Genomic DNA, 124,793 nt, shown 5'->3' with positions numbered 1-124,793 from the left:
TCTATAGGCACTAGGCAGGGTTGTTCAGGGGCGTCAAAACTCATTTGGGAGTGAGGGCCGCACGGGGCGAAAGGTGACTGGATGAGGGCCACGACCAGTTGCAGACATACATACTCGCTCACGTGTGTTAACTTACACAGCTGTCACGTGGCTTTGTTTTACAGCCTGTTACCTCAGTCACTGCTATTACAGTAGCCTATGTCACTCTACAAATGTTGTTCATTGTTAAGAATAGAGCTGCTTAAATTATTGGTTTTAATTATTGGTATGACGGTTGTATGGTAAGACAAATTTGGTAAGAGACGAGGGGGGGAACAAAACATGCTATTTTTATTTTAAGGAGCCCCAATAAACCATTTGAAAATGAGAATAGTTTATAGTCGATGTCGTACTAATGATCGTGATGAACGATTTCATTGTGGTGTTGGGCATTGAACAAATGGAAGATAGGCCTACAAAATGGAAATTACATTTCTGCTTGCCTCTTACTTTGGCTTTGTAAAACCAAAAGTTGTACACTTAAACATTAGCACATAAATGACAGACAATGACCTGTGCCATTAATCAAAACAAATAATGTACTATGGCCAAAACAGGCCATCCGTTTCTAAAGTACAAAAGTAAAAGTACGAAATGTTTGAAAATAGCAGATCTACAAGCTCCCTGTCAGCTTATAGATCGTCTATTTTCAAATAGCCTAGGTATAAATTAGGGCTAAAGTCGTTAGTGTATGTTTTATAATAATATAATAATTTATATCTGCAACTGTAACTAGTAACTAAAGTTTTCAAATAAATGTAGCGAGTAAAAGTACAATATTTGGATCCCAGATGTAGTGGAGTAGAAGTAAAAGTATTGGAAACTCGAAATACTCAAGTAAAGTCGAATGACCTCAAAATTGTACTTAATCATTTTATAGGCCTACATTCAAAACGTTTAGATGTTTAAAATAGTCGACCTACAAGCTCACAAGCTGGTACATCAGCTATCTTTTTCAACAGATTAATTCATACAGAATAATTGGAAAACAATTCAGACGATTATGCCAAAATAATATCGCATAATTGCATAAAACGTGCGATCAGGCAGATTATGTAATAATAGCCATTGCTTACCTGTGGAGCGCCTAGAGGTAGAGGTCTCCAGGGTGCTGTATCTGGCGTCCAGGTCCAGGGTGCTGGCATGGTGAGACATCTTGTCCTGCAGTGGAAGGTGTTAACAGATGGATCCCCGGGTTGAAGTTGGTGGTAGATCAGTTGTGAAAATGCCAAAAAGAACAAGAAGAATGCACTTATTCCACAGCTGAAGACAACACAAAAAGATCAACCAAAGAGAACCAGTGAGGAACCTAAAATAGAGAGGGACAGGGTGGGTTCTCTCTCTCTCTCTCTCTCTAGAGATGTTGACAGTTTCAGTGAAACTGGGAGACTGAAGCATGTGTGATAGAATGTCAGCTATGAGGTTTTACTATGTTGGTCAAACCAGTATATCTGGGTGAGGCTCAACACCTGACAGCACCTGCAACGCCTTCCACGAGAGCATTAAGACAAAAGGAATGCTACAATCAGTTGTGGAATTTGAGTGACTAGGTGTATTTACTCAAGTAACTGTACTTAAGTTCAGTTTCTGCTACCTTATAACTATGGGAATATTTATACTTTCTACTTCACTACATTTTATTTGACCGCTTTAGTTAGTAGTTTTCAGATTAAGATTTGACAAAATGGTTAATATTTAAAATATCATACTGCTAAATAATATGAATCAAATCAAATGAAACTTGATTTATAAAGCACATTTATAGCCTAACAATCAAGATTGACAACACAAAAACATCAACAATAATGTATGGGAGTGCAAGGACTCAAAGTTACACATCACATACAACAAACAGATCCAAAAACTAAACGTATGTGGCTTCCAGTCGTTTTGGCTTGCAGCATAGTCTGGTTCACATTTTAGATTGACTGTTATCAATAACAACTCCAACACATGATAAGTCCTTTTAAATATTGTATGTTCAATTCAAATGATCTATCTGTCTCTGTCTCTCTCTCTCTCTTTATTAGAGTTTATTAGCAGTTTGCAATAGAAAAAAGTACAGTTTCATTACAGCACAAATCACTGGTACACGGTCAACTAAAAGGAGTTCCTAGACAGCCTTAATACAGCATTTACACAGGAACCACTTTATGTATCTCATATAACTATAGCTATAAAGCTTCTCAAAGTGGGGCCTTAAATTGACATTGTATGGATTGGACAGTTTGTAACTGAGAGTCTGTCAAGCGTGGTGCCAAGGTGTTGTCATGGGGGAAGGAGGGGGGGGGGGTATGGTTAACTTGGTACACCTATGGAAATGATACCAGGCAGAGAATCCTTGAGTTGCGACTGAGTCAAGCATAGATCAACAAATTGTCACCACTAAATCTACTGTCACCAGTATGGCAGTATAGGCCTACTGCATTATGAGCATTATGAAACACTGAATAAAAACGGTGCTTCTCATGATCTGCAAAGTAGCCTACTTAAGTCAATAAAACAATTAAATTAGCATGTAGCTGCAAAACAAACTATGTAACAAATAATGTAACTTTCCATTTAAGCGTCACAGCTTGCTTACGTGTTATATCCCAAGTTCACGCACATGACAGGGTGATGGGTTTGAGAAAGGGAGGACAAAACTATGCTCGTTAACTCCTTCCTGCAGGGAAGATAAGAGCAGAGATCACAGAGAGAGCACCATTCATGACGTCATCGTATTAACGCCTTGTATCTGGGAGGCTTTCATTTCATACACCACCTTTTTTTTACATTAATGCCTCTGGTATGCAAATGATAAATCCGTATGGGAATGGGAACTCAATATTATAGCTAGATTATTCAATAAATGTTGACTGATTGAAGTCATTATTAGCATAGGCCTACAGGAAAAGTTCAAGTTTCATGACAGTAGGCAGTTCACTGGATACAACAAGGTCAAGAAAGCTTTTGGGCTTGTTTCATTGGGGTCAATTGGGGGCCTTTTTTCCAGTAGGATTTTATCATTATCATTATTATTAATCAATAACCGGGCTGGCCCAATCAAATGCTACCCCTGCCACCTGTGCATCTATCTGTCTATCTTTATATTTGAGGACCCCAGGAGGACTGGCGACCACTTTGTGGAACCTAATGGGGATCCTGCAATAAAAAACAGTAAAGCACATCCCCATCTTCACTCACTATAGCAGCCACTGTGCATTGGAACGGAAACGCAGTATTAAAGCGTCATTTCTAGTTTATACAACAAACATAGAACTGATTTTGAGGACAGTGTGGCTTATTTACAACACAGCGGCATATTTCTGACAACAATGTACAATAGTATGGCGTATTGTTGGCGACAGGAACCTATATTCTGATTTTCTATGGATTCTCTGCTAGAGACGGTGACGTTTGATTTTATAATTCTTATGGACAACAGCGACACCAAGTGGTCATGTTGAGAAATACGGATGCCCTCAGAAGTTTACAACACCAGTAGTCAAATACTTGTTCAGCAATTTTCATTAAACTGTATTCTTTTCCATTTATGGTCATTCTCACAAATTGTTTTGATGCAAAGGCTTCAATGTGTCTCTTTAGTTCACCAAGGAATAATTCATACATCCATAAAATCAAATGCAGTCCAAAAACACCAAGGGAGAGTCAATTCTTTTTTTTATTTATCCATATAATGTGCCACTCAGCAGTTGGGAAGAGATGTTACAAGGTTTGCCCTTAAAGGAGAAGCCTATATGGATGAATTATACAATATTCTCTACAATGAGTCCATTGAACAAATATTGGGGGAAGAAAAGAAAAGAAATCAAAGACAATAATGGTTGTAACAGTGAAAACACATGGTAGTATACATAAAAGCAATAAAGTAATAGTTCTCAGTGACTTCAAATTAAAATGTGGGGTAAGTTAGTACGGGTAAGAACAAAAGGAATTGGTGAAAATCTTAACCTTTTTTCTCGTTTGCCCCCCAATTAGCTCAGCATACATGTCTACATAGCATGCAATAAGGCACCTATCTAACACAAGGAAGAAACCTATATGCTACAGTCTGAAGTACAATTGTTATCCAAAGAAAATGAACATATTGCTCACCATAATTTCACTCCCATAGCGGTTATCTCTCATTCCCTTTCATATGACCCAAACCATATCTAAAAAAATACATCCGTTTGTAAAAGATATTTTACACACAACAGTAAATTGAGCGCAATCCCCCTTTGAAAAAAAAATCTGTAAGTCCAGTAAAAGCAAGCTTTTTTCCTGTAGTTTATCTTTTTTAAATTGTATTATTAGTATGCACAACTGATCCGTTTGTCCCGAGTAATGATATTTTGTAGGACACGAATACTGGTCAACTATATTTTATACATGGTTAAGTTGAATTAGTCTCCTAAGCAATAAAAGTAGCGTCATTGCATTTAATGTACATCTGGTGCTGCAAAACAAGAGGGAAATGGTCAGTAAATAATAAGGACACAGGTCACTGTTTGAATATGCTACCCAGGATCTTTATTTTACGACTTAATATCACATCCCGTGACATAACCATGATCTGGGCCAGTATTTTCTCTCTATATACAGCCTATTCAGCAGTGCCAACCCATCATAGACATACCAAAAACAACCTGATAAATATAGAAGCTGGTAGCGCCCAAATCCTAGATCTGTCTGTTAAGAGAGAGCCACTGCAACATGTCCTGAAAAGGTCTTGAAACAAAAAAAAACTCAAAATGCTTAACAGAAAACAAAAAGGTATAAGGGTGGAGACAGATCTTACCATCAAAAATGTAATTTTCTGGAACAGAACAGCACACTAGTCAACTATACACAAAACAATGAAAAGAAAATTCAGTATTTACATAAGATTCTTTCTTTTTTTTTAATCTGCTTTACATGGATTTTGGGCCGAGAAGAAATGGCTGATTTAATGAAATCAGCCTAATATACCTCTTGATCACCTTCTGCATAACCAGCCCAACATTAACTGGATTCAAATTCATAAAGAACACCCTGGAGGGGAAAGTTTTTTCTTTCTTAATCTTCTTTTTTTTCTCCTTGTATTTGGGCAACATTGTATCATCTAGTTTTATCAAATAACTTTTAAAAGCGTCCAAAAGAGGTCCTAGAGCAAAGTTAGGTACAATCCACAAACAAGTGTACAGGTTTATACACATCTATTGTCACAACCTCTTCAAACTGAAGCACAATGTCCTGGGTTTCTGTGTCAACCAACAAACATATCCGGCTATGAGCAGCGCCAAACAGTTCCGCGGGTCAGGCCTCCTCCTCTTAAAGAAAGAGACATTGTCCATTTGTTGTAAAGTCGTCTATTTAGAACGTTGCAATGTGTTGGCCTATAACCACTACTAAACTAAGGGTAGTCCTGATGTTTGCCGTGACTATGATCAAAGCTGGAAATTGGTGAAACAGAAATGGTGTACTGTGCGCGCAGGATGGTGGGGGATAGGAGGAATAATGGCTAACGGTCTCACTGATCTATGTGAATCCTATGATGCCGGGAAAGAGAGGATGAATGGTTAAAGCCTTTGCCACACTGGGAGCACCTGTATGGCTTGTCCGAGGACATGACTGAATCCCGGCGCTTGACGGGCGTGGGAAGGAACACCTTCTGTACGGGCATGGGGCTGAACTGCTGCTGCTGCTGCTGCTGCTGTTGCTGCTTGTTCTCCTCCATGTGAACCCTCTGGTGTCTGGCGAGGGACGAGGAGTGCGTGAATCGCTTCCCGCAGCGGCCGCACGTGTAGGCCTTGGCGTCGGAGTGGACTCTTTGGTGGCGAGACAGCGAGGAGGAATGATTGAAGCCCTTTTCGCAGTGGTTGCACATGTAGGGCTTCTCGCCCTGGTGCACCCCCCGCTTGTAGAAGCCCTTGGTGGGCGTGTTGGGCGTCGGGTACATGTTCTGCAGGTGGGTCTTGTGGTGTCGCGAGAGAGAGGACGAGTGGTTGAAGCCTTTGTCGCACTGGGAGCACCGGTAGGGCTTGCCTCCGGAGTGGACCAGCTGGTGCTTTTTGAGGTGGCGCTTGCGGACAAAGCTCTTCCTGCACTGGTTGCATTTGTAAGGCTTCTCCCCGGAGTGGATCCGCTGGTGCTCCCTCAAGGTGGCGGCGGCCGCGAAGCACTTCCCACACTGCGGGCACTGGTGCGGCTTTTCGCTCGTGGCGCCGGCGTGAGTCTTCTGGTGCTGTTTCAGGTTGGAGGCCGTGGCGAAGCCCTTTCCACACTGGCCGCAGGTGAAGGGCTTCTCGCGTGCGTGGAGCTCCTGGTGCTTTTTCAGATGCCTCCTGCGAACGAAGCTCTTCCTACACTGCGTGCACTTGTAGGGCTTGTCCTCCGAATGCAGCTTCATGTGCTCTCTTAGGGTGATGGCGGCCGCAAAGCTCTTGCCGCACTCCGAGCACCTGTGGGGCTTCTCCGGCAAGTGGATCATCTGGTGAGACTTGAGACCAAAGGCGTCCATGACGGAGGAACATTTGCCGACCATCTCGACGCCCGTGGGCTGGTAGGGCTTCTCTTTCATGTGGATCTTCATGTGCTGCTTGAGGCTGGCCTCCACCGCAAAGCTCTCGCCGCAGTGGACACATATGTACGGGTTGAGGTCTTTGTGGATCTCAAAGTGCTGGTGGAGATCGGCGATGCTGCCAAAGATCTCCCCGCACTCGTTGCACTGGAGGCCGTGGGCTTCGTGTATGATCACGCCGTTCTCAGACTCCACGGTCAGCTCCCCTCCGTGGTCGGACTCGACTTTGACCATGTGCTCACCCTCCGCCCTCAGCAACACCTCGCCCAGTAGCGCCTCGTGCGGCGAGGTCTTTATCTCATGGGTCGTGTAGCAGTGCGCCTCCGTATAGTCCACCTTGGTGTAATCGTGGTCGGACTCTGCCACGATGGCCTCGACACAGTGTACAGGCCCCAGCCCCTGGATCTTAGCCAGATCAGAGCTGTGTATCTCCAGCTCCAACCGGCCTTTTTCTTCTGTCATAATCTCCGTTTCTGCTCCATAGTGAAGGTCGACCTGACTGTGGGCAATGACACACTCCGACCCAAGTGTGTCAAGGCCCGGAGTGTCACATTCAGTCTCCGACTCGGCCATGAGCACACATTCCAACCCTACGACCTCCGTTTTTAGGCCGGATGCTAACTTTTTTAAGAAGAATCGGGTTCTTGAGCTCTCTGCTCGGCTGCACTCTCGGGAGCACCTGTGCCTTTGTCAGCAAGCGACCTGCAAGAGGGGAGAAGAGGAAGGGAAAAAATACAAAAATTAGTGTACCTTACATGACAGAATGCAAAAGGGGAGCAGCGTCTGATGAAGAGCCGTTAGGCTCGAAACGTTACCACAAGTAAACTTAATGTTTGGGAGCATAAATCGGAGTATGCAAAAGGGGAACAATAAGGTGCATACACTAAAATAACCATCACATGCATGCTATGTTACAGTACCTTGCTTATTGTAAGTCACTCATTGTCTATGAATGTGTTTAAATGTACAATATGTGAACTAGGTATGCAATACAGTTTCTGAATCTGTGCAAAATACAGGTTTAATCTGTGTTTAATTAATGTGTGAAGATAATAGTGGCACAATGTAATGTTTTGTCAATACTGCTAAATATAAATGTTCGTACTGTAGAAAACACAATTAACCACATATAATCTGTGACAAAGATAATAGTGGTGCAATGTAATGTTTTGTCAATGCTGCTAAATACAAATGTACTGTAGAAAACACAATTAACCAAATATAAAGTAAGTCCCACTGCTAAGGAATGGGGTGAACATTTGCAATTTATATCTGAGCTCTCAAACTCCACCAGAAAGCCATGACACACCCAATTAAAGCATACACCAGTTAATATCTCAATTAACATTGAAAGATACATCACTAACCCTTCCCCTAAGTGGCCGTTTACTGCAGCCAATAGCCATGCACGCACTGAGAGAACCTGCCCATATGGTGTTATCTTTGAAAGACGCGCAAAATGTAAAAAAGACATACAAAATAAGAGACTCAATGAGACATAAGGGCAGAACAAATGTCTCATGTGCACGCAGGTGGACACCTCACAACCACACGATTAATGCGGATGACAGAACATATAATATAAATTATGGATATCCCTGTGTGGTTCATTGCCAGACTGATAGCATAAAACATACCACCTAGCAAAGCTACGTGATCACATCGCATGGCTAGCCAACTTAGCGCACAAGAGGAGCACCAGTGGACCAGCTAAGGACTGATGTGGGCTACCTGAATCTGCCTTCTTAATGCACAAACACGTGGCAGGGCACCGGGGGCGAACGCAACGCAACTGGATGCATGTTGAGAACAATGGGTGTTGGTTAATGGTTGGTCGTTTTGTTAGATCATCTCCAAAACTACCATCATAACACAAACAACAGTGTAAACACCAGCACTAATCAGTTTGATGACGGCTAGTAGCAACCCTAACAGCTACAAATAGCCTCTCATAGCCGCTAGTTAGCAGACTGTGGTGGGGGGGAACTGGTTAACGACACAACAGCATTGTGTTAGCCGCTAATGCGTTGGCTCATTTAGCGCGCTAACTAGCTTCATTTAGCATGCAACTAGCAGCTTAACCAAAACAACAACAAGCGAGCTCAAAAACGATCTGAAAGATGATAAGTGATCCGTTCAGATCGGCATCTCTTTACTCACGTTTGTCACAATAAAGCAACGCGGAAGGAAGGGAGGATCGGAACGTGTGCGCAGCGGCGTTAACACTCACATAGCCATCTTGTTCCTTCAGCTAGCAGAGCCAACATGACATGATGTCAACCTAAGATGGCTGCCGAGCGAAGCTCAGCATGCTAACGTTAGCAACAGTTAGCTTCCGCCCTTTAATCTTAGTGAGCCAACCCAATACCCCAGAAAAAGGCTCCGGGGAACGGTTGTTTAAACTGCAAACACGACCCCACGGCTTTGTCTGAACGGCAAACAACAAAACAAGTCATTCAGACCACAGTTTGCAGAAAATAAACGGTTTAACGCTGGGAGGAGAAGCTAAGCTAAGAGAAGGGCTAGTCGTAGTGCAGCGCAGACATTCGTCGTCGTCTCGAGACGCTCTTTTTTCTTTTTTGACTCGAATACATAAAAAACACATTAACATTCGGTATTATTTAAAACTGCAATTGTATTCCTGGCCGTCATGTTAACACTAATAAGGTTAATAATAAGACACTGACCTGGGCTTGAAGTGCTTCTTCTCGGTCAGACTGATGATATCCAGCAACAACAGCGTCCACTCCCAGCAGCATTAAGCTCCTCTAAGCCTCTTGTTGCTGCAGCTCGTTGTAGGCTTTAAACTCTATAAAAGGACAGATAACAAGCAACAGGACAACTTAAAGAACTTTAAAATAAAATAATATGAATTGATAACACGTATAAAACGATAAGAATACAATAACTTTAGGATAAACCAGAGCCTGCGCTGGTAGTAGCAGGAAACAAAGATGGCTAACGCGAAGACGACGCTCGTTCGTTGCGTTCACCCCCAAAAGCCCGGGAACGGGAACAGCAGCAAACCGAGCCCGGCTTGCGTAACGCGAAAAACGCACAAAAAAACACCACAGAACGGTAAAACATGGTACATTAGCAAGCCCAATCCGACCTTAACAACCAACTTACGGGTTTTAAACGTCGTTCGAGCGGCGGATAGCCTTGGAGAGGGCGAAGCTTCGATGCGACACTGCGTCCTCCTCGATAGACGATAGAAGCAACACAACACACCGTGTAGGCCCGCTGCTGGGCTAATGTGGCTAATGCTAACTAGCCACCAGCACAGGCTAACTAGCCAACAAGGCAACACAGCAGCAGGCTAAGCTCTGATGCTACTACAGCACAGCCGGGGCTAATCACTAAAGCTAACCCCCCCAACCTACCGTATGGACTCACTGCGTACTGCGTCGCGATCGCAGAAAATGACGCGATTGTCGACCACGAAAGTGTCGACGTGACGTTTTTGCCATCACTATGACGTTGTAAACGAACCGATGGGTCATCACACTGATCACAGACGCGAAGCTTTGTGTTAAAACACAACACATTGAGCGGAAAGGTTCTGAAAACACTGTGGGGAAACAGGACCTTTCCTTCGGCCACTTCCCAAGATCGGACGCGATGATGGTGATCGATGTGCTTCCTGATCAATGTGAACGAGCCTGATCACTATAAAACAACAGCGATCGAAACGGTACAAGTCGTATAATCGTTTAGTTTTGGACATCAGTGAGTACATCCTCCACCACACATCCCTGCCCTCCAGGGCCGCGGGCCGGCCGGGCAGGCTGGGTTCGTTCTCCTCCCGATCCTTGCCTTTTTTTACTTCTTTATATAAAGTTATCTTAATGCCATAACGTTGAAAGGATGGACAAACTCCCCCCCAGCAACGTTTCGTAATGAACATGCGTTGACATCCAATTGATCGAGTTATTTCTGCAGCATCAACAACAAAAACAAGTAAAAAAACAAAAAAATAAACATACGAAGTTGGCTTTATAGTCACTGCTATGCCTCTCAACGTCGCTACGTAAACGCTTCTCGTTAACTAATAATCCGTTCCTCAGAAAGTGTTAAAACAAAGACGATCTAGTGTTATTAAATCAACACACTTAAGTGTATTTATGCGTCTTACAACAACACCCACCTTGTACGTTTCCCCCCCAAGAAGAAGTGAGTACTTCTTTGATTGTTGTTGTTGGTGGTAAACAAGGAATCGCTTTGGGTGCTTTGCTTTGTGACTCCGAGGAGGAGCTGAGTGAGTTTTTAGTGGGACTCGGTTTAGTCTGGATGGAAGCTGAACTGCTGCTTGGATGTCTGTCTGTGAGCACCACGGTGTCTCTCTCTCTTCCTCTCCGTCTGGGTCTCTCTTCCTCTGGGTGTCACACTCTCTCTCTTCCTCTGTGGATGTGTCTCTCTCCCTCTCTGGCGCCACAGCTCATCTGGCGCCAACGATCGAGCCAGCGCGGTACTTAAGTGAACCATTGCCATTCGCACATTACTCGCTATCGCCGCCTATAGCATAGGGGCGGGCACCCAAGTATCTTCAATTATGGTACTAGGGGTTCTCAAACTTTGCCATGCACCCAGTTTGGTGTTACAGACCTGTCTATCGATTCCATTTGTACACTCTAAGAATTACAGACGAATACACAAACGCTCGCTCCAAATCACACTCTCCCCGGGTTAAATCCAGGCATACTGCGACCTCAGAACAATTGACAATTTAGGCACGCATTTAGCAGATGTTTTTAATCCAAAGTGACTTACAATAAACAGGTATTTTACATCAAAATAATAAGCAAGATAATATGTCAGTACATCAACATATAACAATGCATAGAAATATCAATCTAGAAAAACAATAATATACGTAGACCATGCACCTAATCAGTAAAAAACTTTTCTAAAACCTAAAAATGCTGGCTTCATGTATGGTCATTGAGGGAAGGGGAGTGTTATACAGTAGTGCTATGGGTTTAGGTGGAGTCTGAAGAGGTGAGTCTTCAGTCCACGGCGGAAGCTAGGGAGTGAGTCTGTAGTTCTAAGCGCGACAGGGAGTTTATTCCATAACGGTCCACAGCGGTCACCACCAGTTATTTACCTGGATGTAGTGAAGTTGGTATAGGCATAGATTTACTCAGTAAATCAATGTTTAAACCTACCTATCCTCAGTAGCCAAAATCTATGCCTAAACCTATCTCTGGTCCATAGAGTTAGAACTCCACTAATGCTAGGCCAGAGCTAGCCTAAACCTAACCTTATTCCTAAACGTAACCTCAGTAAAACTATGCCTAACCTAACCTTATTACTAATCTTAACGTCAGTAAAGCTATGCCTAAACCTAAAATATTCTCAGTAAAACAAATACAAGAATGCAAAAGAATGGGTGCGTGTTTGTTTTGGGGGCGAGCAGTTGCCAGAGCTTAATGGGTCCATTTGGTTCCTAACTATCATTTAGCAGGGGACACCTAGAACCCGCAGGACCCCCACTTTGAGAGCCACATGTTCATGGAAAGATGAAGTAAAGGGATGAGAGAGAGTGACAACAACACCGAGGCCCTACAACAGGGGTGTCCAAAGTGCGGCCCGGGGGCCAAAACGTATACGGCCCAAAGCTTCATTCTTACATTGTAGGCCGGTTATAAACAGCCCACCAGCACCGTCAAACAATTTCCCCAGAGTATCATTTGTCAGGGTTGTTTCCTGTTGTCTCATCATGAAGGGGTCAAAGAAAGGCTATTTTATTGTATTTTTTACCTTGCATGTCTGGTTGCATTTGGTAATGTGAAAAAAGGCTGGGTTATTTTATTCAGAGCACACACCTGACAAAAGACCATTGATATTAAATGTTGATGATGGTAGTTAAATAAAATCGTTTAAATGCATGCATATTATTTATGTGACTTTGTTATTATGGTTAGACCGAAAGTACATTATGTCAGGAGATAGAGTTGGCCCTTGGGAGTTTTAATATTTTCTAATGTGGCCCCCCTTTGAAAAAGGTTTGGATGGGTGCGAGTCTACAGCAAGGAAGGGAAGTTGTTCTCCTTGAGGAGAATACAGGTCTTCAATGTGTGCAACACAGGCTGCTACAGATTTTCTTCTACCCGATGTCTGTAACAGATGACATGTCTTTACTGTCATGGCACTTTGTAATGGGAGACACTAAGAAACTGAACAAGCTGGTGAGGATGGCTAGCTATCTCAATTTACAATTTAAAATTTAGGCATTTAGCAGAGCCACCCGCAACAAGCAGGTAATATAATACATCAATACAATAAGCAGGTAAGGGTTCAGGGTGGAGTCTGAAGAGGTGAGTATTCAGTCCATAGTGAAGTTACACTGAACAGCCTGTGGTGGTGGTAGTGGAGGGGAGGACGAGGATGCGGCTGGACGCCATCCTGATGAACTCATCCCATCATCCCCACCATGAAGAGCTAGCAGCCAGACTCATCCTCCTCTGGGGTAACCAGAGCGCTGGGCACTAGGTATTTCTGGACACATTTATTTATTTATTTTGTATTTTAATTTTTTAGAAATCAGGGGTCAAATACATATCATATTTTATAATTAAATGTAAGGCCCAATACTTCTACAATTAGCTAGTTGCTGCAAAACCCGTATTTCCAGAAATTGATGGATAAATTAATTATCATTGTGGTCCGCCCTTACTGCAACAGTGCATAGCATGAACACATTATGTCATCAACAAATAAAATAGCTATAAGGAGAAAAGGGAAAAAGGTGGCAGTGTATTTTGCTGGGGTCCAGAAACGACTGCACTACAGATTAGAACAGTTACCTGTTAAGGACAACTGGTATAAATGTTTAACTAATGATTGTATAAGTACTCATTATATCCATATTGATAGACTACTATATGCCCATGCCCAATACTGTAAGCCAGCTGCAATATAATAGTTTCATATCTAAACACTGTTGATAGTCTGTACATACATGTCATTCATAGGCAGTAGATGTATGTTCATATTTACGGGTGATAGAAGATTGTTATATTTATAGCCTATTTTAATTGAAAATATATAATGTCCACCCTGTCTGATCAAGTGCAGATGGCTAGATCTAAGTGGATTTATTTGTTACAGGGATGAAAAAAATATATATCTCTATATCTCTGTCTGTCTGTCTGTCTGTCTGTCTGACTTTTCATATTTCTTCCAGCTCAGTTTCAACAGTCATGAACTGATTGATTAATTATTAATATATGTGTTCTTACAGGGCCTTTTATTTTGCAGTATTTGTTTAATTTAATTGACCTTATTCCTACCACACTGCTGCATTAGGCTACAGTAGCACATTCTAAACATAACCCGTCCCCTACAGACAGACAGACTGACAGAATTTGTCAATGCGAATTTTCTAGTTGGGCGAAATTATCAACAAGCAAGCTTTATGAGAGTTGGGACTTGGGTCCCAAATCAAATCATGTGGACGTTTTGAGGAATAAATCATGAGTGGGTTGAGAAGTTTGCCACCATACTGTAACCTTCACTCGTGATGTATTCCTCAAAACGTCCACATGGTGTCACCGTTGGCCATAAGATATGTTAAAGGAGTAGTTCACCCCAAAATGACTTTTTCTATTGATTACTCATGCCATGGAGAGTAGAGTTCAATAATATTTTTTTAGTTTTTTGTCACATTCCTATAAGACAAAAATTTGATTCGAGTAAATTTACCCCATTGATTCCGGATGGGGGTAAATTTATTGTTATCACATTTTTGTCTAAGGAATGCGACAAAAAAACAAAAAATATTATTGAACTCTACTCTCCATGGCATGAGTAATCAATAGAAAAAAAAGTCAATTTGGGGGTGAACTACTCCTTTAAAGTAGATTCAGAAATAAGCCAAAGAATATGACATGAAGCAAATCATCTATGATATCCATATATATATATATATATATATATATATATATATATATATATATATATATAGAGAGAGAGAGAGAGAGAGAGAGAGAGAGAGAGAGAGAGAGAGAGAGAGAGAGAAAGAAATAATCAATGCCTTCGTCAAAATTACGCTTACTATGTTGTTAAAAATAGTAGCCTATTTGATTGATTGAATTGATTGAAGACTTTATTAGAAGTTTGCATAGGAAAAGGTACAGTTTCATGACGGTACAGTTCACTGGTAGGTCTACAAGGTCTACTAAAAGGAGATCCATGAAAAGACTAAGCTTATTTCCACTGGAAACCATTGAAGTATCTCATATAACATTGAATGACAAACAAAACAACCTACATGGCCATGGCCTATTAGTGTCGCATCTCGCCAGAAATAGGTAATATTCTAAGTAGGCCTACAGTCCATACAGTGTTAAACTAAAATAGGCCAAACTATCATGTTGGCAAAATGTGCTGATGGCCGTAACCGCACTGAGGACACAGCTTTCTGAACCTCGGTATTTGGTACGGTAAAGATAATGTACAACGCCAAGATACGGACTTAATCATTTTGTGCGTGTGGGTGGATGGTGAAGTGGGTGATCTTGCCTTTACTGCAAACACCTTTGCTCAACACGTGATTATGTCAACAAACAACTGTCTATGATCGAGGCCACTAGATGGCGCTTTCTGCCTAGAATACAAATTAACTGGACACTGGTAATTCACACTGATGATTCAAATTCAGTTGTGGTTTTCTATCATACAACATATGGTGGTTAATAGCAATGTACACACAATATAATAATTAGTTTGACAGTTAAAAGATATATCCCAAACAGAGTGGTGAGGTACACTGGCTTGCCATTATTATGAGACAGGTGAAGGTCTTGAACTTTGTTTTCATATAATAGGCTATATCTGCCTATTGATTGATTGATTTATTAAAAGTTTGCATAGGAAAAGGTACAGTTTCATGACAGTACAGTTCACTGGTACAAGGACAACTAAAAGGATAAGCTAATGAAAGCCGGCTTGTTTACACTGAGATCCCTTTTTTAAACTCATATAACATTGAATGACAGACAGATAGAACACAATATGCAGAAGATATCATCAGAAAAAACGAATAAAATTGTAATAGGGTTAGTGTCGGAATGGAGACATGTCGGAAAGGAGACATGTCGGAATGGAGACATGTCGGAAAGGAGACATGTCGGAATGGAGAGATGCACTGCAAGTGGTTTTTCAGACCGGTTTTAAAGGAAGTTTGGGATTTACACTCCTTTAAGGCCTTCAGTAGGATGTTCCACATTTTAGTGGTAGGCCTAATAGCAGGAGAACGAATTTGACCCTTTGTTTGAGCCGAATCTGGGTTGAACTAATTGTAACTGTGGACATCCTTGACGTTTTGGAAGTATTTTGTCAGGTACATGGGTATCTTAGTGTATCTTGTACACCAGGCCCATCATCCCACACCATCAGCGACAACCTGTTCAAGTGAGAAGTGTAATATAATTATGACAATACCACACTGTTCTAACCATGATGACGAGTCTTGACGACGATGGTATGACTCTGTTCACCAAACACACCTCCTTCTGTTTGTGTTCTCCTGTACTGGATAAAGGCGGCACTGGCCTGACAAGGGTCTCTTTTTGTTAATACATATATTGTTTCATTTCACTCTACCCTTGTGAGAATTTCATTCTATACTGAAGTAAGGTTTATAATTTCCATCATAGAGGTCGTTCTCTGCACGGAGGGGGCTGAAGACCTTGCTACGATCCAGCATGGACAAGAGGACTTGCAATGATGCACCTGCATAGAAACAGAGCCCTGACTGGCACATGCACACATAGATTTCAAAGGGGGCTTGAGCCCCTGCCCTTTATCCATCTGTAAAAAGTGCCCTCTCCAGACCATGAATGCAGTTTTTACCATGGTAAAAGAAATGCAAATGCCCCCTTTTCCATGCCATACCTGAAGGCAGCATTCAAGAGAATTGCCTTGTCCAAACTCTCCTGAACTTGAATGCAGCATCTTATGTTGAAAGAATTGCCCTCTCTGTGTAGAAATCCATGCCGTACGCCACATTCTTCAGAATTGACTTCATTACGCTCCACACGCGCTTCGGTGTGTGTGGTATCACGCACCGAAAATAGACAACCTCCAAACCTCTGAACGGCCCTGCTACCAACTGTATCCTGAAAAGGTTCTCAGGCACTGTCTGTCAGAAGGATTGAATTGGTGTTTGATAAAAAAAAAAAAAAGGTATTATCTGTGAAACATGTTTGGAATGGTGTGATGGTGTTTTGGTGTATTACAATCAACATTTCAGTTGATGATGAGCATGGATGCACCCTGACAAAACACTGCTCTTTCCTCAGATGATCTTAATATCCTATAGAGACTTTTTTTTATCACTGTTTACTTTGGTAAACAAACAGAAAGGCTACAGTGAGATCGTGTTCACGCTCACGTCCCACTTGGCAGGGACGTACAGAGAATGTTAAGAGGCAGGGGCTGCAACCTCTTTTCTCCTTTTGGTGGAAACATCGAGATGAGCAGACCTACAAGTTCACAACGCGTCGCACTGCGAACAGTGCGAAGTCGGCTATTTTCGGTACTTGATACCACACTGAACTAAGCATAATCAAGTGAATACCGGAGATGTGACATACAGCATGGATTTCTACACAGAGGGCAATTCTTTCAAAATAAGATGCTGCATTCAAGTTCAGGAGAGTTTGGACAAGGCAATTCTCTTGAAGGCATGGCATGGGAAGGCGCCACGGCAAGGAAGTTGTGTTCCCATGGCCTTCTCTTCAGGATGACAAACAGAGGCATACAGCACAGGGCTGAAGATGCTCATGGTCGTGTGTTCAAGTCCTGTTATGCTTAAAGTAAAAGTATTTTGTCCAGACAACAAGAAGAGATGCAGTGAGTTAAAACCACTTGAACCCTATACACTTAGTAGACCGGGGTCCGGTAACATGTTCTTGGTTCGAACTCCCTTTGGTCCGACCACCTAAACCCAACCTTAACCCTAACCTCAGTAAAACTAACGCTGGTGAATGTTAACCTGGTGAGTAGCTAACCTGCCGACGCTGGTGAATGCTAACCTGGTGAGTAGCAAACCTGCCGACGCTGGTGAATGCTAATCTGATTCATTTTAACCTGTTCGGACCAACGGGAGTTCGAACCATGGAGCAGTCCCCTCGGGGTCCCCCAAGGATTTGTTAGATCCATATTTTATTAATTACTTGCGCAAGCAGAGCGCTCAAGTACTGTAATCAGCTGGATATGTTTGTAGATGTCCCCCTTTACTGAAGACCATAGCCCTGAAACGGCTGGAATTCTGGGAATTTATGTGTGTATGTCGGTGTCTCATCATTTTTTTTTTAAAGATTTGTTTTTGGGCTTTTTATGCCTTTATTTGATAGGATAGTAGACTGACAGGAAATGGGGAGAGAGATGGGGAATGACATGTGGCAAAGGTCGTCCGGATCGGGAATCGAACCGAGCGACGCCATAAGGCATCATAGCCTAGTATGTGGTATGCGCCTTGACCACTAGGCCAGCGGGCACCCCCAGTGTCTCATCATTAACAGACAATGAGGGACCAGCATTCCTGGTGATGCCACTGCTGTGGTGATGTCAGCAGAGTTTGGTATATAAGAGTGTTCTTGGTAATGTCTTCTTTAACATCCTAGGCCAACAGGCCAGCAGCGCACACCTCGTGCCGCGCTCTGCGTGCGCACAAGTATAGGCCATGTGTGGCCTGCTTGTACGTGAGGCGCAATTTGGCACCTAGACAGAGTGCAGTTCTAGTTTGTTTCTGTTATTACTGGAGTTTACAAGTTTATTCTTCTTCCTATTCCTTTTTGAACATTGTTATTGTTTTTTCTGCATTGATTTCTTTCTTTTTTTTAAATTAATGTTCGAAATAAAACACATTCATTCATTCATATCCATGCCTTTTCCCCTCTCTACACTAAATACCTTTGCTGAACATAGCTGATCTACGAGCTCACAAGCTTATCGCTTGCCATTTTCTTTCTTTCTGAATGTGCACCCCAGAATGGGGACGGTGGGGGTTAAGCATATAGCTTAAAGGGCAACGTTGCCGATTCAAGTCCCAAGGCAACCACAGACATTCTCTCACTCGCCACTCGACTGGTTCCTCACAGGGACACTCAACTCAATGGTGTTCATGAGCAGATGTTGGAAATGACCAGATGTGTGTAAAACAACATTGTCTGTGCCTTATACTAGGTGAAAAGTAACTAACATGAACAAGTACTGTACTTTTGAGTTATTTTTAGTTTTTACTTAACTTGAATAATATTAATAATATTATTTTTTACTTCTATTCCACTACATCTCAGAGGCACATTTTGTCCTTTTTACTCTACTACTATTATTTGAAAACATTAGTTACCAGTTACTTTGGCAGATTCAAATTATTATATTACAAAAAAACACATTAACCACTTATGCCCCATTATATACGTAGGCTTTAGAAAATAGCCGATCCACAAGCTCACGTCGTGTCATGATGCCACGTGTTGTGCTGCTTGTTGGTCTGCTATTTTTGAAAACGAGAATGGCAGGAATCGAACCCAGGACCTTCTAGCCTTCGACAGCGCTACTGACTGCGCCACTGTGCCCCCAAATTTTACTTTTATGTTGTGATATTACTACTTCTTTTACTTAAAGTGGGCATGTCACGAAAAAACATGACAATGTTGTCATGGCGCACCCGTACCTACAATGTACATTCTCTTCCCATCGCCCGCAGGGTCGCACTCGCAGCCCACAGGAAGCAACTTCCTTTGCTCGCACAGGGCTACTGGGCTAGCGCTAAAGCTAAAGCTAAAGACACAAAAATGTATATAAATCTGTGCATATAAAAATATATATTTCCACACAAATCTGGTTGTTACATTCCCATTGTTCATGAGAATACGTTTATTTTATTTATTGAAATGGCGATTCACTAAAACAGGGATTGCTGCCTCTTCTTGGGCAGCGGGTCTCTAAAAGCGGGGGGCTCCGGCTTACCACCTTTTTCCGCGCCGCTCCCCGTAGCGGGCGTGTCAGCGGCACTTTAAGTTAAAAAAAAAAGGAAAAAAAGAAAAAGGAAAACCACACATTCCTCAGGAACCAGCGCTGTGACCTGGCTTCCCGGCAGAGGTGGGTGCTCCCGGCTTAGATTTTCCTGCGGTCCTCACCCCGTCACCATAAACCCCTCACCACCACCACCACCGAAAACAAACAGGACTTATCAACCTCCCAGGTGCACGAGCCATGTCTGGGCTGCCTCACCAGTGTTTTTGTTCAGTGCATGCATGGTCACAATTTACAACTGAAGGCATTTAGCGGACGCTCTCATCCAGAGCCACTTACAATAAGTAAGGTAATCACGCACATAGAATGGTTGAGAGACAGTGCAGTGCCTCAGTAAACTAGGATCACATGTAAACCAAGAACCTAGCATCAGTCTAAACCAGTGGTTCTCAAACTTTGAAATTTGAAGGTCTCCCCTTAACTCTGACAGTGTACAACAGGTCCATTTGGTTCCATTTGTACACTGTCAAAGTTACAGACTTATAAGGGTCAATTTAGACCTCTAGAGTCCCTGAAATCCACTTTGAGAACTACTGGTCTAAACAGTAGCCTATACCATCAGAAATATAAATCTGTACATTAAAACTAAAGGATGAACAATGAACCTCATATGCCTAAATAAGATGCCATCTAAATTACATTTTGACATCATGGTCAAGTAAAAAAAAAGAACAGTGGCTACGGTAGACCTGCAGTCCTCATATCTAGGTTCAGTACTAAAGGCTGAAATTATCAAACCTTGTCATTTCAAGGACCCTCCATAAGCCATAACTCTTTGTAACAATTGATTGTAACAAATGGAACTACATAGACCATAGTCCATTTAGTTCTATTTGTTACACTCTCAAAGTTACAGACCTGTCAGGGTTCATTTAAGGCAGTGAACGTTTCTCAATTCTTTTGGGCTGCAGTACACCCTTTTCCTGATTTCTGAATCCAAGCACCCCCTTTAATGGACAACAACATTTTGATTGAAAAATACTGATGTCAAAATTCCAGTTTTTATGTCAATAAATTGTTTAAAATAAAAGCAAGTAGCCTGTTTTCTATTCAGTAACAGAATACTTTACGGAGCAGCACATTCCCATACATTTGTCAATGTTTTATCATTGAACATAACAGTAAAATAAATGTTTCCATTTTCTCTCAAGTACCCCTGTAGTATCTCTGCGTACCCCCATTTGAGAAACACTGATTTAAGGAACCCTGTGGGTCCCCTGACGCCACTTTGAGAGGGTTAGGGTAAAGGTTAGGGTTAGGTAACCATAACCATCTTTTAAGTTGAATGACCAGGGGTGACAGCTTGATCGGCATAAACATACGACAGCAAAGACACATTTGTTGATGTAGACAAGATTTATTTGGAGTATATCACTACCTGAAAAGATGGGACAAACGCTGGACAGAATCTTGTTACCGTGGCCGTCGAAGCCGTATTGGAATTTAGAGAGGAGGGGAGAGGAAGGGAAAAAACTAAACAGGGGGGAAAAAACATCACCGTCACAGTGGATGTACACAGTTAGGGAACGACTATGCGTTTGACACCGTGGGTCCATCAAAGAATACAACAGAGGATATTCCAGTTAAAAAAGTGTTATTTACAAAAAAAAAAGAAGGAAATTATACAACTATACACAGACTACCATTGCAATAGATCTGAAGATATAAGCACCCCGAGTTCAACTCTCGCCCCTCCAAATCACACGCACACGCACGGGCTCTGGACGCGTTCCACGAAGTCAGACGGAACACAGAGATTGAACGGAGCAGTGGTTCTCAAAAGGCGGATTCCAGGGGACTCTGTGGGTTCCTTTAGGAGGGGTCTAAATTGACCCGTACAAGTCTGTAACTCTGACAGAGTTAGAGTGTTCATTTGGTTCCATTTGTACACTGTCAGAGTTAAAGGACAATTTTGTTTTTTTTACAATAAGGGTTCATATTTTAGATAGTCATTAGAGAAAAGAAAAGATGAGTGTTAAAATGTTTGTATTTACTTCTATCATTTTAGTGATTTTAACTATTCGATTTGTACGCATGCCCCCAAGTTGGGGGCTAAATGTGTCTCTTTAGACATAATAAGCTCATTCCCAAGATGCAACGCAATCTTTCATGGGCAGATGTTACTTATGGGGGCTGGTGTAAATAGTAATAAAGAAATTGACGTCTTATTGTGTCTAAAAAGACATATTTAGCCACTTGTACGCATGCCCCCAACCACTGAAATCAAAATACTCAAATCACTAAAACAACAGAAAGCACTCTTCTTTTCTCCAATTACTATCTAAAATATGAACCCTTGTTGTAAAAAAACAAAGTTGTCCTTTAAATGTGAAAGTTTGAGAAACACTGGAATAGAGGTTCTGCCACTTGGTGTTTTTTCTGGCTCCTCGCTCACTGGAGAAGCCACAGAGTTTGGGCAGAGGGGGAGCTTCACTCCAGTGGGTCAGGGGGGGCTCCCTCCCCCGTCCGCTATACGTTCATGACAGGGGGGGCTCCCTCTCCCCCCCCTGCTATACGTTCATGACAGGGGTGAGCTGTAGCAGAGAGCTCTGTGGTCGGATGGCGGTGCCCTTGGAATGCAGCTTCTCCAGGTTCTGGAGGAAGCCCCGTCTCTTCAGGCCCTCCAGGATCACCGTGTTGTTGGACGAGGCCAGGCTGACGCGGGTTCTACAAGAGCAAGGAAACACACAAAGGCAACACAAAAAAAAAGGTTCAACTCGATTGCGTTTCATTGTTGTGAATTGTTGGAAAATTTGATGCACAGTAGAAATCCCTAGTGCGTGGGTCTTCCACAGAGGGTCCGGGACCCCTAGGGGGTCCTCGGAGTTATTACAGGGGGTCCTCCAAATCTTTGAGTGATAGAAACTCCTTTCTTCCTTTTTTTTATAATAACCACTTGAACCCTAGCGTCCATATTCGGAGAACTTTAGCCAAAAATAGCAGATCTACAAGCTCGAGCTTGTAGATCAGCTATTTTCAGCAAAGAGCTTTGATGTAGACTAGAGTGGAAAAGGAGCAGACTAAGTACAGAGTAAAAGGTCGAGTTCATTAGGTATTGACGGCTCAAGTGGTTAAATATCTGAAAACACAAATTGACATGAATCCAAAATAAACTGATGATTGTGCTGTCAAACGATGAAACTATCTATGAAAAGGTTGTGGGGGTCCCTGCTTCATCTCTCTCAAATAAGGGGTCCTTGGCCTGAAAACGTTGAAGACCCCTGCCCTAGTGACACTAGGGATGGAACGATAATCGAACGATTATCGCTTATCGTGATAAAAAAAAAACACTAATCGCATTGTGAAGATTTAAATGTTATCGTGAAATTATCCTCTGTAAAGGACTGGGATCAATCCACATTTTATTTGTCGAGCTGTACCATTTAAACCCTCCATAATTGGTACAACTGACCTGGAAATAAACTATATAGAAATACAAATACTTGATCTTTTTTTCACTCTCTACCAAATCTCCTTACCAAAAAAATCTACAAACTCACAACTCTTGTAGATCTGCTATTTTTTGGCAAATGTTCCGCCCCAGGATAATGTATGTCGGGGATATTTGGATAATCGCGATAATATCGTAAATCGCAAATTTCTTTGGTCACAATAATCGTGACATGAAATCGACCCATCCCTAAGTAGCCTCGGAAACCCAGACTTTTATTTTAATCCCTAAGTGACACACGTGTGTAACTAGTGAAGCTCACAACGCGTTGCATCGGTAGATATGGTTATTTTACGGCCCGGCGACGCCATCATGCGACGAAGTATAAATCAGACTTTACGGCAGGGGTCCTCCAAATCTTCCAATCCTTTCTTATATTAACAACTTGAGCCCTAGCGTCCATATTCTGAGAACTTTAGCCAAAAATAGCAGATCTACAAGCTCACAACGCCTCGCGCTGCGAGGCGTTGTGAGCTTGTAGATCGGCTATTTTCGGCAAAGAGCTTTGGTGTAGAGGGGGAAAAGAGCAGATTAAGTACAGAGGGAAAGGTCGAGTTTATTAAGTGTTGACGGTTCAAGTGGTTAAATATCTGAAAACACACATTGACATGAATCCAAAATACACTGACGATTGTGCTGTGAAACTATATGGAATCTATGAAAAGGTTGCGGGGGTCCCTGCTTCATCTCTCTCTCAGCTAAGGGGTCCTTGGCCTGAAAACGTTGAAGACCCCTTGCTTTACGGGTCAGTGTGGTTCCATTTGTACTCACTTCTGAATTAAATTAACTTTGGTGCACGTGCATGCATGCATGTGGATTGGTTGCATGTGGACCGCTGTTGCAGGCCCTTGTTAGATGGTACGTTTGGCTTTGGGATCTGTTTGAACTCATTTGTGCTCATTTCTTGGTTATGTTCGGTTTGGTTTTCTCTCAATTTTTTGTTATTTTCTGTCTTTCTTTGTTTGGGGGAGGCGGGTGCATGTTGTTTTAGAGTTTCTTTTTTTTGTTCAAGATGAATTTAATAATATTAATGCCATAAAAAGTGAGGAAATATAAATGAATACACGGCAACGCCAAAACCGTTCCTTTCCCTTCCATTATTAATATGAGAATATAAGTGGCTGCAGAGTAATTACACTAATTATCATAATCATTCCCTTCTGTCAAAACACGGCATGTTGTAATTGGCCTCGAGGTGTTTGTTCAGCTTTATTGCCATTTACATTAAGAGAGAAAAACAGTTTTTCTGGAGTGGGTTCAATCAGCCTCATGTAACCCAGAGGTTAACTAACCTCAGTCCAAAACTTCTCCAGAGGCCCTCTGTGTGTGTGTGTGTGTGTGTGTGTGTGTGTGTGTGTGTGTGTGTGTGTGTGTGTGTGTGTGTGTGTGTGTGTGTGTGTGTGTGTGCGTGCGTGCGTGTGTGTGTGACTGACTCTGGCTGATGAGTCCCACCTCGGGCTGCCAGGTTTTGTGAGAGAAACAAGCCCAAAAGAAGTGTCTAGGCCGAATAATCAAACACACACAGCAGGGGGGGGGGGGCCCAGAGAAATGACTTAATATATCAAATGGTAGGCTCTAAGTTCATAGTCAAAGTAACTAGGAAAGCAGTTCCTGCAGAAACGTGCACAAAGTATATTATGTACGGTAGAAAATTCCTTGGACAGCTCAAGCCCAAGCAGTTACGTACATAAATGGCAAGACAGAATTCATTTCCCAGAGGAATCCACTGTTTTTCTTTCTTCCAAAAAAACTCAAAAAGTATGAAAATGTGTAAAGAGAAAGGCACAAGCAATAATAACTGCGTAAAGCTCATGTTTGAAGTACATTTCTAGCTCAAAGAATATGGAAGTTGTAGACGACTATTTTCACAATTTCTGCCTCTAATATTTGACAATTTGACCAATGTTTAATTTGTCATTTTAGAGGTAATTAAAGATCCTTAAAGAGGTGGTGCCATAGTTTTGTACTTTTTCTGTTTTTCATGTGTCTAGGAGGTTGAAAGTACTTCATTAGACCCCCTTATGTGTTTTTTTTTTTAGAAATGATGTATTCTCTTAGTATTTGTTTGTTTTCTCTTGGAGGCTGCCACCTTGTGGTGAAAAGTGTCAGTTAAAAAACACAGATAAGATGACATCACAGAATCAACTCCTCCCCTATTTACCATTCACCCAACACTGTGGGGTGTGGCTATATCAGCTGGGTCACCACCCACCATGCCATCCATGCATACTTAATGAACTGGGGGTGTGTCCACATAAAAACCCAATTCTAACTCGTTCTGTATACTTTTTTGGAAAAAATCTTCCTCCTAGTATAATCATAACACCTGATAATCATGTTTTATAGGGGGGGGGAAATCATGGCACCACCTCTTTAAAAGGACACTTTAGAAATGTGCTTATACCGTCTATACACTTAAACTGTATGTTGAGAACCACTGCTATGGTGAAGCACAGATCAACTACTTCAGCAAATATGAACAACTAACAGCAAGCATAGTGAGAGAGAGACTCACCGAGGGGAGTCTATCCCACTGTCTCCTGTGATGCTCTGGCTCTCTCCCATCTCCCCCTCCCCTCTGGCTCCAGTGGGGAGGCCCAGCCCGGCTCCATGGCTCTGAGGGACTCCTCTCTCCCCGTGACTCTCGAACCCTCCGTCCTTGGCCTCCTGCGTGGCGCCGCACCTCCAGTGAGCAGCCTCCGGGCCGTCTCCCTCGTCGAAGGACTTCTGCAGGGTCTCGGCGTCCGACTCCACTTCGCTCGTCGGCGCGTAGTCGAAGATGCTGCTGTCCGCTGCCTCCTCGCCGGCCTCCAGGCTCTGGGCCGCCGCCGAGGAGGAGGCGGGGCTGGCGTCTCGCCTCTCGCCCCGGGTCGGCGCTCCGCGCCGGGGGCTGGGCTCGCGCTGCTGGCTCCCCGGGGAGGACCTGTTGTTGTTCCTCGGATGGTGATGGGCGATCTCGCCGAGCCTGCCGGAGCTGAGAGAAGCCTCCTTGTGGGCGACGACGCCGTCCGCGTGGGTCAGGAGGAGCGAGGAGGACGAGTGAGGAGGACCGTTGTGATAGACGCCGCGGTGGGGCTCTTGATGTTGCGCGTCAGAGCCACGGTCGCGGTAGGCCAAGAACTGCTGCTCGTGGTAGCGCTCCACGCGGGCCCGGTAGGTCGCCGTGGAGTCCACCACGTCCTCCTCGTTCAGGTACAAGGAGCTGCAGGCGTCCTCGTCCTCTTCGTCCTCGTCCTCCGCTTTCTGGTAGAGCCTGTGGTCGTCCTCTAAGAAGCCGTCGGTGTCGGTCATCGCCGCGACGACGTCGGTTGCGGGCTCCTCCAGGTCTCTGACGCCGATGCCCACTCCCGTTCCTTGGTGTTCCTGGCCGGCTGCGGCGCCGCAGGCCTGCTGGTGCGAGGAGAGCAGGTCGGGCCTGTGGACGTCGCCCCCCTGCGTGTCCGCGTGTCTGAGAGTGTGCTTCCGCTGCAGAGACAGCTTAGGCCAGGCCGAGGCCGGATCGTACGGGTAGCTCGTCACCGGGTCGTCGCCGGCACGCCTGTGGAGGCTTTCGTCGTACGGCCGCGTGTCGGGGAGGTCGTCCTCCGAGGCCTGACCCGCGTGAAGCCTTTGGTCCGTGGCGGCCCTGTAGTCGGGCTCCGGTAAGGGCCTGTGTTGGCACTCTGCCTCCCAGCTATTGGCCTCCCTCTGGTGCCGGACCTTGTCGTCGATCCTCAGGGTGCTGCTCTGGGGGTACGCCGAGCCGTAGTCCGACAGCCGCTCCCTGCTGAGCTCGGCCCGGTGGAGCTGAGCGGACGCCAAGTCCGCCCTCTCGCGAGGGCAGTCGTATCTGTCCTCCGACGTGCGCGATTTCACCGCGCGCTCCGCTTCGACGACCGCGGCTTTGGCCCGATGCGGGTCCCACGACTTGGAGCGATGCCCCGCTCGGTCCTTCTTCCCCGCAGCCCCCGACGCCTTGGCGTCCTTCCCTTCCCGTCTCCGCTGTTCTCGGTTGGCAGGGGGCGGTGGCGACGGGGACCTGCGCCGGCTCTTTGACCGGCAGCGTGTGGAAAGGGTTGTCGATGCGTTTCTTGTAGAGACACTTGCCGTCCGCGGTCCCGGAGTCGTCGAGGTGCTCCGGCTCGTCGAGGGGCGCCTCTGGTCTGAGGCGAGAGGGGATCAGGTCCTCGTCCTCTGGGTAGTCGTTCCCGCACGCGGGGCCCTTGCTCTTCCCTCGCTCCCGCTCCTTTTCCCTGTCTCGCTGCTTCTCCCGGGAGGAGTGGGCCTTCCTCTTGCTGCGGGAGGCCTTGTGGGCCGACTTCCTTCCCGCGCCTCCGCCGCCCGCCCTGGACGACTGGTGGTGCCTGGGCTTGGAGAGGATCTCGGTGGACATCCCCTTGTCCACTCCCCTGTCCCCGCGCTCCAGGCCCCCCCTCTCCAGCACGCGGTCCACCCGCTCTGCGGCCCTGTCCCCCCGCTCCTCCAGCTTCTTCATGAGGACCGTGTGGCGCGTCAGGTTGTCCACGGTGAGCTCGGGGTTGATGCGCTTGATGATGGCGTGCTCCAGGTCGCGGGGCAGGTTGTTCAGGTCGTCCTCGTCCCGCACCGGCCACTCCTCCGGCGGGAACTGGCCCGAGAACGAGGCGTACTCCTTCTTCGGCTTCTCCTTCTTCGCGCCGTTCCTCCAGAACAGGCTCAGGCCAAACTTCCTCCCCGGCGGCTTCTCCTTGGCGTCTTTGTCCTTGCGGCTGGCGGCCGTGGTCGTGGCCGTGGTCTTGCTCACCTCGCTGGCCTGGTAGTAGGGAGTGTTATGGTTAATTTTCAAGTTACTTAACAGTACAACCACCTACAAGGTAACACAAACTAAAAGAAAAAAGAGTAACAGACCAGTGGTCCTCAAAGTGGCGTCCAAGGACTAAATTGAACCTTTAGAAGTATGTAACTCTGACAGTATACAAATGACAGTATACAAATGAAACCAAATGACAGTATACAAATGAAACCAAACGGACCCTTGCGGGTCCATTTGGTTTCATTTGTATACTGTCAGAGTTAAGGGGAGATCTTGACATTTTAAAGTTTGAGAACTACCGATTTAGACCAAAATGTAGGTTTAAATACATTTTGCAATGAATCTCTGTACTAACAACTCAACAGGATTTTTTTATAAGGCTCCCTCATTGTATCACGATACATACGATATCTCTGAAAAGGAATATCGTGGAGACATTGTATCGTCTCAACGTTATTTATCACCATATCGCTAGGGCTGTCACAATTATTACATAATCGTCTAATCGCAAATATTTGACATAATCGCGTTTATTATTCATAATCTTCATAATCGAGTCCATGTTGAAAAATGTTCATATATATATTTTTTAAAGTAAAAGACGCGTTGTGAGCTTGTAGATCTGCTATTTCCACTATCAATGTTCTTTTTTAAGTTGTCATAATGTGTCAGTAATTTCTTTGTATATTTAGGTTATGTGTCATATCTACCATGTGCAACTTCAAAGCTTAAAGCCAAACAGAAATTTAATTGTCAACGACAAAAACACAATTAAATCGTTAATCGCAATTATTTGAGTGACAATTAATCGTAAAATGTCATAATCGTGACAGCCCTAACATATCGCCCAGCCCTACCTGGTAGTCTGCCGCCGTGGACGTGGACTGGTGCTGCACGGCGGGCTTGTGGTGGTCCGAGGGCCTGCTGGGCCACTTCAAGCTCTTGCCCGTGCACTCGCTCAGGGACACCGAGACGGAGTGCTGGTCCGGGACGGAGGACGGCGAGACGGCCGCCGCCGCGGCCACTGCGGCCACGTTGGCCGACGTCGAGAAGCAGCTGCAGGACTTGCAGTGGGCCACCGGGGGCGCCTGGGCGTGGCTGCTCTCCACGCAGGCCTCGTTGCTCAGCAGGTAGGTGATGGGGGGCGGCGAGGGGGGGCTCGTCTCCCGAGGCCGACGTCCACCAGGTCTTCTCGCGGACCACGCTGTTGGTGATGAAGTAGGTCTGCGGCGTGACGATGAAGTAGCCCTCGCCCGGTGTGGTAGATCTTCCTCTCCTTGATCAGAGCGCCCAGCGCGTTGTAGAGGATGTCCTGCGTGGGGATGGTCATCCCTGAGACGGGGGGGGGGGGGGGGGGGGGGGGGGGGGGGGGGGGAGGACACATGAGAGGATAGAAAACACGTACACATTTCAACTTCTTCCTGTAAAACAGTGGTTCTCAACTTGTGAGTTATTATTTTGGGGGGTCCCCAGATGATTGACTTCAACAGTAAACAAACTAACAAAGTTTAAGTGTATAGAGGGTATATTCTAAAGTGACAATTTAAGGACTTTGTAATACCTCTAAAATGACAAATTAAACATTGGTCAAACTGTCAAATATTAGAGGCAAAAATTGTGAACATAGCCAATCTACATGCTCAGAAAGCCTTGCGTTGCGAGGCATCGTTTCAGTGTTTACCTGGGTGGGCTTTGCTCATGTGGTTGATGAGGGCCTCCTGCGTGACGGTGACGTGGGAGGAGTTCATGTCTGAGATGACGGAGCAGAGGACCTCCGCCAGGGGGATGAACTGTGACTGGGGGACGGGGGACATCTGCACCGGGGACAGGTCACCTGGAACACAGAGACACATGGCAACGATTGAGTGATTGAACCTTTACCTATTCTCCAAAAGAGCATTGAGGTCTGTCCTCATACACACATGTGCATACACACGTGCGAGTTAAACACGCACGACACGCACACGCGCAGGCTTGCGCGTCTACCTTGGACATTACATAGACTTCCATTCATTTTCTGTGGCCTTACCCTAACCTCTATCCCTAAACCTAACCCCTAAACCTAACCCTTGTGGGGACCAACTTTTTGTCCCCACAATGTCTATTTCTCCAATTTGTAATAAAAACGAGCACGCACGCACGCACGCACACACGCACACACGCACACACGCACACACGCACACACACACACACACACACACACACACAGAGTACAAAATAAGATGAAACCCAAACAGAAAACTAGTAAGTTAAAAGCTCACAACGCCTCGCGCTGCAAGGCATTGTGAGCTTGTAGATCGGCTATTTTCGGCAAATAGGTTTGGTGTAGGGGGGAGAAGTATTGACAGTTCAAGTGGTTAAATATCCGAGAACCCAAATTGACATGAATCCAAAATACACAGACGATTGTGCTGTCAAACAATGAAACGATGTGGAATCTATGAAAAAGGTTGTGGGGGTCCCTGCTTCATCTCTCGCTCAGCTAAGGGGTCCTTGGCCTGAAAACGTTGAAGACCCCTGGCATAGAGGATACAATGATGATGGGTTTGTAGCTTTCACCAGTAATAAATCCAAGTGCTTGACAAACTGTGTCTAGTTGTAAACAGGGTTCCCACACATTTTTACCAATGAATTTCCAAAACTTTTCCAGAGTATTTAACCCACTTTCCAGGACTATATAACAATAATTCAGCGCAACAACGAGTCGCTTACTCCTCTGTGCAATGCCCAAAGACAGGCAGTGTAGCAAAGATAAAGTGTGCATGCTGCGAACGGACCATGGCGTGCATGTGGATCGTGCACGATGGACACGAACCGGAACGTGCCCACATCAAAAGGTAAGAAAAGTCGATTTATGGAGGCAGTAAATGAGTTAACAAAATCAATAACCAAAAACAATGCATAGCTATCTTTTCCAGGACCGTCCAGGACCCTTGATCAATTCCAAAACTTTTCCAGTACTGGAAAAATATTTGTATAATTTCAAAATATTTCCAGGAATTTCATGACCGTGGGAACCCTGTGTAAAAGAGCGGTAGGGGCAGCATTTCTACAAATGACGTCACCCATTTCACCATAGTCCAAACCTGCCATACAGTATGTAGCCGCAAAACTCCTAGGAGAGACAGGTGGGCCTGCTGTAATAATGCAATGCACGCCAAACCTACCTGGGCCAACAGCCCACTATTCTTATCTGTCCAGAGCAAACATGCATAATGACTTGAGGTTTATATTCCGCTCCTACCTATATATACACCTTCTTAAGCCATGGATCATGGTGGTCCATTTATGCAAGCGTATGTGAACCGTGCTTGACTGCAATTGAAATTCCATTTCTGCCAAGGGCAGACCACGGAATTCCATCGCTCCCCACAGAAGTGACCACAGGGTCTGCCTAGCTGGGGTGAGATCAGATATCTTCTCTATATATCATACGGTTCTGCTCGAGCCAAAGAGGTGCCCTCGGATTCTGGAGGCACCAACATGTTATTCCAAAAGGCTTAGAACAACAGTGTTTCAGGGGGAGGGGAGAGAGAGAGAGAGAGATGATGGAATTCCGATGATATGCAAACAAACTTCAGGACTCCCATCAGAGAGAAGCACCTCCAGGGCTTTGAAATCATTAAAAACGAGCAAATTTCAAAGCACAACACAGACATTTTAGAGGCGTTTCATCTTCTCATGCGGGACCCCAAGCAGAGGCGTCACAAGGAGGGGGGGAAAGTGGGACTGAGTTACAGTACTAGGGCCCAAGGTGGAGGGGCCCTAGTAACTTGAGCTATTGAAAAATAGCAGATATACAAGCTCGCAGCGCGGCACTCGGTGCCACGCTGCGAGCTTGTAGATCTGCTATTTTTGAAAAGTCGTGAAAATGTGTACAAATCTTTGAATATGTGTATTTTTTAAGCGAACATTTGTAACTCAAACTTTGCTTCTGGGGGGGGGGGGGGGGGGGGGGGGTCCCTGGAACTAAATATTTTGAGATGGGGATCTGTGTCCAAATACATATCATCTTGGGGGTCCTTGACATGAAAAAGTTTGAGCACCGCACTGACATAGAATCTTTTCTTGCGCACATTTTCACGATCGAGTGCCGCGCTGCGAGCTTGTAGATCTGCTATTTTTCAATCGTTAACATTCATGGGGGGCCCGCAGTGAATCCTTGTACCCAGGACCCAGAATTTAGTGTGACGCCCCTGCCCCAAGACAAAAGTAACTGCACATGAATCCAGTCGCCGAAAAAAAAAGAACACACACTACAGTGATTTCCCTCCCTCGGGCAAACAGTTTTCCTTTCTTTTTTGTTATTTTTATGGGCCTACCTTTAGTGGGCTGTTCCACCACATCAAGTGAGAACTAGAAGTATACACAGTGAGCAGAGAGAGAGAGAGGGAGGAGGCAGAGAGATAGTAGCAGTGCCATAAAACTGTCCCACACCCGGCCGGGAACCGGACCGCATGTCACGACTGACTGTGGACTTTGAAACAATTAGACCTCAATTATTCGCTTGCCTCGCTTGTGTGACCGAACATTCACAAGTCAAGCCTCCCTCCAGGTTTGTCTGAAGTCTGCTTCAGTCAACCTTCGACACACATCTGGACAGACAGCAAGAGACTGTTGGAACACATTTCATACTACGTTAGGAAAATGTAGTGGTGCTGGAATGAAAGGGACCACACTACACCAGGGGTCTTCAACGTTTTCAGGCCAAGGACCCCTTAGTTGAGAGAGAGATGAAGCAGGGACCCCCACAACCTTTTCATAGATTCCATATAGTTTCATCGTTTGACAGCACAATCATTGTGTATTTTGGATTCATGTCAATTTGTGTTTTTAGATATTTAACCACTTGAACCGTCAATACTTGATGAAGTTGACCTTTCACTCTGTACTTAGTCTGCTCCTTTTCCCCTCTACACCAAAGCTCTTTTCCGAAAATAGCCGATCGATAAGCTTACAACGCTGTTGTGAGCTTGTAGATCTGCTGTTTTTGGCTCAGAATACGGACACTAGGGTTCAAATGGTTAATATAAAAAAGGAGAAAAAAAGTTTCTATCTCGCAAAGATTTGGAGGACCCCCTGTAGTAACTCTGAGGACCCCCTAGGGGTCCTGGACCCCCTGTTGAAGACCCATGCACTACACGACACTACACCACATAAAAATATCTACATTTTCCATTACACAAAAGTATCCCTATCGGTAAGAAACAAATTGACCCTTTTAACTGTGATTATAATACAATATAAATTTGTATTACAACTATCCTAATTATAATACATTATAATGGATTATAACGGTGATTATAATACACTATAACATTAATATATTACTATGATAATTATAATACACTATAGATTATAACAGTGATTATAACAATAGAATCTATCACAACTATATCCTGGTGGTCTAAATGAAAAGTCAGTGAGTAATCAGTCATTATGAAGTGTTTGCGCCGGTTTGGCCTAGCTCAGACCTACTCTGGATTGGATACTTTTTAGTACCACGTTTAGTACCACTTTCACACCATTCTACCCAGGTCCTTGAAGTGGATAACCTGGCACAAGTGGGTGGTGTGGAGTGGTGTGGTGTTGGGCCATGTCAGAGGAAAAGGGGCTTTGGTTACCTTTGTCTAAGACTTTTTTAGACCTACGATCAAGGCACCGGGTAGCAAAACATTGTCCTAGTATATCCAAAAAACTGTTACGTTTCAGGAAAATGAAAGAGCCGATCTACAAACTCACAACACGTTGTGTATTGTGAGTGACGCGTTGTGAGCGTGTAGATTCGCTATATTTGCTCCAGTCTTTCATGAGAAAGCAGGACAGTTACCAAACAAAATCAAAAACGGTGATCCCTCCCTTCTGGTCCAACGTGAAGCACCAAAACAAACAAAGCCATTTAGCCATGCTGGTGAATGATTAGCAGCAGAGCTGGGAGAGAGAGAGAGTGAGGATGGGTCAAGTGTAACAGACCTAACAGCTGCAGAGAGGAAGGGCATGAATGAACGTGATCTCTACTCACAGAGGATTGGAAAATGAGTTTGTGGTTAATCAGCTCCAGCCTCACAACGGACGGACGGTGAACCACCTCCATTAAAAACTAAGCTATGATGACTAAAAACTAAGATTAAATATATTGACAATTTCGTCAACAAATACAAACTAGACTAAAATGTTAGGGAGGGACTAGTGGAGAAGAGATGCAGTAGAACTAAAAGACATGCCATTTTATGTTTGGTTGCGCTCGGGTGTGGCTCTCTGAAAATGGCAGATCTACAAGCTCGCAACGTGCCGCACTGCCTGTGACGCGTTGTGAGATTGCCTTGTAGATCAGCTATTTTCGTCATGAAACCAAGTGTAAAATCAGCCATTATAATGCCATCAAGGCCTGCCAAAGTGCATTTTCGATCCCCAGCTACATTTGTTAATATAAAATCGGTTTACCCACATTTGGAAATGATATAAAACCAATCCTGTATGGCACAACATATTCTCATATATATCTCATATCTCATCCAGGGCTAAATAAACAGTAGTTTGGGGGTCCTTAGTGCTAACCTGAATATAACAACCTAAAGTACTGCCATCTGTACTAAATTATTTGTTCACTTCGCATACACAAACTTTAGAGGGCAGTCGTAGCCAATCAGGGGGGTATATGGGAAATGGGACAGATCCATGTTGATGACATGACTTTAGAGACACTGTGTACCGCTTTGCGTGATTTTAGGCCAAAATCTGTAGGAGCAGTGTCCAAAAATGTGTTTTGCAAAAATCGTCCTGATGGTGGCGCTAGAAGAGGGCCATGTGAGAAATCAGGGGCGGATCCAAGGAGTGTGTGTGCAAAGTTTGGCTGAGTACGATTTTTTTTTTCTTTTTAAACCTATGAACCATTACATTTTCAAATTTCAACAATGGGTCATGTATTAAATGTGTGAATTCAGCGCTGTGTGAGTGTGTGTGGCGCTGTGTGTGCGTGTGTGTGTGTGTGCGTGCGTGTGTGCGTGTGTGTGTGTGTGTGTGCGTGCATGTTTCTCCCATGCACCCCAGGGCATTCAGTAAGAACACCGACAAGCTCACACTCCTCCGCGGAAAGTAAACATTTACAACCCTAACACTTGAACCACTTAAGGCCAAGGCAGGGAAAATAAACCACTAATCAGATAGCTGCCTCAGTACACCACGCGCACACACAAACACACCCTCAGATTATATCATCGTTGTCGGGTGGAAACCTTGTATGTCCAATACCGTTCGTTTTGTATTTATCATGTTAAAAATGAACCAAACTTCTGTGTAATACTGCCCAAAATGTTTGTGCAACAGCCTTGTATGATGAAGCAGGGCTTTACTTGGTGAACAAAAGTACAAATTTGAAACTTGGGAGATACGAGGTTTCTGCCCGACAGTGACGATATACACACACAGTAGAACTGAGTACAAGTACAAGAAATCTAGTCTGGGTCTAGTCTAGTTTTTAACCCAAAATAATTCCCCTGCGCTCAAGAACATACTTTTAGGGCCTACCTAATAAACTCCTTGATGCGGAGTAGTTTTGCTTTTGAAAAAAAAAAATTGTTTGGTGTATGCATATTTTAGTCCAACTCGTAGCGACTGGAAAGACTACACTATAAACTACTCAAGCATTTTAATAGGGATTGGAGAAACAAACGGAGGGAACCAAATCAAAGCGACGCCGCTTCTTCTAGTGGTTTTGGCGCTTTAGGCGGAAACCAAACGGCACGTTGTGAACAAACACCAGGCTTTCCCCCAGAAAGCCTGGTAGGTGAGGTTACAAGAAATCATACCAGATTACATCTTCAGATTCCAGATTACTATATCCTGACAATAAAATGTGACAAGTCTACTCTCTCTCTCCCTCCATCTCCAATGCAATCTCCCTCGCAAGCTACCTGTGTAAGAATGTATCTGTATTCCTGTCTTGTATGTACATATGTCTGTTGTTCAAGTTCTTTTGTATGTCATGTCTTTATGGGTCCCTCTTGAAAATGAGATGCTGCACCTCAAGGGGCCATCCCTTCAATAAAATCTTACAATCTCCCTCTTCTCTCTCTCTCTACAATGCTATCTCTCAGTCTCCACATTGTGTATATGGACTGTGTTATGAAATATGTACACTGTACATGCCGTGTAGGTCTATTGTGAATATGAACAATAGATGGGGTTCTAGTTTACAAACATCACTGTGCGTGTGCGCGTGCGTGTGCGTGCGTGTGTACACATTCAGGGGACAAAACCACGCTCTAATCAGCTGTGCGTGCTTACAGTCAGCCAGAGCAGCGAGCTGCAGCCTGGGATCGTGCGACCTCAGTCTCAAACTAGAAAGATGCGTTGCACATTTTTGCCGAAATGAGTTCTGTGTAATACTGCCCAAAATGTACTGGCGAGTATGCCAGCCTATGCCATTTTCGATACCATGTAATTCATACGCGAAGAGATTTCATTCACAGCAGGGGTCTTCAACAGGGGGTCCGGGACTCCCAGGGCGTCCTCAGAGTTACTACAATGGGGTCCGCCACATCGTTGTGTGATAGAAACCTTTTTTTCTTTTTTTTATATTAACCACTTGGAACCCTAGCGTCCATATTCTGAGAACTTTAGCCAAACGTAGCAGATCTACAGGCTCACTACGCCTCGCGCTGCGAGGCGTTGAAAATATATGGAATCTATATGGAATCTATGAACAGGTTGTGTGGGGGTCCCTGCTTCATCTCTCTCTCAACTAAGGGGTCCTTGGCCTGAAAACGTTGAAGACCCCCGATTTACAGTATTATGTTGCACTACTGTTTTATATTCTCACTGTACCGTTTACATTATTATTTTGACTAAATTGGAGCTGCACTTTTAATGAATGGATTTTAATGTATTCCTAGATGAGTGGTTCTCTAACCTTTTCATTTCAAGGACCCCCATAACTCTGTGAGTTACAGACTTGCGGGGGTCCATTTGGAACCCCTTCAAGGAACCCCTGAGGGTACCTGGAACCCCACTTTGAGAACCACTGTAACCTAGATTGTCTTTAATTACACAATGACATCGGATCGGTACTCCGTATCAACCGATATGCAAGTTATGCAATATACATTACGGCCCGTAATGTATATTGTTCAGCGACACTCTAGCCACACCCACATTGTTCTTCCTGTGAAGTCATGTTTCCTTATTGGTGAAGATTATGGAGATAGTATGTATATTGTATATACGGAATGTTTGTCTACAGATAAGCCTTTGTTAACAAAAGTGTTATATCGTCACAGTCGGGCAGAAACCTTGTATCTCCAAGTTTCAAGTTTGTACGTTTTTTTCATCAAGCAAAGCCCCTGCTTCATCACACAAGGCTGTCGCACAAAAGTAGTGAAAACAGCGATCTACAAGCACACAACGCCTCACGGTGCGAGGCGTTGTGTGCTTGTAGATCTGCGGTTTTCACTAGTTTAGTTCATTTTTAAAATGAATGATAAATACAAAACGAACGGTCTTGGACATACAAGGTTTCCACCCGACAAAGACGATATAATATATTATGTAATATAATTTATTACTCGATTCCGATATAATATTAAGCCTTTTTTAAGGAGTAATATGTAATGAGTAACATATTACTCTCCTAGTATAATATTGCTCAACACTGGTCATGAAGGACTCACCATGGGTGACAACCCAACACACACATTTCCCATGGCAACCTTTGATTGGCTGGTGGTCATACAAACAGTCTTAAACACAATGAACCAGTAAGACTCCCTAATCGGGAGGTAAGCAACCGTCACGTCACATACACAAACTTTAGAAGGCAATCGTGGCCAATCAGGAGGGAATATGGGAAATGGGACAGATCCATGTTGATGACATGACTTTAGAGATACTGTGTACCGCTTTGTGTGATTTTAGGGCAAAATCTGAATGAACAAATCACACTTTACAGAAGACACTGCCGGCTTAATTTAAAGTAAGGGATCATTAAAGGTCTAGGCTACAGTATCTATCTACACAGAACATTACATTACAGAAGTCTGTTCAGAATGACATGCAGGATCTATTGGAGCTGGGATGGTCGCACACAGATAATATATTGCAATGTATTAGACCAGGGGTCTTCAACAGGGGGTCCGGGACCCCTAGGGGGTCCTCAGAGTTACTACAGGGGGTCCTCCAAATCTTTGTGTGATAGAAGCTTTTCTCCTTTTCTATATTAACCACTTGAACCCTAGTGTCCATATTCTGAGAACTTCAGCCAAAAATAGCAGATCTACAAGCTCACAACGTTGTGAGCTTGTAGATCGGCTATTTTTGGCAAAGAGGTTTCGTGTAGAGCAGACTAAGTACAGAGTGAAAGGTCAAGTTTATTAAGTATTGACGGTTCAAGTGGTTAAATATCTGAAAACACAAATTTACATGAACCCAAAATACACTGATATTTATGCTGTCCAACGATGAAACTATATGGAATCTAAGAAAAGGTTGTGGGGGTCCCTGCTTCATCTCTCTCTCGACTAAGGGGTCCTTGCCTGAAAACTTTGAAGACCCCTGTAATAGGCTATAACGTAATATTGTTTGTCCTGGTGATGACAACATGATTATTGCCACACTATTACAATGTAGGCCTTTAGCAGACAGTGTAGTGCCTTGCACTAGGATCACAGGAAATCCAAGAACCTAACATCAGTCTACAATGTGTACAATGAATCTAAATGACATCCTTAACACTGTGGTCACCGTCCAGAGACATGCCTTCACACAGCCTGTCCACTCTGATGTGTTTACGGTCCCTACTTTGCGCCGTAACGACGTAACGACAGTCAGACAAGACCTCTATTGTTGATCAGCAGGAGGGGCAATTCAGTCACCAGAGGCAGCACGGCAGTTAGGATACGGTTACAGGGGCGAGAGAGAAAAGTACAGTAGATGCGACGGTAAAGACATCACACACAAAAGGAAGCACCATCAATGACAATTAACAACACAACAGGCCCTCAACAAAGCTTGCATTTCATAATGTCCCGCCCCATCATTGCCCCGTGCCTTTTCATACACGCACAACCCCAAAACACCAGCGTTGCCATCTCAGCTTGTTATACCTGACTTTGGGCTTGTCTGGTGGACGCCGTTTTGTTTTCTTTTCTTTTTTGACTGAATCATTTATTTGGACACATCATGAATAACAATGACAAGTACAAACAACACAGCATTGCAGCACCGTCCAGTTACACAACAGTCCAAAAAGGAACATCCCAATAAGACCTTTAAGGCCTTGTTTACGTTGGAAGTCCCAATCGATTCATCGCAAAGTAGATCACACCATTTAATGTAATTATAAAATATAAATAAAATGAATAGGTGTTGGCTGGGTGTTCACTGGGAGGAGTGGTGACTACCTTTGCCTCTGGCCTCCTGAAAGGTGGATTTTCAGGGCCACCTTGATGGGGCCCAGCGGGCTACATGTCTCATTGACTGCCAAGGCCCGAGTTTCCCGAGTTATTACAGTAGTCCCAGGCTGCCACAGCCCGAGTTTCCCGAGTTGGAAGCCATTTTGAAAAAAAAAAAAATATATATATATATATATATATATATATATATATAAATACATTTCTAAAAATGCCTCAAATGTATAGGCATGATCGCAATTGCGAAATTGCATGTTTAGCCCCATAACAAACACATCTTTCAAAATGTCAAAAATGGCTGTTTTGTCTGACTTTGAAGGCTTGTATCTCATGAATGCCTGAACGGATTTCCAAGCGGATTTTTTTGTTTGAAAGCTGTTAAAAAGTACTACACATATGGTGCATGATCTAGGCATGGGCGTGCACGATCCGTGCACTAAAAAATGATCCGTGCACTAGAAATTTAGGAAGGTGGCAGTGTTTGTTTTGTCTGACTTTGAAGGCTTCTATCTCATGAATGCCTGAACGGATTTCCAAGCGGATTTTTTGTTTGAAAGCTGTTAAAAAGTACTACACATGTGGTGCATATATGGTGCATGGGCGTGCATGATCCGTGCACTAAAAATTGATCCGTGCACTAGAAATTTAGGAACGTGGCATCCTGGTACTTGGCGGCCATCTTGAAAAGGGCATTCAATGAGTTAAGAGAAAACAGTCAAGGAATTCCACACTTTAGGTTTAAAGTGCTCATGTGGCCTAATAGTCAAAATCTGTCACCACACGCCCTAGACAGACAAAAGGATGGAGGGAGGAGGTACTGTCTATGGTACAGTAATATACAGTATGCCTCCTGGCCGGGATTTGCGCGCATCTTTTTTTTTTAAACGTTAAGATTTATTGTGACCCGATGTTTTCAGAAAACATGTCGGGGCTTTGAGGGCGGACGTGTCTTATCCAGTGCGAGGCACGGCTTTAAGTGAAGTTATTAAGTCCACAAAAACACCAATTGCGCTGTCAGTCAACTCCAGTGGCTCAAATTAAGCTCCCGAGGCTCACAGGCTGCTGTGGCTCTTTTCTTTGTGAACCTGATCCAATGACACAAGGGGGGAGGGCAGACTGTAGGGGGAAACAAACTGCCTTACCCTGGCCCGGCAGGCGGCAGCCTTCTCTACTATCCCTGCCACAAGGCTTTAATCTGACTTTAAAACCTCAGAGAGGATGTCTCAATAGTCTTGTCTCCCTGGGCAGTGAATTACCGCCGCTTGCCTTTTGCGCAGCCATTGTTGATGACTTCCTAATAGAAATGCCCCTGGGCTGCCAGCCTGTCCGCATAGCAACCCACTGACCGTTGTTAACCCCTAACAGAGGAGCTATAGGACAGCCAGTAGACCATAGGGGTCAGAGGGGGGCTAGTAGTGTTGTGGTTGGATCACCGTAGTAACCACAGAGCAGTGGTGGAAGCAGTGGCGTCAGTTCAGAAAAAGGTAAGGTATGGCAACTAGAGTTCTCAACGGGCCTGAAAATTAAGGCCCGGCCCTAACTGAGCCCGACAGGGTCGGCCCGAGGCCCGGCCCGACCGTAACTAGTTTAATCATTTTAAGCCCGAAGCCCTAAAAAGCCAGAGTGAAGGAAAATAAACAAATTTAAAAACGCCTCCAGGTGGCGCCACGCCGCCACCGCGGTGACCGTACCATGTGTTATTATAGCGAGTAGTAGGCTGAGAGAGTGAGATTAGCCTACCTTTCCACTTTTGGTTCGGCAATGTTAGCATGTTCTCTCATGAAGAAACGTTTAATCCTTAATCCTCCTCATCTTGTTCACACGGTGCAACGCATGCATCTGTCTGCTCTGCATGTGCCGTCTCTGTCACTCAACTCTCAGTGAGTCTCTCCTCCACTTTCTTTTGTTTCGTTTCGGACAAATTCGGAGTCGACCTGTTAACCCCACCATCGTATAGCTGCTGCTGTCGCTGATTTATGACCCTGGCTTGGATAAGAGAAGCACTGATCTGCAAGTTCTAAACAAGTCAGATCGTGATGCAAAGCAGACTTCAGTGGGTTTGTAGATTGAATGGTGTTTTGGTGCGCAACACCAGTCTGCTATTATTAGCAGCCTGCTGCCAGCATCGCTGACTGCGGCTCTCTGTCTCTCACTCACTCTGCTCTGCCTCGTCTGCTGCCAGTGGTGTGCTCCGAGTGCTCGTGCGGTCACATAGTAAATAAGCGAGTGAAACGCCAGTAAGCGCCATGTTCTTTATCTTTATTAAATATGAAGGAAAAAAAAGAATTCATTTTTTTTTTCTTTTTTTTTACTGAACCCGAGGCTCGGCCCGACCCGACTAATTAGCATAAATTTTGAGCCCGGCTCGGCCCGAATATGTCGGGTCGGGTCGGGTAGGGTCGGGCTCGGGCAGAGTTTGAGAACTCTAATGGCAACATGACTGGTGTCTTGCGCGCGTGCAAGACACCAGTCATGTTGCCATACCTTAGCAACAGGCATGATAGTTGTTCAAGTGCAGCTAAACTTGACATAATATAGTAAACGTGCCACAATTAACCCATTTGTAGCCGATCCCGAGAATACTCGTGAAAATTTTACTGTAATTTAACAACATAACCAGCACAGATAGACAATGAGACATTCATGGATTTATATTTTAAATTAACTTGTATTCTCCCCCCTGGACCCAGGGTATGGCAGCTGCATACCCCTGCCATACCCAATTGACGCCCCTGGGTGGAAGAGGTACTCCATTTGTTTTACCAAACGTACTGTACTGTATATCGATACTGTCTGCAGTGTAGAAATACTTCGGTTACAAGGGAAAGTCCGGTATTCAAAATGGGGTTAGGGTTAGTAGAGAGAGAGATGAAGCAGGGACCCCCACAACCTTATCATAGATTCCATACAGTTTCATTGTTTGACAGCACAATCAGTGTATTTTGGATTCATGTCAATTTGTGTTTTCAGATATTTAACCACTTTAACCATATATATTTAATAAACTTGACCTTTCATTCTGTACTTAGTCTGCTCATTGTCTCCTCTACACCAAACCGCTTTGCCGAAAATAGCCGATCTACAAGCGCTGCGAGGCATTGTGAGCTTGTAGATCTGCTATTTTTGGCTTAAGTTCTCAGAATATGGATGCTAGGGTTAAAGTAGTTAATATAAAAAAATGAGAAAAAAGGTTTCTATCACACAAAGATTTGGAAGACCCCCTGTAGTAACTCTGAGGACCCCCTGGAGGTCCTGGACTCCCTGTTGAAGACCCTTGTGGTAGAGCCTTGGGTCGTACAGCTTTCTGAGTGTGACACCGGTCCAAATATTATTATTCATCTTTATTGGTTACTTGCTGTGCTCGGAGAATTGAGAGCCCAGAAGTAGTGATTCGATTCGCTTGGCGAAACAGGTCACTGAGTTGCACTTTCAGCACAAACGCAATTGAAGTGGATGCATAATCTGTTGATGATTTGTTGCACCATACTAGAGAACTTCTGTTAAGTTGTTAAATGTCGGAGCGGTAGGCACGGCTCATAAAGAAAGGAGGAACAAGAATAAGAAGACCAAATCAATTATAATAAGTGGTTTAGGCAACTCTGGCAGCTATACAAGAAAAGCGAGAAGGGGAGGGGCAGGCTAGGGGGGGTGCAAGGGAACAACAACAACACAGAACAGAATAGGGATGGGACGATATGAAATATTCACATCACGATTACTGTGACAAAAGAAATCGCGATTTACGATATCGCGATAATCAAAATCCATTATCCTGGGGCGGAACATTTGCCAAAAAAGCTTTGTGAGCTTGTAGATCGACTATTTTTTGGCAAAGACATTTGATAGAGAGTGAAAAAAGACTGTATCATCAAGTACGTATTAGAAGTAAGCCATTTACCATGAGAGGGAGTGGGTTGTTGGCTGATTTACCACTGTTTCAAGGTCGCCGAGTGCCAAACAACCCTGAAACAGCCTGGAAACAACCCTGAAACAGCCTGGAAACAACCCTGAAACAGCCTGGAAACAACCCTGAAACAGCCTGGAAACAACCCTGAAACAGCCAACAACCCACGACCCTGGAATGGTAAATTGCTCTTCTACCACTTCTACCATATAAATGAAAGAAAACACAGTTGTAACGTTTGGGAGGCGCATTGATCTTGGAAACTGCAACACAACAGTGGGCGGGGTCCATGAGCCAACTCAAGGTTGTTGACTGATTTACCACTGTTTTAAGCCAATCAGAATCAAGTATCTGAACATGTGACCACAAAAAGTGGTAGAAGTACTATTTACCAATTATAGAGGGTTTAAATGGTACCGGACATGCAGCTCGGCAAATAAAAGGTGAATTGATCCCATGTGCATGACGAAGGACGATATCGCGATAAATTAAATCTCCACGATACGATTATCGCGAGTGTTTTTAATCACGATAAAATCGCTTATCGTCCCATCCCTAGAACAGAAACATATCCACAGCAGTTTATTTGTGAAGCAAACCCAGGTGGTGGTGGGACTGGAAGGACGGACGGATTAGTGTGTTTTATTGAGTCTAACATTAGCGGGCGTGACCGTCAGGCCCGGCGGTAACCCTCCTCTCTCCTGGGGGGAAACGGAACTGGTGTTCCTGTAATCCAAGACCGTCCCGCAGACATTACGCCCTTTGTCACACAGAGCATGAATGCCCTGCTGGCTGCCATGGCAACGCAAGCCTGTACCACAATGCAACACACACAGAGAGAGAGAGAGAGAGAGAGAGAGAGAGAGAGAGAGAGAGAGAGAGAGAGAGAGAGAGAGAGAGAGAATTCACTGGACTAAACCAAATTATAAAACAGCAGAAAGAAAACTACCTGACACATTGGAGAGAAGCAACCCAAAAGCAGAGCAAACTAGAATGCTATTTGGCCCTAAACAGAGAATACACTATGGCAGAATACCTGAGCAAGGTGACCGACCCAAATAAAAGAAAGATCTTGACTAGGTACAGACTAGCACAGTCTTGCAATCGAGAAAGGACGTCATAGACATACCTGGCTCCCTAGAGAACACAGACTTTGCACCAACTGCACACAAAATGAAGTGGAAACTGAGCTACACTTCTTAACCACCTGTCCACTGTACCAAGACATCAGAGACACATACTTCCCACAGATCATAACCACCCAAGGAGAGTTTTAAAACAAGACCAATGATGAAAAACTCCCATACCTGCTGGGGGAAGTAAAACAATGTGCAAACACAGCAGCAAGATTCTTGAGCTGCTGTGATAGGAGAAGGATATCAAATGGAACACAACCACCTTAAAAACCATTGTATATATCCCTGCTCTGCCTGCACGTAACCTTGATGCATGAAAACAACTGTTACACTCTTTTCACCTGTACATATTTTGTTCCGATTGTATTGTATTGTATTGTATTGTATTGTATTGTATTGTATTGTATTGTGTACACTTCTGCTTTGGCAATGTAAAGGTATGTTTTCTCATGCCAATAAAGCCCTTTGAATTGAATTGAATTGAATTGAGAGAGCGAGCGCGAGGACTGAAGACTCACCTCTTCAGACTCCACCTAAACCCATAGCACTACTGTAACACTCCCCTTCCCTCAATGACCATACATGAAGCTAGATAGCATTTTTTCTAGATTGATATTCCTATGCATTGTTATATTGTTGTTGATGTACTGACATATTATCTTGCTTATTGTATTGATGTATTACCTGCTTATTGTAAGTCGCTTTGGATTAAAAGCGTCTGCTAAATGCCTAAATTGTAAATTGTAAATTGAGAGCGAGAGAGACCCGATTCTATAAATGTCTTCTAAATCCTTCTTCTGAATCCGTGGTTCTCAAACGTTTTCATGTCAAGGAGCCCCAAAATTACGTGTGTTCGGCCGTGGACCACCCATCTCAAAATATGTTGTTCCAGGTACCCCCAGAAGCAGAGATTTGAGTTGCAGAATCTTTGCTTTGAAAAATGTATATTCAAAGATTTGCAAATATTTTTACAAGATTTTTCAAAAATAGCAGATCTACAAGCTCGCAACGTGGCACACACACACACACACACACACACACACACACCCCAACACACACAGAACAAACAATCAGGCCCTGATGAAGGAAACTTCATAAATGTATACTCGTGGCTTGCTGAAAAATTACTTTTGTAACTTGTCTTTAACCATTATCTTTTTATACTTTATACTAATTCTAGGGGTCCTATACTAATTCTAGGGGTCCTATACTAATTCTAGGGGTCCTATACTAATTCTAGGGGTCCTTGACATTAAAAACATTGAGCACCACAGATAAAGAAACATTAGTTTTTCAGAAAACCAATAGGATTTAGAAAACATTTTTAGGTATTTTTCAGGTCTTGGGTTACATTTTTTTGAAAAACTGTATTGTATTTTTACTGCAAAAAAAAAAAAAAAAAAAAAAAAAAGAAAACGATGTTTTCTTAAATGTCGCATGACATTCTACTAGAATTATGCAAATTTTGATCGCAGCGAGTCCCAGCTTTTGGGTTATTTTTACCTGTCTGGAGTTTTGTGATTACTGTACATAATATTCATTATAACTCTGAACTGACCATTTTGTCTGTTGTCTATGTAGGGAAAGTCCACCGTCTGAATCAATGTTCTGCGATGACATTTTGCACCCATACGAGTCGGTTTATAAGTCTTGTGTGAACTGTTTAACATTGGCGTCCCTTTTTTTGGGCATGTCATTATACAGTACGTGAAAAAGCAAATTTCAAGATGCTTCAAATGTTTCAAAAACTGCAAACATACCAGATCTAAAAGCCTGTAGATCTGCAATTTTTATGATTCATAGAATCTGTCAGGGATTGCTGACAGAACCCTCGCTAAAAACCCCAGGACAAAAATCCACTCGTCCTAGACAATTTGCCCTCCTGGCCCCCAAACTGTGGAATAAACTCCCTGTCGCACAAGTTTCTGCCGTGGACTGAAGACTCACCTCTTCAGACTCCACCTAAACCCATAGCACTACTGTAACACTGCCCTTCCCTCAATGACCATACATGAAGCTAGCATTTTTAGGTTTTAGAAATGTTTTTTACTGATTAGGTGCATGGTCTACCTATGTTCATGGACTCCAATGGAGGCGCATCCCCGGGACCCCAGGACCATGACATGAATGAGTCCCTGGGCGACTTGAATGAGTTTTTGATGCGGGATGCGCACGTAATGACATCACTGATTATGTTATTGTTTTTCTAGATTGATATTCCTATGCCTTGTTATAGTGTTGTTGATGTACTGACATTAGTCTGAAGGTTCATTAGTCCGAATTTGTTAAGAATACTATACCTAACCCTAACCCTAACCTCAGTAAACCTAACTAAATTCGGACTAATAAACCTTCGGACCAATGAACCTTCAGACTTATGGGAAGTCCCCCTGACATATTATCTTGTCGCTTTGGATTAAAAGCGTCTGCTAAATGCCTAAATTGGAAATTGTATATCGGCTTACCTTACATGAACCCCACACTTGGCATTGGAGTGTCTCTGACTCTTTGTATACATTACACACAACCGGTATACAGTGGCAGTGCGCTGCCGCTGCGCAAACTCTTCCATCTACAGTGGAATCACATTTTACATCTTGTCAAGTCAGAAGGTGCCCCGGTTGGAATAAACAGCTGGTCACGATTGAAAATGCTGACTGGGAGAGATTGAAATCACACTCCACAAATTGTGGAGAAGGGATTGGCAGACAGATGCTCTCCAAAGAGATGTTCGTGGCTCCTGGGTCTGATCAATGCCACATGTATACTCACATGGCTGACTGTGTGGTTTGCTCCATGGGCCTACGATGGGCCACATGAGTCTCATTTCATATGTGATTGCATTACCTTCATTTTCTCCGAGGGGAATATTAAATTTAGGCCTAGAATTATTGAATGCTTTAGCTATAGAAAAATAGCAGATATACAAGCTCACAGCGCGGCGCCGAGTGCCGCGCTGCGAGCTTGTAGATCTGCTATTTTTGAAAAAGTTGTGAAAATTTGTGCAAATCTTTGAATATATGTATTTTTAAAGCAAACGTTTGTAACTCAAATTTTGCTTTTGCTTTTACAAGAAATAGCCGATCTCCAAGCTCACAATCTGCTATCAGCTTGTAGATCTGCTATTTTTTGGCAAATGTTCCGCCCCAGGATAATGGATATTGATTATCGCGATATCGTAAATCGCGATTTATTTTGTCACAATAATCGTGATATGACATTTTCATATCGTCCCATTCCTACAACACACACACACACACACACACACACACACACACACACACACACACACACACAGTCTGTGAGCTTCAGAGCAGAGCTATTGAGAGAGAGAGAGTGTGAGTTATGATGACGCATTGTAAGCAAAAGGATATTCATATCACATTCAATAATATATTGCCAAAGGCAATTTACGTTCCAAACAGTAATGTATAGTTCCAAAGAGTTCCAAACAGTTACGTATAATTCTAATAGTTCCAAACTCTGTCACAGGGGTCTTCAACAGGGGGTCCTCAGAGTCACTGCAGGGGGTCCTCCAAATCTTTGAGTGATAGAAACCTTTTTTTCTCCTTTTTTATATTAGCCCACTTGAACCCTAACGTCCATATTCTGAGAGCTTTAGCCAAAATAGCTGATCTACAAGCTCACAATGCCTCGCACTGCGAGGAGTTGTGAGCTTGTAGATCAGCTATTTTTGGCAAAGAGTTTTAGTGTAGAGGGGAAAAAGGGCAGACTAAGTACAGAGTGAAAGGTCAAGTATTGACAGCTCAAGTGGTTAAATATCTGAATACACAAACTGACGTGAATCCAAAATACACTGATGATTGTGCTGTCAAAAGGTGAAACTATATGACATCTATTAACAGGTTGTGGGGGTCCTTGGCCTGAAAAAGTTGAAGACCCCTGCTCTATCATATAGTTCCAAATGTAGTTGCTAAGACTTAACGTATAGTTCCAAATGCAGTTCCAAACACTAACATATAGTTCCAAACTATAATGTATAGTTCCTCCAAACACTAACGTCTAGATCCTAACACTATAGTTCCAACGTTGGATCCTCATAATGGGTCCAGTGCGACACATGAACCACGTGACGGCGTTGCGGTGAAATCAAAGAGTGACATAACTCTCTCTTTCAACGGCTCTGCTTCAGAGTAAAGACACTGGCAGTGTTATACCTTCATCTGGAAGTGAAGTCATTACCAAGTCTCATCTTTTAAGTGGCTAAAAATAAAACAAGGATAAGCCTGAGCAGACCGACGATTCGGCTAAAAGAGGCACTATTTCAACAACAGCGCAAAAGGTCTATCTACAAGCAGGGATTGACACTAAGGCTTGCACACCTGACCCTGGCAGGTAAATAAAACCTTCAGGCAGGTTAAGTTTGCTTTCAGGTTGCTCGACCGGGCAAGTGCTCATTTGAGAAGTCTATAAACACAGCACAAGATATCTGTCTAAACACCTGAACGTGGCCAAAGCACTCTGTCTTCTGGTCTGCGAAATGTAAAATAAGAGCACTACCGGTAATTACTAGTGTTGCCCCGATCACGTTTTTTTTGCTCCCGATTCGATCCCGATCAAATATTATTGCTTCAGATTCGATCTAGGGATGTTAATCGACGCATTATTGGCGAATCGACGCGTCGCGGCCGAAAATCGACGCGTCAATCGACTTTTTTCACTTTTTTTTTTCGCTAAGCAGCAGCTGAGAGGAGAGCAGCACAACGGCGCATTACTTTAAACAACACAACGTATGCTGCACCCATCAGAACTTGCATCAAAGCCCTAATAATAATGATAATACATAATTGCTCTTCCTTGTTAGCATGGAGTCTGTTCTCTAGAGACTAGAAGCGGAGTGACAATAAGTCCATGGAACGTGCGGGAGCGCTGACCGCTCGCTCTCATATATCCCCGGTGTGTCGCATTAACGTTAACGACGAGTAGTGTGGTTTGTGATCATCGCACACAACGGCGACGCTGCCATTAACAAGCGAGCTTTCGTGTCAAGCGTGCATGCAGAGGCAGGAGGTAAACAAAAGCATCCAGTCCATAGAGTTGATACAGTCAGGCAAGTCAGCGCGCACTGCTATGACGCGCACATCAGCACGGTCCTGCAGTGTTTCTCAACCAGTAGTCCGCGGACCTGACTAGCGCCGCATGCATGCGAATGCACAACACATGCAGGCATGCACTCGTCTCCGACACACACACACACACACACACACACACACACACACACACACACACACACACACACACACACACACACACACACACACACACACACACACACACACACACACACACACACACACACACGGTCCTCTCACATATGGAAAACATTAATACGCTTATAACGTTTTTGAACGATTAAAACCTTTTTTGGGGGAAAAACTTTTGAAAAATAAAAAAATATATATATTTTTCGATTTTTCGACTCGTACTTTTTGAGTCGCGGTGAGCGTGAGTCGATCGACGCGTCGATTTCCGATTTTTTTTCACATCCCTAATTCGATCCCGATCTTTCCCGATCCGATCTTTTGGCAAGGCATTAAGAAAAAAAAATTCTATTCATTCTATCACTTAGTGCAGCACTGAATCAACAAATTAAAAACAAAGCTTATGAGTAGTGTACCACAAAATAACCATGCAACCATGCAAACTAAATCAAATTAAGAGCAGAATAGTGCAATAAGAACATAATTCTATTACCTTTTTTACAAAACAAAAACAAAACAAAATATTACATTTAAATATCCTGTGTTGAACAAACTAAAATATGTCTAAAACCTCAGTAAACTTCTTCATAATCACATATAGGCCTATAACTGTCTCCAGCCACATGCACGTCACACACAAACTATATAAAAACTGGTTAAACATTGGCCATTTTTAAAGTTGAAACAAAAATAAGTTAAGAACCAATTAACCAGGCTGCTTGAAAAGTATGCATCTGTAGCAGCTAGTTGACAGTGCAGAGAGACATAATTGCCTTCCTTTGAGCCATTAACAAGGGGCCTGTTACTACTTATTGGCATCAGCTGCCAGCTGGACACAGAGTCTGACACAATCACCTCCCCTCTGCAGTGCTCGGTCTGTCTCATTTCTCCAAAAGCCCTTTAATGATTGAAAATGATTAAGGATTACTGTGATTATGGTAAGCTTACGTTTCATATCGCATTCACCTTACCTGTAACTTTCACTACTCCCAGAAAATATTTTTTTGAAAAAAAAAAAATATATATATATATTATATCTTTCTAATATTATTTGTGAGCGAGGCCATGGAGGCCATGAAGGGCTATTCCCAGCAAACCAGTGAACGTAACGGTTCCCCGCTTGGCATGTACACTGCTCAATACTCTGGCAAGCAACTAAGCTATGTTTGCCGCCATGATTGTACTTAAATGTCATACAATTAATATAAAACGACATTTTTTATACAGGCATATATTTTAGCCACCTCTCGCTAGGACCCCCCTCCCACTCTACTGCGCATGTGCGAATGCAGTGCACACACGGAGCTCTGTCAAGTGAGCAGCACTAACGTTTCCTGCCTGGGAGGTTGCAGCAATAAGCCAGGCTCCAGCCTTCAAAATAAAAGTGCGATAAATTATTATACTCCATTATTTTGTATGTGATTAAACCTTATTTTTTACCCAGAAACATAATTAGCATTGTGTATGTTCGTTTAAATGCTTAATCTATATTTTGAATGTGCATATCATGGGAAAATTTATCTTTTTTCAAAAAAAAAAAATCAGTTGCCTCAGGGTTACTCTTATTTTGAAGAGATCGGCACCGGAAGTCTTATTGCTGCTAACGCTAATGCTGCTCACTTGACATAGGCCACACACGGTAGCAGCAGCAACCGCAGCAGCAGGCAGCACACAATCGTATGGCATTTTTGGACACACCACGGATAGTATTGTTATTGCACAAGATACAGACGCTGCAAACACATAAACAGCTTTTAGAAACACCTTTTCTCTTTCGGTTTTCGGCGGCTGCGGGGGGCGCGACCGGACCGTTTTAATACCTCGGATACAGAGACAGAGATAGATACACCGTCCTCCGTCGTGTGTGTGTGTGTGTGTGTGTGTGTGTGTGCGCGCACTGCAGTGAACGGAGTGACACGGACCTTGTGTAAAATCCTCCCGTTTTCACTCCCGGAGTCAATAAGCCATCCGTGGCTTACCCTTCCTCATCACACAGTGTTACCCTTCCTCATCACACATCACCCGATCTACAAGCTCACAGCAGCTGGCATCCGCGTCTCCGCGCCGCGCTGTGAGCTTGCAGGTCGGCCACCTTCCAGAGGACGCTGAAACTTGCAGGATGAGCACTCTGTCAACCCATGCGAGCGTCGCTAATTCGAATGACACCCGCAAATGGAAACGGGCTAAATTCGCTTTGTCTTAATACGCAATTCTGACAATTCGCTTCCCTAATTCGAATAAGTTTATGGAAACATGGCTATTGTTGACACATACATACATATAGGTAGATTATAAATAGATTGATAGATAAACAGATAGATCTCAATATGCTCATGTCAGTTGGTCAACTCGACTAACAACAACAACAACAAGTGCCAAGCAGGAAAAAGAAAAAGAAAGAAATAAGGAAAAGCAAGAAAACAGGGCATTATGAGCTATAGGCTTACCTGTTAAAAGTTTGCTAAGCCCTTTCAGGGCTTGGCCACTAATAATAATAATAATTATAACTAATAACAATAATAATAGGTCGGACAGTTAGACTGAGTGTTGCCAGATTGTGTGTGTGAGAAGCAACAAGGTCTATTAACAAAAGGCCACATGTATACACAATACAAAAAACTCTATATCCACCTCTATGTATCCTGTCTATCTGTAGCCATATAAATAAATAGTATATAGCCTTAATAGTAGATGGATATACATAGATATAGATACATATCTCCATATGTCCATATCAGTTGCATCACTAACAAGTTCAAATAACAATAATAATAATAATAATAATGCGTTAATAGAGCACGCACACCGAACGCACACAGTGACACATTCGCGAACGTGCAAATGCTATGGTGTAACTAAATAGCCTACGCATGTGACATTGTGTTGACGGAGGGACGCTACTCTAACGTGCAAGCTTCAATCGTTATGTTGCTGTCTGCAATGGAGAGCAGGGGTAGGATTAAGAATAGTGGAATACACAAAAAACAGACCAGCGAGGCATTTATGTAATTTCCAACATCAAAAACCCCAAATATTAACAACAATCAACGGGTCGACATGTCTCAGATCGTGCCTACTTTCGCCATTTGATTTGTCCTGACTCCTATTATATTGGTGCTAAAAAAGACTAACTCACTTTCAGACAGCCCAGACCGGGTGGGGAGGTGGGCCCACGGCCGCTTAGCTCATCCATTCCACATGGGCACGCATGGGCACTTGGGAATAAGCCCCTGCAAGGGGCTTTTTTTCTAGTATATATATACCGGTATATATTTTTTTCCCGATCTCCGATCTTATAAAAATGACCATATCTGCGGCCGATCCGATCACGTGATCGGGCAACACTAGTAATTACCTACCGGAATAATGTGCTGTTTTTACTGTTGCTACACTTAAAAATATAAAATAGCAAGTGTGAAACCATAGACATATTCAATCATAGCTATGTAGGTATTTGGATTTGTAGTATTGAGGTACAGTATGACATAAGTAAGAAAAAGCCATTTTGGGGGTGAACTACTCCTTTAACCCTGTGTAGATGGATGGGTTGGGAAGATGCACAAAGTGCCGATCTAAAGTCAGATTCCTCTGCAAAATAATTAATAAAAGATTAAAAAGTAAAAAAATATGCACAAAAGAACTGATGTGGGGGTGGCAACTGTCCATTCCCTGGGACCCCCTAAATGCCCCTGACTCTACTGTCAAGGTAACACAAGTGACATTTTCAGTTGTGTAAGAGAAGATCCGACGTTTGCCATTTGTGCTTGGCTAGCGCTTGGACTGAAGGGACAGACCCATCCTTCCTGCTAACGATTGGCAGGTAAAGACGAGTACATCTTAGATCTATAAAACTCACCACGGCAACAGCAAACAGCAAACACCACACACGACATTGTGTTAAGTGGTCAGATTGGGTGGGGCGCGTGCCTTGTCAGAGCATTGTTTATTTTAATGATCAATCGATTGTGTTCTGGCTTGGATCAATGGAACTAACAAAACTCGTCTATAGGATATGTCAGTAGTTTTTCCTCCCCAAAATGTGTTTGAGGAGAAATGAATTGGCATGACGACTAAATTTGGTGAGAGAAAGGGGGTGAAAATTAATTGGCTACTCTAAATTTAAAAGAACGGAACACAATCATTCACTTCAACTCAGATATGATTATTATTTTTTTTATTTTGTATTTTTTTATTTTTTTTGGCCTTTATGCCTTTTATTGATAGTATACAGTACACTGACAGGAAATGGGGAGAGAGAGATGGGGAGTGACATGCGGCAAAGGTCGTCCGGATCGGGAATCGAACCGGCGACGCCGCAGCAACCATGCCTATGTGGCGGTGCCTATGTGGTATTCGCCTTGACCAGTAGCCACCGGACACCCCCTCAGACATGATTATTAATATAGGATCAATCTCTTTGGAGGGGGACAAACAAAGCTTACAGAGAAAAAATCAATACAAAGCAGGGACTCTAACTGTCTTTGACCTTCTGTTTCCTCCTTATCACAGGTTAGATCTGATTGAAACATCAGGGTGGTCCCCAAATCCTGCACTCTAGGGGTCACCCTGGAAAAACACACACGCACACACGCGCGCACGCCCCTTATCTTGTCCCTTTAATCTTTTAGGCTTTAATAAGCAAACAGACTACTCTTCAGCCTCTCATGCATTATTAAAGACAGTGCATGCCATTCAACATGAACTTGAGGAAGAAAAAGAAAAACATAATTTCTTTATCCCAACCACCCACTGAGTGGGGCTGTCATTCAACATCAAAGTTGGTGATTCATTGCCATACAAATAATTGCAATTAATTATTCAATTATGTGTCTTTGGCATTGGACATTGGAACATATAAATAATAACGACATTTATGTTGGCCTTTTAGGATTGGTAAATTGATGACATTTTTTATGACAAATAACATAAAAAGCCTAATATAAGGCCTAACAAAATAATATGTTGGTTTCCGGTTGGCGACCGACCCTATTAAATACGTGCGACCCAGATGATTTTATTGGCATTTGGAGTGAAAATAAAAAAATAAATAAAATTAAGTCAAAATCCGACCGAGTCGATCAAAAACGTCTTACAAAAAATATATTTGGTGCGACCACATTCGCGAAGTTTAATCAAAGTTTTCTTTCGTCTAAAATATCATGTGCGCAAATGTTTTGTTTTACTATTCATGCGTCATTGCGTCATCGCGAGGAGACGGCGGCGCACAACAACAACAGCAGCACATGCATGTCCTCCTCCAGCCATGGACCTGTGTACAGTGTCTGTCGTCTGCCCGTGCAAACCACCTCCTAAAATAATTCGATTGACTACTAAAACGTTTGCAGACATAATTAAGTAGGTGAAACAGTGCCGATGTCAGTTTTCTGGTGGTCGTGCAGGTCCGCGTTGGTCAGGGACGTGCAGAGAATGTTAAGAGAGGCAGGGGCTGACATTTCTAAAAGGGCCCTTTGGTGGACAATTCTCTCTTAAAAGGGCAGGGGCTCAAGCCCCGTTTGATGTCTGTGTGCACGTGCCTGGCGACTGGCGTTGTTGAAAGCAAGAGCAGCAGCATCGCATTGTCTATGCGAAGCGTCACAGCAGCTGTGATGGAAGTTGGAAGTGGAACAACCACGACGTGAAACGAGCAATTATAATCACACCAATGGATTATGTTTTCGTTTGAACCAAATTAGGTAGTCTACAAGAGTAGTGTGACGGAGGGAGTTTTACCGTTACCGTGGCTGTGTGCGGGGAGACTCGGTGAGAGAAGAAATCCATGCTTTACATAGTGTTTTCGGTGGAGAAGTCTCGTAAACAGTCTGCCTTCCCGTCACTACCAAATGAGTCGCCCGTTTCAGCTTGACTCGTTATCATTCTGAATCAATTAAAGTTACATTGTGTGATTAAACGTGAGCTAGTTTAACTCGGAGGCAAAGCAGTGAAAGCACTGTGTGTGTTCTGCGAGGCGGAGGACGGTCAGTGTGAAGGGAAAGTTAAGCTGGAGGTTTATTCTTCGCTATATGACGGTGTCGCTAAACATGCACCCTTAATCTACAAGCCCACAACGTATTGGATCAGCGACGCATTGTGGACTTGTAGATCAGCCCACTTTTGCAGCGGCGAATGGAGACTTCTGCCTCGCGAGACCAGCCACATTTTAACGTTACATGCGCCCAGAATCTCGCGAGAAGTGCGGCAGATTTGTTTTAATTAAATATAAATTAATTTGAAGCTCAATTTTTACTTTCGAATGTTCTTTTATTGTTAACTTTCGAACGAATATAGAATATTCTTTCACACCCCTACCAGTCAGTATTCTTGGTTTTCCAGCTCCTCAGGCCATTGGTTAGCCAGTTTGATCCAGGGATAGCCAGTAGCTAAAATATCTGCTTCAAAACACTTTATTACTTGAAGATGTTTGTTTTGTATTAATATTTTTGGTATGTGAGTGATACAGCACTTTACTTTGGTACTTTACTTAGAGTTGAATTAAAACTCAAAAGTATTCAACCAGTGTGTGGACATTCTATTCAAAGTTTTCAATTGTTTATTGTTTGTTGTTTTCAGACACTATTTTGTAAGTGCAGTGTACATGAACCATTTAATGATTTAGAAATTGGTAACTCAGGAAAACAGAATATATTAAAAAAGAAGCATATCGATCATTGCCATAGGGAAAAAAATAAATAAAAAATAACTACCTACCCATCCTTCCCATGAGGAAATAAAATAAAATTCCTTGCTACCCATCATGCCCACAAAAAAATCGGAAACCAAAGTTTTTTTTTGTTAGGCCTAAAAATAAATGACAATGACCAATGGTACCAATCATTAAAAAAAGGGAGTGAAATCCAATCACGACTGAAATCTGCTGAGGGCAATTTATTTTATTTTATTTTGCAATGGCAGATTTGTCTTGTTTCCAGGCTACAAATAAAGTGTGATGGCAAAAACAGGCCATATGCTTAATAATTTTATTCTTTTCAAAATAGCCGAAATACAAGCTCACGAAATGGCACGGTGTGTAGCTCTTCTATTTCTTTGACATTTCTTGGAAGGTTATGAGTTCAACATTGCCAATATTTTGAATGTTGAACAAGGCATGGCTACCGCCTGTCCATTGTGTTGGCCTTGGACTTTTGCTTTCCTCAAGCAACTCTTTGTGGACGATGTGGTTGAACTTGACACTCGCACTGTTGCTATTCTCACGCAACCTCATTTCTCAAATGGTAAATGTCGCATTTATACAGCACCTTTATCCTAAGCACTTTACAATGATTGTGCATTACATTCACCCATTCACACGCACATTCATACACCGATGGCGGAGGAAACCATGCAAGGCATAGGGTGACCATATTTCCAGCCACTCAAACCAGGACGCAAAACACTGTTGCCTAAAACTGGGACCCTAAAAGCAATGCGCACGTTACGGCGCACGCGCGTGCCCATTCTCTAACGTTCGTGCACGCGCACTAGAGATGCGCGGATAGCGGTTTTAGCCGCGGTGGACCGCGGTGATCCGCAGGGCAGTCGGATTTGGATCAATCAAATATAATTATTAATTAATTTCGGATATCCGCGGATGAAATAATGCAGGAAATAAATTATGGCCTAATATATCTATCAATAAAAAGCGAAATCTAGGTATGCTTGTGTCTGTGTTAGTGTGTGTTATTTTGTATAATTTGTAAAGTAACCATCATTTTTCATGAGGCAATGTGCAGTCCACGATAAAACTAAACAGCTGTGTCCACTTAAACGGCATCACGGCATGCATCGTCGCACATTACCTCTGATCGCGCTGAAAAAGTGAATCTCTCTCAGCTCCATAGTCCATATTGTAAGGTACTGTACAGTAGGTAAGTTAAACTTCCCACTAAGTTGTGTTTGTTCCTCTCTTTCGCTCTCTCCCTCGCTCTCTCTTTCTCTCGTGTGTCTGACTCTGTCTGTCTGCCTGCATGTCTGTCTGCATCGACGCGCAGCACCGACTCCAAAAAAAAAAAAAAAAGAAAGAAAAAAAGACGAACGGAGACATTCCGTAGGCTAGATCAATGCATTTCTGTGATCGCACAACTAAGAAAACTAACAGGGAATAGCCTACCAGAAAATAATATTAGCCTAATAATAAGGGTAATAATAATAATAATACTTTTGAAGTTGCGGATGAGGATGGTGCGGATTTATAAATTGGATGATATAATTAATGCGGTTGGATAATGGGCGGATAATGAATTTGCGCGGATGGATTCGGATGACTTCAGAAGCCTATCCGCGCATCACTAACGCGCACACACGCACCGCAGGGTTGCAAACAGGCAGTGAGTGATTGACAAACAGCCTCAGCGTTGAATTCAGACACGCAATGAATTTGTTCCTTTTTTCTGATTGGTTAGGTGAGCATGTTTTCATGAAAAGAACATGATAAATGTCTATGCAACCACTGAAAACAGCTACTATTATTTTAATTCTGGTGAAAACCGGGACAATTTTGCAGTGAATGTTGAAAACCGGGACATATTAGAGTTTTAGAGATATTTGTCGGGACACCGGGACACGCAGCGTGAAAACAGGACTGTCCCAAACGGGACGTCTGGTCACCCTAGCAAGGCACCAACCTGCTCACCGGGAGAAATTTGGGGTTCAGGGTCTTGCTCAAGGACTCTTAACCCAAGACCGGGAACTAGGGCTGTCACGATTATGACATTTTACATGACGATTAATTGTCACTCAAATAACTGCGATTAACAATTTAACTGTGTTTTTGTCGTTGACAATTACATTTCTGTTTGGCTTTTAGGCTTTGAAGTTGCACATGGCAGATATGACACAAAACCTAAATATACAAAGAAATTACTGACATATTTGACAACTTTATACTTAAAAAAGAACATTGATAGTGGAAATAGCCGATCTACAAGCTCACAATGCGATGCGACGTGTTGTGAGCTTGCAGATCTGCTATTTCCACTACTTTTTTAAAGTGTTTGAAACTATATTAACTCATTGAGTGCCTATCCCGAATTAGTTCGGGATATATTATCGCATCCCAGAGTGCCTATCCCGAACTAGTTCGGGATATAAAAAAAAAAAAAAAAAAGGTTTTTTGAAAAAAAAAATTTTGAAAAGTTTTTTTTGGACCCCATCAAATCTAGTGAACATGATTTCAATCGCGATTTTGCATGTTCCACCCCCATACAACCCCATCTAACATACAGGGCAGCCATGTTTGTTTACATAACATGTAAAACATAATGGCGATTATCTCAAGAATGCCTGAACGGATTTCCAATCGGATGTTTTTGTTTGAAAGCTGTGAACAAACTGCACAAATCCACTCCAATGCAATCCAGGATTGCATTGGATTTTTTAGAGCTCATTCTTCTCTGTTTTTTTCCCATGCATGAGGTGTGCAAGGTTTAATCATGGCTAAGTTGACGAAAATAAGGCTTCTAAAATGCTTGGTAGCCAATAGCTAACTTCAAGCTAACTTCATCCTCTTCCTGTACATGCACAAAGGAAAGTGTTCAGGCAAGTCATGGCTGCAGGGCTTCTGCATATACCAGCATATCTCTATGGGATTTTCTATGGCCACTGGGCGCCCTCTAGTGGTGACTAGGGTGGCACTAAATGAGTTAACAACAACATGGAAACGATTATGCAAAATAATTGCTTTTACCTTAAATAATTGCGATTATACGATTATGTAATAATTGTGACAGCCCTACCGGGAACACATCAGTGTCACGTGAACACTTGAACCATTATATTTTTATACTTAATTCTTTTATACTTTGGCTATTCAAAAATAGCAGATATACAAGCTCATAGCGCGGCACAGAGTGCTGCGCTATGTTGCTGCAGACAATGTGACACATTCACTCGTTCACACCGAGTGAAACAATGTGACACATTATTCACTCATTCACACTGAAACAGGAGAGAGGCTCTGCTGTGCTTTAATGACGCCACACCTTCAGCCTTTCCCCTTTGTCTGCAACACACACACACACGCACGCACGCACACACACACGCACGCACACGCACACCTCTCTGGGACACACCCTCCCCTGCGTCTCTGACTTGCATAGAACACACACACACGTTATGTGAGTGGGCCTCGCCTGCAGTAAAACGTCTCAATAGACCCATGTGATAGATGTGAGCAGAACAGATCCCTTCACTCTGCAGCTCCTCAGTCACCCTGGCCTGTTAACGCCACGCTGGCTCTGAAACCTTTTGGATGTATTCTTATTATTAAGCTACGGACAGACCCTCTATTTGGAAAGATTTTGCAACGCCCCCCCCCCCATAAAGCCATACATGATCACACTAGGGATGGGACGATACGCGATATTATCGTTTATCGTGATAAAAAACACTCACGATAATCATATCGTGGAGATTTAATTTATCGTGATATCGTCCTCCGTCGTGCACTGGGATCAATTCACCTTTTATTTGCCGAGCTGCATATCCGGTACCATTTAAACCCTCTATAATTGGTAAAAGGTACTTATAATAAATGAACTTGTCTTTTTTTCACTCTCTATCCAATGTCTTTGCCAAAAAATAGCGGATCTACAAGCTCACAACGTGTCGCAACGCGACGCGTTGTGAGCTTGTAGATCGCGAGCTTGTAGATCGCCGAGAACTGGGCCGTGACGGTCGACCCTGTGTAGAATGTTTCATGCTCACAACGCGTTGCATCGCGATGTAGATCGGCTATTTTCAAATAGCCAAGGTATAAAATAGGGGTAAAGTGGTTCATGTATGTTATATAATATTATAATTTATATCTGCAAAGTAACTAAAGTTTTAAATTAGATGTAACAGAGTAAAAGTACAATATTTGGATCCGAGATGTAGTGGAGTATAAATTGGAAATCCTCAAGTAAAGTACAAATACCTCAAAAGTACTTGACTAATTGTACTTAGTTACTTTACACCTCTGCTTTTAAGTTTAAAAATGCCGATCTACTGAGGCTCACAACACAACACATGACACCTCAGTGGGAATTTTCACATAACCAAAGTATAAAGTAGGGTTAAACTGATTCTGATGGTATATTAGCTCATTTTGCTGCTGACCTCCTGGGACCCCTTAGTAAAAAACACTATAGCGATAATGAGTGTGTGATCATGTGTTGTTGGGTGTGTAATGAACACATCGTCATTGGGTGCTAACCCCAATCACTTAAACAAGCATTAGTGTGCAATAAAAATGAGCAGATATCACACGGCAGCTTTATTGATTTTTAAACAGTAATAATTACCTCGTCCTCCGCGGACAATCATATCGTCATTGTCCGATGAAAACCTTGTATGTCCAAAACTGTTCGTTTTGCATTTATCATTTTAAAAAGGATTTAAACTAGTGAAAACAGCCGATCTACAAGCACAGAACGCCTCGCGCTGCGAGGCGTTGTGTGCTTGTAGATCTGCTGTTTTCACTACTTTTGTGCGACGGCCTTGTATGATGAAGCAGGGCTTTGCTTTGCGAAAGAACGTACAAATGTGAAACTTGGAGATACAAGGTTTCCACCCGACAACGACGATATAAATGTTTTTTATCTGAAACTTTACGATCTCTTAACACTTGTGTTAAGAGAAGGAAGTACGGCGCGTCGGAGGCAAAGATCAACGCCACAACAGTATTCATGACACTATGTCCTCGTTGTGTCACAGCCTGCTTTGTTGGCAAAGTGAGATCAGCTAATCCTGGAAAGGAGGAACAGCCCACATCAACGCATGGAATGTTTTTCTTGTCATAACTGAGTTATGTACGTGGCAGCTTAATGTGGCCACATTAGTACCGTATTAACCCATTCCGAACGGGTACACTATATTGTGTCATTATTTTATGCTTTAACTATTGAAAAATAGCAGATATACAAGCTCAAGCTTGTAGATCTGCTATTTTTGAAAAATTGTGAAAATTTGAATTTTGACCTGATTCTATAAGTGTCTTTTGAATCCTTCTTAAGGTTTTTGGAAAAAACCTATGTTTCTATGTCAGCAACCTGGCTAGCCATCGTCAAAGAAAAGGTCCTTTTCACTTAACTGGAGCTCAGTTAGTGTATGTTCTTGAGAGACTACTATGTCAGAGGTTCTCAAACTTTTTCATGTGAAGGACCCCCAAAATGATATTTATTTGGCCACGGACCCCCATCTCAAAATATTTAGTTCCTGGGACCCCCCAGAAGCAAAATATGAGTTACAAACGTTCGCTTTGTAAATACATATATTCAAAGATTTGCACACATTTTCACGACTTTTTCAAAAAATAGCAGATCTACAAGCTCGCAGCGCTGCACTCGGTGCCGCGCTGTGAGCTTGTATATCTGCTATTTTTCACTGGTTAAAGCATTCCATAATTCTAGGCCTAAATAGGTTAATGTGGCCACATTTAGTAGCGTATTAAATATGACATTTAAAACCCTTACTAACTTTAAAAGAAGACAATGATTCACCACGAGGCTGAGCTCTTTAGAAAGAACGGTCGAGAGGAGGAGGAGGAGGCTAATCCCACTTTCTGGGAGAAAATCGATTTCTCGTAAGAAACTAATGTCATTAATGGCATTCGCACAGTGTGTGTGGACTCACAAACAGCACGCAGGGACACAGCTGGGGCTTTGTGTAGACTCTTGCGTCACTATAGAGACCAGTGTTGTTGGAGTTGCCTCACCCAGAGTGCAATAAAACTCTTAAAGAATATGAATTGAATATCGTCACTGTTGGGCAGAAACCTTGTATCTCGAAGTTTCAAGTTTGAACAGTTTTTCGCAAAGTAAAGCCCTGCTTCACCATACAAGGCTGTCGCACAAAAGCAGTGAAAACAGCAGATCTACAAGCACACAACGCCTCGCGGTGCGAGGCGTTGTGTGCTTGTAGATCGGCTGTTTTCACTAGTTTAAATCATTTTTAAAATGATAAATACAAAACAAACAGTTTTGGACATACAAGGTTTCCACCCGACAACGACAATATACAGAGACTATAACGAGGCTGGATGCGTAGCCAGGGTGGCTTTCACTTCTTCACTCCTTCCATTACTTCTCATGCATTTTATTTGAAATGGGTTTGTGCAAAACCAGGGCTGAAACTGACTGTCCAATGCCATATAGACTCTATGGCATGCCAGAGGTTCTCAAAGTGGGGTCCCTGGGGTGCCATAAGGCGGTTGGTTCCAACCCCTCCCAGCAAAATCAGTTAACATCACATCAGCCATCGCTTTAACAACTTTAAAACTATATACATGCCTACGCCGATCTAAAAAGCTCACAACGTGGTGACATGCAGCACGTTGTGAACTTGTAGATCTGCCATTAAAACATTTTAACTCATTCCCCGCCTCCCCCGATAGTCCCGAGAAAATCCCAATGTCGTTCCCCGCCAGGCCCGATAGTCCCGAGAATTTGCTTTTATATAATGTAATGTTTAATTACACTCTCCCCCAGCTCGTGACAAATTTTTATCCTTTTATCTTACAGAGAACCTAAAATATCACACATCAAAGTAAGTGTGTTTGAAAAAAAGACTGTAATAATGTATAAATTGCAATACAAATGCATATAAATCTCCCCATAACCCACAGTGAACTGGCACAGTGACGCATTTTGCGCACACAAGGCTGGCGGAAAAAAAAGAGAAGAAAAAAAAAGTGTGAGAACAGCTGTGTGTGTGTGTGTGTGTGTGTGTGTGTGTGTGTGTGTGTGTGTGTGTGTGTGTGTGTGTGTGTGTGTGTGTGTGTGTGTGTGTGTGTGTGAACATCTCTTAGCTGGCTGGTGGTCCACGGACCACTGTCTGTTTCAGTGGTCCCCCTGTCCTGATCAGCACAGTGCTATCAGAGTCTCTGATTCAGAGATCTGTCTCTCTCTCTCTCTCTCTCTCTCTCTCTCTCTCTAGATACAAAATAATTATCGCCAATTCGCCATATAAATGCTTCTAAAACATACCTGAGAATGATGATGGTTGATTAGAATCCACAGGTTATAATCCATATATCCAGGCTATAATATATTGTTTTGTAATGGTCCACAAGCAGCCAAGCAGGCCATTGGCGCCAGGCGGTCCTTTGCAAAGGGGGGTCCCTGGTCGGCTTTCTAACAGGGGGTCCGCGGGCCCAACGCTTCGCTCCGCAGAGCAGTGGGAACACGATAATCAACTCTTACAAAATCAATCAATAAAACTGCCCGATTACATAAAGTTCACAACGCGATCCAGTTGAGTCAGAGACAAGTGAAGTGGTCCCTGGAAGGGGGTCCGTCCTCTCATTACCCTGCCTGGTCTCCAGCCAACACTTCTCACGGACCACCACCAAAACTCCCACGCTCCCCCACCACGCTCCTCCCAAAAAGCAAGAGATCAACTAGTGTCGTTACTAACGAGCAAAGACGCAGAGGAGCTGTTTAGCAGGGCAGTGCAGAGGATTTTTTTAGGGGCAGGGGGAGACATTTTTCCAACATGTCCTAGAATGTGAAAATAGCAGATCTACAAGCTCGACTTTGATTGATTGATTGAAGACTTTATTAGAAGTTTGCATAGGAAAAGGTACAGTTTCATGACGGTACAGTTCACTGGTACAAGGTCTACTAAAAGGAGATCCATGAAAAGACTAAGCTTATTTCCACTGGAAACCATTGAAGTATCTCATATAAAATTGAATGACAAGCTCTCAATGTGTCACAGTCTCAGAGCGATGTGTTGAGCTTGTAGAGCTTGTAGATCTGCTATTTTCACATTCTAGGACATGTTAGAAAAAAGACTCATGCCCCCTTTTATGTCTATTTGTGTGTGTGCACCTGTACAGAGCAAAAGACAACCAGCAGACACACAGAGACAGAGAGAAAGCGCCCCCAAGTGGGGGCTCACAGAAATACTCACAGAAATACTGCAATATAGTATGTGAGTTTTTTGGTCAGATATAGCCAATAAAAATATTTTTCTCTGCATTTTTCTAAACAGAAAATTCTAAAAATAAATCCTATTACATAATTACATTAGTACACTTATCTGATAATGCCTGAAGCCATAAAGACACATCTCAAGTGAGTTATCCACTTGAAAACAGATCATTCACAAAAAGGTCAATAACTCCAATTATTTTGAATTTCCACCTGGATTTTGAAAAAACAAGGGGTTTGAAATGGCCAAAACTCTAGATTGCTACATCGTACATACAAAAAAATATTTTTTGGAGAGACTAGAGGATGTCCTCTTTTAATCCATGCACTGTATGACATTTTCGTGCAAACAGGGAATTTAGGAAAAATGTCTAAATATGAAGAAAATGCTTAAACAAAATGGCAGGGGAGCCTACAGTGAATGTTAAAATGGCGGTCAATGTGTTAACATAATGTTGAATGGTGGCCTCTGCCTGGCATAGAATATTTTTAGATGGGGGTCTGTGGCCAAATACATATTCATTTTCATTTACTGGACATGAAAAGGTTTGAGAACCACTGGTCTGTGCTTTAACGCAGGGGTCTTTAATGATTTTCAGGGCAGGGACCCCTTAGCTGAGAGCAATGAAGGAGGGACCCCGAGTCCCCAACTACTAAATTACATTGTATGAAATTGTATTGCAGATTAATCTTTTGCAGAGATACTGTAGCTTCATGGACTATACATTAATGTTTTATTGTTTATGTGTATTTTCAGACATTTAAACACTTAAACCTCAATAATCACTTAAACTTGACTTTTGACTCTGTAATAATCGGTCTACCCTGACATCACTGAGATGTCAGGGGAACCACACTAACAGAATCCCTTTCATCACATAACGAATAACTGAACAGATCTATATGAGTAACTGGTCCAATATACATCACTGGGCAGATGGCTCGATAAATAGGCTATTTTCTCTGAATGTTATCAACTTCCTAACACAGGTTCCTATCACACAATGGTTTGGTGGTGGTCCCCCTGTAGTCAACACAAACAGATACCGTAGATCGAGCACACAGCGCAGAGCTTGGTTCAAATAACGAAAGTCTGGAGCGTTCATTCAACTCTGACATTTTAATAATAAACCTGTAACATACTTAATGATCCGTGGAACTAGCAATCCCTTTGAACAACTGCGCTTATGTAGACATGTTATTTCCTTCACCAGAGCTGTGATTTTAGGTAAAGCCTTACAATTGCGCGTCTGAGGACAAAATAACAGCGTCTTAAGTCAAAGGATGCGTTATCATCAAGTTCACACACACACACACACACACACACGCACACGCACACACACACACACACACACACAGAGAGCTATTTATACAGAGTTCAGTGTGAGTCGGTGCCCATTAAAACGTCCCTGTTATCAAGTTCATTAGGGGAAAGGAAACACAGCTGACCAGGTGAAGACAATGCAGGGAGGAAGACAGACCCATATTTTATATCAAGTGTGCTCTGTGCAATATGATATTAAAGGTATACATGTGTACGGGAGGAACCGGCACCCAAAGACACACCAAGTTCAAAACAAACACAGACTTTGTGCCAGTGGCTTTCAGCTCGCTCACTCGCCCCAAACATCCCACTGTACCACTCTAATTATCTCTCTGCTACTGAATGGGGTGCCATCGCCACAAGGGATGGGACGATATGAAAATGTGATTTCACGATTATTGTGACAAAAGAAATCGCGATTTACGATATTATCGCGATAATCAAAATCCATTATGCTGGGGTGGAACATTTGCCAAAGAATAGCCGATCTACAAGCTCACAACGACGCGTTGTGAGCTTGTAGATCGGCTATTCTTTTGGCAAAGACATTTGATAGAGAGTGAAAAACTGTACAATTACAGTATTCATGGGTTCAATTTGTAGTCTTACACTGGCCATATTGAGGACCGACACAGGTGTTCTGATTGATGTAGAACATTAATTCTATGCCAATCAGACAAGTGAAACACCTGTGTTGGTCCTCAACATGGTCACTGTAGGACTACAAATTGAACCCATGAATATTATAAGTACCTTTTACCAATTATGTGTGTTTTTTTATCACGATAAACGATAATATCACGTATCGTCACATCCCTAATCACCACCACAGTCACATCAGAGCTGAGAGCGTCAAATGTAAATAATTCAATATAAATCAATATAATAAATCATATAATCGATCAATCAGATATCTATATATACTGTATATCCATCTACAGCAGGGGTTTTCCTTCTTTTTTACTCTGGTCACCCCTGTGACTTAATAATAATAACGTTTTCATCCATGGCTCCCCTGAATTACACTGTTTATTTTTTAGAATCTTATATCATATTAGAACTGTCTGAAAATAAATGTATTCCTGAATTTTAACCACTTGTCTTGAACCCCAGCATCGCTATTCTGGGGGGGGGAAGGTTCACCAAAAATAGCCGATCTACAAGCTCACAACGCGTCACAGAACGAGACGCGTTGTGAGCTTTTAGATCGGCTATTTTTGGTGAAGAGAGTTGGGGTAGATGGAAAAAGAACTCAGGTACAGTGCAAATCATGTTTGTTTTACTAAGCACAGAGGTGTCTAAGAGGTTTAACTGGAGTGATATTGATGAATTCCAAATATTATCTGCGCCGCAGAATACTTAACAATTTCTCTGCCATTTTAAACATAGCTGTAGTAAGCAGCTGCCAAATTGTCCTTACCTTTTAGCGTGGGCACGCGCACGCATCGTGCACAATCTGTGCGCGACTCATCTAGTAGACGTGTAGACTCGGTGACAAGCTTTCGAATACAAAAAACCCCATTGAAAAAGACATATCCGTTGCCACGCTGTATTCCTGCTTATCCGCCAGTGTTTACATGAAAAAACATTGAAAAAAAGCCAGGCATGCGCTATGGTAACACGTGGACACGTTCGCGCACAAAACGCACGATATGTGCGGGGATCATAATCCAGGCGTGTAGAGACTGGATCAAAGTTTCCAAACGCAAAAATCCGATTGAAAAACGAGCGTTCCATCGCCGAGTAGCTTCCACTTCTGTTACACAGTAAACCAATGGAGGCGGGACTATGGCCCAGGCTCAGACTGGATACGGAAAGCTGGATCCGGTCCAGACCGGAAATGACCGGATACAGTTAGGGGGGCGGGCCTAAAGAGCCAGAATCAGCGAAAATCTGCGCTAATACTTTTAATCCTTTCATAATGATTAAAGCTAATTAAACTTTACGGGCTCTACGGGCATGGCAGCGCGGTACAGCGGGAAATTTACGGTTTCTATGGGGATCGCGAGGTATGAGTTAATAGTAGTAAGACGCCTCAGGGCTACATGCGACTGGTTCAGACAGGGTCTGGGATCATGGATCTCCATATATGGGTAACTGGTCTGATATACATCACTGGCCAGATGGCCAAGAGTTGGCGTGACCTCACTCTTTATGATGGCACCCACTTTGTGAAACTGTGATGTACAGCAGTGGTTCTCAACCTTTTCAGGCCGCGACCCCCAAAATAATCATATTTTAACTGGGGACCACCCCCACCCTGACGAGCACTAAGAGTTGAGGCTTACATTTTGTATAACATGACACGGTTCTACTGTGAAAATAGCAGATCTACATGCTCACAATGCCTTGCGAGGCGTTGTAAATTTCTGCCAATTTGGCCAATGTTTAATTTGTCATTTTAGAGGTATTAAAAAGTCCTTCAATTGTCACTTTAGAAATGTGCATATACCCTCCCTCTATACACTTAAACTTTATGGTGGTTTGTTTACTGTTGAGTGAGAAAACAATGTTGCACATTAAGTTAATCATCTGGGGACCCCCCAAAATAATTTGTGGAACCCCCGACCCACAGGTTGAGAACCACTGATCTACAGTACAGTAAGTGGTACAGTATCTATCTATCTATAACTTTTGGCATGCATGGTCATGTGGGTTCAAAAAGGCATTCAGTTGTTAAAAAAGGACAGCATTCTCTCGCACTGACCACCACCACCGAGCGTACAGAAGAACTCAAGTGGTTTTACTTAAAACACGTTTTTACAAAGTTTCCCTTTCCTAGGATGTTTAGAGGTTCCAGGTGTTGGACACACTCCACCCCTCCAGTCACTTTACACACACACACACACACACACACACACACACACACACACACACACACACACACACACACACACACACACACACACACACACACACACACACACACACACACACACACACACACACACACACACACACACAGGGGTGTCGCACCAAATTCTGGGCCCTGGGTACAAGGATTCACTGCGGGGCCCCTGTGCTTTAACTATTGAAAAATAGCAGATATACAAGCTCGCAGCGAGCTTGTAGATCTGCTATTTTTGAAAAATCATGAAAATGTCAGTGAAGGACCCCCAAAATAGTATGTATTTGGCCACGGAACCCCATCTCAAAACAAATGTTCTCTTAAAAAATACATATATTCAAAGATTTGCACACATTTTCACGACTTTTCAAAAATAGCAGATCTACAAGCTCACAGCGCGGCACTCGGTGCCGCGCTGTGAGCTTGTATATCTGCTATTTTTCAATAGCTAAAGTATAAAATAATTAAGGCCCCTCCACCACCTCGGGCCCTAGTAACTCAGTCCCACTTTCCTACCCCTTGTGACGCCCCTGCACACACACACACACACACAGACGGCGGGAGCGAGTGCATGCTTTGCAGCAAGTTCCACACCCCTTAATCAAGAATGATGGCAGTCATTGGGCCCAGATGAAACCCATTTCCTCCTGTTTAACGCAGGGCCGCGCAGCAGCAGATTCCTGGGTTTGTTATCCCAGTCCCAGCAGCGTTACTTGGACAGCGGCGGACGGGCGGTTCATGTCTGCCACATGAACCGTAAGCCTTCTAAAAAGGTCCTACGGCCACATTGAACCGTGTAGCCTTCTAAAAAAAGGTCCTACAGCTGCACTGGTCTGCACTCTGCACAGCTCACTCTGTCAATTGTCACTCTACCAAGGGGGCCTCTTCCACCAAAAGAACCTTGGTTCAAGAACCAGTGCCGTTCAACTTTCTTGGAACCCTGGTTCGTTCTTGTGAACCTTGGTTCGTTGTTGAGAACCGGCCGCGAACCGGCTTGCGTTTCCACCAGATTGAACCGTGATTGAACCAGAGGAACCAAGGATTTTGTGGTTCCCGTTCCGAACCAACATTTACGGTTCAGAACCAACTCGGTTCTCGGTGGAAAAGCTCACCTGTGGTTCATCCCATAGGCGGGAGAGAGAACCCGAAACGGTTCTTTGCCGGTGGAAAATCGCCCAAGGTGTTCCTATAGGGGCACTGGTTCCCAAACAGTGGGGTCGGGAGCCATTTGTGGGTCGCGGCGCGAAGTGAGCGTTGTAGATCTGCTGTTTTCACTGGTTTGGGTCCCGCGCAAACGTCTAATTTCTCTTTTGTGTCTCGACCTGAAAGGTTTGGCAAACCACTGTCCTGTCCTGAGGTGTTCTACTAAGTCTATTTGTCATTTGCCATTCTCTTAGGTTAGTATTGAGTTTGGATAGTCCAGGTCTTTTTTGTAAGACATCCCACATGTTGGTGGCAGCATAGAACACCCCCGTTTGAGCAAAATTATGGAGGGACGAGGTGAGACGAGCTCCCTCACCACCACACAGATCTGATTTCTCACATGCCCCTCTTCTAGCGCCACCACCAGGCCGATCTTTGCAAAACACATTTTTGAACACTGCTCCAACAGATTTTGCCCTAAAATCACGTAAAGCGGCACACATCTCTAAAGTCATGTCATCAACATGGATCTGTCCCATTTCCCATATTCCCCTCGTGATTGGCCTTCTAAAGTTTGTGTATGCGACCTGACGGTCACTTATCTTAACCGATTAGGGAGTCTTACTGGTCATCATCCTACCGCTGCAGCCAGACAAGAGACAGCATGCTGCTGCTGCCGCTCAGGAAACTAAGGAGTAATACTATCAATGCCAGAATTAACGTGGTATCGGATGGCCTCCGTGTTGACCATGGGAGTTTAGAGGGCTAAATCCAATAAGGGAAGGTCCACAGTCCACACACACTGAGTAAGCTGAGGAAACACACACAGGAAAACCCTCATAGAACTCGACGGAGTGTGCATGCGCGGCCGCGGACCCTTCAGTTGCACGCCCTCAAGTTGAAATGAACACGGGGGGATTTTCTCTGTGTGTGTGTGTGTGTGTGTGTGTGTGTGTGTGTGTGTGTGTGTGTGTGTGTGTGTGTGTGTGTGCGCAGCTGTGCACACCGTGCACAGAGGAACCTCCTCATCTGTTATTGTTGGCGGTGGTCCAGCGCTACGGGTTGAGCGCGACGTGTGGGTCAATAAATGGGCCGGGCCCGCCTGATTCGCATTGGGGCTTCAGCTTCCTGGCCAATGGGAAGAGGATGTGGCTAACAAATGATGTGCAGAGAGGCAAGCACACACACACACACGCACACACTCGCACAGCTCAGACTCTCAGTCTCTCTCGCGCATACCGACACTGCGAGAGGTCACGTCTGAGACGAGAGGGCAAGGTTTTTTTTTCCTTTATCGTACTTGCGTCTAATAATACGTCGTCTCTGTCGGGCGGGGGGGACCTCATATGTCCAAAAGACTGTTATGCTGTAAGCATGGGTCTTCGACAGGGGGTCCGGGACCCCGAGGGGGTCCTCAGAGTTACTACAGGGGGTCCTCCAAATCTTTGAGTGATAGAAAGCTTTTTTCTCCTTTTTTATATTAACCACTTGAACCCTAGCGTCCATATTCTGAGAACTTTAGCCAAAAAATAGCAGATCTACAAGCTCACAACGCCTCGCAGTGAGCTTGTAGATTGGCTATTTTCGGCAAAGAGGTTTGGTGTAGAGCGGGAAAAATTCACACTGAGAGAAGCCAAGCTAATGGTTTGCTTGGTAATTCAATGTATTCTCTATGCAAACCAGCTTTAAAAATTTCCAAGCTTTTTTTCCAGCTTGGAAATTTTTAAAAGCTGGTTTGCATAGAGAATACATTGAATTACCAAGCAAACCATTAGCTTGGCTTTTCTGTATGTTAATGAGGCATAAGTATGGCGACTTGAGTCTGAAAACACAAATTGACATGAATCCAAAATACACTGATGATTGTGCTGTCAAACGATGAAACTATATGGAATCTATGAACAGGTTGTGGTGGGTCCCTGCTTCATCTCTCTCTCAACTATGGGGTCCTTGGCCTGAAAACGTTGAAGACCCCTGACTTAAGTAAAGAATGCAAGTACTTTTTTTCTTCCACCACTGACAGATAGCATGCAGACAGTGACACTCAGCCCTGACCTGTGACAATGACACGCACAGAACGTTGAAGCTTGGGAAATAAGAGCGTAACCTTAGGCCTAATCACCCTTAAAAACCCACAGCTTGTCACACAGCTGATTTACAGTCTGGCCCAAACAATAACACGCTTGAGCAATTTAATAATTCCACCATGCTACGCATAAATCATTCATAAAGTCAAGCACAAAGCACTTTTATGTTACAATAGGACAATGATTCATGCGTCTGTTTATTTGGGCTAAATTACATTAAGGGGGGAAAGCTCTGGCCATGGAATTTCTGTGATAAAGTCGAGTGATAGAAGCTGCGCACAGACACACGCACGCACGCACGCGCGCGCGCGCACACACACACACACACACACACACACACACACAGGGGCGTCACAAGGGGGGGAAGTGGGACTAGGGTGGAGGGGGGGCCTTAATTATTTTATACTTCAGCTATTGAAAAATTGCAGATATAAAAGCTCACAGCGCGGCTGCGAGCTTGTAGATCTGCTATTTTTTGAAAAGTCATGAAAAAGTGTGCAAATCTTTGAATATATGTATTTTTTAAGCGAACGTTTGTAACTCAGATTTCGCTTCTGGGTGGGTCCCTGGAACTAAATATTTTGAGATGGGGGTCCGAATACATATCATTTTGGGGGTCCTTCACATGAAAAGGTTTGAGCACCATTGACAAAAAACATTAGAAGGAGACACGATTTTTCAAAAATAGCAGATCTACAAGCTTGCAGCGTGCTGTGAGCTTGTATATCTGCTATTTTTCAATAGTTAAAGCACAAAATAATGCGTTCCCACAGTATAATGGGTTAAACTCCCTCCACCTTTGAAGGACATTCATGGGGGGCCCGCAGTGAATCCTTGTACCCAGGGCCCAGAATTTGACATGACACCCCTGCACACACACACACACACACACACACACACACACACACACACACACACACACACACACACACACACACACACACACACACACACACACACACACTGCGGTGGAGTGACGGACAGGGTATGGTTTTCTCCCCAAACATTCCTGCGTTGTTTTTGTGAGAAACCAGAACTCGGACCCCGGGTCCCGTCTCCACAGACAAGGCTCAAAACGGTACAACTTTGACCTTAATATATATAACAAAACCCACAGCGCTTCGGGTTCAAATGTGTAACACGTTTAGCTGTCGTACACCGGAGGTTACCGAGAGGCGCGGAGAGAGAAATGTGTTTTAGCAGCAAGCTATGATTTAAGAAGAGCCGGGGTTGGTAGAAGCGTCTCTATGTGGTAACATAATATACCGCCTGGCAACTCCGCTCTGACACTGTGGGCACATATAAAACTTATGGGGTTTTTAGCCTCTTCCTCAAGAGGCTCCACACACACAGACACAGACACAGACACACACACACACACACACACACACACACACACACACACACACACACACACACACACACACACACACACACACACACTCGAGTAATTGAGTAATTAGTATAGTAACTCCTGGTCAAATATTAGAAAAAGTTGCGCAGTCAAATCTATACTCGAATTAAAGTTCTGTAGTACTTGCTTTTGAAGAATATTTAAGTTAAGGGTTAGGGTTAGGGTTAGAGTGTAATTTTTTTTTTTTATGTGTGCGAGTACCAACATCGTACTGCATAGTATTGCATTGCTGTATTGCAATTTTGACATCCAAAAAAAAAAGATTGACATTTTCCACACATTTTCTAAACGGTGAAAATAGCAGATCTACAAGATCACAACACGTCACACATTTGTGACATGTTGTGAGCTTGTAGATCTGCTACATTTGACATAGGGCTTAAGTCGTCAATTCATAAGGTACTTTTCCCCTTCCTACAAATGTAGTGGAGTGAAAGTATCCAAAAAATACGAATACTCTGCCCGGACCGCTGGCGTAGTAACCTCGCCTACCAGGCTTTCTCCCGGGAGAGAGCCTGGTGTTCGTTCACAACAGAGCGTTTGGTTTCCGCCTAAAGCGCGGAAACCACTAGAAGCGGCGTCGCTTTGATTTGGTTCCCTCCGTTTGTTTCCCCAATCCCTTTTAAAATGCTGGAAATGCTACGTAGTCTTGCCAGTCGCTACGAGTTGGATTAAAAGATGCACATACCAAACGAATTTTTCGAAAGCAAAACTACGCCTCATCAAGGTTTTTATTAGGTCGGCCCTAAAAGTATGTCCTTGGGTGCAGGGGAATATTTTGGGTTAAAACTGAATCCGGTTGATAGTTCCGGCCAAAGCGTAGTCCGTCTAGGACTACAACATGACGTAAAGTGGTTTCCGCTCCCGACCGGATCAAACCCCGTAAAGTGAAGTGATCCCAGACTACTGGCGTAGTGGTCCGGGCACCATGGCTAAAGTAGCCTGACAGTTCCGTGTCCCGTTCAGGGACGAGCTGGGCCCCTGATTCAGCCCGGGAAAAGGAGTTGGTGAGGCCATAAATACTAACCGAGCGGTTACTGTGATTTTAGGTATCATCGTTTTTCTGGTATAAAGAGAGTCTAATGATGTTGTATGTAGACCATCCAGGAGAAGTCAAGGAAGCTACTGTAGGGACTAGTGGGCCGATATTCAGATGATAGACAAGCCAGTAGGGCCAATGTGATGGCTCTGTGGGCTGCTGCTACTCAGTGCTATAGAGAGAGATCCTTCTCTATAGTGCTGCTGCTAAAGATTGGCCATTTCAAATCATGAGAGACAAGCCAGTGGGCTTATAACATGAGTTATATTTACTTTGTGGGCCGGCCATTTTTTGTAATGGCCGGCCTGGACAGGCCTGGAATGGGCCGGCCGTTCGGGAGTTGTCCCGCTTTTCCCAATAGCCAGCCCGTTCCCGACGATCATTAAGTGCATGTCCATCTCCCTGTTTCCTGTCCATCTCCACTGTACACTATCATTTAACACCTGGTGTGCCTACACGTTCCCACACCTGTTAACCATTCCCCCCTGTTCCTGACGTGTCTCAGCTTCTTTTCCCATATCGCGCACTTGATCGAAACTGCCTGTTTTCTATGGACCGTAACTTACACACGGATCATCGCAGTTGTATTTTTTTTCTTCTCCGCGTGAAAAAAAAAAGACGTTGGTCGGCCATGAACGGGAACCCCCTCGCGCACAATGGACACACGCTGTGCGCACGGAGCCCCCGAAAATCTGGTCAATACAATGGGAAAAAGCCTTGGCAGAAACCTACATTAGTTATGGCAAAATTATGGCAATCAAGGTTAGGGCTGTCACAATTATGACATAATCGTCTAATTGCAATTATTAGACATAATTGCGATTATGCTTCATAATCGTCATAATCGTTTCCACGTTGAATAATGTTCATATATCTTTTTTTAAGTAAAAAAATCACACCCGTGTGAACTGAGCGGTGGTTTACCCCCCCCCCCCCCCCCCTGTGTGTGTGTGCGTGCGTGTGTGTGTGTGTGTGTGTGTGTGTGTGTGTGTGTGTGTGCCTGGTCTGGCCTGGCCTGAACAACAGCGCCCCTCCCTTAACATGTGTGGTCATAAAAGGTACTGCAGGCCTGAAATACAGACACACACGCACACACACACGCACGCATACACACACGGCCACGTATAGGAGACGGTGTAACCACCGCTCAAAAATTGTGGAAATAGCATATCTACAAGCTCAAAACGCGTCGCGATGCGACGTGTTGTGAGCTTGTAGATCGGCTATTTCCACAATCAATGTTCTTTCTTGAAGTATAAAGTTGTCAAATATGTCACTAATTTCTTTGTGTATTCAGGTTATGTGTCATATCTACCTGCCATGTGCAACTTCAAAGCCTAAAAGCCAAACAGAAATGTAATTGTCAACGACAAAAACACAATTAAATCGGTAATCGCAATTATTTGAGTGATAATTAATCGTCGTGTAAAATGTCATAATCGTTGACAGCCCTAGCAATCAAGGTGTTAAAAGGCAGAAGAGCCCCCCCAAAAATATAAAGTATTCAAAAATAAAGAAATACTCAAGTAAAGTAAAGATACAAAAATAAATACTCTTATAAGTACAGTGCTCAATGTTGTTTGTGTCGTGTGTCAACTTAACCCATTTAGGCCTAGAATTATTGAATGCTTTAACCAGTGAAAAATAGCAGATATACAAGCTCACAGCGCGGCACCGAGTGCCGCGCTGCAAGCTTGTAGATCTGCTATTTTTGGAAAAAAGTCGTGAAAATGTGCTTTGTTACTGAAGAGACGGCATTCATGTGGGCTGCTCTGGTCAGCCTGATAAAAAACAAAAAAAGACCCCAAACCCTCTGAAGTTTTAGTTAACCCGAGGGGGCTAGTTAGCAAAAGAGGTTATAACCTTCGACCTCTGCTGCTTAGTCAGCAACAGGGTGGGCCGCTGAAACCCCAGTAACTGCCCAGCGAGCGCCCGGGTGTCACGGCTAATAAGCCCACATCTGTGAGACTTATGACCATTAGCGCCGAGCTCTGAGACTCTGACAAAACAGCCGGGGGGGGGGGGGGGGGGAGAAACCTGCATGTGCACAGGAAATGATCTCAGGGGTAAATGAAGCATTCGGGGAATGCTTCCATCCACGGCTCCTATGATGGGTTAAATGAAACGTACCATTTCAAAAAGGAAACTTGGAACTGGAACGGTGTATAGCGGTCGGCGGTATGTTAGTTTGACCAAGAGTACACAGTAGTAGGCATACATCTTTTAAAAGGAAAAAAAGGGAAAAAAACTACCTGAGGGCAGAGACGTGCAGAGAATGTTAGAGAGGCAGGGGCTGACGTTTCTAAAAAAGGGCCTTTTGGTGAAAATATCGAAAATAGCAGACCTCCAAGCTCACAACGCGTCGCGACGCGTTGTGAGCTTGGAGGTCGGCTATTTTCGGTGCTTGATACCACACTGAACTAAGGATGATCAAGTCTACTGGAGATGTGGCGTAACACAGAGAGGGCAATTCTTTCAACATAAGATGATACATTCAAGTTCAGGAGAGTTTGGACAAGGCAATTCTCTGGAATGCTGCCTTCAGGTATGGCATGGAAAGAGGACGTTTGCATTTCCTTTCACCATATTAAAACTACATTCATGGTCTGGAGAGAGGGCACTTTTTACAGACGGATAAAAGGGCAGGGGCTCAAGCCACCTTTGATGTCTAAGTGTGCACGTGGCTGCCTGAGGGGAGTTTGCATATGGGAATCAGGAGGAGCTCCTCCAGCCAGAGGGATTGGTTCACATCCAAGGTCGACGCCTCCCGAGCCCTTCAAGGCAACGGGGGGCCGATGGCCGGTGGCAACAGGCAGGATACAGGACACCTCATTACACTGCTGGCTGACTCACTGGTGGAAAAAAGGCACTCCGATGTTTTACTGAAATAAAAGTATCAATACTGCAATGTAGAAATACTCTGTTAGGGTGCCCACACACCAAAATACCTATGAGAGTGGAATCCGCGTTCCGCCAATGCATTTCAATGGGGAGGGGGCGTTTTCTTGTCAGTGGAGGATATCTGCGAGCCGCGGCGACCTTGCGTTTATGCTGGTGCTCCGGTTTTTCCCTCTCTGTCCAATCGGGTGAGTCAAAGGCGGAATGGGGAGGGTTCTGGAAGTGACTGACAGGCGCGGCACTGGCTTTGGGACAGAATGCGCTCTCTGCGATTTTAATCAGCCACGCACCAAAAGAGTTTATCCACTGGCGACCATACTTTGGTGTGTGTGCACCCTTACAAGAAAAAGTCCGGAATACAACATTTACTTGAGTAAAAAGCACAAAGGTTTTGGTATCAAAATGTACTTAAAGTACCAAAAGTAAAAAGTACTCATTAGGCAGAATGTCCCATTTCAAGTTTTCAAATGTATAGAAATATTTTGAAAATAGCAGATCTACAAGCTCACGATGCGTCGCACCGCGACGCATCGTGAGCTTGTAGATCGGCTATTTTCAAATGGTCAAAATGAATATAAGTGGTTGGTTAATGTATATTTTGTGATAATAATCAAAATCTTCAAAGTAACTACCGGTAGTAACTAAAGTTTTCAAATATATGTAATGAAGTAAAAGTACAATATTAGGATCCCAGCTGTAGTGGAATAAAAGTATTGGAAACTGGAAATACTCAAGTACAAATATCTCAAATTTGTACTTAAGCAAATGTACTTAATTACTCTACACCGCTGACTCACTATAAATGTTTTAGCTGGTGAGCCGGGCTCAGCCGCCAGCAGAAACAATGCTAGTATAGATGCTGAATAATGCAGGGGCAGCTAACGGGCTTCACGAGAGAAGCCTCCGGTTTCAACAGAAGAGCAGGACAACAACGTGAGTGCTCCTCCCACCACATAACAGGTCTACGAAGGTTTGAATTAAACATGTTCACAACGCGTCATGTTGTGACACATTGTGAGCTCGTAGTAGTAAGAGGTTTGGTCTGGTGTGTAGAGGGTGGTGGTGGTGGTGTAGAGGCTGAGGGAGAACTAGTACAGAGCCCTGGAGAACCCCGGTCAAATAAGAATACGGGGTTTAAGTGGTTATGGCCTATTTCACGACAAATAGTGAAAAAAGCAGATTTGTTGAAATGTTGATATGCACAGAATAGACACCAGGGTGAAAGTGGTTAATTACACTTATTACAGTATAACAATGATACAAACAAGCCTTTTTAAAAGGGACTACACCATGAATTTCACATGAATCTTTTTTTTTTCTTTTTTTTTCTCTTCCAGCCCAAAAAAACTCAATTCATTAACTCTAAGCCTTGCCTTTCATTTCAGTGATTTTCTGAATGGGCGTGTCTGAATGGTACTCTTTTGAAATCTGGCCCCTTTCCATGTCACAGGGAGCATGGAAAGGGCCTAGAGAAGGGGGCGGTACTTTTTGGGAGGCTATATTCTATTGAGACTATATATATATGAGGTGGAACCATGAGGTAAAGTGGTGCCAAAATTGGAACGATACAGAGATTACGATTGACTCTACATGGTTCTCTAATATTCTCTGAATCGCTCCAATTTTAGCCGACAGACAGCGCCCCGTTGCCAACAAAGGACATTTGTTATTGCATCTGAAACGACTTGGAATTAGACCGACAGAACATGACATTTCAATATTCTAGAGGTTTTTAGGCTAAAACCTGTATAAAACTGTATTATGGACCAATATCTATTTAAAAAAAAAACATATATTTTGAAAAGCATGGTGTGGCCCCTTTAAAAATGATGTTTCAAGGAGGAAATGAGTGAGAGGAGATGAAGTTGTTTAGGACTGTGGGAGAAAAGAAGAAGAAAAAAAAAAGAGTTCAGAGATGTTCCAGTGACTTGGGAGCCGAGAGGTCAAGCCCGGTACCAGCGGGGCCCATTCCCATAAGGATAACAACGGAGCCTGTTCATGCTAACTCCTCACCCTGCTCTGTTTACCTCCATCTAACCTCCTCCTACCACCACCACAATCCCCGGTCTTCCTCCGTCAACCCCCACCTCCCACCAGCCTCCTCCCCCTCAGGGGTGTCGCATCAAATTCTGGGCCCTGGGTAACCATTGAAAAATAGCAGATATACAAGCTCACAGCGCGCGCTGCGAGCTTGTAGATCTGCTATTTTTTGAAAAATCGTGAAAATTTGTGCAAGTCTTTGAATGTTTTCATTTCAGCCTTTATTTAGGTCTCGGTAACGGACTGAGGGCTGGACCGTCTTTTTCAGCAGTGCAGAGATTACAACAATAGTCTACTACACAATAAAACAACAATATGCTAAAACAGAAGAATACATAACTAGAATAAATGGTATAGGGGGGGGAAATAAAGGAAAAAATATATATAACGATCTAAGGAATATTTCAAATCCTTCTAAGGCTTTTAGAAAAACCTATGTTTCTATGTCAGTGGTGCTCAAACCTTGAACCGTGAAGGACCCCCAAAATTATATGTATTTGGCCACGGACCCCATCTCAAAATATTTAGTTCCAGGGACCCCACCAGAAGCAAAACTTGAGTTACAAATGTTCGCTTAAAAAATACATATATTCAAAGATTTGCCCACATTTTCACGACTTTTCAAAAATAGCAGCTCTACAAGCTCGCAGCGCGGCACCGAGTGCCGCGCTGCGAGCTTGTAGAGCTGCGAGCTTGTAGAGCTGCTATTTTTCAATAGCTAAAGTGTATAAAATAATTAAGGCCCCTCCACCTTGGGCCCTAGTAACTCAGTCCCACTCCCCCCCCTGTGACGCCCCTGCTCCTCGGTATATTTCCCTGTCTCTAAATGGGGCCCAGCGGTGGCCCGCGGAGCACTCCGTCTCCTCTCACCCCATTAGCGCTGATAACCAGGGCATGCGGAATGACGCAACGTCACCTCTTCGACTCCGTTTTCACCATCTCTCTTTGTCTTTTGTTAATAACACACACAGTTGAAGTCACTAAACCCACGCCTGCTGGAGTTGATCACAACTCCTGGCGCCTTTTCTTATAGTAAAAATAAATGATTATCATTTTGACCCTAGTGTCCAAATTCGGGGAATGTCCAAATAAACTGTCGGTGAAAATGGCTCATCTTCAAGCTGTGAGCTGGTAGATCAAACGTTCTCAGCTAAAGAGATCTGGCGTATTCGGTCCATGAAAGTGGTTTAAGTGGTAATGTCACCTTCCAAATCGTTTTCCAAGTCGAAGGCTGCTGAAAAATGCCCTTGTTTTAAATTCACAATGTGCCACAAGTCGTAACATTTCCAATTTCCAGACGACGTATTACTTATATATGGGGACAAAGTCAAGGCCGTTTTGTCCCTGTGTGTGAGATCCAGTAGGTGGAAGGAAGTGTCCTCTATAGCCCTTTAACTGGCCACGAAATGGGGGGACATTAAACGTGACGGCCTGGGCAGTGCAAGCCGGTGGAGGCAGTGATTCACGGCTGACGGAGAAGGGCCGTAAACCAAGCTGACAACCTGCCGGGACTCATCTCCATACAAATGGACATGCTGTGGGGTGAGACCACCAGTTTGTTATGGTTGAGGAGGTGACCTGTCTCCACAGATGCATTTCACCTTGCGCGATTCTGTGTGCACGATTCCAGCCAGGCCTGCAACGTCAAGCGGTTTCCTTCTGCACGAGCAGAACATAAGGTTGCTGTCTGGCAGAAACTTCTTATCACCATATTTTATGGTTTTTTTTTCCCCCGTCGTTGTCAGGCGGACACCTTGTATGTCCAAAACCGTTTGTTTTGTATCTATCATTTTAAAAACAATCTAAACTACTGCACTGTGTGCTTGTAGATCTGCTATTTTCACTAGCTTTGTGAGACGGTCTTGTATGATGAAGCAGGGCTTTACTTAACGTAAAAAACGTACAAATGTGAAACTTGGAGATACAAGGTTTCTGCCCGACAGTGACGATATGCATGTTCACATGTAGGACATTTGCTCCAAACCCAGAGTTAAAACCAAAAAAAAAAAAAAAACACTTCTTACAATGGAAGAGTTGGACATGTGTGCATCAGAGCACCATATACTCAGTTGATCAGAGTCCCACAGGGGTCCATCTTTGGCCCCTTCATTTATTCCGCTGGCTTCTACAGCAAAACTCTTTACTATGTGTTAGTCCTAGAATAGGCAACAACAGGTTAAAGGTTAAATTAAATTGACAATGAGGATTTAAGGAGTGTAGGGTTGCAGTAAGGCTGGGCGATTATGACTTCATGAATTCACTTATAAGTTACTTCAAACTCGATTATGATAAATGAACGATAAAAGTAGTGAAAATAGCCAATCTCCAAGCTCACAGTGAGCTTGTAGATCACCACCATTGTATAATGAAGTATAACACAGAGTTGAGTTGATCAATCAGAAATGATCAATTCGGTCGGTTAGAAAGGATGTAGGTTATTGGTTCTAAATATGGGTTTCGATATATTTTCTGTTAATTGGCCAGGCTGTGGCTGAGGTAGAGACACAGCGGGACAACGTGTCAGTCACCCCCTCCCCTCCCCTCCCCTCCCTGTGTGGTCTCTCCTCCTCACCCTAAACATTCCTCTTCAATCTATTGGGGGGGGTTCTCGCACCCAGACGACGGCAACGCCAAACAATAGGCAGACAGACGCGTAAAAAACCAAGACACAAAAGAGGTTGGAACCGAGACAACAAGTCTCTCTATGACTGTCAATAATAATGACGATAATAATAATTGCAACAATCTGTCAATAAAAGCTGTCACAGCCTCGGCAGTGGTTTTGCTTTTGTCGTCTCAACATCTGGTTTGGGAGATCCTCGGAGTGTGTGTGTGCATGCGCGTGTCGTGTGTGTACTTCTGGAGGGATGCCGCCAAATGCCCCCACAAAATACGTAAGAATTGTTCATTAGACATTGACTTGACTTGTGGGGAGAATTCTCCTGGTCCTGACAATAAAAATATAAATGTTTTAGGGTCGGGGTTGGTGATATATCTGATTCATACTTGGGTGTCGCACACCAGAAATAGTCCTGCAGTAACAATGCCTCGCAGTGCAAAAACGGCAAAAACAGCATAAAATTGCCGTTCTGAATTGTTGATGTCCTCAAAAGTATAGTAATACAAACGTGTGTGTGTGTGTGTGTGTGTGTGTGTGTGTGTGTGTGTGTGTGTGTGTGTGTGCATGCATGTGCTAGCCTATTAATGCAGCACTTCAACATCACAGTATATAGCGCTGTTACATCATATGGTTCCAGAATTTCATCATGCACTTATAATGCAACTGGAAGGAAACTGGGTGTTTCCGGTGGAAAAGCCAAGGTAATATTTCCAATGTCTCCTCACATACACACACACACACACACAAACACAAAGGGGCCAATTTCCCTTACGTTAAGTTGTTTTGTTTATTCCCGCAGAACACCAAAACAACATGTGAACGGCCTGTCGTACCACCAGGTTCTTAGGAATACTGTCATCATGGTGGGCTCTGAAACGCAGGCTGTTATTTACTAGCGGCAAGCAGGTAGTTCTCACACATTTACAACCCATGAGATCATGCTATAGGAAGGTATATAAAAAAGGTCTCCAATGACTGCTTCTAAGCTGCATCCAAATACGAACACCACGAGAGAGAACGACAGAGAGGGAGACACAGACCGACACAGACAGAGAGAGAGAGAGAGAGAGAGAGAGAGAGAGAGAGAGAGAGCGAGAGAGAAAAGAAAGAAAGAGAGAGAGAGGGAGGGAAACAGACAGTCAGACAGAGAAAAATAGAGAGACAGACAGATAGGGCAGTCACAATTATTACATAATCGTCTAATCACGATTATTTGACATAATCGCGATTATTTGTCATAATTGTCATAATCGTTTTCATGTTGAAATATTTTCATATATTTAAAAAAAAAGGTTAAAAATAGTGGAAATAGCAGATCTACAAGCTCACAACGCGTCGCATCGCGACGCGTTGTGAGCTTGTAGATCGGCTCTTTCCACTATCAATGTTCTTTTATAAGTCAGTAATTTCTTTGTATATTTAGGTTATGCGTCATATCTACCATGTGCAACTTCAAAGCCTAAATGCCAAAAAAGAAATGTAATTTTCAACGACAAAAACACAAATAAATTGTTAATCGCAATTATTTGAGTGACAATTAATCGCCATCATGTAAAATGTCATAATCGTGACAGCCCTACAGACAGACAGAAAGAGTCAGAGAGAGAAAGAGGGGGGACAGGGACAGAGGCTACAAAGCATGGGTTTGTAAACAAGTTTTAACAGAATCACGTGTCAGCGCATTAAGACAGACTGGACATCCATTCCATTCCAGACAACTATCTCTTTAGACAGCCTTGCTTGGTGCCCTGAGCTGGCCGGGCTGCTCTCTCTCTCTCTTTCCACTTTAAAAGGACAAGTGGACTTCTCATGACATGGACAGAATGACAGATGGCTTTACGGCTCAACTAATTTTAAGGTGCATGTGTAATGGAATGCCTGTGCACTGCTCATTAGGGCCCAGTGCAATAAAATGCAGGAGCTGGCCAGTTGAGAGGACTTTAGAGTGTGTGTGTGTGTGTGTGTGTGTGTGTGTGTGTGTGTGTGTGTGTGTGTGTGTGTGTGTGTGTGTGTGTGTGTGTGTGTGTGTGTGTTGGGATCAGGGGAGTTTTCTCAGACAGACAAAAGATGTTATTTTTGTGTCTCTTTTGTGGCGCTTCACCCACTTTTGGACAAAGAATATTTGCACAGAGACAAGAAGACAAGCTTGTGTGTGTGTGGTGGACGGAAAAGCCAACGTTGGACTCTCAAATCCAGAACATCCTGTTAGGATTAGGAACATCTATTAACAACCAATGATAAAAGGTAGAATCATAACATAAGAAGTGAGCATTGCCAATTACCCCAGAGAGGATGGTTTAACTCCTGTCCTCCTGTGTCTTTGATGTTTTTTTTCCTCCAGGGTTTATTGGTCTACCACACTTTCTCAGAGACAGACACAGTAAACCCAAGCTCCTCTACACACTGCACTTTCAAGGGAAACATGCGGCATATAATGAACACGACTATGTGTGTGTGTGTGTGTGTGTGTGTGTGTGTGTGTGTGTGTGTGTGTGTGTGTGTGTGTGTGTGTGTGTGTAAATACATATTAGATAGATCGATCGATAGCAGGGCTTGACATTAACTATTTGAGGAACTTGTCTTTTGGACAAGTATATTTCCCATTGACTTGTCCGGGCACAAAAGACACTTGTCCAGATGAAAATGTCACATTTCACAGACTCACAGTCATTTAATTTCTTTCTTGAATGCATGCATAGGAGTCAGTCATTGAAAAAGATTGAATAACAAAAGGACTGTAATGACGCCCCTTAATGCTCCCTCCACCCTCCACTCAATAGTATGGGCAGTCCATAGTCAGTCCATAGTCTGCATACAGCATAAAGCTGCCAGGAGCATCACAGAAAAAGCGAAACCAAGTGCCACTTGTACATTTTTAACAAACTTGTCCGGGAAGGATTCATTACTTGTCCTGGACAACAGAACAAGCCTTAATGTCATGCCTTGCCCTGGATAGAGTGTGTGTGTGTGTGTGTGTGTGTGTGTGTGTGTGTGTGTGTGTGTGTGTGTGTGTGTGTGTGTGTGTGTGTGTGTGTGTGTGTGCATATTAGACCAGTGGTTCTCACACTTTGAAATGTGAAGGTCTCCCCTTAACTTTGACAGTGTACAAATGGAACCAAGTGGATTTGGTTCCATTTGTACACTGTCAAAGTTACAGACTTCTAAGGGTACATTTAGACCTCCATAAAGGAAAATAGAGAGTCCCTGAAATGCACTTTGAGAACCACTGTATTAGGCAGACCAGTGGTTCTCAAACTTGAAACTTGGAAGGTTTCCCATTAATTTTGACAGTGTACAAATGGAACCAAATGGACCCGTTAGGGTCCATTTGGTTCCATTTGTACACTGTCAAAGTTACAGACTTCTAAAGGGTCAATTTGGACCTCCATAAAGGAAAATAGAGAATCCCTTAAATCCACTTCTTTGAGAACCACTGTATTAGGCAGAGACAGACAAGACAAACACTGTGTACAAAACGCATTGAAACGCACTGAAACGCACCCACTGCCTTGATGACATATCCGCGGGGCGAGCGCAGCGCGCGGCGCATCCACGCCTCCCGCAGCACCTCCAGGTGGTTGGCGTTGCCGTGCACGAACAGCACCAGGTTGTCCATCCAGCCCTGGAAGTGCACCTCGGCCACGGCCCGCACCAGCCGCTTGTTCCAGAAGCTGCGCAGGTTCTGCGCCCTGAAGTCCGCGAAGACGTCGTGTCCAGACACGGCCGCCGCCGTGGCGTCCGCCGTGTCCCTGTTGGCGTTGACACCTCCGAGTCCACCGCCACCGGAGCTCTCCTCCTCGTCTCGGCCGAAGACGAGCGCCAGAGACGCGGCGGAGAGCTGAACGAGCCGCTGCTGTTGAGACATGCCTGCCTGGAGCTGCTGCTGCTGCTATCTCTGTTTTTTTTTATGACTTCTTCAATAAAAACCTGTCATACTAGTAGTAGTAGCAACGCCGCCCCGCAAAAAATGCATTAAAATGAAACGAATGAAAACAAACACGCGATTTTTTTTTCTTTTAGAACGAGCGCTTTGTGAAAGTCCCAGAGAAAAGGTGATATTCCATTCGCTCGCCGCTGCTGCTGCTGCTGCTGCCGTACATTCCAGCAGCCAGTCCAGTGAGTGAAGCACACAGGAGCTCAGAGAGAGGAGGACGGAACGACTAGTAGTTGCTCTCGGCTTCCAAGGTAACAGTGACGACGGCGAGGTTACGCTGACATTCGGCGACCTGTCGAATTGGGTGACGCCAGAGGGCGCTGTTTAGCGATCAGTGATGGGAAAAAGTACTCAGGTAAGGTATCAATTCAATACTGCAATATAGAATTACTCTGTTCGGGCTCGGTCACACCAAACTACATAATATATAATATCACAATTTTCTTCTACTCGGTCCAAGTCTCCTAGGAGAGCTGTGGGAAGTTCAGAATCCATTGTCTTGTGACATCATAATTTTCCAAAAAAAAAAAGAAAATTATCAACATTTTTGAAAAAAATATTTAGATTTTTATTATCGCGAGAACAATGGCTTCCACTTTAAAATTTCAACTTTTCAGGAATAGAAAGCCTGCAGTTTCTATAAGCTGTATTGGCAGTGGTGCAGTGGTGATTCAATGTTTGGGGGGTCGCGAACGTCGCTCGACACCTACTGTACAGGAGTATTGATATGCAAATAGGCTAGTTTCTTTGTTAAACGGTTGTCGAGGTGTGATCTTTGGTGGGTGCGAGACCCCGGCTCAAAAAAGATATGGGTCGTCGGGGGCGCGCGACCCAAGACCACTGCAACACTGTGTATTGGCAATCGATGATGTCACAAGACGATGGGTTTCTGACCTGCCCACAGCCCTCTTTTGAGGGAAAAAAAAACTATTTTTGAGTGAGGACCAATTATATGAACATAGGTTGAAAAGTGGTGGAGTGCCCCTTTAAGTACAATACTTAAGTAAATATACTTAATTTACACCACTGTTTACGATATAAAACAAAACAAAATAGCCGCCGAGGTCTCCGGGCTCCGGCGGTCCGAATAAGAGTGTCTGAGAAATGTTCACAATTTCTATTCTGAATGAATGTAATGTTGAACAACACAGAAAAACGCACGCCCACGTCAAAAACAATCGCCATCCTCCTCTCACTGGCTTGACAAAAGGTAACACAGAAAGACCCTGGAGTCACAGAATTCAATACGTTGCCGGATTCCGTGTAACAGCAGGAAAGAGGCGGGCTCAGCAGACAGCTGTGACAGACGACGCTGTTCTCTTCTTCACAGGTGTGTTGATTGACATTTGTGTTGTAACCTGCCAAGCAGGCGCTTTTATTATTGATTTATTATGAACAGAATATTAGTTGTTCATGTGTCAACAAGCACCATGTTGATTTTGAATGTTAGATGTTTTCATGTATTAGGCTACTATAACTGTCAGAGGGTTAGGCCATCCACAGCTCATCAAAGAAAGATACATTCTCTTGATCTCATGACATAAAAACAGTAGAACAGTAAGAACACTATAGCTAAAGTAGCCTACCATGCATAGTAATACATAAGGACCGCAGGAATACACAAGAAACGGAGGGGGAGAGTCATTTAATCCGGTTGCTCCGTAGGTCCGGACGTAATTGTTTGTCTCCGTAACCTTACGGACAACACTCAACCTGACGGATCAAAACTGATAAAAACGTACGTACGCTTGAACTACCCGGCCGTGGCGAACTTTTGTCAACCGTGGCAGTAGTGAGGACAATTACTTGTAACAGCGGTTCTGAAACAAACTATATATGTGTTGCAACCAAGAAGACGTCATTCCTCACAGGAACGGCTGTGCATTGGCATGAGAATACATACACACAAACGCGCGCGCACACACTCACACCGCCTCTCATCCAAAAGCGAGATGGGTGCAGTGCACTGTGTTGTTATTATTACTCAGTCTGGGTGGTTAAATCTGTACCCTCGCAGAGTTGCATTTACCGCGATAATGTTGCGACAGACAGCAGCTGCAGAAAGTCCAGACTGTTACAAAACATCACGTCGGTCGTCGGGTCAAGAAATTCTGTGGTTCTACATATTTTGGCTAAAAATGCTTCGGTTTTTACACGGGTGTGCTGTGCAGAAGATCCCCTCCATGTGGCGCGCGGCTCCAACGGGAGCAGAATTGGAGCGGAGAGTGGGTCGGCACGTACATAACGCATAGAGCGACTATGTATGTCGACGTAACTACCGTACGTACTGTCTCACCCAAAAACGTACACAAAATCAACCATACGTAACTATAAATGGCCCCTAACAAGGTGTGCCACAAACACCCAGTTTGTTCAGCCTTCACAAGCAATATAGCAAAGGTCTGGATTCAGACCAGCATCATGAATGCCTTGTAAAAGCTGGTTTCTGCTTTATATAAATGGCCCTCTCGAAAAAGAGCTCCTTTGAAGGAGGTTCCAAACTTCCAACAAAGCTTGAAAACAACCTTTGTTGAGTTGTATTGACCCATAATAATAATAAGAACCACTTATTTCCGTGCCTAGCCAGCCTTCATGGATATTTGCTTCCCATGCATATAGCTCAACTATTTGGCATAAAGAAAGGACGCCTCTGAACCCGTTTCTTTTTTAGTGCGGCGAACTCATGGCTGTAATGAGAATTAATGTGTTCACTGCTTAGATTATGTTAACAAACATGAGACAAAACTTGAGAGATTCCATGTGAGAGAGAGCATGTGTCATGCTAAAAGAAAATGTTGGTTTAATAACTGTTTTGGGAAGTCTTGCCACAGGGTCCAGGGAACATATTGCTGCTAAAATGAAAACCATTCCCGGCCCTATCAAAGCAAAGCTCCCCATTAGGCTATAGCCTACACAGTAAAAAAAAAAAAAAAAAACTGAGTGTTAATTTGACTCTGAGAGTGCACACAATGGACCCGCAGAAGGGCTCTGCTGTATGTTGTTACCCAGGGTTTAACCGAGACCGACAGACACGTCATATATCACCCAGTCAAAATGACCTGCGTGTCTTTGGTTTCAAGGAGCACTCAGGCCCTTGAGAGGGGGGGGGGGGGCACGGCCCACCCTGGGGCCCCGCAGCGCGCCTCGCTGTGGTATTACTATTAGGCCCCTGGTGCGGGAACAGGATATTGCGTTTCCTCTGTACATGAAAAGAATACATCACCTTGGTCTCAACACAGGATGAATTATGCACAGACATGCGCGAGGGAAGCAGGGCCCAGTAGTATGAAAATCAAGCTTAAATGTTGGGGAATGATGTTAAGATGATGATTTGTGACTATTATGTCTACGATGCTCCCAAATATGTTGTTTAGGAACACATTGAGTTTATTAAAGACTTGCAGTGCATGAGAAGGGGAAATGTAATTAAAAAAATGGCATTTGAACTGTTGAAATTGGCAGAACATTGGAATCTGGCTGGAGATAAGGTGAAACGATTGCAACTTGAAATGAACACGACAGCACCATTTAACCACTTAAACCCTATAGCTTGACTGGGTTCCCCCAGGGGTCTGAAGCCTCCGAGTCAAAAGGCCCAATTGAAATACAGCGCTTTAATGACATCATAAAATCATCCCTTCCTCTTACTGTGGGTGTGGCTAACTTCACCTGGGTCACCACCCACCTGAAAACCAGGTATACGTAATGAATAGGTGGGTGTGGCCACATACAAATTATTAAAAACAACTTTATACTTAAAAAAGAACAGTGGAAATAGCCGATCCACAAGCTCACAGCGCGCCGCAATGCGTTGTGAGCTTGTAGATCTGATATGAAAATGTTTGAAAATATATTAACATTCTTCAACATGTAAAAGATTATGACGATTGTGACAAAATTATTACAATTATGTAAAATAATTGCGACGATTATGTAATAATTGTGACAGGCCTACTCACAGGGTTCAATTAACAATGTTATGTTATGTGACCACTGACCAGTCACATGCAGAAGGGTTGAACAATGTATTCAGTGTTGTATACGCAGCAATTGTTTCAATGCTCAGACTAGTTCTCAAATACCGGAAGAGCTCCTCGAAAGGCCCTTCCTTCAGGAGTGGCTTGATTCTTAGATAACTCAAAACTATAATAATAATATAATGTAAAAATATAGTAAACTAGTCCTGTGCCCGGGGGGGTGCGATGAGGGATTGAATGTAGGAGTCTCAGAAGTAATGTTGGAGAACCCAGACCGGTACCCGTTGGGCAGAACAGTCACCACTGATGTCCAGTTGTGCAATACCCATTGTATCCGTCTGTCTGGTTGGCACTCTTTTATGCCCATATATGGTGTTCCAGGCCAGTCTACTTGCCAAATGTGGGCACTGTAGTGATGTCAGTCAGTGATGTGGGCATTGTTACCATGGTGGTGACACTGTTTAGTATCAGTGATGTCAGCATGCAGACAGACGGTCAGACGGCGGACGGACAGATATTCGGTAAATTAATAGTTATTATATAATCAATAGGTGGCACTGGGGCCGTTTTATGAATACAAATAAATAAACCCTATTTCTGTTGGTTCCTCTGTCCATCTTAAATTTGTGTATCCTTGTGACATTTTGGCTATTGTGTTTTTCTAACATTGTGAACTGTACGTATTCAAGCATAACACGTATGAGGCATGTATGGAAATGGATGTATAAATGTGTTTATTTCAGTATAAAGAGTATATGCATTATATGTATGCAGTATAAACAGTTTTCACAAGGTGACACAAATACTGTATGTTTTATCAAGATTATGAAGTATTCATTTATGTATGCAGTTTTACAAAACAATATATCTACTGTGTTTTGTTTGTCACCATGTATTATGTTTTTTAAAAATATATATAATACATGGTAAATAAGAAGTGGGAGTTGGGTTTCGAGGCAGGGCGAGGAGTGGCAACACATTCTGTGCGGTGCTAAAATTTAAGGCCTCTATAAAACACGGGGTAATTCAGAACACATCTCACTTGTGCTCAAACGGTGAAATCTAATTACAAATGAAAGTATCCGTAATGACTTTTTGGCTTCTTTCTTCTCAATGCTTGCACATTCCTTTCAGTAAAAAAAATAACAATCCCACACTTTTTTTGTGGCAAACCTATACTGTAACAAACAAACCCCAAGACCTGAGCGTGGCATAAACAAAGAAAAGTGTATTATGATGGTGTTGCTGTTTGCATTGCATACTGTATCCACCCCCTCCCCCCTCATTGTTAGATGAAGTTAACTTCCTTCATGGAGGAGATAAAGGCCACTTGGCAGATACTCTGTAGACTTCGTAGCACACAATAGGACTCATTTTGTGCACCGGTGGAACTGATTATAATGAAGCAAAGTTCACCAAGTTACCATAATTATATGAAATAGTGCACTGTCGCCGCCCCACAGTTTGGTACATCATTCCCTCTCTCGCTCATTCTCACTCTTTCTGCGTGTGCGTGCGTGCGTGTGTGCGTGCGTGTGTGCGTGCGTGTGTGCGTGTGTGTGTGTGTGTGTGTGTGTGTGTGTGTGTGTGTGTGTGTGTGTGTGTGTGCGCGCGTACACGTGTGCGTGCGCATATATGCATCTTCACGTGCCAAGAAACTCTGCACTGAAGCAATTTCAAGATAGTATCTGCTGTCTCTCAAGCACAAATATCCATGATTTTTATCATGCGGTGCGTTTTACATAAGATAATGTCAGTGAACCTCAACGCTACCCCAGACGTCTAGATTTATGCGCAGGCCTAGAGAACATGAGTGTACATCTGTTACTGCTACAATATCTTGGCTCCTGGGACAAACTCTGACTAGAACCCCCATAGGGTTTCCCCTCTATGCAGTACCTATCCTGCCAAGAGAAAATAGGACCCAAATCATCCCCAAACCACACAGCACTATAACCTCGGTACGCACGCAGTCACGCACACGCACGGATGCACGCGTACACACCAGTGGTGGGAAAAAAGTACTCAAATATCGTCACTGTCGGGCAGAAACCTTGTATCTCCAAGTTTCAAATTTGTACATTTCTTTGCGCAAAGCAAAGCACTGCTTCGTCATATGGCCATTGCACAAAAGTAGTGAAAACAGCCGATCTACAAGCACACAACGAGGCGTTGTGTGCTTGTAGATCGGCTGTTTTCACTAGTTTAAATCATTTTAAAAATGACATACAAAACAAACGGTTTTAGACATACAAGGTTTCCACCCGACACAACGACGATAAGTAAATGGTAAATGGTGCATTTATATGGCACCTTTTATCCAAAGCACTTTACATAGATTGTGCATTTCATTCACCCATTCACACACACATTCATACACCGATGGCGGAGGAAACCATGCACGGCACAAACCTGCATGCTCATCGGGAGCCTCAGTGTCTTGCTCAAGGACACTTCGACACCAATTCTGGGGGAGCCCGGGATCGAACTGGGAACTTCGCCATTGTCATCCGGGCGCTCTAGCGGCCACTCCACCCCTGAGACACTGCCACCCCAAGGTTAAAGTATTACTGTAATGTATAAACACTGTTAAAAGTACAAAAATGTTGGTGTCAAAATGTAGCTAAAGTACCAAAAATAAAAGTATTCATTATGCAGAATATATCCCGGTTCACAAGTTATCATTACGTCTAAAGTGTATAGAAAGATAATTTGAAAATAGCAGATCTACAAGCACACGTGTTGTGAGTTTGTGTATCAGCCCTATTTGAACCAAAGTTCAAAAAACTTAACCAAAGTTCAAATAGGGTTAATTTTTGTATCTAACTAGCAACTAAAGTTTTCAAATAATTGTAGTGGAGTAAAACATACTCCTACAATATTTGTCTCTGAGATGTAGTGGGAGTAAAAGTACAGAAAATTGGAAACATTCCAGCAAATTAAAAGTACCCAAGAATTGTACAATACTTCAGTAAACATACTTTTCACCACTGATACACACACGCACACATGGCATGGTTACTGACCATAAAACGAACCACAGAGAATGGTGCAGGGAAAAAAATCCAGTGGGTGGCATTTCTGTGGGCAAGTAATGCCTTGCTGCCGATGCCAGAGGTCAGCAGAGAATGGCCAGGCTGGATCAAGCTGACAGAATGGCTAGAGTACAACCCAGGTATGCAGAAGAGCATCTCTGAATGCACAATGCACTTCCTGCCCCAAGAGACAATCTCCTGAAACACGCAGTTATTTATCGATCAATATCATTCTGGAACTTGTTAACCTCTCACATTAATCTTACACAAAATAAATTATCTTTCAAGAATGATTTAAAGACATCTTTTGTAGCTGATCACATTAAAAATGTTATTGTTATTATATATTTTTTTGTTGCTTTTATGCCTTTATTGATGGGACAGTAGACTGACAGGAATTGGGAGAGAGATGGGGAGTGACACACAGCAAAGGTTGTCAGGATCGGGACTCGAACCCACGACACGCTGTAAGGCATCAGAGCCTATGTGGTATGCGGCTGGACCGCTAGGCCAGCAGGCGCCCCCATGACCAAAATCTTAATTTTATCCTGTTGTTAATTTTGTATAATGTTTTGAAACATGAGGGTAGAATTCACACAGGCTAGGCTCACCAACATTGGACAACAAAATACTGGAAAAGGGTTGCCTGGAGTCTCGATTTCTGCTGTGGCATTCGGAATTTGGATGGTTTGGTCTGAGTTTGGCATCTACAACATTGTTATGGTCAGGCTCCAGGCGCCATAACAAAAAATGGGAAGCTACGTGCAAAAAGATGTGTGAAATGTATTACATTTATAAATTAAGCAAAAAGTAACATTTCCAACTTAAACCGGCAGGCTCACAACGCATCGCATCGCTTTGTTCTTTTACCCAATAGTAAATACTTTTGTACTTTCACCCAAGTAAGTAATGTTGTACTTTTACCCAAGTCAATTTTGAATTCTAGACTTACAATAAGTACCCTTACCCTTCTCCTGATTGTCTCGGACTCCACCCTCCAAACCAGCACTGCAACAGACAATGTTTAGCACAGGTAGGCACACCCACAGAACCCTTTAATGCCACAGAGGCTGTTACAACATGATTCACCTTTCTCCCCCATCTCTGGTGCTCGTTTGAACTGCAGCAGATCGCCTTGATCATGTGCTTGCTTAAATGCATTGAGTTGCTGCCATGTTATTGGCTGATTGAACCCCCAATTGCTCCCGATGAGCAGGTTGGTGCCTTGCATGTTTTCCTCTGAAATGGAAGAAGGTTGTGTTGGCGTCACAGGTCTTAAAGGTAGGGTAAGCGACTTCATTTAATTCAAATAATAACAAAGTGGGTTTGTGTTCTGATAATACTATAGAGTGTTAGGTCCATATTTGGACTTCAGCCTTATCCCCTGTGAGGAGAAAAAAGAAGTTTCAGTTTTGGTGAAGGAGACAATATTTCCTCCAATCAGGATTGAGTGGGGCCTTCCTCCAATCAGGATAAAGTGGGGGTGGGCCTTACTTGGACCAAGGCCCGCCCCCACTTGATCATGATTGGAGGAAGACCCCCGCCTGTCACCTACATGAAAACTGAAACTGAAACTCAAAGGAAATTACTTACCCTACCTTTAAGGTTGACATCAGGGCAGGGTGACAGGTGGAGGGTTAAGGGCTGTCCATACTTCGACGGAAACCAAAGATTACGGTCAAAAGGTCCTTTTCGACCATAAAATGATGTCTCTCGCGAGTTCTGAAAAGCATTAGACCGAATGAGAGTTCGGAAATTTGCACGTCGGAAAACACAACTCACAGAACATTTTGGAGAAGGTACAGTATAGACAGGCCTTATAAAGACTTCTTCTGCAACCAGTTATGCTGACCCAAGCACAATCATCAGTGTATTTTGGATTCATGTCAATTTGTGTTTTCAAATATTTAACCACTTGAGCCGTCAATACTTATTAAACCTGACCTTTAACTACTTAGTCTGCTCTTTTTCCCCAATACACCAAACCTCTTTGCCGAAAATAGCCGATCTACAAGCTCACAACACCTCGCGCTGCGAGGCGTTGTGAGCCTGTAGATATGCTATTTTTGGCTACAGTTCTAGGAATATGGACACTATAGGTTTCAAGTTGTTAATATAAAAAGGATTGGACGTCCAGTCTCAACCACAGTGAATCCAATTTGTAAATAACGTGTGAGTTTGTTAAGAGAACGCTTGTGCCGTTTCATGCGAAAGTCAGTCCTTTCTTTGATCAACGTTTCTGTCATTCCTTCATCAGTCATACTTGCTTAAATTCTTTTTTTCATGCATCTCGAAGTTCCAATCTATGTGCATGAGAGAACATGTCTGAGTGCCAGCGCTGCTACTCTGTTATTTCAATTTCAATTATTTCTGCTCTCTGCCATTGCAGCCGGGCAGGGGCGTCACAAGAGGGGGGGGGAAGTGGGACTGAGTTACTAGGGCCCAAGGTGGAGGGGCCCTAATTATTTATCTATTGAAAAATAGAAGATATACAAGCTCACAGCGCGGCACCGAGTGCCGCGCTGCGAGCTTGTAGATATGCTATTTTTGAAAAGTTGTGAAAATGTGTGCAAATCTTTGAATATGGAATAATATATAATGTATTTTTTAAGCGAACATTCATTTTGCAACTCAAACTTTGCTTCTGGGGGGGTCCCTGGAACTACATATTTTGAGATGGGGGTCCGTGGCCAAATACATATCATTTTGGGGGTCCTTCACATGAAAACGTTTGAGCACCACTGACATAGAAACGTATGGTTCCAAAAACCTTAGAATTGGAAATATTCAAAGACACGATTTTTTCAAAAATAGCAGATCTACAAGCTCGCAGCGCGGCACTCGGTGCCGCGCTGTGAGCTTGCAGATCTGCTATTTTTCAATGGTTAAAGCACAAAGCACTGCATAATAATAATGCGTTCCCAGTCTAAACGGGTGAAGAACATTCATGGGGGGCCCGCAATGAATCCTTTTTACCCAGGGCCCAGAATTTTGGGCGACACCCCTGCAACCAAGATCAAAGGGAGGAGGAGGCTGGTTCGTGTTCAATCTCAGTGGTGTGTATTGACATTTAAGACAGTAACAGATGCACGCTCCAGTGCTTCAGAGCAGGAATCAATGTGCCTCCTAACTCGAACCTGCAGGAGACATCCATTTCGCGGAGCGAAACAGGCTCCCAGACAAGCATAATGAGAGTGGTTTTGCCATAAAACTTGATTGCTCAAGTCAAAACCTTAATTGGGTCATCTTGTTTTAATAACGGTGGAATGGAGGAGGTATCCAGGAAGGTTTTCTGGGCTCTGTTCTGTAAGGTAGGCCTATCCCTGCACGAGACAAATGGAAAGTTACTTTTACTATCATTGCACTGTGTATTTGAATGGCAATGTTTCTTCAAGTCGGTTTGTGCTGCAGGATGGTTTTGACCCATATACGGTAGTTAGATAGATAGATAGATAGATAGATAGATAGATAGATAGATAGATAGATAGGCAGGCAGGAACGCACGCACGCACGCACGCACGCACGCACGCACGCACGCACGCACGCACGCACGCACGCACGCACACACACACACACACACACACATTTTAATTCCTTTATTCAGGTTATTTATGTATTTATGAAATACATAACAAGGGCCCAAATACTTTCCAGCTGCTATTGATGCTATACATACTCCAAATAAGTTCTTCTTCCAACAAGTTTACAGAATGTAAACAAAAAGCACACACACACACACACACACGCACACACACACACACACACACACACACACACACACACACACACACACACACACACAGTCACACAGTGACTCTCTCTTTCCTTGCAGCCGGTGTGGGTCACAGCCATGTGAGAGGTGTCTACAGCTGCACTTTGAGGGAGCGTGAGAGAGCAGGGAGCGTCAGGGGCGTTTATCTACACCGTCCTGTCCTTGTGGAAGACCCATTCATACCAACGTACCGAGCCCACAGGAGGTGCAACCTGTTCTCAACAAACATAGACCTCCATAAAGACATAACAAGTTACTCTCTCCTATCAAGACCAGGGACGTGCAGAGAATGTTAGAGAGGGCAGGGGCTGACAAAGGGCCTTTTGGTGAAAACATCGAAAATAGCAGACCTCCAAGCCCACAACGCGTCGCGCTGCGACGCGTTGTGGGCTTGGAGGTCGGCTATTTTCGATGCTTGATGCCACACTGAACTAAGCGTAGTCAAGTCAATACTGGAGATGTGGCGTAACGGAATGGATTTCTACACAGAGAATGCAATTCTTTCAACATAAGACGCTGCGTTCAAGTTCAGGAGAGTTTGGACGAGGTAATTGTCTTGAATGCTGCCTTCAGGTATGGCATGGAAAGAGGGCATTTGCATTTCTTTCACCATAGTAAAAACTGCATCCATGGTCTGGCGAGGGCACTTTTTACAAGCTGATAAAAGGGCAGGGGCTCAAGCCCCCTTTGATGTCTATGTGTGCAGGTGCCTGATCCAGACTCATGTCCTTGTTCCCATGCGACCTACTTTTCACTGCTCAGTAGACATTACAATATAACGGAAACCAAACTTGCTGTTCGACGGTGGGAACTTTCCCATGGGAATTATCGGGAATGCGTATTCTCTGGTTTATCTTGGTTTGGTTCTTGACCTTTATTTACTCTTACACGTAGAACCTCCCATGTTGTGTTTCATTCTTACTGCCGTGGTTGCCGTGATACCTGAACTCCCCCCCCCCCCCCCCCCCCCCCCCAGGGATCAATAAAGGTTTGCACACATCCCGGAATCTCATCTGTGTATGAACCAGGGAAATAACCAAAAAGTCGACAAGTTTACTCAGTTGACTTCATTACACAAGTCGACTCCCACCAGGCAAAGTCGAAAGTTGTAAAAATAAAAATAAATAAAATGTCAGCTGTACTTTCCACTTTCCAGAGTCACATTGACAGGCTGCAGACAGTGCAGTGATTGCAAGTCGTAACATAGCCACAAACCTTATCCTGTTGGATACAACATTATATGAATTAAGATTATTATTATTCAATGCTGGTTGCAGTGGAATCTATAATATTAACACTTTAGGCTATTCTATGAAGCCCAGAGGTAAGTAATTTTCGGGTTTTGTCCCCCGTTCACGCCATCAATGTGATGGCGTCATCAAACGATAAAGTCGACTTCAACTCAACTTTTTACTGATTCGAGTACTTGCAAAAATTGTTAATGCCCTGTATGAACTGGCAGAGAGCCTTGATATCATGGGCCCAATTGTGCAAAAAAACTTTAATCCCTGTCCGAGTGGATCACATTTGGATTTGGGATGTTAAAGATATTATTTAATTAGTCAAACTTAAACATCCTATTGTTTACTGATATTTTTACCACCCAAAACCCCCAACCCAAACTCCAAATCTGCTCCACTCAGGAGCAGATTTCCAGCAACATTTCCAGGGATTAGAAATGTTGAATTATTGGACGCAGAAGACAATCAATCATGTATACATGACTGATTGTTATCATATCAACGAAATGTTGATTGGAAATGCATTGTCTGTGTTTTATCAGCTTGTCATTCAATGTTATTTGAGATACAGAAAGATTTCCTGTGTATATAAGCTGAAGGCAAGCTTTTAGTTGACCTTGTACCAGTGAACTGTACTGTCATGAAACTGTACCCTTTCCTATGCAAACTTCTAAATACTTCAATCAATCAATCAATCAATCAATCAATCAATCAATCAATCAATCAATCAGCCTTGGTGTGTGTTTGGGGTATAGAGACAAACCAATACAATACAAATACACATCAGCACGTGGGAAAATACCTTCCTGAACTGCTGTGGATTGAGTTAAGAGCCCCCTCCCTATCAGGATATGTGCAGAAACAATGAATGAGAGCGGTCCCTGATTATTGCCAGACATCTTTAGAATGCAGGTGTTAAATCACAGACGCTAGACAAATCTTGACCAATGGTTAATATGTAAAACATTTATGCGTGTGCATGGGGGTGGTGGTGGTGGGGGTTTGCAGATCAAAACACTAAATCAACTCACAACATCAAAAGCAGACATATTGCATGTCCCTGTTTGCCGATCCAGGAAACCGCCGAAAAAGGGACAGCGTTCGGGCCATGAAAGACATCGTGTTTGTCTTCGGGATCCTTTGTGCGGAGGTGGACAACGTCCTGGTCTACTCAACCGCATGCTCCGTTTTCTCTTTTGCAACTGGCAGGGGCTTCACAAGTGGGGGGAAAGTGGGATTGAGTTACCAGGGCCCAAGGTGGAGGGGCCTTAATTATTTTATACTTTACCTATTGAAAAATAGCAGATCTACAAGCTCACAGCGCGGCACCGAGTGCCGCGCTGCAAGCTTGTAGATCTGCTATTTTTGAAAAGTTGGGAAAATGTGTGCAAATATATGTATTTTTTAAGCAAACATTTGTAACTAAAATTTTGCTTCTGGGGGGTCCCTGGAACTAAATATTTTGAGATGGGGGTCCGTGGCCAAATACCTATAATTTTGGGGGTCCTTCACATGAAAAGGTTTGAGCACCACTGACATAGAAACATGGGTTTTTCTAATACTTGCACACGCTATTTTTCAAAAATAGCAGATCTACAAGCTCTACGAGCTTATCTGCTATTTATCAATAGTTAAAGCACAAAATATGACTGAATCCTTGTACCCAGGGCCCAGAATTCGGTGCGACACCCCTGCATGAAAGACATTGTGTTTGTCTTCGGGATCCTTGTGCGGAGGTGGACAGCGTCCCCGTCTACTCAACCGCATGCTCCGTTTTCTCTTTCGCAAACCGGAGCCCAATATCTTAAGACGGATTGGCCGGCTGCGCCGACATGAAGGCTGGCTGTGGGTCTGTGATGTATCACCTGTCACCAAATTAACATCCAGACAGCCGCAGTAACCATATTAAACCAAAAGATCTGACCGGCCACGGCTTTGAACTGAAGACGCAGGGCCTGAGAATCGCTACAGTCGATGTGACATCAAAGCCACGCAGCATATGAGCTTCATTAGTGCAGTACACGAAAAGAGGCCGGAGACTGTTCTTGAGTCACAGGAGGGCCCACAAAAGAACACGCGCACGTGCATGGGGACACACACATGCACGTACGTGCGCACACACATACGTGAGCGTCTTCGGTGTGTGCAGAGAGGACACTTGTTAAGGGAAGATTTGCCTCCTACGGCGTTCCCAGTGACCCCTGCTCCAAGGCGACCTCTAAAGCATGCAGGAAATGCCTCAAGGTGACTTCCTGGACTCTGTTTTAGAGCTTTGCACTTCAATGAGGAAGAGAGGCAGGAAACAGCGGAACTGTGAGGGGGGGGGGGGGGGGGGGGGGGGGGGGGGGTTGGTGGGGGTGGCAGGAGAGTTTTGTCAAAGAGACCTCTCTCTCTGGCTAGACTTATACACCACTTTGGATTCAGACACTGTATCTAGAGCAGATTCTCAAACGTTTAATCTCAACGATATTAATTGCATTAGGCCAGGGCATGGACCCACTTTTACATTTATGGGGTCCCCAAGTTTGACAGTAAAATCCTCAGTGTTGCTGTTAATGTAGTCTAGCCTAACGCTGACATATGGCCCTGACAGATCTCGTCGGCTCCTCCGGCGTCTCGGAATGGACGCGGCGGGGGACATGACTCCTGCTGCTGTCCGCTTTGAGTAAATGAGGGAAGTGATCCGCGGTGGAAAACGAGTGATAAATCATAGCGATTTTATATATAATTATAATTGATAAACCTAAACAAACCAATTCACATGAACAATACTGATGTAAAATAAGATATCTGAACGGCTACATATATTTTATACACAATTAAAATGTTGTGAGACACAGTTACAGGGGCGCTATCCCAGGCTTTTCCTTCTTGAAAAGTCTGGATCCCGAGGCTACTGTTAATGTAACATGATCATTTACCTGGGGACCCCCTGGAACCCTTCTGCCCCATTGTGGGGGGCCCCTGACCTCGGTTTAGAGTGACACATAAAGCCTTGAATCAAATGAGAAGACGGTAGTTTTCAGAATGTATTGGCCCTCTGTTGTGCTGTGTTATAGGACAATGAATGCACCGGAAGGAAATACAGAATGGAGATCAGCCTTCATCAGTCCTCTGAGCAGGGGCGTCACAAGGGGGGGGGGGGGGGGGAGTGGGACTGAGTTACTAGGGCCCAAGGTGGAGGTAGTCCAGTCATTATATGAAAAAAAAAAACCTAAAACAAATTGCAATAGTAGCAAACTCAACTGATTCTGTATCCTCATTATGTCCTTAGTGAGGGAAAAAAAGTCCCAAGGAATCCCATCAGGGCAAAGTTTTGAAAACGACCTACCTACCTTATACACTACACTATAAAGGAAAATATGACTCCCAAAAGATCTGCTTTAAGTGGGATGTGAGGGGTCAAACTAGAGGTTTTTAATTATTCTGAATCCATTGGAAGCATTTGTTTTGCATGAAAAACATTACTTGGGCTAAAAATGGACCCCAAAAGACTGTGAAAATTGATGACTCATCACTAAACCATCGTTTTGAGGGGCCATTTCTTGCCCAAGGAATGTTTTTCGTGCTAAACAAATGCTTGCAATGGATTCAGAATAATTAAAAACCCCTAGTTTGACCCCTCACATCCCACTTAAAGCAGATTTTTGGGAGTCATATTTTCCTTTATAGTGTAGTGTATAGTAAGTGAAGGTAGGTAGGTCGTTTTCAAAACTTTCCCCTGATGAGATTCCTTGGGACTTTTTGTCTCTCACTAAGGACATATTGAGGAGACAAAATCAGTTGAGTTTGCTACTATTGCAATTTGTTTTAGGTTTAGGCTAATTTTGGCCTAAAATTACTGGACTAAGGGGCCTTCATTATTTTATACTTAAGCTATTGAAAAATAGCAGATATACAAGCTCACAGCACGGCACCGAGTGCCGCGCTGCGAGCTTGTAGATCTGTCGTGAAAATGTGTGCAAATCTTTGAATATTTGTATTTTTAAGCGAACATTAATTTGTAACTCAAATTTTGCTTCTGGGGGCAAACTCAACTAAATATTTTGAGATGGGAGTCCGTGGCCAAATACATATAATTTGGGGGGTCCTTCACATGAAAAGGTTTGAGCACCACTGACATAGAAACATAGGTTTTTCAAAAAACTTTAGAAGGATTCGAACTATTCAAAGACTTGCACTTGCACAAAAACTATTTTTCAATAGTTAAAGCACAAAATAATGCGTAACAATGCGTTCCCAGTCTAAATGGGTTAACCCCCTCCCACCTATGAAGAACATTCATGGGAGTTAATACCTTGTATACCTCAGCTTCTTCTTTGCAACGGTAGAGTCTGTTCTCCTATATGGCAGTGAATACTGGACCCTGAAGCCAACCCTGCAGAAGTCTGTAGACGGGTGCTACACCAGAATGTTGCGTGCAGTCCTTAAAGGGGAAGACCACCCATTTTCAATATTGAACTATATCATTAATATACCTTAGAGGAGTTGTGTGGAAATACAAAAAAAGTTCCCCCTCTTCTGTGTTGCCTAGAACTGGAAGATTGATTTTGGGGGTTGTATTGTAAAGTACAACTTGATGACATCACACATTGTACTTTACAATACAAACCTCAAAATCAATCCTCCAGTTCTAGGCAACACAGAAGAGGGGGAACTTTTTTTGTATTTCCACACAATACCTCTAAGGTATATTAATGACATCGTTCAATATTGAAAATGGGTGGTCTTCCCCTTTAACATCAGCAAGAGTGCACATGTTACCAACAAGAGCCTGTATGAGGGAATACCAAGGGTGAGCGAAAAAATTGCTGCCAGAAGAATGAGACTAGCAGGACACTGCCAAAGACACCAGGAGCTTCCTGCCAGCAAACTGGTGCTGTGGGAACCAACACATGGGCACCGGTCACAAGGACGTCCCACAATAACATACGTGGATGTACTCAAGAAAGACGTAGGAGCACAGAGCACCAACGAGCTGGCCAGATGTATGGAGAACCGGGATGACTGGAAGCGACGATGGAAGGCTCGTCTGAGGACGACCTATAGAGAGACCCAGGGCCCAGAATTTGGTGCGACACCCCTGCCTCTGAGACAGGCACGGGAAAAACTCAGGCTGGTGTCTTCATCAGCATTAAGTCTGCAAAGTTATGAATGGAAGAGGTTCGCTGTGCCAACTGGCTTGAACACAAATCTTCCCCGTTTTGTACCCTTCTATTGTTGCCGGGTAGATGTTTTGACCTGCGATGTCGTGCTGCAGCATCACGCGAGAGCCAGCTATGCAATTTCACAATGGAAATGTTTGTTTTTGTAAATTGCAGGCTGGTACTGGCAATCATTGAGCTCCCACTGTATGATTATCTTATTGAGTGACATGCTTTACTCCAGGGCAACATGCAAAGGCAATCAGGGGGAAATGTGCCTTTGCACCAAAGTTGTTGATGCCGAGCCAGGGAGAATTTCATGCTTTGTGTGACTATTGTTAAGCGGCGAAACGCGATCCTCGTTTCGAATTGTTGTGGTGTCCAGTTCCACGGAGGAAGTTCGAGAATTATAGCCGTCACGATTTTGCAAGTCGAAGACATTTTTCGCTTTAACCTAAACGCTCAGTTGACTTGCACTCTTCTTCGGAGGTGTCATAATAATAAACGGTTGACTTCCCTCATGGTGTCCTTGCACTTAGGACTAGGAGGGTTGTCCAGATGTGTTAGGAAGGGGGGGTGGTTATGAGGCCTTGTCTGGTAGTGGTAATCCAAGATTTGTGACGCGTTGTAAGCTTGTAGAACGGCTATCTTTGCTTTTTGACGAACAAGAAGTGTATATAGGGCTTGGTTAAAGGAGTATAGTTCACCCCAAAAACGACTTTTTTCTATTCGTCATGGAGACTTGAGTTCAAAATATATATATATATATATATTAGGGGTGCAACGATACACAAAATTCACGGTTCGATTTGGTTCGATATTTTGTTGTCACGGTTCGATTTTTTTTTCCGATACAAAAAATGAACAGAAATGTCCTTGATTTATAAATGTATTTTTATCACTACGTATTTTTTGTTTTAACAACCCAACCTCTTGGGTAGTGGTTCTCTAAGTGGGCTCTGCGGACCCCTAGGGATCCTTGAGGGGGTTCCAGGGGAATGTGGATGTGGAGTGGTATAGTATTGTATTGTTCGGTACAGGGTCATGCGGTTCGGTACACCCTCGTATTGAACGGTTCGATATCGATACAAGTATTGTTGCACCCCTAATATATATATATATATATATATATATATGTTACAGTACGTTTGGGTAACTCAGTACGTTCATTGTAAGAGCGCTTGTTTTGTCGTTCACCACACACCAATCACCACCAGATGGCGACGACAGCCATTCACTAGTGAAGGCGCTGACGTCACTCGTTTGCGACTCTCTTTCTTTATTTACTAGCCTAGCTCGGCAGTGTTTAGCCATTAGCTTACTCTGAGCTAGGGAGCGCTCCATTGTAGTCACTTGGACAGGGCGTTTATCGTGGGCTTGCTCAGGCCTTACGGCCTGGGCATAAATATAACGATTGCATTCACCACGGCTTCGTAACTCGCGCGGCCGGCTGGCCCGCTCTTCGCGGCCACTCGCGCCTGCGGCGCTCGGGGGCGAAGAGCAGGACCAAGGTCCGCTGGCCTTCGCGCCGCTTGCAATGTCGTGGACAATCGAGCGGCTCCGCCTGGAGGACGTTGTTGTGGCGACCGCTTGTTCCGCCCTGTGCCGCACGACGAGTGCTCCGTTTCTCGACCGTACTGTTTCTCTATCAAACCGTGACATATATATATATATATATATATATTTTATTTATATATATATATATTTTTTTCCTTTCTATTATTTAAGTTTGAGCGGTGGTAAACCGCTCCATAGAGTGGCTGTGCGTGTGTCTGTAGCCACTTTTCCTCAGTGTTTTGCCATAGCAATGTGTTTTCCTCAGCGTTTTGCCATAGCAATATGTGTGTGTGTGTGTGTGTGTGTGTGTGTGTGTGTGTGTGTGTGTGTGTGTGTGTGTGTGTGTGTGTGTAGCCATATTACATCACCAATTACATCCTAGACGTATATCCTAGTCTTTTTCCCAGCGTTTTGCCATAGCAATGTGTGTGTGTAGCCTGTATTACATCACCAATTACCAATTGAAGACGTTATGCAAGCACAATTTTTCTTTTGAAACCGCTCCATAGAGTGCTGTGCGTGTCTCTTTTTTAATATTCGCTTATTTTTATTATGTCGGTCAATCTTAAATAGTAGGCTAAGATACAAAAAACTACCAACTAGGGGTTGACACTATGGTCTCAGAGGCAATTGTCCGTCTGGAAAGTACAGGTCATGTTCTACTTGCCCTCACGTCATGGCCACTTGCCCTCATTATTGTTCATCTTACATAGTTAGGGATCCGTTTCTTATTTTTTTTTACATTGGCTATTTATTTTTTTTAGTAGTAGTTTGTTGATGCAGTAATTGTCTTTTTCCGTGTCTTTCTTTATTAAAAGGGTCCTTAAATTATGACTTCACTGTCATCTGGGCTGGGAGACTCCAAAATCATTTGGGGGCCTTACTTGACTGAAGAGAAACAACCCATTAAAGCAAATGTTAAATTAAATAAAATGTCGGCCTTCGTTCCATTTTGGGGGCTGGGTGGCCAACAAAGTAAATTTGTAATTTTCTTCGCAAACAGAAAATGATACATGTATGGGTGAGCATTCATGTTAGTCGGAGGCCTTAGGGTTTTTTTTCTCGTGCTAATCAGTCTAAAAGCGCCAAATTTTGCACAGATGTAGCCCAGGGCATGCTCTAATGATTTAGCTAGGGCGCCCGAGTCGGCGACCTTCGGGGTCGCCACAGCTCCAGAAAACACCCACAAAACTCAGAAAAGTGATGACTCATCACTTTTCATCACTAAACCATCATTTTCTGGGGCCATGTGTAACCCAAGGAATGTTTTTTGTGCAAAACAAATGCCTGCAATGGATTCAGCATCATGACAAACCCCTAGTTAGACCCCTCATATCCTACTTAAATACCCAGGAAAAAAATGTTTTTTCAGGGTATTTTCCTCCTGTATAGAAAGTCGATGGGAGCCCAACTTGATCTGGCCGCTGTGGTGACCCCGAATGTCGCAGACTCGGGCGCCCTAGCTAAATCATTTGAGCATGCCCTGGGCTACATCTGTGCAAAATTTGCACAGATTAGACTAATTAGCACGAAATTACCATGTAATCTCCCTAACGCCCCGACTATAAGACAATAATTTGATTTCAATAAAATGACCTCCATTGTTTCCGGACCCGAATGCATTTGGGTCCCCATCCGGAATAAATGGGGATATATTTACTATAATCACATTTCTGTCTTTGGAATGTGATGAATACAAAAATATATTATTGAAGTCAAGTCTCCATGGCATGAATAATCAATAGCAAAACAGTCATTTTGGGGGTGAACTGCTCCTTTAAGTCACTTCAACGCTGCATAATATTCACACAGTGTGTGGGTGTAATCTTGTCAGTAAACCCTCTTCCTTAGTTGACTGGGATCCACCAGGGCTCTGTACTAGTATGGATGGATCTAAATGTCATCATGCAATGACATCACAACATTGTCATCACAACCAATATACTTGTCTTAAAAGCAAACGTCCAACAAACCAAATGTCATTCAACAACTATTCCAGCTGAGTAAACTGTCCTTTAACAACCTGTACACTATTAGTTGAACTGATTCACGGTGCTGCTGGTTTGTGAAATGTTTCACTGGACAATAGCTCTGAAAGGAGGACCTAAGACTTCCCACCATGCTGCTGTGGTGGTCAGACACAAACTGTACTCATTTGGAGGATACAACAACTACCAGAACAACAGGGATCAGATTGAAGTCCACATCTTCAACACAGTGTCTTTGCGTTGGAGGAAGTTGCCCCCAGTGACAAATGGAGGAGGACAAGGTCCCATTGAGGTTCCCTCTGGGTGCTTTGGCCACACAGCTGTGCTGGTAGAAGAGATTGCCTACATCTGGGGAGGGCAGCCTTACTGCAATGTGCTTTATGCCTTTGATGTCGACACCCACAGCTGGTTCAAACCCAATGTTTCTGGGTCTATTCCAGAAGCAAGGTATCACCACTCAGCCTGTCTCCTGGAGAAGGTCATGTATGTGTATGGAGGAGGCACCCAGACTGGCTATACTAATGACATGTACAAGTTGGACACCAACATAATGGTCTGGACTTCAATTAACACCAGAGGAATTCCACCACCTGCTTCATACGGTCACTCTGCCACCATCATGGGGACAAAGATGTTTGTATTTGGGGGCAGGGTGAATGGGGGGAACTTAAACAACAATACTGTGTTTGACACAGAGACCAACTGTTGGCTGAAGACACCTTCTGCACAGCTTCTACCAGAAGAACGTCGGTGTCATTCAGCCTTTGCCTACAATGGAGAGCTGTATATATTTGGTGGCTGGAATGAGAAGCACTGTTTCTCATTCCAGCCACCAAATATGTGGAAATTCAGTCCAGAGACCTTTTCCTGGAAGCAGGTTGAGCCCAAGGGGAAAGGACCCTGTGGGATCTTTGGGATGTGCTGTTGCATGGTGGGAGATCGTATCATCATCCAAGGAGGATACAACGAAAACTACCTCATTTCCGGTGACCTGAAAATCCTAGACTTAAATCCCAGCCTGAAGACGTTATGCAAGCTAGCAGTCACTCAGCATGGTCTGGATGAGTCTGAACTCCCACATGACATCAGGTGGGAACTGGCAACCATGACTACCAACAGCAACACAACAAAATGACAGCCCACACACATGCAGAGCATGTCTAGCATGCACGCACACACACACGCACACACACACGCACGCACATGAAAGTGGCTTGGAAGCTGATTGGCACTTTTTGGTTTCAGTGGTGGACGCCATCATTAAATGGTCCATTTTGAGGGCTTAGCGGCAATCTTTGAGCTGGTTATAGGCTACAGTAGATTTGGATTCAGGACGCCTTAATACCCCTCTGAAACATGTATGCCATATATTAAAGCTGTACTGTGGAAACTGCTCAACTAGTGGTCAGTAGCGGTATTGCTTTTTTCGTCCGGAGTCGCCGCGGACCACCGGAACGGGGGTCCGCGGACCCCCGCAGCCGTCGCGAGCACCTCCGCCTCGCCGATACGATTCCGTAGAGCCGTCTCCCATCATTTTTAGACCAGGATTGAGGGAGTAGCAAGCAAGATTCCTTCACCAATGTAAACACAGTTGCTGAGGGAAGCTACTTCCTTTAGAGACAGCAAGACTCGCTGTGATTGGCCGGTGGTGTATGATCGGCGCTGTGATTGGCCGGTAGTGTATCATGTGGGAGATGACATCATTTTGCCGGGAAATTCTCCCCCCCTCACAACTCATAGAAAACATATAAAGAGAAGGCTTCAGAAGCTGAAAATAACAGAGTGGGGGTTCTAAAACTTTAGCGATTTAACAGTTAGGACAATTTTAAGATTTGTTTTATAAAAAAAGTTACATGGTATAACTTTAACACCATTTGCCTTCAGGGTTAAGATTTTTGGAAAACTGACCTAGACTATACCTTGCATGTTGATACCTCGATATGGATACATGTCGTCTACATATTGCCCATCCTTACTGTGTATAGGCTATATCAGTCTATCTCTGTATAGAACCTATGAAACCATGAAAGGTTCACCCAAATAATGACTTATTTTGAATCAATTACATACCCCAAGAAGCCTTGAATTCCTCAAGATTTATTTCTTTATTTGTTTGTTTTTGTCAAACAAATTCTCCTACTGAGACTCCTATTTTTTAGTCAAGTGAGACTCGAAGACTCCTACAAACAAAAACATAAATCTCCAATAATTCAAGGCTTTGTGGCGTACGTAATCGATAGAATTTTTTTTATATATATATATATATATATATATATATATATATATATATATATATATTAGGGGTGCAACGAAACACAAAATTCACGGTTCGATTTGGTTCGATATTTTGTTGTCACGGTTAGATTTTTTTTTTCGATACAAAAAATGAACAGAAATGTCCTTGATTTATAAATGTATTTTTATCACTACGTATTTTTTTTGTTTTAACAACCCAACCTCCAGGGTTCTCTAAGTGGGCTCTGCGCATAGGCGATTCTAGCCTCTTCCAGCGGGGGGTGCACGACCTCTATTACCTCATGCACGCGCGCGCAGCGCGCGCCTCATGCACGCGCGCGCATTGCGGATATTAGCGGTTTTGTAATGTTGTTTTAGCGGATTTCTGCAGTTAATTTTGTACCCAAATGTAACACAATATAAACAAAAAAAGTGTAAAACAGGTGCTTCTTTTTCTAGACACCATGAGCATGTCTAGTATAGGATTTATTTACTTATTTTGCAGACAGAGGCAGCAAAGCCAAACATCAAGTTAATCATCATTCATCAAGCAATCAAGCAGTCATTTACAGTGTCAAATAAGCATTTCACAAAAACAAATAGTAGACACATCCTTATTACACAATGAACTGCAGCCTCCGGGTTTTGACACTTGCAAACCTTTCAATTATTTTCTGCACTTTAATTTCGTGTATTTTCTCAATCTGTAAAATGCCTATATCTGACACTCTTTTATCAGTCATGGTTGTCCGTAAATACGTTTTTAGTTGTCTCAAAGTAGAGAAACTGCGCTCAGCTGAAGCACTCGTAACTGGTATGGTGAGGTACAGTGTGTAGACGTGTTTTAATGTACCAAATGAATCAGAATTATGCATTCCCTTCTCTTGAAAAAAAGCAAGTTTCTTTTCAAACAGTGTCGTGTCCTCCATTTCTTTTTTTTTGCGCACATTCTCTTCCCTGTACATGGAAGTCATTACAGAGATTTCAGCTTTCAGAACATCTGCATCAAGAGTGTATGTTTGACATACGTCTGTCACACTTTTTTCTGAAGGGCTATCTGAGGTTACAACATCAGCAAGACACTGGAGGATATGAAAATCGTTTTCAGAAAAGCGCCCCTCAAGCTGTTGTATGAGTGTGTCCAGTGTTCTATACAGAATATCACATCGGTAATAATCCGCTGCTGTGTTCGGTTCTACACGGCGGCAGAACCATTTTGGGCTTAATATAATAGGGTTTATAAAAGCATGATCTGACTGTCTTAGTCTTACCTTGGGCTGGTCAGGAGGAAATGGTTCAGTCACGCACAGTGAGACAAGAGTCCTGGCTGATAGAGCCTGAGGTCTGTGTTTTGTAGAGGAAAGTCAGGTACAAAATGATCCTCTCCATGTGATGTTTCAGGGCAAGCAGCTATATTATAATATCTACCGGTAGTCACGTCCATAGTAGTGAAGAGCTCGAACTCCATGCTTTATTTTTAACAGATGTTGTTTTCAATTTCAATACTGGCGCGTGGATATGACATCACATCAGGAGGGGAGGGGGGGGCTGCCTGGAGCTGCCAGCCTCTATCACTACCACTAGGGGGTGTTGTTGTATTCGGTCTGAGTGGATGTAAAGTTACATTACAAAAAAAAAAAAAATCAAAATGGCCGCCTGGCGGCCAGGGGGTGCACGTGCACCCTAGGACACCCCTTAAAATCGCCTATGGCTCTGCGGACCCCTAGGGATCCTTGAGGGGGTTCCAGGGGAATGTGGATGTGGAGTGGTATTGTATTGTATTGTATTGTTCGGTACAGGTTCATGCGGTTCGGTACACCCTCGTATTGAATGGTTCGATATCGATACAAGTATTGTTGCACCCCTAATATATATATATATATTTGTGACCGTAGGTCGCAGTTAACGAAAACCGGCACATCTTTCCGTATCTCTGTCTGTCTGTCTGTCTGTCTGTCTGTCTGTCTGTCTGTCACGCCTGACACTGTGGTTCTATGGGTTTGTCGCTCTGACATCATGCTCTGATGTCACTGTGATGTCAGGGGAGCCACTCTTAACAGAATGGGTTTGCCGCTCTGACATCACACTCTGGCTTCACTGTGATGTCACACAAAGAGAATCCCTTTTATGCCCATATATGGAGTTCCCTGATGTCATCGATATTAAGCCCATATCTAACAGGACTTCATATGGGAATGCCCATATATGGAGGCCACGTCGGCCACATACCGCACTAACGGATGGTTCTACAGACAGGAATCTCCATGTATGGGCATAAAAGGGTATGATGTCAGATGTCATAGACATCATAGGATTTTCACATAACGAACAACTGAGTAAGCATGTTTGGGCTCTCACAGCATATCTCCATATACAGTACATGGATCTCCATATATGGGTAGCAGGGGTCTCCATATATGGGTAACTGGTCCGATACATCACTGGCCAGTAGGCCAAGAATTGGCGCGACCTCGCCCTGAGGCGTCTTATACTAGTTTAATTTGTCGACTTCCTAATGTGATTATAGTCAATTTACCCCATTGATTCCGAATGAGGACCCAAATGCATTTGGGATCAATGACCGTAAATGTATTGTAATCCAATTTTTGTCTTAGGAATTCGATATGCGACAAAAAGTATTATTGAACTCAAGTTGAGTTGAGTTATCAATAGAAATGTTCATTTTTGGGGGTGAACTACTCCTTTAACATGTTTGAAAAGCACAAGAGAGAGAGAGAGTGTGTGTGTGTGTGTGTGTGTGTGTGTGTGTGTGTGTGTGTGTGTGTGTGTGTGAGTGTGTGTGTGTGTGTGTGTGTGTGTGTGTGTGTGTGTGTGTGTGTGTGTGTGTGTGTGTGTGTGTGTGTGTGTGTGTGTGTGCGTCCAATGCGTGTGTGTGTGTGGGGGTCACAGCTTGAGTCAGATGTAAGAAGGGGGGCTCCAAGGACAAAAGCTTGGGGCACCACTACTCCAGACAGGGTGACAGGGCGAGGGCGCTCCTGGTCCAGACAGGCAGTGCAGGGGGAGGGGGGCGTTCCTGTGCCCCCACCGGGAGACGCCCGAAAAGGCATGTTGTCAAGAAAACAAGCGTGGAACTTTCTCACACTGTAACCCAGTATTCCCAGGGAAAGGCCTGGAGAGGGGATCATTTCCTCAACAACCACGCCACTTTGCTCCTAGCCCTGGCCTCAGGGGCGTCAATTGGGTATGGCAGGGGTATGCAGCTGCCATACCCTGGGTCCAGGGGGGAAAATAAAAGTAACTTTTAAATATAAATCCACGAATGTCTCTTTGTCTATCTGTGCTGGTTATTATGGTGTTAAATTACAGTAAAAATAACTACAAATGCAAAATTTTACAAAAATGGTCACTTAACATAAGGTATTATAATTATATTCTTCACACTTGTATTCTCCCCATCTTGACAGAATGGTATATTCCCAGGTTCCGCAGGTCAGCTGCACAGGTGCAATGCATTATTGTTAATTGTGGCACGTTTACTAACATGCCAAGTTTCGCTGCACTTGAACAACCTCTTCCAGGCTACCATTTCAAGCCCAAGAAACTGTAGAAACGGGGGAAAAATAAAATGTACTTCTTAAAATAAATGTATCGTGCCTGTTGCTAAGGTATGGCAACATGACTGGTGTCTTGCACGCGTGCAAAGGCGCGGACCGCGCTTGCAAGACACCAGTCATGTTGCCATACCTTATCTTTTTCTGAACTGACGCCACTGTTGCTCCTAGCCCCGGCCTGCGCGGCTCCACGAGGAAACAGGGCTCCTGCAAGCCAGCGGGCTCCTCGCAGGCCGAACAGGGGCCCCTCTCTTCCAGCGGGGGCCCAGGATCTCGGGGAGACGGCCGCCGAGGCCGGGCAAAGCCGCTCAATGGGGTCCTCTCACGTATCGGTTACTTAAAAGTATCAAACAACATGTAAGAGGCTGGTCGGCCCTGTTTGTTTGACTGTGGTGTGACAGAGGTCTTCTGGCAAAACTCAGGAGAGGCTGACGATGATGGGCCAGCGATGGGAGAGGAAGGTTTGCACACCGAGAGGTGACATCAAGAAAAACATGCCTGGGTCGTTTGCTTGTACAAGCTCGTTGGAGATACAGTTCTGTGTGGTATTATATGCTGCCAGTCAGTTAAGTAAGGGATAACGACTGGCTCTGGGGTGTTTCTCCATATATAACAGACCGACAGCCTGATAAGTTATCAGGCTGAAGGGATGTTATACTGTATATGGATAAACACCAAGGAGCCAGTCATTATCCCGCTTATTACCTGGCTACTAAATAAAATTAATAAATTGACTAAAAACAAAACAAAGTATTTCCTTGTTTACAGACAGCTGAAAGTATTCCACAATTGTTGCGCTGCCCCCCCCCCCGCGCAACCACACGGTCGCCTTGAAAACAAGGAAGTGATTAGATAGAATCACTTCTATTTCTCGCTTAAAATATTTTTAAAAACATTCTTGAGAGCAACTAAATGTCGCTGTGTGTTTGTTTACATGGCTGACATGTTGGTTACAGCACAAGATTCACGCAGTGCAGCCTGACTGCAGTCTGTTAGAGCGCAGCGGTCTGTTATCCAGAAACATCAGACCTCTGATTTCAGCGATTGACCAATCAGAATCAAGCATTCAAACAAGCCGGGTAATAACTTCCACTAGTCACTTAGTTCCACCATTTCAACCTGTCTCATTCTAGCCTAGCGCAGCTAGACTCTATCTGCCATTGCTAACACAAGGCAACAGATATGTAGGGTCTAGCCACACTCAGCTATGCGTCTCACCTTTGCACTACTCTGATTGGTTGTAGGGGAGGGCGTATCACCTTTGCTGTTGCGTTCCACCGTGTTTGTATCGTCCCACTTTGGTTGTTACGATCCACTTTGTTTCTTGGGTTTGTCTGGCTATGCGAGGCTAGTCTCATTCATATGATTGGTCCTCAGCTCCTCACTAATAGTCACTGTTTCAAATGTGTAAATCTTTTCACAAAGCAATGCCCTGCTTCATCATACAAGGCCGTCACACAAAACTAGTGAAAAAAGCAGATCTACAAGCACACAATGCTTGTAGATCGGCTGTTTTCACAAGTTTAACTCATTTTTAAAATGATAAATACAAAACAAACAGTTTGCTCATTATAAGATGGCACCTTTTCTAGATCTACCCGCTCTGTATCTTGATGGCACCGGTGGAGTAGACCAAATCACAAAATCATGAATCATGTTCCTTACTCTGCTGGGGACCCCCTGGAACCCCTTCAAGGACCACTGGGGGTCCCCGGATGGACCCCTCTTAGAGACCAAGCTGCTGAGCAGGGGTGTCACACCAAATTCTGGGCCCTGGGTACTTTAACTATTGAAAAATAGCAGATATACAAGCTCGGTGCCGCGCTGTGAGCTTGTAGATATGCTATTTTTGAAAAATCGTGAAAATTCTAAGTCTTTGAATATTTCAAATCCATCTAAGGTTTTTTGAAAAAAAACGATGTTTCTATGTCAGTGGTGCTCAAATTTGTTCATGTGAAGGAGCCCCAAAATGATATGTATTTGGCCACAGATCCCCATCTCAAAATATTTAGTTCCAGGGACCCCTCAGAAGCAGAATTTGAGTTACAAATGTTCGCTTAAAAAACACATATATTCAAAGATTTGCACACATTTTCACGACTTTTCAAAAATAGCAGATCTACAAGCTCGCAGCGCGGCACTCGGTGCCGTGCTGTGAGCTTGTATATCTGCTATTTTTCAATAGCTAAAAGTATAAAATAATTCCTGGGCCCCTCCACCTTGGGCCCTAATAACTCAGTCCCACCCACACCGCCCCTGTTCAGCTGGGTACTTTGAGAATACACATAGCCTATATTTCCTTCTGGTGCACAACCACTCAAGGACATTTACTTTGGCTTGGCTATGAATGTTTGAATGCACACCAGCATGCATGTCCTGCCAAGTCATGTCACCATTATTGCCAAGAAAAGGTCAACAGTCAGTGCAGAGAGCAAGCAAACAGTGACTCCTGACAAACCCCTCGGACCACCAGGCCAGTGGGGTGGGGGGGGGGGGGGGGGGGGGGGATGTTCTTTTGTCATGATAATTCTGAACACTGAACTTTTGACCTCTGTATTAGAATGCCATGAATTAAGGAGCAAATGGATAAAAGGCTGATTTGCTTAATGTGAAACTACTTGTCACAACGAGGAGGCGGAATGAACTAGATAACTATCTTACAATTAGAATAACGTGTCATTTGTTTGAGCGTTTCGTGTTAACACGAGAAAAAAAGTCAGTACAATTGCCTACAAGCTTGGCACAAATACAGTGCATGTCATGGGTTGGGACATTGAACAGGCTAGCTTTCATACTTTCAAATTTGATGTGATTTTTAAACTTTGATAAAAGTCAGACATGCCCCCAGAAAAAAGTGGATTCCAGGGACTATGTGGGTCTGGGACGGCTCCAGGGGAGGCCCCTTGGTGAAGGACAAGACCCCCTAAGCCCCCGTCCCCAATTGTGATGAAAAATATTTATGGAATAAATAAATGAAATATATATGAATATGTGAAACACAACTGACTGACTTCTGTAAACCATACTATATGGACAGTCTGTGCTGCATGTAACTATGCTGGTCACTATCGCGTTTGTCGTATTAGTATTATTCATTATTGTTTGTTGCAAAAATTCATTAGCCCCCGCTCTAAAAAAGCCAGCCCCCCCAGTCACAATTTTCTGGAGCCGTCGCTGATGTGGGTTCCTTTAGGGGGGTCTAAATTGAGTGGTACAAGTCTGTAACTCTGACAGTGCACAAATAAGGCACAAGCTGTTTTCAGCATACCTTTGTCGGCACGCGATACAGAAACAGTGGTTGTCAGGGTTCGAGATTCCACAGCCACACGTCTATCCACGGAGCACGGACACGTGTTCGTGTACGGACATATTGATGACCCCAGGTGTCTGTGCGTGCTTGTGCGTGTAGTGCACATAGCTCCGTGCACATTATGTTGGCAATGGTGACTCCCATTTGCTTAAGTCAGACGCCATTAAGATTACACAGTTTGGGACCCCTCGGCCTAGCACATATGTCAAAGTCAAGGCCCGGGGGCCAGATCCAGCCCGCGAATGAATTGTCTATAGCCCCCCGGGATGATATTTAATTACTATTGGAACCGGCCCGCAGGTCGCAGCCGCACGCAAAACAGCGCAACACAACATGCTAAATGTACAGATAAGGCCAGCCAACCACACCACATTTCATGCTTTCCTTAGACAGACAGCTGAAGCCAACCAATCACAAACCAAAAAGTGTTGTGTATGCAGTGACTCGTGCCGTCCTCCACACTGTCACATCGAAGCAAAGCAACAAAAGCAACGCTGTACAGTTCAATGAGAAGAAAGTAATTTCCCCAACAAAATAAATAAACTCTGCATGCTTACAATGCATTGCCACAATCCGTGACAGACACATTGTGAGTTTTAAATAAACATTGAACCAATTCGGCCCTCGACTTGTAGCAAATTTAGTTTTTTGGCCCTCTGTCTGTGTATTTGACTTTGACATCCCTGGCCTAGAGGATGCCCCCACTTCGAGAAGGTTATATAGGCCTCTAGGACATTGGTTCTCAAAGTGCGCTCCAGGGACTCCCAGGGGTCCGTGAGGGAGTTCAGAGGGTCAGTAATTCCATGAATAAATAATAAATAAAATCGAAGAAATGTCTTGAGGAAAATACGATGGAATTGCTTCGATTAATGCTTTTGTATGTGTAATATTAACCACATTTTTGCTGTGAGGATGGGTTTGGGACGACTCCTGAGATCTATGAGGAGGGGCGACTATAACAGAAATCAACCAAAGGAACATCCATGATAAAAGGCAAATAAAGGGGGGATGTGTTTATCCTGGAATTATCTTTTAACTCAGAGAGTGTACATTCTGTACAATGTACACATTTGTACACTCTCAGAGATAAATATATATATAGATATAAATGCCATTACATGGGGGTCTGTAGCCCTAATGCATGTCAAACTGGGGGTCCTTGAAATTAAATTGGCTGGGAATCGCTGATAGAGCAGTAAAAGTCTTCTCTTGAGAGGATCCCTGGCATATATTTTCAAATGGTGGCTAATACGTGTCAATTTGGGGGTCCTTGACATGAAAAGGTTTGAGAACCACTGCACTAAGAGCCCCACAGCAGGCACTACTGTAGCCTATATCAAACTGCAAATGTGTCAAGAAAATATAATGTAGTTATTAGGGGTGATCTACAATATCGATATGCAAACAGTAAAATATTGTATCGTTTGGCTTTGTATCATATCGTATCATTGGTATTGAACCGTTTTGCAATGCAAATAATCAATTGTATGGAAACTAAGTATTTGTGCCTTGTATTTAGCAATTCTAAGAAGAAAAATTAAAATGAGGGGACTAATTACTTTTCCATTCACTCTTGGTCTATCGATAAATGTGTGTAATCTCTGTGTTCATGTCAAGGTGTGGGTTTTGTCCAGATGTGTTGAAATACAATATCCATGTATTTGCCAGATAATCACTGTGTTTACTTATTTATAGCCATAATACATTTTCCCTTTAAAGAACTGCACTATCGACACGTTTCACACACATTTAATTTCTTTGCTAAATAGTTACTATATCGATTTTAAATCATTGAATCGTATCATATCGTATTGCCATGAATGAACCAATATCGTCCACACTGGCCTGGGAACGCCTCAGTATACTCCCGAAGAAGTGGGGGAAGTTGCTCAGGATAGGGAACTCTGGAAATCCCAGTTGGAACTGTTACCCCCGCGACCCGACTCCGGATAAGCGGTTGAATATGGATGGATGGATGGATGGAACCAATATCGTCCACGTATCGCATCGTCAACCATGCATCGCGATGCGTATCGTATCGCTGTTGAAATGTATCGCTACACCCCTAGAAGCTAGCAGAAGCAAGCAGGCCAAGGCCTCCGCGATGACAAGTCAAACACATGTACACCTATACCGGTGGCACAATAAAACAAGTGCTTCCGTCGTTTTGTGTTAACGCATAATGGAATATGAGAGACGCTTTACAAGATCATTTTCCCGATTATCTCAGCCTAAACAATGACAGTGGCGTAACGCTAGACGCCAACATCTGCACATGCTTTCCAGCCCTCATAACCCCACCCCGAGACTCCGGGAGCCCGTCTTATTTTCATGGAAAGCAAAGCATCAACGTGATCGGTTTACTAAAACCCAAACTCGCTGGTTAGTAACCTTGACTGCCCCCCCCCCCCACCAAAGCCCTTGAAAACATCAGCCGTGCATTGAAATGGCTTGATTGTCCACAGACCGAAGGGCAAGTCCTACCCAAGCAGCTTTGATACCGGGGGGCTTCCAAGAGGAGGGGCAGGGGAAGTGCCACAAAGGCCCTCTGTTGCAGCAGGGGAGTGGGGTTACCTGCTACGCTCTCTGCACAAGGCTCACATTTCACACATCACATGTGCATGCATATGCGCGCACGCACGCACGCACGCACGCACGCACGCACGCACGCACGCACGCACACACACGCACCATGCACTTTTGTAGGCATATAGCGCCACACACACAGCTACAGTAGCTGCTACTGGAGAGCGAGTGAGTGAGTGAGTGAGTGAGTGAGTGAGCACAGTCTTGCGATCGAGAAAGGCCGCCATAGGCACACCTGGCTCCCTAGAGAAAACAGACTTTGCACACACTGCGCACAAAATGAAGTGGAAACTGAGCTACACTTCCTAACCGCCTGCCCACTGTGCCAAGACATCAGAGACACATACTTCCCACAGATCATAACCACTCAAGGAGGGTTTGAAAACATGACCAAGCAATGATGAAAAACTCCCATATCTGTTGGGTGAAGTACGACAATGTGCAAACACTGCAGCAAGATTTGTGAGCTGCTGTGATAGGAGAAGGATATCAAACGGAACACAACCACCTTAAAGACTACCGATCATGGTGTGCACATCCTTGCACTGTCTGCATCGAGCAATCTCAATACATGAAAACTGTTCCACCACTTTAAATTGTACACATCTTATTTTGAATGTATTATTGCGACCGTCAGGTTACTACTATCTGTCCGTCACACATCACGTCACACTTTTGCCTTACTCATATCTCCGCCACCGTTGGCCCTATCCATGCCAAACTTTGCACACACACTCCTTGGCTGCCAAACCACAACCTCCACCCCTCATTTCTCACAGGGCCCTCGCATTTTTGGACACTGCTCCTACACATTTTGACCTAAAATCACGCAAAGCCGTACACAGTATGTCTACAGCCATGTCATCAACAAGGATCTATCCCATTTAGCGCCACCATCAGGCCGATTTTTACATGCGACCTGAAGGTCGCTTATCTCCCGATTAGGGAGTCTTACTGGTATTGAATGATTGTATTGTACTGTGTACGCTTCTGCTTTGGCAATGTAAACGTATGTTTTCTCGTGCCAATAAAGCCCTTTGAATTGAATTGAATTGAATTGAAGTGAGTTAGTGAATGAGTGAGTGAGGTGAGTTGAGCGAGTGAGCGAGCGAGCGAGAGTAAATAGAAAGGAGGTTTGTATGTCATCCATTCATAATGACACATCAGAACATAAAGGCTGTGACCCAACAGTCACATAAGTGATAATAATGCCACCACAGCAGTGTGTGGCAGATGGTCATTGTTCACCAGAGGCAGGGGTGTAGCATCATATTCTGGGCCCTGCTGGGTACAAGAATTCACTGCCTTATTTTGTGCTTTAGCTATTGAATAATAGCAGATATACAAGCTCACAGTAGCCTAGCTGGAGCTAGACTTCATCCCCACACATGTTAAAACCAATGGTTAAAACATGGAGGGGATGTATACGCAGTTAGCTGCATTAGTATATAGGCTGGCCCCAGGCTAAGCTCACAGCGCCGCGTTGCGAGGTTGTAGATCTGCTATTTTTGAAGAATTGTGAAAAAAGTCTTTGAAAAAGTATTTGAAAATGTCTTTGAAAATGTCTTTGAAAAACCTATGTTTCTATATGTCAGTGGTTCTCAAACTTTTTCATGTGAAGGAATATTTAGTTCCATGGACCCTCCAGAAGCAAAATTTGAGTTACAAATGATCGCTTAAAAAATACCTACATTCAAAGATTTGCACACATTTTCATGACTTCTCAAAAATAGCAGATCTACAAGCTCACAGTGCGGCACTCGGTGCCGCACTGTGAGCTTGTATATCTGCTATTTTTCAATAGCTAAAGTATAAAATAATGAAGGCCCCTCCACCTTGGGCCCTAGTAACTCTGTCCCACTCCTCACCCCTCCTTGTGACGCCCCTGACCAGAGGCCTCACAAGGAAATGACATGAATGGACTGTTGAAAAGTGGACAGAGACGTTTCCTGCAAGTTGTTGCAAAACTCTTCTATTGTCGCTCTCGGTGTAAACAGCCAAGTGTTCTCGGATCTGTGTTCAATTGTGACGCGAAAACCATTCACAGCTGCGGCAAAGGACCATATCAAGTCATTCTGTTGACTGAGAAAAACGGGAAAGACTTTGGGAGATTAAAATGTGTAAAATCGATGAAGCCGTATTGACATGAGTCTTTAAATCATTTAAACCGGCAAAGCGTCTGTGTCATTGGTTGGCTATTCAAAAATAGCAGATTTCAAGCTCATAGCACCTCCCTTTGTGTTGCGCTATGAGCTTGTAGATCTGCTATTTCTGAAAAATCTTAATTTGTATTGCAAATCTTTGAATGTATTTTTCAAAGCGAACATTTTTAACTCAAATCTTTGCTTCTTGGGGTCCCTGGAACAAAAAACATTTTGAGATGGGGTGGTCCGCAGCCAAATACATATCATTTCGGGGGTCCTTGACATGAAAAAGTTTGAGCACCACTGATTGAGAAACATAGAAAACTGTTAGGATTTAAAAGATTTTCATAGAATCTGCTTCGGTCTTAATGGGTGAAATAAACGTAATGCAACATATAAATGAGAATGATCTTTTCCTCTGTTGGCGGCACACTGGAGGGCGGCACATACGGCCGGTGAAGGTCACATACGGCCGGTGAAGGTCAAACGCATCCTGACAGCGACGATATGAATGAGTGTGTTTATAATGTGAAGGGCAGGCACGTGCACACATAGACATGAAAGGGGGCTTGAGCCCCTGCCCTTTTATCCGTCTGTAAAAAGTGTCCTCTCCAGACCACGAATGCAGTTTTCACTATGGTGAAAGAAACGCAAATGCCCCTCTTTCCATGCCATACCTGAAGGCAGCATTCAAGAGAATTGCCTTGTCCAAACTCTCCTGAACTTGAATGCATCATCTTATGTTGAAAGAATGGGAGCGTTTCGCTGTTTCTATGTGTCATCTTTTCGACACCCAAACCTAACCCTTACCCTAACCCTAACCTCCGTGGGGTGAGTCGCTATAACCCTCCCGACGCTCCGTTGTCGAAATGATGGTCTTTCGAAAGAGAGAGATTTCACCGAAAGAATTGCCCTCTCTGTGTAGAAATCCATGCCGTTACGCCACATCTCCAGTATTGCTCTTTTCTATGCTTAGTTTTGTGTGGTATCAAGTACTGAAAATAGCCGGCCTAAATAGCAGACCTCCAATCGTGAGCTTGGAGGTCTGCTATTTTCAATATTTTCACCAAAAGGTCCTTTTCGAAATGTCAGCCCCTGCCTCTCTAACATTCTCTGCACGTCCCTGGTGAAGGGTGTGGTGGGAGAGGAAACACAAGCCAGGGGCACAACACACACGCCACCACGTGCACACGCACATGCACGCCCTCACACATGACCTGTCTCGCACAACAATAGCTTCAAAGGTCAAAGAGCGGTGGTGGGAAGTAACTAAGCACATTTACTCAAGTACTGTACTTAAAACTACAATTCTCGAGGTACTTTTGCTTGAGTATTTACATTCATGAATACTTATAATAATATAAAATAATTTTACTCCACTGTATCTCAGAGGCAAACATTGTAGTATTCACTCCACTACAATTGGTTGAAATTCTTTGTTACACGTTACTTTGTCGATTTAGAGTATTATAACAAAATACACATTTACCAACTAAGCCCTATTGTATAATTTGTCTAAATATTTTGAATATTTTTTGTTTGAAAACACTTCGAAAAAATATATATAGAGAAAAAAGATAGAAAACAAATGGGACATTCTGCATAGGTAGGTACTAAAATAACTTTTTTACAAGTATAATTTGATGCCAATACTTTTGCACTTTTACTCACATTTCCAACACCCCAGGCCTCCAGACAGGAAAGTTCTCACACACACAACAATAGCTTCAAAGGTCAAAGAGCACCAAGTACAGCTGAGAGCCAAGAAGCGCCTCCCAGAGCACTGGTCTGCTTCCCAAAGCCTTCAGCTCCGTCCAGACCCAGAAGAGAGGTGTGGTGTAGGCTGTAGTATCCCCGGGACCTAAACCTACAAAAATACTTTATGAATGAATCACTTAACCTCTTACAAACCACTCTATAATGTGAGGGTGTGCACCGTGTACTTAGTGACCCAAAGACCCCCGCACGTGTGTGCACACACACACACACACACACACACACACACACACACACACACACACACACACGTTAACCACTTAAGCCCTTAACTTTATGGCGGATAGCTAAGGTGCTCTACAAGCTCACAACGCATTGCGATGCGCAGAGAGCTTGTAAATAAGGTATTTTTGATGTTTTTTATGTTGTTAGTGTGCTTCACAATAGAGGGTATGCGTGTGACATCATTATACCCGCGGAAGTTATGCGGGAACACCTACTGAGTGGCAGAAAAACAGAGTCAGTATAGGAGTCATGGGGAGTCAGCAAGAGTCATGACTTGAGGAGTCAGTTGGAATCAGTGGAGTTTCCCAACGAGCACTTGAGTGGCGTATGATGGCTTGAGTGGCGTTGAGTGGCATATGATGCGTACCCTCTATGATGTTACACGTGGGTGTGTAGTAGATTATATATTATCCAGATTGATTATGTGTGACGTTATTAGAGTAGATCATGTGTTCATTGATTATATTAATATATGATGATACTAATACTTGATAGTTAAGAGTCGAGGGGCCTTCAGTAGGCCTCAGTAACTATTGTTTTGGTAAAGCCTATCTTGTTATGGTACAGCTCGTCCCAGAGGCCTTGGAGCCACGCAGAAAAACTCTAGTATCTGACCATTCTCCATGGCAGAACTACTTTACCACTGCCCAGTGTTAGCTGTACTTCTGGTCATGATATCATGTTACATAAAGCATAAACACCCCCACCTAATACATTGTCTTGTCTCCTCCTTTTCTCATTGATTATTGATTGATCTGATTTCCACCACAGGTGTTACCATGTATGTTTAAAATGTTTGACTACCTCCCAAGTCCCAACAGATGAGGCCTCGAACAAGGATGGGAAGCACGCATGCAAACCCGAGAGACCCAGCTTGAAGCAGAGGGATACTGTGTCTGATAAATGGTGTCATCGTTCTTTTTCTCAGCTTCATTCTCATACTTTATCTCCCTGAAGCGTCGCTGTGACGCTTTTGAGCTTGTAGGTCTGGGCAGCCGTAGCCGAGCGAGTATAGAGACGCCTCCCGAGAGTAGTGCGGCTCCCGTCCCGCCCATGTCTACCAAAGTGTCCCCGGGCAAGGCACTTAACCACTTGAACACCAGCATCCATATAGTACAGTACAGTAGTCCCCTCACTAGTGGTGGAGAAAGTGATGGTCTGGACTGGAATTCAACATTTACTTGAGTACAAAGGTATTGGTATCAAAATGTACTTAAAGTGCCAAACGTAGAAAGTACGCACGCTTGTTATGCAGAACCTCCTATTTGAAGTTTTCAAATGTATAAAAATATTTTGAAAATAGCCGATCTACAAGCTCACAATGTGTCGCAATTGTGAGCTTGTAGATCGACTATTTTCAAAAGGCTGAAGTGGGTTATGTATGTGTATGTTTTGTAATAATAATCCAAATCTACAAAGTAATTAGCAACTAAAGTTTTCAAATATATGTAGTGGAGTAAAAGTAGGGTACAATATTTGGATATATTTGGAAGTAAAAGTACCTAAAAACGTTACTTAAGTACAGTTCTTGGGTAAATGTACTTTGTTACTTTACACCACTGCATCCCTCACTTTGACCATCGCCCAAGTGGTTAAACACTAACTGCCTCTCTTGAAAATGTTTGCCTATGCTGACGTGCCCAAAATAGGAAAGCCAGGTTAAAATGCCAAGTCCAGGATTGCTTTGAACATGTATAAAACAGGGCTGTATTCACATACTGTGTGTGCATTAATAATAATAATAGCTCAGATTATTCACAACAAGTTGTTTTTTAAACATGGAAAACATGCTATAGCTTTCTCCACCCAATCATAAATCTTACTATTGTTCTGTTTCAGTCCAATGTTTACTTTACAAAGAACCCAATTACCGGCCAAAATACACTCAATCACTTACAGCAGGGGTCTTCAACGAGGGTCCGGGACCCCTAGGGGGTCCTCAGAGTTACTACAGGGGGTCCTCCAAATCTTTGAGTTTTCTATATTAACCACATCAACGCTAGTGTCTATATTCTGAGAACTTTTTAGCCAAAAATAGCAGATCTACAAGCTCACAACGCCTTGCAGCTTGTAGGATCGGCTATTTTTGGCAAAAAGGTTTGGTGTAGAGGGGAAAAGAGCAGACTATACAGAGTGATAGGTCATGTTTATTAAATATTGACGGTTCAGGTGGTTAAATATCTGAAAACACAAATTGACATGAATCCGAAATACACTGATAATTGTGCAGTTAAACGATGAAACTATATGGAATCTGTGAACAGGTTGTGGGGGTCCCTGCTTCATCTCTCTCTCAACTAAGGGGTCCTTGGCCTGAAAACGTTGAAGACCCCTGACTTACAGAATGACAAAATTGTCTCCTTTGTATTGATGTATTTGATGATGTGGCTACCAATGTGTTTAGATAGATACTTTTATTATCCCAAGGGGGGAAATCAGTCACCCAGAGGCAGCTAAGG

The 124,793-nt window shown here is 43.6% G+C and overlaps 3 protein-coding genes across 4 annotated transcripts in view; all 3 read right to left on the bottom strand.

Moving 5' to 3' along the window:
- The window catches only part of ftr14l (finTRIM family, member 14-like), a gene marked incomplete at both ends in the record, with an annotated part of 20,886 nt that extends 19,692 nt beyond the window's left edge, over nt 1–1,194 (bottom strand). The window contains one exon of the mRNA XM_080740858.1: nt 1,116–1,194. Within this exon, the coding sequence (XP_080596984.1) occupies nt 1,116–1,194 (79 nt within the window). The remainder of the gene's footprint in view (nt 1–1,115) is intronic.
- A 2,514-nt stretch (nt 1,195–3,708) lies between these two features.
- On the bottom strand, nt 3,709–10,947 carry LOC308296500 (uncharacterized protein). Of its 2 annotated transcripts, none has more exons than XM_080739786.1 (3): nt 10,731–10,947; nt 9,271–9,392; nt 3,709–7,285 (listed from the first exon to the last, which is right to left on the bottom strand). In XM_080739786.1, the coding sequence occupies exon 3, from the start codon at nt 7,154–7,156 to the stop codon at nt 5,534–5,536; it is 1,623 nt and encodes a 540-aa protein (XP_080595912.1). In that variant the 5' UTR covers nt 7,157–7,285; nt 9,271–9,392; nt 10,731–10,947; the 3' UTR covers nt 3,709–5,533. The 2 variants fall into 2 exon arrangements, with proteins under 2 accessions (XP_080595912.1, XP_080595913.1); XM_080739787.1 differs by lacking the exon at nt 10,731–10,947 and adding an exon at nt 9,713–9,828.
- Nucleotides 10,948–22,140: 11,193 nt separating this feature from the next.
- Nucleotides 22,141–85,925, bottom strand: stox1 (storkhead box 1; the record flags this gene model as incomplete). Its single annotated transcript, XM_080740480.1, is given in 8 exon segments — nt 22,141–22,297; nt 25,597–27,096; nt 27,098–27,852; nt 28,710–29,000; nt 29,002–29,106; nt 29,108–29,184; nt 29,534–29,686; nt 85,340–85,925. Coding segments are annotated over 8 exon segments (3,402 nt in total). The 5' UTR covers nt 85,704–85,925.
- Between the last annotated feature and the right edge of the window lie 38,868 nt (nt 85,926–124,793).

This window comes from Nannobrachium achirus, assembly GCF_963921795.1.
Source record: "Nannobrachium achirus genome assembly, chromosome: 13".
Lineage (NCBI taxonomy): Eukaryota > Metazoa > Chordata > Actinopteri > Myctophiformes > Myctophidae > Nannobrachium > Nannobrachium achirus.
This window is presented reverse-complemented; position numbering and strand designations above follow the sequence as displayed.

What these genes read in the sequence shown, in the direction of transcription:
- LOC308296500 (XM_080739786.1), bottom strand. Translation starts at nt 7,156, where the DNA reads ATGGCCGAGTCGGAGACTGAATGTGACACTCCGGGCCTTGACACACTT.